This window comes from Macrotis lagotis, unplaced genomic scaffold, assembly GCF_037893015.1.
Source record: "Macrotis lagotis isolate mMagLag1 unplaced genomic scaffold, bilby.v1.9.chrom.fasta BILBYCTG006, whole genome shotgun sequence".
Lineage (NCBI taxonomy): Eukaryota > Metazoa > Chordata > Mammalia > Peramelemorphia > Peramelidae > Macrotis > Macrotis lagotis.
The window spans coordinates 5,265-149,443 of NW_027421913.1; the positions used below are offsets into that span (position 1 = coordinate 5,265).

The 144,179-nt window shown below is 34.1% G+C and overlaps 2 pseudogenes; both read right to left on the minus strand.

Annotated features, from left to right (window-relative positions):
* Positions 1 to 9,375: 9,375 nt before the first annotated feature.
* Positions 9,376 to 84,660, minus strand: LOC141503995 (E3 SUMO-protein ligase PIAS1-like; annotated as a pseudogene).
* A 6,503-nt stretch (positions 84,661 to 91,163) lies between these two features.
* Positions 91,164 to 91,259, minus strand: LOC141504004 (U6 spliceosomal RNA; annotated as a pseudogene).
* Positions 91,260 to 144,179: the final 52,920 nt, after the last annotated feature.

The following is a 144,179-nucleotide window of genomic DNA, read 5'->3' on the forward strand; positions in this document are numbered from 1 at the left end:
CACAGTAAGGATCATGCAGGACCTGGCTGCATCAACATTAAGGGATCGAAGGGACTGGAACGAGATATTTCAAAGAGCAAGGGAGCTTGGAATGCAGCTAAGAATCTACTATCCCTCAAAGTTGAGCCTTCTCTTCCAGGGAAAAAGATGGACATTTAACAAAATTGAAGATTTCCAAAAATTCCTGATGAAAAGACCAGAGCTAAAGAGAAAATTTGGACATCAAACAGGAGGTTCAAGAGACACATGAAAACATAAAAAAGGGAAAAAAATGAAAAAAGGGGGCAGTAAAAGGAAAAGGAAAAAAAAAACTCCTATCAAGTAATTGAAACTGGCTATATCCCAGCATGGGGATAAAGATTCTCATAAATCTTGAGAGCTGTAACTCTAACAGAGAGAATATACCTAGCTAGAAATGATGGAAATTCATGATCTATCCATTAGACTGCTATCTAATGGGATGTAACTGGCTTTAACACCACTTGGGTGAAAGACTCTAATAACTCTTAAGAAATTTAACGCTATTAGGTAGAATATACTTAACTAGAAGTGACAGATACTCAGAATTTCCTATGACTCAGATAGCATGATCTAAAAAACAGTACCTCCTTAAAAAGGGGGACAGGAAAGAGACGGGAGGAGGGAAGGAATTGAATGGGGTAAATCTCATTACACTAAGAGGTACAGAATAAAAATAGTAATACACGGGAAGAAGGGCATGGATGAGAAACACCTGAATCTTCTTCTCATCAGACTTGGCTTAACGTCAACCTACACATACTCAGTTAACTTATAAAACATCTAACTTTTAAAGTATTAAAAGGGGAAAAGGGGAAAAGGGGAAGGGAGACAGAGAAAGGGAAGGTGAGTGAGAGAAAAAAGGGGGAACCAAAAAAAGGAGGGGAAGGGAAAGTGGAGGGTGTGATATAGGAGGGCAAACACACTGAAGGGGGTGGTATTCAGAAACAAAAATACTGCGGAATATGGATAAAGGGTGGGGGAAGAGGGAAAAATAGAAACACAGGGAAGATAGCACAGAGGGCAATAAAGAATTAGTAATCATAACTTTGAATGTAAATGGGAGGAACTCTCCTGAAGATATAAGCGAATAGAAGAGTTCATTAAAATCCAGAATCCTACAATATGCTGCTTACAAGAAACTCATTTGAAGCAGAGAGTATATAGAGTATAGGTATAGAGTTACAGTATAGAGAGTAAAGGTAAAAGGTTGGAGCAAAATATATTTTACTTCAGCTGAATTAAAAAAAAAAAAAGCAGGGGTAGCAATCCTTATCGCAGACAAACAGCAGCAAAAATAGATAGCTTTAAAAGAGATAAGGAAGGAAACTTTATCCTCCTAAAAGGTACCAAAGACAATAAAGTTATTTCAGTACAGAATATATTTGCACCCAATGGGATAGCATCCAAATTCTTGGAGGAGAAGCTGAAAGAACTGCAGGAAGACATAGACAGCAAAACTCTGCTAGTGGGAGAACTCAACCTCCCACTCTCAGATCTAGATAAATCAAATCATAAAATAAAGAAGAAAGAAGTTAAGGAGGTATATAGATTGTTAGAAAAATTAGATATGGTAGACTTATGGAGGAAACTGAATGGGGATAGAAAGGAATGTACCTTTTTCTCTGCAGTACATGCAACTTATACAAAAATTGACCATGTACTAGGACATAAAAACCCAATGATCAATTGCAGAATTGCAGAAATAGTGAAAACATCTTTCTCAGATCACAATGCAATAAAAGTCATATGCAATACTGGGCCAAGGAGATATAGACCAAGAACAAATTGGAAACTGAATAACCTCATTTTAAATAATGAGTGAATCAGAAAATAAATTATATAAAGTATTAACGATTTTATCCTAGATAATGATAATAATGAAACAACATACCAAAACCTATGGGATTCATTTAAAGCAACTCTCAGGGGATATAGTATAGCTTTAAATGCTTATATGAACAAATTAGAGAAAGAGGAAATCAATAAACTAAACATACAACTAATAAAATTAGAGAAAGAACAAATCAAAAATATCCAATTAAATACCAAATTAGAAATTCTAAAAATTAAAGGAGAAATTAATAAAATTGAAAGCAAAAAAACTATTGAATTAATAAATAAAAACAAAATTTGGTATTATGAAAAAATCAATAAAATTGATAAACCTCTGGTCAATTTGATTAAAAAAAAGAAAACCAAATTGCTAGTATCATAAATGAAAAAGCTGAACTCACCAGCAATGAGGAGGAAAATAAAGTAATAATTTGAAATTGTTTTGCCTAACTCTATGCCAATAAATCTGGTAATCTAAGTGAAATGGATGAATATTTACAAAATTATAATCTGCCCAGGTTAAATGAAGAGGAGATCAAATACCTAAACAACACTATCTCAGAAAAAGAAATTCAACAAGCCATCATTAAACTGCCTAAGAAAAATCTCCAGGGCCTGATGGACTCACAAGCGAATTCTACCAAAAATTTAAGGAACAATTGTTTCCAATTCTATATAAACTCTTTGGATGAATAGGGAAAGGTGGAATTCTGCCTAACTCTTTCTATGACACCAATATGGTGCTGTTACCTAACCCAGGAAGAGTTAAAACAGAGAAGGAAATTTCTATACCTATCTCCCTGATGAATATAGATGCAAAAGACTTAAATAAAATCTTAGCAAAATGATTACAAGTTATCACTAGGATAATGCATTATGATCAAGTAGGATTTATTCCAGGAATGCAGGGTTGATTCAATATTAGGAAAACTGATAGTATATTCAATTATATCAACAACAAACCTCTCAGAAATTATATGATCATATCAATAGATGCTGAAAAACCTATTGACAACATACAGCATCCATTCCTATTAAAAACACTAGAGAGTATAGGAACAAATGGACTGTTCCTCAGAATAATTAGCAGTATCTTTCTGAAACCATCAACAAGCATTATATTTAATAGGGAGAGGCTAGACACAATCCCAATAAGATCAGGGGTGAAACAAGGGTGCCCGTTATCACCACTACTATTCAATATTGTATTAGAAATGTTTGCTTCAGCAATTAGAGAAGAAAAAGAAATTAAAGGAATTAGAATTGGGAAGGAAGACACAAAACTCTCACTCTTTGCAGATGACATGATGGTCTACCTAGAGAATCCCAAGTAATCATCCAAAAAAGTATTGGAAACAATTAGCAATTTCAGCAAAGTTGCAGGTTATAAAACAAAACCCTCATAAATACTCAACTATTCTTTATATGTCTAGCAAGATACACCAGGATGAGCTAGAAAGAGAAATCCCATTCAAAGTAACCTCAAACAATATAAAATCCTTGGGAATTTATTTGCCAAGACAGACTCAGAAACTTTTTGAAAACAATTATAAAACACTTCTCATACAAATTAAATCAGATTTAAATAATTGGGCAAATATCAACTGCTCATGGATAGGCAGAGCTAATATAATAAAAATGACAATTCTACCAAAACTAAACTGTCTGTTTAGTGCCGCCCTACCAATCAAAATTCAAAAAAAATTTATTTAATGAGTAAGAAAAAATTGTAAGTAAATTCATATGGATAAATAAAAAGTCAAGAATTGCCAGGAGATTAATGAAAAAAAAGTGCAAAAGAAGGTGGCTTAGCCCTACCTGATCTAAAATTATATTATAAAGTATCAGTCATCAACACTGGTATTGGCTAAGAAATAGAGTGGTGGACCAGTGGAATAGACTAGGTGTAAAAGCAGGAGATGATTATAGTAAGCTGCTGTTTGATAAACCCAAAGAGTCCAGCTATTGGGATTAAAAACTCCCTCTTTGATAAAAACTGCTGGGGCTATTGGAAGTTAGTATGGAAGAAACTTAGATTAGACCAACACCTCACAACCTTTACCAAGATAAGATCCAAATAATTACACAACATAGACCTAAAAAAACAATAATATAAGAAAATTAGAAGATGAAGAACTAGTTTACCTGTCAGATCTGTGGAAAGAAGAGCAGTTTATGACTAAGGTAGAGTTAGAGAACATAACCAAAAACCAATTAGATGATTTCAGTTGCATTAAATTAAAAATCTTTTGCACAGATAAAACCAATGTAACTAAGATCAAAAGAAATGTAGTAAATTGGGAAACAATTTTCACAACTAATGATTCTGACAAAGGACTCATTTCTAAAATATACAGAAAACTGAGTCATATTTTTAAAACAAAAAGCCATTCCCCAATTGACAAATGGTCAAAGGATATGCAAAGGTGATGTACAGATGAGGAGATCAAACCAATCCATAGCCATATGAAAAATTGCTCTAAATCATTAATTATTCATATGGAAATGCAAATTAAAGCTTCTGTGAGGTACCACCTCACACCTTTCATATTGAGCAATATGGCCAGAAAGTAAAAAAGATCATTGTTGGAATGCTTGTGGGAAATCTGGGACACTATTACACTGTTGGTGGAGCTGTGAATTAATCCAACCCTTCTGGAGAGCTATTTGGAACTATGCCCAAAGGGCAACAAAAATGTGCATACTCTTTGACCCAGCAATACCACTACTGGATCTATATCCTGAAGAAATGATGAAAAAGGGGAAAAACATCACTTGTACAAAAATATTTATAGCAGCCCTGTTTGTGCTGGCAAAGAATTGGAAATCAAATAAATGTCCTTCATTTGGGGAATGGTTTAGCAACCTGTGGCATATGTATGTCATGGAGCACTATTGTTCTATTAGAAACCAGGAGGGATGGGATTTCAGGAAACCTGGAGGGATTTGCATGAACTGATAATGAGTAAGATGAGCAGAACCAGAAGAACATTGTGTACCCTAACAGCAACATGAGAGTGATGATCAACCTTGAAGGACTTGCTCATTCCATCAGTGCAACAATTGGGAAAAATTGCAAAGGAGAGTGCCATCTGTATCCAGGAAGGGAGATGTACAGTTTGAACAAAGTTCAAGGACTATTCCCTTTAATTTAGAAAAAACAGATATCTTGTTACCTTTTAGACTTCTTGTCTCTTATTTAAGGTTATGATTTCTCTCTCATCACACTCAATTTGGATCAAGGTACAAGAAAACCAAGTAAAGACTGACAGATAGCTTTCCATGGCGGGGGATCGGGGAAGGAGGTAATATTGGGGGGGGAGATTGTAAAACTCAAATAACATCTTTAATAAAAATAAATTAAAAAAGAGATGTATATGAACTGATGCTGAAGTAGATATACAGAACCAGATGAATAATTTGCACTATAAATTCAATAATATAAAATCTAACAATTTTGAAGACTTATAAAACTGTTGATGAATGAAATGAACAGAAACAGGAAAACAGCTTGTATAAGTATAACAACACTACAGAAGGAATTGAGTTCAAATATGTCCTCAGACACTTGACATTAAATGTGTGACCTTAGGCAAGTCATGTAACTCCACGGCCTCACCCCATCCTCCCAAAATAACAGCAAAACAAAAGACAATCAGGGCAGCAAGACAGTCCAGGATATAAGAGTATTGGGCTCTGGAGTCAGGAGGACCTGAGCTCAAATTCAGTCTCAGATACTCAATAATTACCTGGCTATATAACCTTGGACAAGTCATTTAACTCCATTGCCATGCCAAAATGAAGGACAATAAATTTTGAAAGTTCTAAGAACTAGAATCCATAAAATGATTCCAGAGGACTGAAGATGAACTATAGTATACACTTCCTGGTGATATTTTTGTTTTTCATCCTTTCAATAAAGACAGAGGTAGGAATGAGAGATAACATATTTCAATTTATTTCTTATTTACAATGGTTTATGGGGAAAAAGAATGGTACTTTTATTTGTTAAGTACTTACTAATTTATACACTATGCAAAAACTCAGACCATGTTTTTATTTTTTTTTCCTTGAGAAAAAGCTTATTGTAAAGGGGCTACATTACAAGTTCATGTTATTCAATTTCAACTGGGTCCTAGGAAGTTCTTTTATTCTTTTTTGTTTACTTTGCAAACTGGCTTCCAATCTCATCTCTATTGAAGCTACTGTCTCCAAAGGTAGCAATGACCCCTTTCTTATGTGCTGAATCTGATGTCTGTATTTTGTGATATTATCTTCTCTTGTATTTAGAACCCAAGTACTCCTTTGCTTTAGCATGCCACTTAACTAATGCAGGTGTTCTCCAAAGTTCTATAGTATGACCTTTTTATCAATACCAGTAGTTTTTAACCTTCTTTGTGTCACTGACTCCCTGTATCAGTATGATGAAGAATATGGATTCCATTTCAGAGTAATGACACATCTTCACATTTATACTCCCAACAAAATCCCTCTCCTTTGGCCCCTCACAACTTTTTACCACATTGTGCCTAGATTCTCGGAAAACCCTCTTTTCCTAATTGGTCTCTGCCTCAAGTCTCTCATCACCCTAATATACTACTGTGAAAGTAATTTTCCTTTATGGATCTAAACCATATGACTTTCCAACTCAATAGTTTTCAGTGGCTTCATGATGGAACTAGGATAAAATATAAAATCCTGTGTTTCACATTAAAAGCACTAAATGACCATTAGTAAACAATCTTTTTAAGCCTTATATGAAATTATCTCCCACCCCTTACATTTTGAGAACCAGTCTCATTGGCCTCTTCTTACAAATTCATATCTCCCATCTCTGTTTGCACTAGTCACTCCACATGTCTAAAATATACTGCTCAAAGAGTCCCTATTTTCCTTTAAGATGCAGTTCAATCACCATTATCTGTATGAAGGTAATCTTGATTCCCTCCAATTGCTAGTAACCTCCTTCCCAAACTACTATTAGCCAGTGTTTATATGATGCCTTAAAATTTGCAAAGCGATTTTTATTTTTTTTACAGATTATTCTACAAATATTTTTTTCTAAACAGGTATGTATATATTTTACAAATATTTTATTGCAATAATCTTTGGAGTGGCTAGGTGATGCAATGGATGGAGCACTGACCCTGGAGTCAGGAGGACCTGAGTTCAAATCCAGCCTCAGACACTTAATGATGACCTAGCTGTGTGGCCTTGGGCAAGCCACTTCACCCTACTTGCCTTGCAAAAATCTAAAAAAAATAATAATCTTTGGCAGTGGCTCAATTTTACAGATGAGGAAACTAGGGCTGACAGATGTTAAGTGATTTGTTCTAGGTCACATAGCTTAAGTAAGTTTCCAAGGCCATATTCAAACTCAGGACTTCCTGACTGCAGGTCAAGTACTCTAGTCAATGTGTCACCTAGTTGCTTACATTATATTTAGCTACTTTTGAATTTATTCACTCTATATTTATTCTTTATAAATTTTTATATATTGTCTTCTCCAATTAGAATGTAACCTCCCTGTGAGTGTACTGTGACATTCTTTGTCCTTGTACTTCAATGTCTAGCACAGTTCTGGACACTTAATAAATGCTTACTGACTGATCAGAAAGTTTATTAAATAACATAGGACAGATCCAGAAAAACAAGATTAATTATATTATTTTATGTATTTTTTTTTCTTTTGGGAGGAGGAGGTTTGTACTGCTATACGGTTAAGTGACTTGCCCAAAGTCACATAGCTAGTAAATATCAAGTATATGAGGTCAGATTTGAGCTCAGGTTTTCCTAAATCCAGAACAGGGGTTCTATTCACTGTGCCACCTAGATTCTGCCTAAACTATCTAATCTAAGTTTTTCTGAGACCAAGATAATAATGTTTTATCTTAAAATGAAGTTTCAATATAATAAACTCTGAACTTCAGGTCTGAATAATCTCAAGCAGGAAACTGAGTTACTCCCTCATTCTCCATCTTTCATTTCCAACAATTAAGTTAGAATTAATTTGATAATAGATTAAAAGCAAAATATTGCATTAGCTGTGAAGTTTTGATAGAAGTTATATAATTGGGGTAAACTATTGGCTTACCCAGTGACACTATTACTAAAAAAACATAAAAGTACAAAAGTATAAAAGTTTAAGGTTTTTCATCATATTCCAATTCTTCAGGTCTCATCATTTGGTAACCCTTGGACAAACATAATTATGTGTTTATAATTTTAACACGATTTTAATATGGTTACTTTACTTTTTAGATTTAACAAACTAGCTAATGATTAGAAAAATAGTCACACTGTAATTAACTCTTCAACCAGTTTATTTTCATAATAATCTGCGTAGGCTTCCTATATAAAAGCTTTTGTCATTCAGAAGGCTTCTATATGAAGAGCTACTGAAAGTGTTCTAAGTTCTCCAATGGCCTAAAAATGAATAAATTCAACGTCTTTTTTTTAGCCTTTATTTTCCTTGAGTTTGCTGACCACCACTGCTTCTGTACTATCCTTGTTGTGATCACTCTGTTGGCTTTCTATGACATCGCATTCTTTTTCCTACAATCTTTCTGACCATCTTTAGTAAGGTTATAGATAAAGGTTTTGTTTTCAGCCCTATTCCCTTTTTTTAAATTCTCCCTTGGCAATCTCATTCATTTTCAAAGTTTCAATTACAATTACCATGTACTCTTCTTCACAATGTAAAGTCCCAGAGCTGTATATTCAGCCCTTTGTTTTCACCTTCACCCCAATCCTGTGTTCCCAAACTGTCCATCTTTAAATGGATATTCTGCAGCTACCTCAAACTCAAAATATCAAAATCTAAACTTACCATCTTCCTTGAAAATCATCTCTTTCTGATGATGTCACCACATTCAAGTCTCATTATTATGTTCACACATCTTGCCACTATCCTAGTTCAGGTCCTTATTAACTTTTTCCTGGACACTGTAATAAAACCTAACCAGTCTCCTTGAGCCCAGTTTCTTCCTTCTCCAATAGTTTCCAAATAGCACAAAGAAGATTATGTTACTCCCCTGCTCAAAAATCTTTAGTATCCCTCTATGCTTAGATTAGAAACAATAAACTCCTTAGTCTGGCATTTATGATCTGCAATTTGAATAAAGTCTACTTTTCTTGCCTTAGTTGACTTTAAGCAGTCTCTTGAGGCTCTTCACCACAATGGTTGCCATCCTTTGGTACAAACTCTACTTTTTCAATATCTAGCAAAGAATTGGTATTGGTAAAATAAGTTTGCACTCTAAATTTTAGTTCACATCCTTAATAAAATAGGGAATTCTATACATCTCTGAAAATGATGAGATTTTTATAGGCCTGAAATCCTGCTCATTCTTCTTCCTAAATGAATTTCTCAAATGTGGCATCCAAAACATTCTAGGGTTCAGAAAAACCCTAATGTGAGGCTCCTGCTTTCACATAAATTTACATATGCTATTCCATCACAAGTTTTATAACATTATTTCTAAAATCGTTCAAAGGAAGAAATCGCCACTTAATACTTACTGGACAGAGTAGAGAAATCCTTAAACTGGTCGTAGCTATTTCACCATCTGGATTGGCAGTCAATTTCTCTTTAACTGTCATTCATCGAAGGGATGGGAAATCATAAACAGAACAAGATAAATCCTCAGTTTAACATAGAGAGCTTTAAAAATGTTTTAGGATTTTCATTAAACATCTCAAATGAAAAGAAATAATTATATAGCCTACAAGTCATATGCAAAACAAGGGAAACTTTTGTATCTATAGTGTGACTGCATTTCTTTTCTTTTTTTTTTAGGTTTTTGCAAGGCAAACGGGGTTAAGTGGTTTGCCCAAGGCCGCACAGCTAGGTAATTATTTTAGTGTCTGAGACCGGATTTGAACCCAGGTACTCCTGACTCCAGGGCCGATGCTTTATCCACTGTGCCACCTAATGGCCCCTTTTTTTCTTCAGGTTTTTGCAGTGACTGCATTTCTTAGAAGGTTTTCTATATATATATTTTTTTACCCCCGGGAACCAAAAATTACAATGCAGCAACTTAAAAAAGGAATTTCTACAGAAGGTAATGTTAAACTACGATAAACTGCACTTTTATTAGAATTCTAGGATTCTAGATCTGTGACCACAAGATTGCTATTTATAATAGACAATAGAAAATTAATCATATATTTTTAATTTATTTTCTAATCATATATTTTAAACAATGACAAAATCCTTTGAGAATGTCTAAGTAAGAAATTTATGATGAAATTATCATATAAAAAGTGTATTCTGATTTCATACTATAAACGCAAAAGTTTTAATTACTCAAAAACTTCAACCAATATGAAGTAATTTGCAAATACCTGAGTGATAATGGATAAATCACTTTAGCTTTGTTCCAGTTTCTTCACTTTTACAATAGAATTAGGCAGTTCAAAATAATCTAGTTGTAGATTAGCATCTCATAAGATAAGTATCTCAAAATGAAAAGAGGTCAAAAGAAATAATCTTAAGACCTACAAATTGAGCGGCTAGGTGGCGCTGTGGATAAAACATCGGCCCTGGAGTCAGGAGTACCTGGGTTCAAATCCGGTCTCAGACACTTAATAATTACCTAGCTGTGTGGCCTTGGGCAATTCACTTAACCCCATTGCCATGCAAAAAAACCTTAAAAAAAGACTTATAAATTATATACAAGAAAAAACTTTTTCCTCATTTATATTCTCATTTCTAGAAGTTTTCACGCAAAGGTTAGGAGACCATCTATTGGAGGTTGAAGTACAGGTGCCTCTTATTTAAAAGTTGAACTAAGATACTTTTCAGGTGTCTCACAACTAGACATTTCTTAAAAGCATAGGATCCTCTCACTCCCTTGCTCAAAATACTTCAATGGTTCCCTATTATCTTTAGGAACAATAAAAATACTTTCCTTCTTGCTTTTTTTAAGTTTAAAGCATTTTGCAATATGACTTTAACCAACCTTTCTCTGATTCTCATATATTACTCTTTTTCAGACACTCTACAATACAGTCAAACTGGTTTTCTTGCAGTTCCTAACACATGACATTTCTTCTCCTGTCTCTTTGCATTAGTGCAGGCTATCTGTGCCATACCTGAAATGTCCTAGATCCTCATCCCTCCCTCTTAAGTACCTTATTTTTCTTCAAAGCTTACCTCAAATTCTATCACCTGCAAGATGACTTCCCTCTTCTCCCAGCCTGTAGTGCACCCTATTACCTTGGTTTATTTCATGCATACTTATCTGTACTATAAAGATGACAGGTTTCTCCCAGCATGTGGTATGCTGCAGGTTTCTTTCAAAACTCAATTCAAATTCCATCTTTCAAAGGGCACCTTTCTTGGTCTGCCCAGAGGCTAATGCCAATTATTTAAATGCTATATCCTCCATTAGAAAATATATTCCTTGAAAGCAGACCCTGTTGGTCTTCCCTTCTTTCTGTCATTTTCCCAACTCTCCTCACATTGTGTAGGACTAAGGAGGCCCTTAAATAATTTTTGATTGACTGAAGATTTTTATCTTTTTTTTAGATTTTTGCAAGGCAAATGGGGTTAAGTGGCTTCCCCAAGGCCACACAGCTAGGTAATTATTAAGTGTCTGAGACCGGATTTGAACCCAGGTACTCCTGACTCCAGGGCCGGTGCTTTATCTACTGCACCACCTAGACGCCGCCCCCCCCCCTTTCTTTAGGTTGATGGAAGATTCTTGTATGAAAATTTACAACTAAAATTGTAATGTACAAAATAATTCCTACATTATAATAATTTAGTAAATATTACTCTAAAATGTACCATAACATACACAGCTATATCATAACTAAAGGTCAAATAACAAATCATAGGAGAAACCTTTTTCATTGGTTTCTGTTTATGCTTCTTTTGTTAAGGATGACCACTTAATCCGAATTTATGATCTTTCCTTAAAGTTAGTAGTGTCCACATGCCAATTACAATGATTTAAATAAGTCAATGGCATCTATTAATAATCTCATGATGATGATTTTTTCTTTTTTTTGAATGATTAATATTTTTTTTCAATTTTCAATTTTAATTTTTAAAAGTACAGGTCAATACAGTACTGTTTGTTTAATTTCTTACCAGAATGTCTAAATATCATAGGTGCTGAATTTCTAGAAGGTCAATCTTAGACTAAAACTTTATTGTAAGGAATATATTATATATGTGCATGCATACACATTTATATAATAGAATTACCTAAGTAACAATTACTTTTCATAATCAGTGTCTGAAGAGGACCTTAATTTATTAATTGTTCTCTATAATCTGTCTTATGAATTGGACATTTAGATAGAACTACAGCATAACCTGTATCAGATTACAAGTTGTGCTTCGGAGGGACATGGGAGTGAGAGAGAAAAATATGGAACACAACATCTTACAAAAATGAATGCTGAAAACTATGTGTGTGTGTGTATATATATATATATATATATGTATATATATATATATATATATATACATATATATATATATATATATAATTGGAAAAAATAAAATACTATTAAGTGGAAAAAAGAGGAAAAAACTGGAAGATTTCCTTTAAAAAAGAAGTAAAAAGCAGCAGGTCATGAAGGACAAAAAAAGCTGATCATTCCAGAAATAATGAAAAGTCAATTCTAAGGTCCAGAGACTGGAGATAAAACATTATATGCGTGTGGAAAGTCAAGAAGACCAATGTAGCTGAACCGTTGATCCAATGAATAAGAATAAAAATGGGAATAATAAGTGGGGACAAATCTCTATAGACTGGGAAAAAGAGAGATTATTGCTATGAAGAGTTTTAATGCTAAACAGGAGTATTTATTATGTCTTAGTGGTAACAAGGAGTCATGGCAGTTTATTGGGGATGATATGGTCAGTCTGATATTATAGGAAAATAATGTTGGCAGCTATGTAGATGATGGCTTGGAGTGCAGAGGGTCTTGAGGATGTTCAATTTTGCTTTCTGATATGTTCTTTTCAGTATTTGTTCTATTCTGTTTTTTAAGGTTTTAATTTCTTCATTATTTTTCTGTGCCAGCTGTTGAGTCTTTTTCATGCTTTTCTTGCACCACTCTTCCAAATTTTTCCTTTATGTCTCTTATTGATGTTTAAAATCCTTTTTAAATTCTTCAAGGAATTCTGTGGGTGTTGGGGGATGAGACAAATTCAGATTTTTCTTTGAGGCTTCAGATGTAGCTGATTTGACTTTGTTGTCTTCTGAGTTTGTGCTTTGATATTCTCTGCCACAGTAGTAAACTTCTATAGTCAGGTTCTTTTTCTCTTTTTTTGACGAATTTTTTCAGTCTATTTTTTGATTTTTAACTTTGTGTTAAAGTTGGTCTCAGATTTCATGGTGAATGGGCGGGGGGGTAAGGTACTGTTGAAACATGATTTTGTGCTGTTTTTTCAAGCTAATTCTGGGGAGTCTGTTAGAGTTTTAGTTCTTCTAAGCTGGTATGATTTAAGAAAAGATGTGGTCCCTGCTCTGCTGGCCTGTGAACCAACACAAACACTATTCTCCATCCTGGAACTGTGAACAAGGTCCCTGTAGCTGAAAGCTCTGGTGTAGTAGTGTTTCTCTTCCTCCTCATCCTGGGACTGAAATCTGGAACTAAATATGGGCAATGCAACTGTCTGGTGTCCAGTCAAAGCAAAGGTTCCCTTCACCAGATTTTCATCCCCCACACCCACCCCTCCCACCATCATTGCCCATTTAGTTGCCCCTAAGATTCACTCTCACAACTGTCCTGCCGGAAAAATGGTTTCAGCCTATCTTTTGTTGCTTCTGCCAGTCCAGCATTTGTTTTGAAGTCTATTATTTTGAAACTGTTTGGAGAAGAATTTGGAAGAGCTCAGAGTAGTCCCAGGAATTACCCTAATACATAAAAATTTTTAAGGATTTTTTCAAGGCAAATGGGGTTAAGTGGCTTGCCCAAGGTCACACATCTAGGTAATTATTAAGTGTCTGAGGCCGGATTTGAACTCAGGTATTTCTGACTTCAGGGCCAGTGCTGTATCCACTGCGCCACCTAGCCACCCCCTACATAAAGTTTAATACATTAAAACAGCATTAAGATCTTTGGATATTTTGTTTTGACTAGGGAATCACCTTCAGGAAAGTCACTGAACCACTGAGAGCTGGTGAAATATCCAAGTAAAAGAAAAGAGAAGATACAACAAAAAAGACTGAGAAGGAGCAGTCAGATAGGAGAAGAACCAAAAAAGAGTGAAGTTACAAAAAATGTCTTATTATTTAACAAATTTTATATTATAAATTTTAACTTTATAAACATCACAGGGGGCGGCTAGATGGCAAAGTGGATAGAGCACTGTTCCTAGATTCAGAAGTACCTGAGTTCAAATACGGCCTCAGACACTTAATAATCACCTCAGCTGTGTGGCCTTGGGCAAGCCACTTAACCCCATTGCCTTGCAAAAAAATCACAATAAGAATTTAATATGAATAAGTTTTTGACTTAGGATAAAATTAAAATATTAAAATAAAATGCAATTATTTTGTATTCAAGTATTTCTAACATTTTTAATTGATATTTTAAATTGAAAACAAAAACCCTTGGTTACCAAAATAGGGAAATTAGATCTTTAATTGCAAAGAAGTACTGAAAACTTAAATGAAATTAACTATATAAAATAATTTCTTATTCTTTGGCAAAAAAGCATTTTACCAAGCTAGAAGAAATAAACAGGAATGACAGACCCTGAATTCTATTACAATAGCTTCCAAGGGAGCTCACAATTTTCTTGGTTGAAAAATATTATTCAAAGCACATAAGCTGTTAGGGTGAGGGTTTGAATTTTCCCCAGCATTTCCAGTTTAGAAGAGTTCTCAGAGGTTATCTAGTCCCAACCATATCTGAACATGAATTCTTTCTAAAGTTTGCTGGGTATGTGGTTATTCAACATTTTCTTGAGGACATCTAATAAGGGAGAACCTGCCTACTCCTTATGCAGTGCATTTAGGTTTTAATAACTCTGTTATACAATTTTTCCTTATACTGAGCCTAAATCTGATTCTTTTACAATTTATTTCCATAGTGACATCTCATGCAGAATATGTATCACTTTTTTATATGACAATCCTTAAAATGAAGAGGGGCAGCTGGGTGGTACAGTAGATAGAGCACCGGCCCCATAGTCAGGAGGACGTGAGTTCAAATATGATCTCAGACACTTAATCATTATCTAACTGTGTGACCTTGGGCAAGTCACTTAACCCCACTGCCTTGCAAAAAAAGCAACTTGAAGACCTCTTCTTTGAATTATCTATTTTCATATTATCTCTTCTTCAATTCCCTCAAGAAATTTCTATATGGCATGATCTCAAGAACTCTCATCATATCACTGTATTCCTCTGGATGTTTTCCAACATGTCAATGTTATTCCTTAAATGTGAAGATTCTAGAAAATGTTAGCTAGATTCAGTGCCTCTAGATCCTAGAACTCAAGGAATATGGCTTCTGATATAGCTTTTTGAGAAAACTGGGACATATGTTCTTCTCTAGTGCAAAAAAATTCTCCTTTGCTCAAAAATGGGATAGCTCTTGTTCTCTCTCTCTCTCTCTCTCTCTCTCTCTCTCTGATGTCATCCTCAGTGTTCTTTGTGAGTCTCAGTTCTTTCTGAATTTGGGTGGCTGAAGACCATTATTTACAGGCATGCCTGTCTATTTATTTAATCCCCCCCCCAATTCTTCTATTTTTAAAAGTCTAAGCTGTGCAATAATACATTTGTGCACATTTAGATCATTTCCCCTTTATTGCAACTATCTTCTTTCTGACTTTCAGAATTCCATTCTTGAGTTTTCTCTTTCTTTGTATTGCATTTCTATGGAAAGTTTTTGTTAAAAAAATTCTAATTTCTCTGAACCTTTTGCATTTTTTTTTCCTAAACATGGGAAGAATGGAAATCTGTGTCTGATTTTCCTCTTTCTCTATCCCAGTTTCTTAGAAAAATGATAATGTGTCACATGCAAAAGATTCCTCCCTATTGGTGAGAGGAAGGAAATTACTTTAAGATCCTAACCCATAATGATTTTTTTTTTATTTTAAAACTATCTTAGTGGAATTTTACTTATATTAAATATATCATTTGTTAAATATTAATCTAGGTAATCACAATTCACATATGTACCATGATTCTCCTTTTTCCCCACCCACCCCTTATTTTTTTTTTCAAAAAAATCTCATTCTCTTTCTTTAGCTGACTAATTTAGATTATCAAAAATTTATATCTGGAAGGGATCCCAGAGATCATCAGGTAGTTCATGGATGAGGAAACTGAGATCTAAGGAAGGAAGTGATTTGTCCAAAGTCACATACTCCTCAAAGACCTTGAATTAGAATCTTGACTCCCAGGGCTTCCTACCAATTGCTTTTAGTGCACACCAAAACAAGGACAAAATATCATCTGTCCAAACCAGTAGTCTTTTGATAATTCAGAGAAGCTAAATTTTATTATCAAACCAATAAAATGTTTATATTAGGGAGTATTTTAAAAATAGTATAATTCTATAATTCTGTGGTCAAATAGGAAAACATGTAAACAGTTATGTAAGCATATAGGTACTTATACATGTTCTATATTTGCTAGAAATGCTATTATCATTATTTTCTATTATATATAGTGACTAAGTTTGTTAAGTTAATTAAATCCTTCTTGTCTCATCAGTAAAATGCTTAAAAGAAGTTGGTTAAGGTTCCTCTTCTTAACCAAATAATTAGCTTATCAAATCTTTCCTTAAAGATGATAATAATGCCTAAAAAAGTGGTGGCTAGGTGGCGCAGTGGATAAAGCACTGGCCCTGGAGTCAGGAGTACCTGCGTTCAAATCCAGTGTCAAACACTTAATAATTACTAGCTGTGTGGCCTTGGGCAAGCCACTTAACCCCATTTGCCTTGCAAAAACCTAAAAAAAGATGATAATAATGAAAGTTTGTTTTTCTCTTACTTAAACTATCATTTAGTACAATTCAATCGAGTGAATATTCACTGCTTCACCCACTGTAACATTATTTTATAGCTATATAATAAAATGAAAACTGCAGCATCACCATATTTTTTGGCCAAGGAAATGTGGTTACGTGACTTGTCCAAGGTCACACAGCTAGGTAATTAAGTGTATGAGGCAGAATTTGAACTCAGGTCCTCCTCAATCTGGGACTAGTGCTCTATCCACTGTGACACCTAGCTGCCCCAGCATCAGCATTTTCAAAGTGAAAGAGTTCCGCCTGCTCATTCACAAGCACTATCAGTGGTTTAATGAAGAATATATGCTAATTCCAACTTTGTCTTTTTACTCTTTCAGCACTCATAGTGCTGGATGTTCAAGTGCAGCAGACCAACACAAGATGGACAATAGTCATGCCCTTTAACGGTGAACAGAAATGGACAGCTGGAAACTCAGCAAACAGTAAATGAAAATGACAGAATCATCCCACTTAAACTTCACCTATCATAGATAAGAACTGGGAGAGACTTTAGGAAATCCAGATCTACCTATTTTACTTAATAATCTGAGGATTTCAGGGGCAGCTATGTGGCACACTGGTCTGGAGTCAGGAGGACCTCAATTGAAATCTAGCCTCAGGCACTTAATAATTACCTAGCTGTGTGACCTTGGGCAAGTCACTTATCCCCATTACCTTGCAAATACCAAGGAAATAAATTAAAAAATATATTCTTATGATTTCAATAAGGAAGATTTTCTATAGAGAAAATGTGACATATGGTATTTAAGTTGTGTTAGAGATTACACTTGAGACAAGGAAATCAGTAAGAACCTATGACCATAATCCAGATGAGAAGTGATGAAAGCCTAAACTAGGGTCAAAGTGGGATGAGATTAAAAATTCTGAAAAACTAGGAATTGTCATCTTTCATTTGCTTACACCAAATCCCAATTTGCTAGTTAAATTCTGAGTATAAATAAAATAACTCTCAAAGGAATCCTTTTAAACATATTCTAGTAAAGACTAAGAAGATATAGAATAACCTTCACTTCCTGGTTTCTCCAAACATAAATGTAATTTCCTTGTAACTTCGATTAGAATGAAACTGAAATGGGGACCCTTTTGCTAAAATTATCTCTGTCAATGGTACCATCATTTTCTTGGTCACAAGAGTTGTTCCTAATCTTTTTCATTATTCAGTTATTGCAGTTATCCCCCCCATATCATGGATTCTATCACCACAATATCTCTAGCACCCTATTCCTTCCAGACACATGGCCATCACCCTAGTTTAGGCTTTCATCACTTCTCATCTGGATTATGATCATAGGTTCTTACTGATTTCCTTGTCTCAAGTGTAATCTCTAACATATCCTCCACATAAGATGTCAAAATGATTTTAAAGCAGAGAGTGGGCTGATCACCTCATTCTTCTGCTCAAAGGTCCCTAATGCTTTTAGGATGTAGGTTGTTAGCTAGAATCCATGAACTTGCTTTAATAAAGCATATTTTGATAACTTTCAATGCAATTGGCTGTCTTTCTAATCTAATGTGTTTAGTTTTACACATATAAAATATAATTCTCAGAAGGTCTGAAAGCTTCAGATACAAAAAAAGATTAAAAACTCCGGCTGAAGGATAAAATATGACCTTTTTGTTTGGTATTTAAAGCACTTCATAATCTCAGTCCAGCCTATTTATTCCCCTCATGTATTTTACATTCCAATCAAAATGACTTACTATATTTCATTACTAAGTTCTGCATTTGCATAGGTTATCTGCCTAGTGTCTGAATCAGTCAAAGCAATAAATTAATGCTCATACCATTCCCAATGCCTAGAATGTTCTTTTCTCCTCATCTAAACATTTTGAGTTCTTAGATCTCTTTAAGGTTCAGCTCAAGTTCACCTTCTACAATCCTGATACCCTCAGTTATTGTGAGTTTCCCCACAATCTCTGAGATTACTTTAGATTATATTTTATACCTACTTATCTCTGCACTTATCATTCCTGACCCCAACCAAATAGAATGTAGACTCTTTGAGGGCAGAGTCCATCTTATTTTTGTTTCTGTATTCTGAGCACCTGGTTCAGGGGGTTTTACATATTACACTTAATAAATCCTTGCAGAATGAAAGTGTGAAGTTCTGTTATATGTAGGTAATTTTATATTTCATGGTATTCATTTTTCTTCTTGAGTTCACTAATTTACAAGACTGATTTTCTACCACACTGATATTTCTGCACGGATGATGGCAAAAGTGGCTATTTATGCATTGTTGCTGGACTTTCAAACTGATTCAACTTTTATAGACATCAATTTGAACTTATGCTCAAAGGGCAATAAAACTGTATATTATCGCCTTTGATAAAGTAATACCACTACAAGGTATATAACCCAAGGAGATAAAAAAAAGGTAAAAAATCCACATGTCCAAAAATATTTATAGCAACTCGTTTTTGTGGTGGCAAAGAATTAGAAATTGAAGGGACATACATCATTTGGGGAATTGTTGAGCAGTTGTGGTATATGAATGTGATGGAACACTACTGTTCTGTAAGAGATCATAAGGGGTAGAACTTCAGAAAATCCTGGAAAAACTTCCAAAAACTGATGATGAGTGAAGTGAGAAAGAACCAGAAGAACATTGTATATATATTAACAACATTGTTGAATGATCAACTATGATGGACTTGGCTCAAGTCCATCAAAGACAATTTTAAAGCACCTATGAAACTCTGGAGTCTATGGCAGACTAAACTTTAACAATTTTTATTTTAAGATTTTGTTTTCTGTTTTATTTCCTTTTTGCTCTGATTCTTCTTTCACAACATGATTAATATGGAAATATTCTTAATAATTATACATGTATAACTTCTTTTAGATTCTCTGTTGGGATAAGGGTGGGAGAAAACTGAAACTGTGACAAAAATAAGGCTGAAAACTATCTTTACATGTAGCATGAAAATAAATCTCATATTGGAAAAGTGGCTATTTATACTGATTTCAAGTGGCACAATCAAAGTAATTTCTAGGTAGACTTGTAGGGTAGGCAAATTTGTCTGTGGTGACCCTTCTCAGTAGTCTCTATCATAACCTCCAGATTCCTTTATAGATCTGACTCTTCTTTTTCTTTTTAATTTTACATTTTATTTGTTTTCCAATTAATACAATAATAGTATCTACCTATCATTTTTGTAAGGTTTTGAATTTCACAATTCCCCCCCCCCATAGAGGGCAGTCAGACAGTCTCTACATTGCCTCCATGCCACACATGCCACACAAACTGAATGTGTTATAAATGTAAACATGAGAGTAAACATAAACCCCCCTCCCCCAAAGAAGATGAGAAATCTCAAGAATAGTGAGAAGAAAAAAATATACTTCAGTCTGTGTTGAGGTTTCAATGGCTCTGTCTCTTGGGTGAGTTGCTTTCTTTATCATAAGCCCACCAGAGAAGTCACTTCAATATTTTTTTCCCATAGTTGCTATTACTAGCTGTACCTCCACTCTATTTCTCCCCACTCTCATTTATTCTATTTTCTCTCTCTCCTTCATCCTGGCCCTGTCCAAAAGTGTGTTGAATCTGACTACCCTCTCCCTCGATCTTCCCTCTCTTCTATCACCTGTTCCCCCCTTCCCTCCCCCATTTCCCCTTTTCTCATCCTTTTCTTCTCATTTTCTCTAGGGTAAGATAGATTTCTTCACACTATTAAGTATGTATGTTATTTCCTCTCTGAGCCATTGCTGATGAGAATGAAGGCTCACTCTTTCCCCCTTGCCTTCCCCCTTTTCACTCCACTGAAAAAGTTTTTTTCTTGAGTCTTATGTGAAATTTCTTAGCTTCTTCTTCATCTCCTTTCACTTCCTCCCATTAATTTCCTTTCTCACACATTGACTCCATCTTTTTACTATATAATTCCATCATATTCCACACCTTCCTGTGTCCTGTCTATATATTGTCATTCTAACTACTCTTATAAATGAGAAAGTTCACATGAGTTCATTCGTATTTACATGCAGGTATACAAGCAGTTCAATATCATTAACTTCCTCATAGTTAGTCCTTCTCTTCCACTGAGTCTATGGCTCACCAGTCCTGTCCTTGGAGATCAAACTTTCTGTTCAGCTCTGAATGTTTCAATAAGAAAGCTTGAAAGTCCCTTATTTCGTTGAAAATTCATCCTTTCCCCTGAAAGAGGATGTTCAGTTTTGCTGGGGAGTTGATTCTGAGTTGTAAACCAAGATCTTTTGTCTTCCACAATATCGTATTCCAATCCCTACAAGCCCTTAATGTGGATGCTGCCCTATCCTGTGTAACCCTGACTATGAAGCCACAGTAGTTGAATTGTTTGTTTCTGGCAGTTTTTAGAATTTTCTCTTTGATTTGGGAGTTTTGTAATTTGGTTGTAATATTCCTGGAAGTTTATCTTTTGGGATCTTTCAGGAGGTGACCGGTGAATGCTCTTGATTTCTATTTTACCCTCTGCTTCTAGGATTTCAGGGCAATTTTGATACATCATTTCTTGAAAAATGAAGCTTAGGCTCTTTTCCTGATTGTGGCTTTCAGATAACCCAGTAATTTTAAAATTATTTCCTCTGCTTCTGTTTTTGAGGTTGCTTGTTTTTCCAATGAGCTATTTCAAGTTTTCTTCTAATTTTTGGCTTTTTTGGAAGAGCTTTATTTCTTCCTGAATTCTTGCAAAGTCATCAGCTTCCTTCAGTTTCATTCTGCAATTGCAGGAGTTATTTTCTTCAGAGTGCTTTTTTATCTTCTTTTCCAGCTGTCCAATTCTATTTTTTAAAGCATTCTTCTCCTCATTTCCCTTTTGATTTGCTTTTTACATTAGGCCTAAACTTGTTTTTAACATAGTATTTTCTTCACTATTTTTTTGGTTTATCTTTCACCAAGCTGTTGATTTGGTTTTCATGATTTTTCTGCATCACTCTCATTTCTCCTCCCAGTTTTTCTTCCATCTCCCTTAATTGCTTTTAAAAGTCTTGTTTTGAGCTCATCCATAATCTGAGCCCATTTTCTATTTCTTTTTGGAGCTTTTGGATATGGAAGCTTCAATTTTGTCATCATCTGGATATGAGACTAAAGTAATTCTCTATGGTCAGATTCTTCTTTTTCTGCTGTTTAGTCATTTCCTCAGTCCAAGACTAATTTATAGCACTTCTAAGGCCTTGGGATGTTTTTTTTTGGGGGGACACCCCCCAGGACCTTGATTCCTCCAACGACTTATACTCTCTTGCCTATGCTTTAATATGTAGATGATCACCTCATTTCCCTCTGCCCTGGGGATATAAGGAGGGATCCAGCTTGTCTACTTAGTATGGCAAAAAGCAGAGTCCTACCCCAGGGATAACAGAGAAATCTCTGCAGACTACCCTTACCATCTTGGGGGGTGCAGGATGCTTTCTCCAAACTCTCACTGCAGGTTCTTCAGCAGGCGCTCATCACTCCACACTGGTGAAACACACCCTTCCTGCAGAACTTCTAAGTGATCTTGGACTTTTAAAATGTATCACTCAGTGTTTCTGTGGATTATACCCCTCTAAATTTTGGCTAGAGGCATTATTTGTTGGATTTTGGAGTTTGAGGGGAAGCAGGAGTACCCAGGGAATGCTGCCTTCACACAGAACTTCTTGGCTCTGCCCCCATCTGACACTTTCTCTCTCCCTCTATCCCAGTCCAGGCATCTATTGTTTCTGATTGTTGCCTTTGCTGTTTGTCACTTAGTTCTTGGTGAGTTGTTAATTAAAAAATTAAGGTGTTAACTCTCAAAACAAATTCAAATATGAGACAACAAAATTCTATGAGCACTTACAAATTAAGAGGATTCCTGAAAATTAATACTCCCTTCAATGCAATGGCATCTGGGGAGGGAAAGAGTAATCTATTCCAACAAAACTGGATGAAATTATGAAATTGTATTCAAAGATGGTTTCTATAAAGAGGTAGAGGGAAAATCTGCCATGTTGCTTTCATCCTGCCTTCTAAATGACCACCTTATTAACCCTGTCTCCATAATGTTTTTGCCAATAGACATCAACAAAGTGAGATTTATGTTTCTGTTCCCAAAATTCTGCCACTTTCCTCCAAATAATGAACATCTGATGTTCATATTCAGTGCTATTTTCTTTTTTTTTTTTGCCAGGCAATGGAGTTAAGACACTTGCCCAAAACCACAAAGCTAGGTAATTATTAAATGTTTGAGTTTGAATTTGAACTCAGGTACTCCTGACTCCAGGGTTGGTGCTCTATCTACTGCGCCACTTAGTCGCCCCTCAATGCTATTTTCAATATACTTTACTACCCTCTCCTATCTTGCCTTACATCTCCACTATCTTCTCTATATATAATAGTAAGAATAGGTAGACTCAGTATACCCTCACTAATTTCCACTAGACACTTGTGAACTTTTGAATATTGGAGTTAAGGGATCTAACAGCTCAAATTAAGCATTTTTACTACCACTTCAAATTCAACATATCAATTTAAACTAAGAAACTTCCATGAAAGTTTTTTTCAATATGTTCTTCTTACATGTGAGCACTTAAATGTTCTTGATATGTTTATAGTGCAATTCAACAAACTTTATAAAGCATCTTCTATGTATAGAATGTAAATCTGTGGATGCACATTTTGTGTTTTTTTATTCTCCTGAATATGCACAAATACAACTATGGTATAAATTAGAATATATTGCATGTTTAAAGACAATTTAAAAGGAAATCTTTGAAGACTGGATAGGGAACAATCACTTTTATTTGAGGGACAGGATGAAAGATTTCAGAGATGATCAAAAATGGACACTTAACAAAGGGAAAATTTCTGATGGGGAAAATAAAACGATGAAATCTATTTTAGGAAGAGAGATACGGGGGGAGGAGTTAGCTTAAATAAATGTAGGTAGGGCAGAAAGGGCAGGATGATAGCAGGAAATAGCTAGTAATCTAGTTTGGCTAGACCACACAATGCATAAAGAGGAACAGTATGAAATAAGACTGGAAAAGTAGGTTGGAGAAGGACTGGGGAATGTCTTGAATGCTAAGCTAAAGAGTTTATTTATATTTGTAGGCAATGAGAAGCCACAGAAATCTTATGAATAAGGCAATGATCAGGTCAAGGCTGTGAAATTTTTTTAATTCTATCTTCATAATTTTTCAAATCACATGCACAAGACAAGATGCATTAAAAATTTCAGTTCACTTTAAAATTTAGATACCATATTTCAAAAGTATTCACTTACTTTGGCCAAGAAACAATCCTAGTTGTCAAAATATTTTACAGCAATTACATTACTATATCATGAATTTAAAAAGGTTCTTTTCCACTAACAGACTAGAAATAGTCTTATTCTTTGGGAGTTAACACATTTTTATTCTGCCTAAATCAATGAAACTGAAGTTATCAAAATTATTCAGTTACCTAAATCCATAAGAAAATTCCTAAATTCCCTAGATGAACAATAAACAATAAAACAATCTAACCTCATTTGGGATTCATGATTAAATCTTCCCCATATTTTTTTTTCTTCAAGGCAATGGGGTCAAGTGACCTGTCAAGGTCACATAGCTAAGCAACTATTAAGTGTCTGAGGTCAGATCTAAAAACTCAAGTCTTTCTGGCTTCAGGGCTGGTGCTCTATCCAGTGTGCCACCTAGCTGCTGCCCCTCTTCCTCATATTCTTAAAACATCCATTTTCTAGTAAATTTTGGAAGTAACATTTTTTTACATTCATGGACAACCTATATAATTGTCCATTTTAAGTTAATTAAATGACTGAAATAAAAAATACTTCTTGAGCTCCTTGTTTTATTTTCTAACAGAAGATAAAGGGAATAAATGGTTTTAGGTTCTTAATGGAGAAATGTTCCACTCAAGCTCCACTCCGATTACTTTTTATGGTAAGGAGATAATATAAGATTTTTGAAAGCTACACTAGGAGGTTATGGCAGATCCTATAGCAAAGTGGAAAAGATTTCACACATAACCCTGGTAACGTTCTGCTGCCTAAGTACCAAATTAGCTTTTTTCAAGGTGGTTTACCACCAAAAGACTGGCCATATAAACTTACGCAACCATCTAATAAGGAATGACTGCAATCTATATCAAATGAATATTTACATTCTGAAAATAAAAAACTTTTGAGAATTCAAGAAGAACAATCTAATAATGTCAATATATTATAAATAATACATACTTAAAGCTCTAGAATGATCTGCATTCCTTATTCCCTTTGCTCGTAACCTCTGAAGGAGAACTGTAGAGGACAACTGTTTTACAAGATATACTGCCGTAGAATAATTCTGAAAAACACAAAAAAAGCAGTAATCAGGAAAATTAGCTCTAAAAATAAAGGCTTCTATAGATATGTTTTTGATAAATACAAATTTAAAAATATAGATTACCAGTCAAATTCTGTGCCCAATTGTCTGAACTATGCATGTTTTCTTTAAAAAATTAAGCTAATTAATTATATAAATTGCTATTTACAATTTTTTCTTAGGGAACAGATGTAACTGACAAAGATGACATAAAATTAAAGACGATGCTTTATCTTCCTTCAAATCCACCATTTCACCTTTCAACCAATTATCTATGATTTTAAGATTATAAGCGAAAAGTTCTTAAAGCAAAGGGAGATTAAAGAAGGGTTATAAAATAGGAGAGAATGCTTAGTTTTCTAGGTGAATGTGGACATGTCCAATACTAGTGCAGGGAATGCAGAAATGGATATAAGAAAAAGGAACAAGGAAAAGAGTCAAATAACAAACTAGCCAAACTGGAAATAGTATAGAGTAGGTTAAATGTAAGAAAAGAAAGTTAGGGGACCAGTAAGAAAGTAGACTTTTGAAGAGGGAGAGACAGAATTTCCAATGCAGTACTACATACTAAAGAAAGCTGAAGAGGAGCTAGCACTTTGAGGAGTAAGAAGAATTCATTTACATTTGAATTACTTATATTCTTGACAAAAATGAACATCAAGGAAGAAAACAACTGTTTTCAAATCTAGGACTAGACATCATCTTCAAATCATTCCTGTGCATGAACAATTTTAAAAATATGGTGTTCTCAAATTTAGCTTTGGAAGGATCTTCAGAGATCTTCTAACCCAATTTCATCGTTCTATACATGAAGAAAACAAAGACCAGACAACTTAAGTGAGAGGAAATATGGGTAGCAGGTGGAAGAACTTGCTTTTCAATTAATGTACTCTTACTGCAAATATAATGCTTTTTCTTAAAAGTTGAAATGTAGATATTCTTTCGTAGGGTAATTTTTTCAGTCAAAAAATAATAAATCTATATTTACTTGGAAAAATGTATACATATATATACAATAATCCAAAGTATTCCAGTATATTACCTTCAATGATCAAATTTCACAATTTATGAATCAGAAGAAAAGCTTCATTAAAATTTCTTCCAGGGCGGCTAGGTGGTGTAGTGGATAAAGCACCGGCCTTGGAGTCAGGAGTAACTGGGTTCAAATCTGGTCTCAGACATTTAATAATTACCTAGCTGTGTGGCCTTGGGCAAGCCAGTTAATCCCATTTGCCTTGCAAAAATCTAAAAAAAAATTCTTCCAATTTGGGCATGTGAAAATACACACACACACACACACACACACACACATTATTGTATAATTACAAAATTTTCTTTTGCCATTCATCTTAACTATGTTTCTTTTTTCTTAATTTAAATTTATTTTTATTAAAGATATTATTTGAGTTTTACATTTTCCCCCCATATTGCTTCCCTCCCCCTCCCCCCCCACAGAATGCACTCTGTCAGTCTTTACTTTGTTTCCATTTTGTAACTTGATCCAAATTGAGTGTGATGGGAGAGAAATCATATCCTTAAAGAGAAGTCTAAGAGGTAACAAGATCAGACAATAAAATATCTGTTTTTTTTTCTAAATTAAAGGGAATAGTCCTTGTACTTTGTTCAAACTCCACAGCTCCTTATCTGGATACAGATGGCACTCTCCTTTGCAAACAGCCCAAAATTGTTCCCGATCGTTGCACTTATGGAATGAGTAAGTCCTTCAAGCTTGAACATCACTCCCATGTTGCTGTTAGGGTGTACAGTGTTTTTCTGGTTCTGCTCATATCACTCAGCATCAGTTCATGCAAATTCGTCCAGGTTTCCTGAAATTCCATCCCTCCTGGTTTCTAATAGAACAATAGTGTTCCATGACATACATATACCACAGTTTGCTAAGCCATTCCCCAATTGAAGGACATTTACTTGATTTCCAATTTTTTGCCACCACAAACAGAGCTGCTATACTTGCTATACAAGTGATGTTTTTACCCTTTTTCAACATCTCTTCAGGGTATAGACCCAGTAGTGGTATTGCTGGGTCAAAGGGTATGTACATTTTTGTTGCCCTTTGGGCATATTAACGATGTTTCTTAATGCTTCAATTATGACAAAAGATAAAGACATTTAATTAACACTATAAAATTATTTACTGACAGCTTGAATCTACAGTTAGGAACTTGCTCAAGGCAACCCATTACATAAATCATTAAAAGCAGATGGAAGAGAAACTATAATTATACATTCAGTAAAAAGGTATGCTTTATCTAGTTGTGACATGTAACTGAAGTGAAGGGGGAAACAATAGCTAGACAACAATAATAAAATGTGATTTGTATCCATAACATAAACCTAAATTTAAATTCCCCATTTACAGGGCTTAGTTCACCTACTCACAAAATAATACAAAAATCATGTTCTTGATCTTTGATTCCATATTCTGTTCAATATTAATGACTTAATATATTATTTAGGACACTCAATTTATTTATATTGATTTTTGGAACATGCTCTTTATGTTCCTATATCCTGCTTGTTTTTCATTATTAGAATGTGGTTTGGGTTTTTTTTTTTAGGTTTTTGCAAGGCAAATTAGGTTAAGTGGCTTGCACAAGGCCACACAGCTACGTAATTATTAAGTGTCTGAGGCCAAATTTGAACTCAGGTACTCCTGACTCCAAGGCTGGTGCTCTATGCACTCCACCACCTAGCCGCCCCCATTATTAAAAATTTAAAAATATCTCCATAATAAGGACCACAAATGACTCTAGGAAAGATAACTTGCACCCTCATTATTTCACTGGAGGGTGAAAGAATATTATATATGTCATCAAATATATCAAATATACTAATATTTTGATTGGCTATGAATTTTAAAGAAAATTGTTATTAACAGAAGTTTCCTTGTGTGGGTCAGAAAAGTGATAATAGCTGGAAACAAGATATAAAACCAAAGGAAAATTAACAGGAAATAAAAATATCTCCAAAGAAATATATTACCCTAAGTACAAGGGACATTTTGATGCCAGTCCAATATTAATGAAGATATTCTTACACCAAATAAAACTACCTTCTGTAAAGTAAATTACCTTTGACTTCAAAGCTATAAGATTCCTTCAAGATGAAGAAAAGTGTTTTTAGTGACTGGATGGTCTCTACCTTCACTTAAGCAAGAGAAAAAGCAATGATGCTGCAGAGTAGGAAGACCTAAGTTTGTTTCTCAGCTCCAATACTTCCTAGCTATGTCACCCTGGGCAAATCACTTATATTGTCTGTATTTCAGTAGCCCCATCTGAAGAAAAGATACAATGCTTGCTAATTCATTGTGTTGTGAAGCAAACGTAAAATACCATAAATGTGAATTATTATTTTATTTTCCTTTTATATTTGAAAACTATTCACATTTTGGCAACACTAAGAAAAAGCTTATTAAACAAATATTTTTTTTAAATTGGAACTGCTAAAACTAGGTATCATACAGTAGTTGGAATTTTAAATATATCTTCTGATATTAACTAATTGGCTAAAGAAGAAGCAAGAGTCTAAGATAATCCTAAGCTTTTAAATTGTGGTCCTAGGAAGGAGAGATAGTGGTGTAAATTAGAACTATAGAATAAAAGTGACTAATTCCTAATTCCCTTTTACTCAACTATTCCAAGATTAGTTTTATAACTAGAGAGGCTTTTGACAGCAATAAAAAACTTCACATGTACAAAAATTTTCATAATAGCACTATTTATAATGGTAATGTTATGGAAATATATTATATATGTTCAATGATTGGAGAACTGTTAGATTATGGTATATGAATATAATAAAACATTGCTGGGAATCAAGAAAAACAATTAATATGAAGAATTCAGAGAAACACAGGAGGTGGGAAGATATAATGATATGATACAAAGTAAAGAAAGCCAAGTCAAAGAGTAACATGGATAAGTATCAAAAAAATGAAAACAAAACAAAAATACCAACATTAAATGGCAATATATCTCAGGTCATGTGTAATAGCCAAGTACCAAGTTATTAAACTTAGGGTCCATGTCCTTCCTTTCAGACCATCCAAGTGAAAAATCACATGAGCTATCAGATGCAATTACTCTTCATACAGTTTTGTTCAACTGGTATTGGGGAAATGTACTGTGTTTTAAAACAAAATACACATTAAAAAAACACTTTACCACTCTGAAACTTAATTTCTTCTCTATAAAAACCAAAGCATTGGATTTTATCAATTGGCCCCAGTGTGCCTCGTTAAAATAATAAAACATACAAAATTTCAAAATAATGAAATATAAATTAGGGTGTCCTAACTCACTACCAAAAATGTCTTCATTTCACTTAAAAGAATTCATCATTAAAATTCCTCCAGTATATTGAAAAGAAATTTGATTTATAACACCTTAGGATGATGGTTGATATTTAAATAAGGGCACACTATATCAAAATTATAAAGGGGGGAAATGGACAAATTATTTATTTAACCCATAAGATGAAAATATGCTTTGTGATAGATTGGCTGTACCTCTGCATTGGTTAGACCATTTCTGGATTACTGTGTTTCACTTTAAGAAATCACATTTTATGAAAGATATTCAGAAATGGCAATCAGGATGGATGAGGAACTCAAGTTCATGCCATGAGAATCAGATAAAGGAATTGAGAAGCCATGGGGTAATGAAAATAAAGTACTTTTAATGAGGAATGGGAGGCTTCAGGAGGTAATGAGTTTGCCTTTATCCTGAAAGTAAAAGTTTGATTAGTATTTATCGGTTATGTCGTGCAGGGGAATTTTTAGGTATGAATTAGAATAGATAACCACCATTAAGGTTCCTTTCAGTTCTGAAATTCTATGGTTTTGTTTTATCAGTGGAGTCTCCAAGTCTCATAAGGAGCTTATGCATGATAATGGGCACAGATGAAAAAGCAGTGTTTTTTGGAATTGGGAACTGAAAATAGGGTGAAGAGAATTTTTCCATAGCTATAGGATATCCTCTTTGATCATAGCCATTCCTAGTTTTCTTTCACACCTGACTATGATCCAGGGAAAATAGAATTTCATTTCTTGTTTCCATGTTTTCACTTGCTACCCTTCACGCCTAAATGTCCTAAAATCAAGTAACTCAAGTAACCAACTTATACATGAAATCGTTTCTGGTAATAGAATGTTACTGTGCTACAAGGAGGGACAAATATGATAAATATTAAGAAACATGGAAATAATTTTCTGAATTGATTTCTATTTTTTGACTTTAGAAATTTTTTATTTTTTTTGAATTTTACAGTTTTCCCCCATTCTTGCTTCCCTCCCCCCTCCCTCCACAGAAGGCATTCTGTTAGTTTTTATATTGTTTCATGGTATACACTGATCTCAGCTGAATATTATGTGAGAAATCATATTCTTAAGGAAAAAATAAAGTATGAGATAGCAAAATTATATAATAAGATAACAGATTTTTTTTGATTTGAAGGTAATAGTCTTTGGTCGTTGTTCATACTCCACAATACTTTTTCTGGATACAGATGGTATTCTCATTGCAGATAGCTGAAAATTGTGTCTGATTGTTGCACTGATGGAATGATCAAATCCATCAAGGTTGGTCCTTGCCCCCATGTTGCTGTTAGGGTGTACAAGGATTTTATTGTTCTGCTCATCTTTTTTTTAGGGTTTTTTTTTGCAAGGCAATGGGGTTAAGTGGCTTGCCCAAGGCCACACAGCTAGGTAATTATTAAGTGTCTGAGGCTGGATTTGAACTCAGGTACTCCTGACTCCAGGGCCAGTGCTCTATCAACTGTGCCACCTAGCTGCCCTGGTTCTGCTCCTCTTGCTCAGCATCAGTTCATGCAAATCCCTCCAGGCCTCACTGAATTCCCATCCCTCCTGGTTTCTAATAGAACCATAGTGTTCCATGACGTACATATACCACAGTTTGTGAAGTCATTCCCCAATTGAAGAACCTTCACTTCATTTCCAGTTCTTTGCCACCACAAACAGGGCTGCTTTGAATATTTTTGTACAAGTGATGTTTTTACCCTTTTTCTTTTTTTTTCTTAAGTATTAAGTATTTTGATTTTCATTTTTAACATTTTTTTGTTTTCCAATTAAATACAAGAGTAATACATACCCATAATTTTAGGCAACGCTCTGAATTCTACAATTTCCCCCCTCCCTTCCCCCCAACAGAAGCCAGTCTCATTGTCTCTACATTGTTCCCATGCCATACATTGATGTAAAGTGAATTTGTTATACAAGTGAACATAACCTCCCCCACCAAGAAGATGAGAAACCTCAAGAATAGAGAGAGAGAAAAAAAAATTGTACTTCAGTCTGTGTTCAGATTTCAATGACTCTGTCTCTGGAGTCAGTTGCTTTTTTTTTGTCATAATTCCCCCAGAGAAGTTACTTCAATGTTTTTCCCACAGCTGCTATTACTAGCTGTAACTCCTCTCTATTATTCTTCTTCTTCTCTCTCTCTCTCTCTCTCTCTCTCTCTCTCTCTCTCTCTCTCTCTCTCTCTCTCTTTCTCTCTCTCCTTCATCCTGGCCCTGCCCAAAAGTGTGATGAGTACCCTCTTCCTCTATCTCTTCCCTCTCTGCTATCACCTATTCCCCCTTTCCCTTCCCCCATTCCCCTTTATCTCATCCCTTTCATCTCATTTTTTTCTCTAGGGTAAGATAGATTTCCTCACACTATTAAATGCGTATGTTATTTCCTCTCCGAGACATTTCTAATGAGAATGAAGGCTCACTCATTCCCCCTTGCTTTCTCCCTTGCCACTTCATTGAAAAAGTTTTTTCTTGACTTTTATGTGAAATTTCTTAGTTTCTTCTTCTTCATCATCTCCTTTCCCTTTCTCCCAGTAATTTCCTTTATCACCCATTGTCTCCATCATTTTACTCTTTTATACTGTTATATTCCACTCCTTGCTATGTCCTGTCTATATATAATCCATCTAACTGCTATTATAAATGAGGAAGATCATATGAGTTATCAATATCTTCTTCCTGTGCAGCAATACAAGCAGTTCAATATCATTAAGTTCCTCATAGTTAGTCCTCATCCACCTCTCTATGGTTCACCAGACTCCTGTACTGTTCAGCTCTGGTTGTTTCAATAGGAAAGTTTGAAAGTTGCCTGTTTCTTTGAAAGTTCATCTTTTCTCCTGAAAGAGGACATTCATTTTTGCTGGGTAGTTGATTCTCAGTTGTAAACCCAGATCTTTTGCCTTCTGGAATATCATATTCCAATCTCTACACGCCCTTAATGTAGATGCTGCCAGATCCTGTGTAACCTATGTGGAGCCTCAGTAGTTGAATTGTTTGTTTCTAGCAATTTTTAGAATTTACTTTTTGATTTGGGAGTTTTGGAATTTGGCTATAATATTCCTGGAAATTTTTCTTTGGGGATTTCTTTCAGGAGGTGACCAGTGAATTCTCATGATTTCTATTTTACTCTCTGCTTCTAAGATTTCAGGGCAATTTTGCTGTATTATTCCTTGAAGAATGAAATCTAGGTTCCTTTTTTTTATTTTCAGGTACCCTAATAATGTTTAAATTATTTCTTCTGGATCTGTTTTCAAGGTCAGTTGTTTTACCAGTGAGATATTTCACATTTTCTTCTAATTTTTGCCTTTTTGAGAAGATTTTTATTTCTTCCTGTTTTCTTTGAAAGTCATCAGCTTTCTTTAGTTCTATACTGCATTTGAAGGAGTTATTTTCTTCAGAGCACTTTTTTATCTCCTTTTCCAGCTGGCCAATTCTGCTTTTTAAGGCATTCTTCTCCTCATTTGCCTTTTGTTTTGATTTTTCTGTTAGGTCTAAACTGGTTTTTAACATATTATTTTCTTGAGTATTTTTTGGTATATCTTTCACCACCTGTTGATTTGGTTTTCATGATTTTTCTGTATCACTCTCATTTCTCCTCCCAATTTTTCCTCCATCTCGCTTAATTGCTTTTCAAAGTCTTATTTGATCTCATCCATAGTCTAAGCCCATTTTCTCTTTCTTTCGGAGGTTTTGGAAATGGAAGCTTTGATTTTGTCATCATCTGAGTATGTGTTTTGATCTTCCATGGGACTAAATTAATTCTCTATGGTCAGATTCTTTTTTTCTGTTGTTTACTCATTTCCTCAAACCAAGACAATACTTCCAAGGCACTAGTTTTTTTTCATGGAAGTGGACACCCCACTGGGACCTTGATTTCTCCAAGGTCTTATGCTCTTTTGAGTGTGCTTTAATACATAGATGCCTGCCCCTACTTCCCTCTGGCCTGGGGCTTTAAGGAAGGATGCAGCTATCTTAGTATGGAAGCCCAAACTGCAACCCGGATCTGAGTGCAGGCACACAGCATAGTCCTACCCCAGGGAGAGCAGAGAAATCTCTGCCAACTTCCCTTACTTTCTCTGGGGATACAGGCTGTTTTCTCCAGATTCTCCCTGCTGATTTTGTGGCTGGTGCCCCTCATTCCACATTGAGTCTGGTGTAGCAGAGTTCTCTTACAGCTTCTTCAGGCAGTTGCTGGTGATCTCCAGGCTGAGGTGGGGTGGGTTGTGCTGCTGCTGCCATGGCTTTTTTTTTCTCAAACCCTGGTCCTGCTGATACACACCTTTCCCACAGAACTTCTAAGCTATCTTGCATGTATCACTCCATCTTTCCGTCGGTTCTACACCTCTAAATTTTGGCTAGAGACATTTTTGTTTGTTTTTTTGTAGGTTGGGGAAGGAGTTCCTGGGAAATGTTGCCTTTACTCTGTCTTCTTGGCTCTACCTCCTCCAGATGGGTCTTTAACCTTTTTCATAATCTCTTCAGGCTATAGACCCAGTAGCGCTATTGCTGGATCACAAGGTATGCATATTTTTGTTGGATTTAGGGGATATGAATTGATTCATATTCATTTACATGAATCATTTCCATACCTGGAACAATCTTCCTCCTCCAGGCAGATTGTTTACCTGCCTGGCTTCCTTATCAACCCGACTAAAATGCCACCTTCTACAGGAAACTTTCCCTAATCCGCCTTCTTATCCTGAATATATTATTTTGCTTGTACAGAAACTTTTTGGTTTCTTATTAGCAATGTTATCAAATTTAATCTTGTCTCTACCTTATTTGATTAAGAATCCATCTCCTTAAATCTTATAGAAGTTGATACAAAGTAAAATGAGCTGAACCAGAAGAATATTATAAACAGTTATAGCAATACTGTAATGATAATCAACAGTAAAAAAACAAACAAACAAAAAAAAAACTTAGCTACTCCAGTCAACAAAATGATTCACAATAATTTCAAAGGATTCATGATGAAAAATTTTATCATCTCCAGAGAGAGAACTAATGAATTCTGTGGGCAGATTGAAAGCATATTTCTTTATTTTTCTTCCTTTTTGAAAAAAATGACTGTGAAAATATATTTTGTATAACTTCATATATAAAACAGAAAGTATAATATTCTCTCAATGGTTAAGTGAGGGAATTTGGAATTGAAGATAAAAATTAAAAAAAGTAAATGGCCTCTTACAACTGTGAAAGTGATATGATATGCTTCTCTTACAAGTTTTCTTTTGGTATGGTATGATCTTTAGTATAAAGTTACATATTTATTTAGAAGGTATTGTAAAAAAAACTATTTAAAGTGCTGGGTTAAGTCTAATGGTATGATCTTTAGCATAAAGTTACATATTCACTTAGAATATTTTGTAAAAAGCAATTTAGAGTGCTGGTTTAAGTCTAATTTCTGTCAGACAAGTCTCCAGTTTCCCTGTATGTTTTAATGAAATAGAGTTCTTCTAAGCCCTGCATGCTTTCTGGTTTACTGAACATCAGGGTAATGAAGTCTACTGTTTCTGATTCCCTCTCTGTTCCAATCTTTCTCCTCCTATGTTAAGCAATGACTGATACCTTATAATTATGATTATAAAAGTCATCCCTACCTTTTCTGCCCTTTGTCACTATCTCTTTTCATTATTTGTCTTGGTATTTCTAAACTTTTTCTTTTTCCAAATTAATTTTCTGTATTATTTTGATGAGTTCTGTAAAGCATTACTTTGATAATGATTGATGTAGCTTTAAAACTATAAATTAATTTTATTATTATTTTTCTTAGAGTGGCTTAAATAAGTCATAAGCACTGGATGTTATTCAAGATATTTAAATTATTCTTTATTTCTGTAATTGATACTCTTAAATTTAATTTATATAAATATTTTGTGATTTGGTACACATACACAGATATTTGAGGCATTTTATGGTTCGTGAATGAAATATTTCCTTTTTTGTTATCTTTTATTTTATTACCAGGAACTTGTTATTAAAGAAATGCTCTTGATTTTTGAGAGTTAATTTTGTAACTTGCAACTTCTCTGAAATATCTGTGTTAACGAGTGTCTTTGTTGATTCCCTAACTTTCATGTCATCACCGAATGGGAATGAGTATCTCCTCTTTACCAAACTTTTTTTGCCTATTATTCCTTTACTATTGCTAGCATTTCCAGAACTCTATCAAACAATCATGGGGAGAAAGGTCATCCTTGCTTTATTTCTGGATTTACTGAAAAATCTTCTGGTGCATCCCTAATTACATTTGTTTTTGATTTTAGCTCAATGCTATATACACTCATGTGCTTGCTGTTCTCCCAGACAGATAATTCTTTCTAGTTATATTTCTAGAGCCTAACACAGAATAAGTGCTTAATAGATTTTTACTGATTGACCTCAGGCAAGGAATTATTAATCAATTAACAATTTTATGTCAGGCATAGTGCAAGGCATAAAAGATGAAAATGAAACAATCCATGTAATCACGGAGCTTACATTGTATTAAGAAAAACAGCACACATATAAAAATATATGGGGCAGCTAGGTGGCACAGTAGATAAGGCACCAGCCCTGGAGTCTGGAAGACCTGAGTTCAAATTTGGTCTCAGACACTTGATAATTATCTAGCTGTGTGACCTTGGGCAAATCATTTAACCCCATTGCCTTGCACCCCCCCCCCCCAAACCACAACAACATCTAGAAAATATATACAAAGTCATTTCAAGGACGAGATGTATTAGCAGCTGGGATGAATAGGAAAAGACCTTATGTAGGCAGTAGAGTTTAAGTTAAGCTTTGAAGAAAATGAGAAATTTTATGAGGCAGTGATGAGAAATATAATACCCGATGGATGAAGAGCCAGAAGGCCAATTTGGCTAGAATGCAGAAAAATATGGAGAAGAGTCCTGCATGATATGCTTAACAAGATTTGCAGGTGGCATTTGGATTGTGGAAGTTTTCAATGTCTTCAGAGAAGTTTATTATTTGAATCCAGAGAAAAGAGGGAGTCACTGGAGCAGGACAGTGACATGATCAGATCTATACTTGGGGAAAATTCTGTTGGCAAGTGTATATGGTCTAGAGATTTATGGCAGGGAGAATAATTAGGAGCCCATTTCAAGAAGGTAACAGGTAACGGGAATTTGAATTAGGGTAGTAGACATATGTAGTGATGAAAAATTAGATTGGAGAGCAATGTATCAATAAGCCTGGGAATGAAAGGGCTATTAGTAGTAAGTAGGGGAGAGTAAAAAGTCAAGGATGATGACTCAGACCTTTGAAAAGGGGGACGGATTTGAGGGAAAGGTGAATAGTTAAGTTTGAGATATCTAGATTGAATTGGTAACTGAGGGGATGCCAATCAATTGGGAAATGATTGAATAAGTTGTGGTATATGAAAGCTTGTTTTTGTTTGTTTGCTTTTCGTGAGATGGCATTTGGTTAAGTGACTTGCCCAAGGTCACATAGCTAGAAGCTTCAAGTGTCTCAGACCAAATCTGAAACCAGTCCTCCTGACCCCAAGGTCAGTGCATTTATTCACTGTTCCATCTAGCTGCCCCCATGGTATATGAATGTAAGATAATATTATTATCTTTAAAAAATGATGAAGAGGGGCAGCTAGGTGGCGCAGTGGATAAAGCACCAGTCCTGGAGTCAGGAGTACCTGAGTTCAAATCCAGCCTCAGACACTTAATAATTACCTAGTTTTGTGGACTTGGACAAGCCACTTAACCCCATTGCCTTGCAAAAACTAAAAAAAAAAATGATGAGTAGGAAGATTTCAGAAAAACCTGAAAAGGCTTATATGAACTAATGCTAAGCAAAGTGAACAGAACCAGGAGAACATTAACACATTAACAGCAATGTTGTATTATGATCAACAATGACAGACTTAGCTCTGCTCAGCAGTATAATGATCAGACTTGTGATGGAAAAATGCCATTGATTGAAGCAAATTATATTCATTTATTTCTTTCTAATGGTTTTCCTTTTTATTCTGATTCTTCCTTCACAATATAACTTATATGAAATATTTTTAACATTATTGCACATGTGTAACTTATAAAAGACTGTCTGTTGTCATGGGGAGGACGAAAAATTTGGAATTCAAAATGAGTGTTTAAAATTATATTTATATACAATTGGAAAAAAGTCATTTATGTTCAAGTAAGTAACATGTGATAAGCAGACAGAATTCAGGGGTGAAACTAAGGTTGAATATATATATATATAATATGTATATATATATACATATATATATATATATATACATATATATATATATATATATATATATATACATATATATATATATATATCTGGGAATCATTTGCACAGAGATAATAATTGAACCTGCTGAAGCTGATCAGTTCTCCAAAAGTGAGAATTTGTAGAGAAGGTGATCCAGGACCAAGCCTTCAGGCCTATATACAGTTAGAGGGGCAGGATAAGGATGGTCATCTAGCAAAGGAGACTGAGAAGTAGTCACAAAGGAAGGTTCAAAAGGGTAGTGTCATGAAAATCCAAGAGGGGGAAAGTCTAAAGGAGGAAATGATGATCAGCAGTGTCATATGCTTCAAAGAAGTCAAGCAAGATATTGATTGAGAAAAGACCAAGGATTTAGCAATTAAGAGATGACTAATAATTTTGGGCAATAAGATTTGCTAGGTGTTTGAGTTGGGAAAGTAACTTAACTTTCTGAACCTCAGACTTGTTATTTAAACATGATGATCATGTTTATAACTAGGACTTGTACTTGTATTACCTACTTCTTATAGTTAGTTAATAAGAAAGTGGTGCCCAAAATTTAAAGTACCATATAAACAATATATGCCTATTGCTTAGAGATGAGCTCAGTCATCCCGATTAGTCCTTTTTTATATGCAAATTTGATAAAACCAAAACTTACTTACTCTTCCAATTTCTGCAGTCCAGGAAACAACAATGGTGTTCGGTGCAGTTGTGGACAATCGGACATGTGGGGTGATATTAATTGGTTGGCTAGGTCGCTTTGGTTCCACACCATTTATGGTAGGTGGAAGATAGCCCTAAGAACAAAATTTAAAAATTTCTATTCATTCTTCCCATAATTTGAAATATTATTCATTTAATAAAAATTTTGAATACTGACTTCTACTGCATATGTTTTTTTTTTCATTAAAGCTAAAAGAAGCAAGCGTTTCCTTGGAATTAAGATTTTAGGATTTACTTGAATTTGACATCCTATTAAATTAGTTTTCAAAAGTCACATCTTAATATGCACATCTTATGTTTTTTTCCTAAAGATTACAGGCCTGGTATGTTAAACCTGCAGGAAAATATTAGTGACTACATTTCAAAGAAATCAGTAAGAGTTAAAGAATAAGAAGATATCATGTACCAGAAATTCAGAAAAACATCATTTTAAAAAACTATTGAAAACAGTTCTCTTTCCTTTAAACTAATTCTCCCACTAACATTCATAAAAAGAAGTCCTTGGGTACATCTTCTTTACCTTGTATCTAGTGTTTTATTCAACCTAAATTGAAGTATTTGCACTTGGCCACTTGTCTCTAATGCTTTTCTTCAGTGCATACCTTTTAATAGCTTATGTTAAATGTTTTATCTATATGTAATTCTCATCAAATATTTCAATTACTAAGTACATTCTTTACACATTTAAAATCAAACTATTGATTAAAGTCCTGATGGTTATACTTAGACAGATAAGATAATAATTTTAAGAATTCTGGACCTACAGGAAGGCTACAAGTTTTCCCATTAACTTTTACACAAAGATTGGGTGGGAAATGATCTTCTTGTGGACAACTGGTTTCTGATAAACAAAACCTGAAAAACACAAGAACAAAGTTAATCATCTTTCAAAATGATAAGTTTATTAACATTTCTGTTCAAGAGATAATTAAGAATTTTTTATATAATATGTTCATGACTCAGTAACTTGGCTAAGACTATTAAGTATTTATTATATTTTTTCAACATCTCTCATTGATGTTTTGATAAAAGTTTTATAAATAATTTTATCCCCATTAGCTTCAGTGACACTACTAAGAATCTACATGGTTATCTTCACAATAATTCATATCATCCTATACTATCAATTTCTTAAGGGAAATAATTTATACAATATTTTATACACCCTGTATAGCCTGTGTACAAAGTATTTTTACAAGGTAGCTCCAAAAACCCTTCTCAACAATCATATCCTGTATGTGAAGGTTACGTGCTATGAAACCTATCAAAAAAGGTCAATATAAGATCCTCTGTTTATTTATTTAGATATTATCAGATCAATTCACAACACCATAAAAAGCAAAGTGAATTGGAAACTACTCAACTTAGGTTTAAGTAATTACGCAGTATACAACCCATCATCTAACAGATGTAAAAATGTGGAACAACATCCCTTGAGGGGTGAAAGCATAGTAATTCCATTGCCAAGGCAATCTTCTTCCTCCTCATCCTCCTCCTCCTACTTCTTCTCATTCTGCTTCTCCTCCTCTGCCTCTTTCTCCTTCTCCTTCTTCTTCTTCCTCCTCCTCCTCCTCTTCCTCCTCCTCCTTCTTCCTTCTTCTTCTCTTCTTCCTCCTCCCCCTCCTCCCCTCCTCCTCCCCCTCTTCTTCATTCTTCTTCTTCTTCTTCTTCTTCTTCTTCTTCTTCTTCTTCTTCTTCCTCTACACCTTCTTCCTCCTCCTCCTCCTCTTACTCCTCCTCCTTCCTTCTTCCTTCTTCTCTTCTTCCTCCTCCTCCTCCTCCTTCTTCTTATTGTTTTTGTAGGTTTTTGCAAGGCAAATGGGGTTAAGTGGCTTGCCCAAGTCCACACAGCCAGGAAATTATTAAGTGTCTGAATCCGAATTTGAACTCAGGTACTCCTGATTCCGGGGCCAGTTCTCTATTCACTGCACCATCTACCCAACCCTGCTAAGACAATATACGTGATTCTTCCCAAAGGAGACAACTTAAATCTTATTAAATTAGGCCAAAAACAAAAATAAAAAGAAAATACAAAAAAAAACCCCTAAAGAAAGAGGAAATGAAATAAGTAGAAGAATGTCTAAAATTCTAAGGTTTTACAGAAATATTGGTATATAGATGCAAAAAGCTGGAGTTAAAACAGGGAAAACAAAGGGCTAATTTCTGATAAAAATTGTATTTGTGATATTTTATTAGTTTTGCATGTAAAGTAAATAACTTATCAAAACAATTCTAAAAACTAATCAGTTTATTAAAAGTCAAAAGACTAACTACTTAAAAGAATAAACATGTTTTCTGGGTAGAGTGTTGCATATAAGCCTTTACTATTAAATTGTTTATATCTAAACTGAACAAGACTAGAATAAACATTAAAGATTTTTCCTATCTCTTATATAAATCACTATTCTAGGAAAGTTATGTATATTAACATAATTTTCTAAGAACAGAATCAGGATATATCCATTCCTGTTCCATCTAAATACAGATTATTAATGTAGGAAGTAAAGAGCAAGATGAAGATGGTGGTGGTGAGCAGGAGAAGCCCCAGTCATTTCCTATCATTTCCTGTTCACCACTCCATATATATATATACCCCACTCATTCTTGCCTCCAAACACGTGGAGGCCCATGACATTGTTCCAGGTTAGAATGCCCTCCATCTTATCTTTCCTTACCTCCCCATATCCCACTTAACTCCTCCATGATTCAGATCTACCTCCTTCATGAGAATTTTCCCATCTATTTTAACTTAAAGTGATCTCAAAAACTCTTTTAAATCTCCAATACCTACAATATTTAAGCATGGATCATAAGAGCTGTTTCCTGATCTTTAATTATGTTCTATATCAGTTTTGTCTCACTATGGAGCCTCAGGAATAAGCTTCATAAAGAGATGTCATTCTTTTCTTTTCAGCTCCCTAGAAAATCTACTACTGTACTATCAATATGGTTATGACTTAGTAAAGAGTTACTGATTGACTGAAAATGTGTCATATTAGGTGCTTTATATGGACAAAAATATTTTTAAGAATAAGATTAACCTATCACCACACAAAGGAAAATGTCCCATAAGATTTAGCTGAAAAAGAAAATCAGCAGTATCACATGGTGTCTTTTAAATGTACTGTGTACAGTATACCTTTTATGAGAAACCAAACTCAAATGGTTTGATTACTGGCTGAGATTAAGAGGTCACTTAGATAACTAGAATTATTCCTTTAGCTAAATGAAGAGTATTTTTGTTATTCTGTATATATATTTTAAAAGAGTTGATCATTGTAATACTGTTTTTTTAAGAATTTTCTTTATATTTAAGATAGACTTCTATAGAATCAAATTGAGGAATTCAGTTTAGTAAAGACCCTGTTATGAAATCTCAAGTATAAATTAGCAATGCTAGGAAATAATTGGTAAGATTTCTTCTCATTAATTCATAACCACAAAGAAACTACAAAGAATGGGGGAAACCAGGGATAAAAATAACTTCTTTTAACCCCACTTTCATTATAATTATTAAAGGTCTGCTAAAAACCCCTAAGAAACTTCATTTACACATTTTTACTATATGCATTGTCTTTTAAAGTATCAAAATGTTTTACATAATAATCAAGACTGTACCTTAGCTGGACCTGTACTGTGAAATCACATTTAGTCCCAAAAATATCCCTAGAAATACAGGACAGAAAGAGAAATATTATAGTATATGCATATGAAAGTTAAAATTTTTAAGAAAGGACACATTTCAGTAAAAGTTTGTTGAATGAAAATAAACAGAAATGATGGCTTTTATAGTCTCTGCACCAGGAGGTTGGAATACGTGTACTTGAAACTCATCCACTATCTAACACACTGTAATCACATCTTATAGTCAATACTAATTTCCTATGCCATATTGTAAGTGATATTGGAAGACAACTTACATGGAACTACTGATTTGTTGCACTTGTTGTGGAGTCAATGAAAATGCAAAACAGGCTTCGTGAAAAGGCTGAATGTTGTCTGATTCTAAAGAAAGAAAGAATTATAGTTTTAATTACCTTCAAGTATATACATCAACAGAAAAGACATTAGTACAAAATAACACTGACATTCAGTATAAAATGTTTTAGAGTTGTAAACAAAGCACTTAAAACAAAAACAACGCCCCAGCTGTAGACTAGGACTAATCAGCCTTGAAAAAAATCAAAATCAGTACAAAATATTGCAATTTAAATTCAGAAAGTATATCATCAAAAAACACTAGCAAGACCTAAAAGATACTGCTTGTGCATATGCATACACCTATATATATTATCATTAAAAAACTCTTCCATTGAAATTTAAATTATCTAGAAATATAGCTGATTTTTGAAGGAAATATTTTGTATCCTAAGAAACAAATTTTAAATGAATTCAGTTCAGATTTCTATCTATGGTCCTCAAAACAATCTCTCTTCCCACAAGATAATGCAATGGCAACCATTTTCAAATTTTAGCCATAACCAATACCTTAATTCTAAGATATAATACTGTATGCCTTATGGAAGAAGGAGGCTCAGGGAAGTGACTTAAAGACAAATGATAGGCTAAGACATGGATCATTATAAAAAGATAAAAACACCATTTATAGATGAGTTCCAAATCAAACTAGGGCTACAAAACGACAAGATTCTATCTCAAGGTCATTTGAGTTTTGCTTTATAATTTTAAAACAAAGACCACACAATAGCTCAGACTGACAAGTTCCTTGAAGATCAATTGGTAAAACAGCATATTAAAAAAAGGAGATAGCTAATATAGAAATGCAAAATCAGAAATTTTATGGTTCAATCAACCCTCTTTTTCTTCCCTTCAATGTATTGAATAATAGAGGTGGTGGGTTTTAATGAATTAAGCAACTTCCTGTTCTATTCAGTCAAAATACATTTATCAGGCATTTAGTATATATAAACAATTGTAATTGGTGCCAAGGATATAAAGTTAGGGAACATAAAAAATCCTACCATCAAAGTGTTTACAAGTTAATAAAGGGGATATTGTTTCTGCTCAAATTAGGTAGGTAGAACATGATCGAGATAAGAGAGTGCTATAAGAAATATGACGAAGTTGGCACTTTGCCTTGGGATGGTGAATATAAGAAAGATTTCATAAAGGCAGGTAGCATCTGATCTTGGCTTTGAAGTAAAGGGAAAGTTTCAATACCTAGAAATACGGGAGGAATGCCTTCCAGGGTAAGTTACATGAATGAATGGAGTTGAATTTCAGAGGATGTTTTCAGTAGCAGGACTGTATAATACACTAATAAAATAGGGGGTAATCAAGCTAGAAAGCTAGGTTGCAGTTATACTATATAAGGTGAGGTGTTTTTAAATTTTTTCTGCAAGGCAATAGGATTAAGTGACTTGCCTAAGGTCACACAATTAAGCAAGTGTGTTAAGTGTATTAAGACTTAGTAGCCTGGATTTGAACTCAGGTCCTTCTAACTCCCGGACTGGTGCTCCATCTATGTCACCTAGTTGCCCTTATATAAGGCTTTTAACATCAGATAAAACGATTTATATTGTATTTTTTTTCTTCTTTTGGTTTTTCTAAGAGTACAGCTAAGTTACTTGCCCAGGCTCACATAGCTATGCAACAAAGTGTCTGAGGCTGAATTTAATTAATTTGTTAAATTGTTTTTTGAATTTCACAGTTGTCCCCCTCATCTTGCTTCTCCCCCCACACACACAGACAGAGGGCAGTCTGATAGTCTTTACATTATTTCCATGGTATATATCGATCAAAATCGAATGTGTTGTGAGAGAATTCATGTCCTTAAGGAAAAGCTAAAATATAAGAGATAGCAAAATTGCATAATAAGATAAGGACAATTTTTAAAAATTAAAGTTATAGTATTTGCTCTTTCTTTAAACTTCACAGTTCTTTCTCTAGTTACAGATGGTATTCTCCATCACAGATGACCTAAAACTGTCCCTGATTGTTGCACTGATGGAATGAGCAAGTCCATTGAGGTTGGTCATAACCCCCATGTTGCTGTTAGGGTGTACAGTGTTCTTCTGGTTCTGCACATTTCACTCAGCATCAGTTCATGTAAATTCTTCCAGGCTTCTCTGAATTCCCATCCCTCCTGGTTTCTACTATACCACAATTTGTTCAGCCATTCCCCAATTGATGGACATCCACTCAATTTCCAATTCTTTTTCAAACGGCTGCTACCAATATTTTTGTACAAGTGATGTTTTCACCCCTTTTCATAATCTTTTCATGATATAACCCCATCAGTGGTATTGCTGGATGAAAGGGTATGCACATTTTTTTTACCCTTTGAGCATAATTTCAAATTGCTCTCCAGCAAAGGTTGGATCAGTTCACAGCTCCATAAAAAATGCAAGAGGGTCCCAGATTTCCCAAATCCCTTCCCAACATTGATCATTGTCCTTTCTGGTCATATTGGCCAGTCTGAGACTTGTGAGGTGGTACCTCAGAGATGCTTTAATTTGCTTTTCTCTAATCAGTAATATTTTAGAGCAATTTTTCATAAGAGTATGGATTGCTTTGATTTCTTCACCTGTAAATTGCCTCTCTGTGGCTGAATTTGAACTCAGGACCACCAGACTCCAGAGAGTCACCTAGCTATCTCTTTTTCATATTTATATTATATTTTGTAAGCAAATAGTCAATAACTGGGAAGGTTATATGATAAAATTTATGCATTAGGAAGGTTATTTTGGCAGCTGGATAAAGGATATATTTAGAGAAGGGAAGGAAAGAAAGAAATGAGGAAAATTAATAGGATTCACTAGGAAAAAATGACTGACATAGGAACAAAAATTTAGATAGACTGATGATTTTATGAAGGAAAAAAACTCTCTATATGTACTCTGAATGTTGATTCTACTAGTAAGTCAACATTTCCCTGACAATCAGTACTCACAGACAAACAAAGAGTAAAATGTATATAAATGCCTCACTATAAAAAAGTACAACTCCTTCCAGATCCAGCCTTTTCTAATTTCAACTTAGAAATATAAATTAAAATTTGTTGAGTGACCTAGATAGAACTTAGAGAAAATAACAGGATATATGAATCAGAGGTTATTATTAAATAAACAATTTTCAACTTTCAAAAGGTATCCTTCTTAACTGAAATGCAATTAAATGTCTGTTTTCAAATACATAAACATAGAAACAAAAGGTAAGCTTATAATAAAGCAGAGCATCTCTGTTAGGCAAAGGAAATGGCAATAACAACTAGGGGCCCTGTTTAAATTGTATAAAGACTTCAAACCAAGTTTATTTTAGATATTTTGGCTCTATTGCTAGGCCAGTATTAAAATAACATAACAAGCTCCAAGATTCATTACATTTTCAGTCAAAATTTCAGAGTCCTCTCAATAGATACCATTAGAGCAAGGCTGGAAGTGTATACGTTTTATATTCTTCCACCATGTCTCCCCGCTATATTCCATGCATTAGATCCCATGATTAGCTTTAAAGCAATGTGTTTGAAGAATGAATACATTTTGACAAACAAAAAGTTTTATATGATACCCGTTTTGGGATAGGAGGTGCAATACAGAGTCAAAGAAATGTAACAGTACCATTGACCTCAAAGAGAATATGATTACTCTCATAAATTCAATGATACCATCTTCTCTACATTGTCCTTTTCTACTCAGATACTCCCTTGTCCCAAGCAAACTCATTTGCTACAAGTTTATTTTTTTTTTAGCTTTTTTTCTTGCAATGCAAATGGGGTTAAGTGGCTTGCCCAAGGCCACACAGCTAGGTAATTATTAAGTGTCTGAGACCAGATTTTAACCCAGGTACTCCTGACTCCAAGGCTGGTGCTTTATCCACTATACCACCTAGCCACCCCTGCTACAAATTTCAATGACCAGTTCTTGTGCCAGATGAGTCTCACATTGATCAAAATCACCAGTCTTTTAAGTGTTCCAGTTCCACAACTCCAACGGTACACACACCTTAAATTCAATATCTAAAAGTGAACTTATTCTTTTCCCTAAACTTACTCTTATATTCCGACTTCTCTTTGTCAGTGGTAATACTAATTATCTACTCTTCTAAATCTGTATCTCTCATATTCAGCTAGTTAACACATATTTTGACAGTTTGGTTGCTGCCACTTATCGATCCCTTGCTCTCTAGTCCTACCGACAAAACTCCAGTAGGGAAAGGAAAAAAACTGTGGTAGCCATCTCAGAGATCTTATCTCCACTCCATTCTGTCCTTCATATTGCTGTGAGGATTTCTTGATGTAGAGAACTATACGTGGCTACTACAAGTTTAGTTGGAACAATTCTTCCTTCCCATGTCAAGAAGATCTTAGTACTATCAAACACTGTTCAAAGGCATCAGAAGCTCTCTGCTGTCTCCTAAGTTCTATTGTCAGATATCTTAAGGAATTCCATAACTTTTTTCCAGCTTATCTCCTCCTATTCTCTTTTGAGAATCCTATATTACAAGTGAGAGAACCAAACCATCTCCATCTTCTATCATCACTGATACTTAGCTACAGGGGCTAAGTCTTGGTTTCCTATAAATCACATGATTTCAGGGAAATACTGCTATTGTACAGCAACCAAAGCCAATATAAAGTTTAAGTAGAACAAAGCTGTGTCCTATTCCTCTTTCCCTCGAGATAACAAACAAAAGAAAATTCACAAAATAAGTCTAACTGTATTATTATTTAGATCAAAAACAAAGTGATTTGTGAAACTAGGTGGGAAGTATAGGTGGGAAGAGTATTCTTTTAAAAAAAGATTTTATTTATTTTGAGTTTTACAATTTTCCCCTATTCTTGCTTCTCTAGCCCCACCTTCCAAAGAAGGCAGTCTGTTAGTCTTTACATTGTTCCCATTGGTATACACTGATCTCAAGTGAATGTGAAGAGAGAAATTATATCCTTAAGGAAGAAAAGTAAAGTATAAGAGATTGCAAAATTACAGAATAAGATAATGGGATTTTTTATAAATTGTTCAAACTCCACAATTCTTTCTCTGGATACAGATGGGATTCTCCAATGCAGAGGCCCAAAATTGTCCATGATTGTTGCACTGATGGAATGAGCTAGTCCATAAAGTTTGATCATCACCACCATATACCTATTACAGTGTACAGTGTTTTTATGGTTCTACTCATCTCACTCAGCATCAGTTCATGCAAATCCTTCCAGGCTGGAAGAGTATTACTGATGAGAAAGGTTGAGGAAAAGATTAATATGAAAAGTAATATTTGGGTAAGAAGGATGAACAGAAACTTAGACTAAATTGGTGAAAAGCGAACCTTCCAAGTGCAATAAGACCAAAAGGGACAGATATGGAACTGCATAAAGTATAGTCAGGAAACAGAGATTTGCCCAGCTTGCTAGACCATAAAATATGGGGAATAGAACAAGAGTGATAAGACTTGTGATGTGGGCATCTGGTCATGTAACATGCTGAATATCAGGAAAACGTTAACAGGAAAGAAAGATTCCGACAATAACAATTCAAACATGGCAGACTGGGTGAATGTTAGTACCACTACCAGAAATAGTTCAGGTCTATGAGGAGAAGTTTAGTTTTGAACATTATGAGTTCAAGCTCTGGTCTTTGGCAACTGGGAAACAGAAAAAGATTCAAAAGCTGTCTTCCTAGGATAAGTAATAATAAAAGAAAAACTTACTTATATAGATGTTTAAGCTTTTAAAAAAGGTTTATATACATCACCTTTTATAAGGTTTAAAACAGTAAGTATATTGATATTATTCTCATTTTATTGAAGAGTTAACTGAAGCTCTGAGATTTATTCATGATCATTCTACTATTAAATTTAAGAGGTGAGCCTGGATCTTCATTTCCAGGTCCAGCTCTTTTAATTAGAAGCCCATGTGCTGCCTCTTTGTAGATGTGAGATTTGAAGCCAGGAATGATTAAGGGGAATGGAAAGACAGCATTCTAGAAAATTATGAATGAGTTAGCAAAAAAAGAAAGTAGCAACAGTCAGAGAGAGAGCAGGTGAACTCAGGGAGAAGAGCATTTGAATAGAGATTCTGAGCAGGAAGGGAAGTCAAGAGGTCATGTAGTTCTACTTTCTTTTAGTTGTGAGTGGGAACAATAAATCAAGGTGTTTTGAAATGGCAAAGTATCCAGAAAGGAAGGTGTGATGAACACTTTGTGATATGAGGATCAAGAAGTACTGAAAACGCTAAGTGGCTTCAGTGATTTTACAATTATAGATGACCCTTCATTTCAGCAAAAGGTTTCATATTCTTTAGGAAAAGTACTACACATTCAATAAACTGCCTGCGCTCAGTAACGATGGCATCGCATATTAACAAAGGAAATTTAGTCAAAACATACTGGTACAATGCCTATTACAGTGCTTCCTTCTCTGGTACCCATTACATCTCTTTACCAAATGAAGGAAAGGCATGTTTCATCATCACTCCTCTGGAAATAAGATTGATCATGATATTGATCTAAATCAGGGCCGACATAGGAATGTTTTCTCTAATGCAAATTAAAGCATCTCTGAGGTACCACCTCACACCTCTCAGACTGGCCAATATGAAAACAAAAGGCAATGACCAATACTGGAAGGCATGTGGGAAATCAATTATTACATTTTTGGTGGAGCTGTGAACTCATCCAACCTTTCTAGAGGGCAATTTGGAATTATGCCCAAAGGACAACAAAAATATGCTTACCCTTTGAACCAGTAATACCACTACTGGGTCTATACCCTGAAGAGATAATGAAAAGGGATAAAAATATCACTTGTACAAAAATATTCATAGCAGCCCTGTTTGTGGTGGCAAGGAATTGGAAATTAAGTGAATGCTTTTCAGCTGTGGAATGCCTTAGCAAACTGTGGTATATGTATGTGATGAAACACTATTGTGCTCTTAGAAACCAGAAGTGATGGGAATTCAGGGAAGCCTAAAAGGATTTAAATGAACCGATGCTGAGCAAGTTGAGCAGAACTATAAGAACATTGTACATCCTAACAGCAACATAGGGGTGAGTATCACCCTTGATGGACTTGATCATTCCATCAGTATAACAATCAGACGCAATTTTGGGATATCTGTTATGGAGAATACCATCTGTATCAAGAGAAAGAATTGTGGAGTTTAAACAAAGACCAAAGACTATTACCTTCAATTTATTAAAAAAAAGTCCATTATCTTATTATGTAATTTTGCTATCTCTTATACTTCATTTTTCTTCCTTAATGATATGATTTCACTCTCATCACATTCAACTTAGATCAATTTATACCATGGAAGCAATGTAAACACTAACCGACTCCCTTCTGTGTTGGGGGCGGGGGGGAGCAAGATTAGGGGGAAAATTGTAAAATTCAAAACAAATAAAATCTTTCTTAAAAAAAAAAGGAATGTTTTCTCTTACTTTCCAGGGATTATCATTTATATTGCTTACTTCATTTTGCATCAAATCATTCAAGTTCTTTCAAAGTCCTTCAATTTGTAAATTTTAATGATACAATAACATTTCATTACATTTCTATACCTCAATTTCTCAGTTATTTCCCAATCCATGACACCGATTTTGTTTCAGAGTGCCTTTGTGACAGAAAAGTGTTGCTGTTTATATTATGGTATATGACCAATCAGACAGAGAATATTAATTGCCTATCTTTCTCCCAGGCTCTATGCTAAACACTGGAGACACAAAAAGAGGCAGAAGACAGACTCTGCTCATAGGGAACAGATAAATAGGAAGTAAATAAGAAAGGAGCGCATTAGAATTAAGATGTTGGGAAGGACTTCCTTTACAAGTGAGATTTTTAGGTGGGATATAAAGAAAGTCGGTGAAGACCCTAAGTGGAATGTTACAGGCATAGGGGACAGTCCTAATAAATGCCCAGAGTCAGAAGATTAAATGTCATATTTGTAGGATAGCCAGGAGGCTACTTTCATTGAATTGAAGAGTACATGTTGGGTATTAAGACATAAGAAGACTCGAAAAGCAGGAGAGGGCTACACTTTAAAGGGCTTTGAATGGCAAACAGAGCATTTTGTATTTGAACCTGAAAAAAACAATAGGGAAATGTGTGTGCATATGCACAAGAAAGGGGTGGAAAGGGTAGAGAGAGCAAGAAAGAGAGAAAGATGATCAAACCTATACTTTACAATATCACTTTAGCAGGATGATTTAGAGGCAGGCAGACCCACCATTAAGTTACTGCAATTGTCCAATTTTGAAATGGTGAGGTTCTGCACTAAAGTGGTGGTAATGTCAGAAGACAGAAGGAAACATATTCAAGAAATAATGCAAAAGTGAAATAAATAGACCTGGCAACAAATTAAATTTGGGTATGGGGGTTGTTTAGAGGGATTACTGTCCTGTATAGTAATAGTGAAGGTCACAGGTCAGGATGGTGTAGGGGGAAAAATTTTAGTTTTGGACAAAATTACTTTAAGTTGTCTACTGGACTTCCAGTTTGAGGTATCTGAAAAGGCAATTGAAGATTCAAAATTGGAGGACAACAGGGAAGTTAGAGTTGGGTAGGAAGATTTAAGAATCATCAGCATAAAGATGATAATGAAATCCATGGGAGCTGATGAGATAATAGTATAGATGAAGAAGAGAAAAGAGCCTGGGACACAATCTTATGGGTGGATAAGAATTCAGCAAAGACAGAAGTAGTAAAGATAGGAGAGGCACCATGAAGAAGTAATAGAGAAAACTCAATTGATGTCATGGTTAGGTAGGGATATTTTGGTTTGGAAAGTTAGAAGGATAATAAAGTAATTATAATGAAGTAAAGTGATAAAACTTTTCCACAATCAAAGAGAGTTAGTTGAATTTTGAAAGCAAAGTAGTTGATGAAAAGTTATTGGGATAAACAGTTAAATTGAGCTCTTCTATCCAATTTTCAAAAGTATAATTAAGCACCAAATTATAATTTCTAAGTTCATGCATTATGAATATAAATTTGTGTTAGAGGAAGGTCTGAAATATAAGGTAGTTGTACTAGTTCATGTAGTCTTTGTGTAATCTTTCCATTTTTGGGGTCACTGTTCAAATCCTAATATTTTTCCTTTGTACTTCATATAAAAAGAAAGGAATACAGTATGAATAGATTTGAAAATGACTATCAAACCATGTGTAAATATCATCTATATAGTTAAATAATAGCTCAAGACAAAATTTAATACGGCAAAGTATATTTTAGAAATACTTATATGAAAGATGGTGGCAAGTGTTTCAAGGATTTGTTCTTAGCTGAAAAGATTAGAAACTGGGTAGCTTTCAGTTTTTTTGCAGCAATTTTCGCTTTCATGTTGTATCATCAGCACTTACAACTCCTGACACATGTTTAGTACTTACTAAGGTTTCCCTGAATTAAACTGAACACATTTCTTACCTCCTGGAGGCTAAAAATTTTAGTCTATTACCATGCCGACTGACATGCACTCGGGATTCTGCACAACTGTTATTTTCTTCTGGTATTAACTGGTCTTCTGCTGGGATGCTATTCCCTCCAGAGAGGTAAACCACAGCATTTAACCTATTTTGCTACTTGCCTGGTCCAGCTCACAGCCCCAAACATAAGACTGCATGTGTTCCAACATAGAGATACTGCCTAAAGGGGAAGATAACATGTAAATGTTGGCTGGAAAGCTGCTTAAGATATCCAAAACAGAAACAGATTGTTTTAGCAAAAAGTGTGTTCTGGGCCAGTTAGATAGTGCAATGGATATAACACCAGATCTGGAGTCAGGAGGACCTGAGTTCAAATTCAGTCTCAAATACTTAATAATTACCTAGCTGTACGATCTTGGGCAAACTGTAACCCCAATGCCTTGCAAAAACAAACCAACAAACAAATAAATAAATAAAGTGAATTTCTCTTTGCGAGAACTCTTAAGATAAAGATTAGATAACCAACCACTTGTTGAGAATAGGTTAGAACTCAAGGATGATAAATTTCCTTCTAAATTTGACATTCTCTGGTTCAGGACACAGATGCTGCTTTAGTCCTCATTGAAATGAATATAAAACTTGTTGACTCTAAATTAATTTTGCTAAATTTTATCATAAAATCTGCTGCCTCAAAGGTTTTAAAAAAACAAATATTTTTAAAAGTACAAATGCATATATTCCGTAATAATCTATATTTAGTGTCATGATAATACCACATTCAAAACAAATAGCTATTACTGAAGACATAATTTTTCAGTGTTGCTAAGTCATTTTTTTTAGTTTTTGATGAAGAAAATAAGAGATTTTTTAAAAATTCAAACTTTTAATCATTGATAATCTGATACATGGTTTCACTATATCAATGAAAATAATGTCAATTTATAAAAAATGGATGAATATAGATGTTGGTATATTAAAGGTTTAAAAGCTAATGTTTTGGGATGGGTAAATGAGATTCATTTTCCATATTCCATTACAGAAACATAATTATTTTTAGCTTTTAGTGCTGGTAGTGAGGTAGAATGGAGAATATTTTAGAGAAGTGTGTGCAACCACTTATTTTAGTACAGGGTTTATTTTACTTAGAACTTTAACTTTTTTGTCTTATACTACATAGACAATTTTTTACAGTGAATTTTCTTAATTTTATATCAAGTCAATAATATCTTCACTTTCATTTTTAAATACAAGTGTATTTTGCAATAAAATTTATGTTAAACTATTTTAAAGGGTCTGTAGAGTCAAAGTTATCTATTTTTCCAATAGCAGTGTATGATAGTTGTACCACAAGGAGAGTTAAGTACTATAGAATCAACATTTTTGAATTATAGTGCTGAAAATCTTGAGATTCCTTGGAGGGCAAATCAGTGGAAGGACTAATACTGAAACTGAAACTTAAATATTTTGGTTACATAATGAAAAGGCAGGACTCATTAAAAAAGATCCTGATGTTAGGAAAGACTGAAGGCAAAAGGAGAAGGGGATGGAAACATACTGGCATAAAAGCAATAAACATGATTTTGGATAGACTTTAGGAGATGGTAGAGGATAGAAGGGCCTGGCATCCTGTGGACCATGGGGTCATGAAGAGTCAGCCATGGTTAAATACATGAAAACATAAAAAGACCTATGTACTGTGTTTTCTTTCACAACATGACTAAAATGAAAATACATTTTGCTTGATTGATATAACCTCTATCAAATACATATAGATTAAACAGATAATCTCTTAACAAATTGCTTAACATATCTCATGGAGAGTAAAGGGGAAGGAATGGGTGGGGGAAGTAGAAGTAAAATTAAAAAAAATTAAAACTGTTTTTACATGTAATTGAGGAGAACTAAGATATTATTCAAAAGATGTACAAATCATATTTTCCTGTAGTTGCATGTGTAGAATTTGATTGTGACATGATAATTATTACAAGAAAAGCCTTTCTTAATGATAAAATTTAAATAATTGATAGGAGTAGCAAAAATAATGTGTCCCTTCCCTTTCTCCAAATTGGCTGAGTGAATCAAGATGAAGGAGGGCTAAAGTTTTTTTAGGGTGAAAGGAAGATGGTTTAAAATCTAACCGTAGGAGTCTGAAGTACTTAGGGGAGACCAGATGATACCATGGATAGAGTGCTGGACTTAAGAGTCAAGAAGATATTAATATTTACCAATGGTGTCATCCTGGGGAAAAAAGCCTCTTTCCTCATCTGTAAAATGGGGATAAACCACAGTACCCACTTTCCAGAATTGGTGAAAGGATCTGATAAGATACAATTATATAAAGTGTTTTGTAAATGACAAAGCTCTATAATATATACAATTATCATAAAAAATTTGAGGGTATGGCAGGATTCCTCCCTCAGGGGTCAACTGATAATTGATTCTCTAATATACTACAATAGGTCCTTGCTTCACTTCTTCAATGACACAGACATTTCAGTTCAACACACCTTATCTACTTGTACTACTCTGATTTCTTGTAAATTCTCATCATAGGATCAAAGACCTAGAACTGTTAGTTGCTTCAAAGATCACCTAGACCAGTCTTCTTATTTTACCTATCCAGGAGGTTGGTCACATAGGTATTAAGCTCTAGAGCCATGATCTGAATGTAGGAGTTTTCACACCAGATATCATGGTTCTTTTACTGAAAGTAGCAAGGATCTTCTCCTTTCTCTCTCTCACCATTATGAATTCAAACTGGACTATCAATAAACTAGTATTTGCTCTTGTTATGTGACTACCTTCTTTACTGTTTGCAGTGGAGGGACTTTACACCATTTCATCATTGATAATATGTTTATAACCAAATAAAAATGCCTCCTGCCTTCTTCTACTTCTTCAGTTCTAGATACAGAATAGGAAGAGAGTACATTTTTCATAAGATATAGTTATCTGAGGAAATCCAGGAACTAGATCCAAACAAGAATTAGTAGGGAGCATTGGGGTTAACACTGGCAGAAAAGTAAATATTATTATCAGAGTATGCTACTGACCACTTGGATTGGAAGTGGAAATAGATGATTTTTTTAAAAATAAAATTCTGTTACAGAAGTACAATCAAATAGTGAATGGAAATCTTCAATCCCTGGATTTTGATAGGTATTTTCTCTCTAAAGGATTGCTGCTCATTTCTTGCCTTATCTTTTTTTTAGGGTTTTATTTGCAAGGTAAATGGGGTTAAGTGACTTGCCTAAGGCCACACAGCTAGGTCATTATTAAGTGTCTGAGATTGGATTTGAACCCAGGTACTCATGACTCCAGGGTTGGTGCTCTATCCACTGCACCACCTAGCTGCCCCTTTGACTCATCTTAATGATAATTTTGTCACAAAGTAGAAACACTAGGGGCAGCTAGGTGGCACATTGGATAGAGCACCAGCCCTGGAGTCAGGAGGAGCTGAATTAAAATCTGGTCTCAAATACTTAATAATTACCTAGCTGTGTGACCTACTCTAATTTCTTCCTCACTGATATAATCCCATGCCTTGCAAAAACTAAAACAAAAAGGTAGAAACACTAATAAGAGGAAATTTTATTCCGAATCTGATTCTCATTAATAGAGAAAATGTTGCCAAACTTGGAATGAGGAAAACCTTAGGTCAATTTGATCATTTCAGATTTAGAATATTATAAGTTTCTTTTTCTTCTCTAAGAATTGTCTGATGGGCACACTAGATTTTGGAAGAACAGATTTCAGAAGATTCAGAAAGATTAGGTAGGAGTTCATGTAGATTAAAATTCCAGAGGGAAAGAAACCCAGACTATGAGGAATGGGAAGCTTTTAAAAATGAAATTCTAAACTAATGACACACAGGGGACTCAAAAATAGATTAATTTAAAAAAAATGGAAGCAAGGACAGACTGTAGGCAGAACATGTAATTAGTTAAAGTTGGAAAGGAAAGGGGCAGTTAGTGGTGCAATGGATAGAGCACTAGTCCTGAAGTTGGGAGGACTGAGGAAGTTGGGAGGGATAGAGTTCAAATATGACCTCAGACACTTAATAATTATCTAGCTTTGAGACTTTAGGCAAGTCCTTTAACTCTACTGCCTCAAAAAAAGGAAAAAAAGTTGGAAAGGTAAACTAAACGTAAGAAAAATTATTTCTTTAGCTATATCTAAGTCTATCACTGTTGATCATCACCCAGTATTGCTGTTAGTGTGTACAATGTCCATCTAGTTTTGCTCACTTTACTCAGCTTCAGTTCCAGTTATGCTGAAGTACTGTCCTTCATGATTTCTTTTAGAACAATAGTGTACTATTCACATGCATATATCACAAATTGTGCAGCTGTTCTCCAATTGACAGGTATCCCCTTGATTTCTAATTCTGTGCTACTACAAAAAGAGCTGCTATAAATATTTTTGCACATATGGGTTTTTTACCCTTTTTTACAATCTCTTTGGGATACATACCTATAAGTGGTACTGTTGGTTCAAAGACTGCACAGTGTTAATGCCTTTTGAGGGTCATTTCAAATTGCTCTCTAACAAAGCTGGATCGGTTCACAATTCCACAAACAGTGCATTAGTGTTCCAATTTACACAAATTCCTTCCCATATTAATCATTTTACTTTTTAATCATATTGTTCAATCTGATAGATGTGAGGTGGCACCTCAGGGTTGTTTTAATCTGCATTTCTCTAATCAGTAATGATATAGAGCATTTTTTCAGATGACTATAGATAGCTTTAATGTCTTCATCTGAGAATTGCCTTTTCGTATCCTTTGCCCCAATTTTATCAAATGGAGAATAAGTTGTATTCTTATGAATTTAACTCCATTCTTTATAAATTTTAGCAATGAGTTCTTTGTCAGAAATATTAGCTGTAAATATTATTCCCCATTTTAGTATTCCTTTGAACTTGGTTGCATTGATTTTATTTGTGCAAAAACTTTTCAATTTAATGTAAAAAAAATTATCCATTTTGCATTTTATAAAGTTCTCTATTTCTTCTTTGGTCATAAACTGCTTCCCTTTCCATAGGTCTGACAGATAAATTATTACCTGTTCTCCTAATTGGCTTATGGTACCCATTTTCACCTTATCTTGGGATAGGATAGGGTGTGAGATGTTGTTTCTGTTTCTTTGCAACTACCACCGATAGATCAATCTATTTCTTAGTGAGTATCAAAGAGATGATTTATAATTTTAGATCTGGTAGGAAAACTAAGCCTTCCTTTGCATTTTTTTCATTATTTTCCTTGGTATTTTTTATCTTTTGTTCCTCTAGATTAACTCAGTTACTATTTTTTCTGGTTCAATAAAGTAATTTTTTGCTAGTTTAATTGACATGGCATGAATAAGTAATTTAGGTAGTATTTTCATTTTTATTATAATAGATCAATCATTTCATGAGAAATTAACATTTGCCCAATTATTTAGATCTGATTTTGTGTGAAAAATGTATTATAGTACTTTTCATATAATTTCTGAGTTTTACTTGGTAGACAGACACCCAAGTATTTTATGTTTTCTGCAGTTACTCTTGGTGCTGAGTCTTGATGGTAACATATAGAAATGTTAATGTTTTATGTGGATTTATTTTATATCCTGCCACTTTGCTAAAGTGGCTAATTCTTTCTAGTAGTTTTTTTAGATGATTTTCTATGATTCTCTAAGATATCATTTGGAAAGAGTTTTGCTTCGTTATTACTTATTCTAACTTCTTTAATTTCCTTTTCTTCTCTTATTGCTAAAGCTAGTATTTCTAATACAATATATTGAAGAATAGCGATGATAACAGTCATTCTTTCTTCATCCCTGATATTATTGCGATTGTTTCTAGCCTATCTGGACTATTTTATGCTTATTGATGGTTTTATCGTTCTAAGATACTATAGCTTCTAGTGGGTTGTTTTTTTTTTTGCAAGGCAATGGGGTGAAGTGACTTGCCCAAGGTCATGCAGCTAGGCAAGTATTAATTGTCTGAAGCCGGATTTGAACTCAGGTACTCCTGACTCCAGGGCCAGTGCTCTATACCCTGTACCACCTAGCCACCCCTTGTCTAGTGTTTTTAATAGGAATGGGTGCTATATTTTGTCAAAAGTTTTTGAAGCATCTATTGAAATAATCCTATGATTTGTTAGGGGTGTTATTGATATGATCAAAATGCTGATAGTTTTCCTAAAATTGAACCAACCATGCATTCCTAGTACAAATCCTACTTGATTATAGCTTATTATCATAGTGTTAACTTGCTATAATCACTTTGCTAATATTTCATTTAAAATTTTTGCAGTAGAATGCTTTTGAGAAATTGGGCTAAAATTTTCTTTCTCTATTTTGACTCTTCTGGATTTAGGTATCGGCACCATATTGATGTCCTAAAAGGAATTTGACAGAACTCCATCTTCACCTGTTTTTTCAAATAGTTTATATAGAATTCAAATTAATTGTTATTCAAATGTATAGTACAATTCCCAATGTGAATCCATTTGGTCCTGGAGACTTTTTCTTAGGGAGTTCATTGATGGCTTATTCTTTTTCTTTTTCCAAAATGAAGTATTTGATTTCCTACTCTTTTAAACTGGGCAATTCAAATTTTTATAAATAGTCATCCATTTTGCTTAATATTGTCAATTTTATTGGCATACATTTGGGCAAAATAGCTCTGAATTATTACTCTAATTTCTTCCTCACTGATGGTGAATTCAACTTTTTGCATTTTTTGATACTGATAATTTGGTTTATTCTCTTTTTAAAAAAACCAAACTAACCAAAAGTTTATCTATTTTGTCTTTTTCATAAAACCAACTCTTAGCTTTGTTCATTAGTCAATAGTTTTCTTACTTTCATTTTATTAATTTCTTCTTTGATTTTCAGAATTTCAATGCACTTTGCATCCAAAGTGAGCTTTTTCAGAGTAACATTAGAAAGTTTACTTCTTACAAGAAGCATTTCCTCAAAATTCCAAAAGCACATTATCAGGTAATATTGATGCCAGTGTTTTCTTTACAGTTAAACCTTGCTTAAAAAGCAGGAGAAAATAATTTAAAAGTGTAAAAGTATTATATAAGAGGACAAGAATTTGATTTTCTGTTGCCTTGGGAGGAAAAACAGAATTAGGAATATTGAAAACTGTTCATAAATGGTAAATATTAGTTCTCTCTCAATTCCAGAGTAGAATATTCTTAGATAAGATATGTAACTCTAGTTTTGGTAGAGCTAGAGGGCAAGCCTTGAAGTACAACTTATTTCTGTTCTTTCAGATTAAAATTATATCAGGTTCTTGATGTGCCCATAATCTTTATAAGTCTTTTCAGATATGTTTTCAGGAAAATCAATTTAAATATAGAAAAATGGAAAGATAATAATTAGAACAAAAGAAAGCTTTATAGAAAGCAGTTAAATATTTGGAAACAGATGAATGGAAGTTATTCATTTATTATAATTATTGTGGTATTAATACCACTGAAAACTATTTCAATAACAATGTGAATTTATATTCCACATGTTGTAATATCTTACCAACATAATTAGCAACATATGTTATCATATAATGAGATTTAATAGTATGGTGACTTGTATACAAGTTTGCTCTAAACCTTTTACCATTTAAAAGAGAAATAAAAGCATCAATTTCTTCTGTAAAAATAAGAAGTGGGCTAGAAAATTTCTCAAATCCTTTCCAGTATAAAATATTACAGATTTCAGAAGAATAAAATAATTCTTCTCCTAGATTTTATTAACTGCCAGAGATTCTCTTTCCTTTTCATCACATACATAAAAATCTTTCATTTTATTTAAAGAAATCTGCTAATTCCTAGATAAGCTTTTGTGATGATTCCCCCCTTGGCCCATTCTGAGCACTTAGACTAATGGACATATACAGTTAAGCTGATTTCTCTTCCTTCATATTTTAGGTACTTAAACTTTTACTAGTCCCTCAATGACTAAAGAATACTTTTTATTGGTACTTCCAGTTTAGATGCTTATATAAATGCTCAAAGAGAAGCACACAGAAAAGCTGGAAGTCAAATAATTATCAAGAAATTAAAAGAGAGAGGCAACTAAGTGACACAGTAGATAGAGAACAAGCCCTGGAGTCAGGAGAACATGAGTTTAAATCAGATCTCAGATCCTTAAAAATTACTTATCTGCGTGATTTAAGGCAAATCGCTTAACCCAAATGTCCTGCAAAAACAAATAAAAGAAAACATTAAAAGATAAACTTTAATATTTGCCTTTACCTGGTTGAAAATTGGCAAAGACATCTCAAAACCAAGATCTAGAAGACAATTCTTCAGTGAACAGTGATAAAGAACTAAATTGAATAGAATGGACATCCCAAGTCTCTCTGACTAGCATGTTTCAGTACAAGAAATTAAGAGCATTCAGAATTGAAATACTACTCAGAGAACTGTCAAGACCACAACACTTGAATATAAATGCTTACGGGAGGGAGCATGAAGGTTAGGATTATATAGGATGGGGGGGAGGAAGGGGGAAGGGAAAAGGGCAATCTGAACATTACACCATGTGAAGACATAGCAAAAAAAGTGTCATTAGCAAGAACCCAAGAAATTACTGTGAAGACCAAAAAGGGCCCAAGCAACTCTTCCAATAATATAGGAGGACTCAGAGACCCCTGACAAGTCTAAAACAAGACCCCTGAAGTCTAAATTAAGATATGACACTAGAGATATAATAGAGGAAGCTATCAAATGCCAACATAAGAGATGTTTATTGAATATTTGATGACTTAACAGAAATATTATGAATCTAGAAACATAAATGAGATAAATGAAGATAAAGTATCTTCACAACAATTGCGAGCAGAGCCCCAGAGAGAAAAGATTATGATAATAATAACAACCCTATGACAGAATGCTTCAAATCACTAAAAATTAACATTTCTCTAGTTGTTACTGACATGAAGTGTCTTTTCATATGACTGAAAACTCCCTCTTCATATTTTTTAATAGGAAACTAAAGTCTAAAGATGATGTGATTTGACCAGAATCACAGAGGTATAAAATAAGCATGAAAGCCAAGATTTGAACTGAATTCATTCATTTTCTTCCTGCCCTTTGCTTAATTTCTTCCTAGTACTCTTGTAGTCCTTGTAAACAACTTGAAGTTTCACCTTACATCCAGATTTCTGAAACTGGCATATGAATATATTGCTGGTAGAATTGTGAAATTGCTTTATTTGCTCTGGAAAACAATTTGGAATAATAGAAATTATATACCTACTGTCTGACCTGTCAATACTATTGTCTACTGGGATATGCTAATTTAACAGGTACTCTACCACACTTTTTTGTTATAAGAATTTTATTTTGTTTTTTTTTTTTCATCAAGAGGATGGGGCCTCAGAAGAGCAAGCTGAGAAAAGCATAAGGTTGCTGAAAATGAGAGTCATTGAAAGACATTTTTGAAATACACAGAAGAGAACAGAAGGAAGACCAGAAGGAAGCACAAGACAAGCAAGGAAGTTTGAAAAGTAAAATGAGTTTATTATAAATTTTAAAAGAGTGAAGATTTTTCTTCCTCTTTGGAATGTGTGTAATAGAATAACAAATTCTTAAACGTCGAACTGGATGCCAGTTTGTCAATTGTTTACAGTTAAAAGCAACACAGACACAGACATTTTAAGGGTATACAAACAACACATAAAAGTCAATAGACATAAAGTACTTACATCTTATGTAGAGCATTGGTAAGTATATATTAAGGATGAGAGTAAAAGACAAATTTATATGATTCAATGAAAACTGGAAATAATGTCTGAAATAGGAAAGGGAAGGTGAAAGGAAGAAGAAAAGATATAGGAAACAAACTTTTTAAAAAATTTTACTCAAGATTATAATAACTAAATTTCTTCAATTTTATCTAGCAATAGTGATCTGAAGTCATTCCTAGTCGGGGAGATTTTTCCGTCTACTCCTTTGATTTAGGAGATCTGGGTAAAAGTGTGCAAATGTGAAGTAACCCTTTGGAACTTCAAAGAAAAAAATTAAGATTGTAATTTGAAATTTAACTTCAAAAATTATTCTGGAGACATATGCAAAATAGCTATTTATGGCTTTAGCTTTAAAAAATTTAAACATCTCTTAACACACTATTTAAATATAGTGAAATCAGAGGAAGATTCAAGAAAAGACAGAAGTTTAGAGTTCAAATTCATGTTATATTAGTAACTCTTTAATAAAGGATGACTTTGCAGTGAACAGAAAGGAAAATTGGATAGAAAGGAAAACTGGACAGATTGCCTTTTGAGAATGTACATGACAAGGAAAGTTGTGAGAAAGGAGATTAAGAATAGATTGGTAAATTATACACACAAAAATAAAAATTATCAACGGGACTTTTAAAAATGATAAATAATAATCGTAGCAAAGTAGCATCCTTCATATACAAATACAATTTCACTTTTCTTAAAAGAAAGCATCACATTTCTATTTCAAAGACAAGAACACCAGTAAATCTGTCAACTATATACCAATTACATGTTTATCTACTTTATATAAAGCACTCCCAATCTTTATCACTAAAAGCAACATAACTGAGAAACAAATGCATGCACTAAAGAGTATATAAAGAATAATATATTATCCATGTGGATGTGGTAATTACTGACAAGTTGTTCCAAATATCATAATATACTATGCATATATGCATACATATACCTATGTATATATAATATGTATATATATATAATATATATATATATATACACCAAACCTTTGATTCATTTCTGCACTCATTACTTTTTCATTAATTACAGCTATATAAAGTAGACCCAAATATTCCAAGAAAGGTGGACTGTTTAAAGTATACACAGAAAATTGATCTCCACTTAAAACTTAATATCAATACAATGACTTTGAGACCTGATTAAAACAGAAATTTAATATTTGATATTTTTCAGTAAAACAATTTAAAATCTACCCTTCTTTAAATCCATTATCCTCTTTCCCAAAGAGAACTAAGTGTGATTTCTAAATTTAAAAGGAAGTTAAAACAAATCAGTTTATCATTTGATGTACTGAGATGTTATCAAACTCTAAGGTTATATCAACAATCACATTAAACAAATCTTTTATGTTGTGGAATCTTTCTCCAAAGAAGTCAAAATGTCATTTAATCTTGTTAGGCACAGAAAAAAAGAGAGAAAGTTTTTAGATTAAATATAGGGCACACAATGAATCGATGGATCAAAGAAACAACATAAAAATAGCTTAGTCTCTTCCATACAAGACATAAAGAAAATAATGATTATGATGAATGTACTAAGATATTCTGAAATCAAAGCTGAATGGATTACAACTTGTTAAAATCAATGAACAACTTTATGCAATATAAAACAATTACTTACTTTTTGAACTGTGAAATGGATCAAACCAGATTTGGACAATATCGTATATAATAGTAATGAATCACCAAATGTATCATTACCCTAGGGCACTTCCTCACCAAAAGTGTCAGTAGAAAGTAAAACTATCAATAGTCACATGAAAACAAAATCTTAAATCACTATTACTTAGAGAAATGAACATTAAGAGAACTCTGAGTTACTACCTCACACCTACCAGATTCGTTAACATGATAAAAAACTAAAATGACAAATGCTGGAAGAGATGTAGAAAAATAATGACATTAATGCAATGTTTGTAAAATTGTGAACTGGTGCAACCATTCTGGAGATCAATTTGGAACTACACCCAAAGGGTTACAAAATTTTGAATGCTGTTGACCTACCTTGGACTGCCACTATTAGGTGTATATTCCAAAGATATGAGAGAGAGAGAGAGAGAGAGAGAGAGAGAGAGAGAGAGAGAGAGAGAGAATGATCTTTCTGTACAAAAATTTTCATATTGGCTTCTTGTTTTGGTGAAAAACGAGAAATTGAGGTCATGTTCATTAATTAGGAAATGGCTGAATAAGTTGTATAACTGATGGAATACTATTGTGCTGAAAGAAATGATGAGCAATATGACTTCAAAAATACATGGAAAGACATATAAACTATGGCAAAATGAACAGAAATAGTAGAACATTGACTTGACAGCAACAGCTATATTTTAACAATGATTGAAAAACTTAGCTATTCTGTTCAAGAAAATAATACAAAGAAATTGCAAAGAGCCCATAATGAAAAAAGCTATTTCCCTCTAGAGAGACATCTGATGAACTCTAAGTGCAGATTAAAGCATACTTTTTTCACTTCATTTTTCTACATAGAAATATGCTTTACATAACTTTATGTGCATAACTGATCTCAAATTGATTGCCTTCTCAAAGGGTGAATAGGATGGGAGGGAGAGAATTTAGAATTCAAAATATTTTTAACTGCTATAAAAAATAATGAGGGTGTATATGTGGGAATTTCCTTGCACAAAATGAAGAAAGGAAATATCTTTAGGGCACATGATAAATAGGTTAAAAAACCCTAAAGAAACCCTTTTGGAATGAGCAGATATCACTTTACTATATAATAATAAAGATTAATAGAAGCCACATCAAGATTTGTCAAATTAACCAGAAGTTTTTTATCTCTGGACAGAACCTGTAAAATAGATAAGATCAAAGAATGGGAACAAAAGATATTCATGGGCAACATATGGATGAACTCTGCCAACAAATAAGCTAACAAAGCAATGAGTAAATGTTGTCTGACTGTGTATTTGGAGAAAAGGAGGGGTTTATGACCGAAATTAAGGCAAATAGTTGTCACTAGAAATTAAAAAAGTATTATTCTTTTTGTGATTCTTTTTCTTTTATTTTAGGCACTATGGTTCAGTGATTTGTTCGAGGTCACACAGCTAGTATGTGTGTCTTAGGTGTCTGTGTCAGGCTTTGAACTCAAGTCCTCCTGTCTTCAGCGACGGTGCTCTATCCACTTTGTGACCTAGCTGCCCCAAAAGTGTTGTTCTTAAAGAATAAACGATCCATGAAAATTCTGTAAGAAAATCAAAGAAATGCTACAAAGTTTCACTTCGGGGTGTAAAAATATACCACCAGTTTAAAATCTAGCAAGATGCAATTTAGTGGCTAAAGTTGTGCAAAAGAAATACACCATCCTTCATGGACTGCCAAGATGAGAAAACACCTATTACATAATTAACAGAACTAGGGGCAGCTGGATGTCACAGTGGATGGAGCGCCAGCTCTGGAATCAGAGCACCAGCTCTGGAATCAGGACAAACTGAGTTTAAATCCGACCTTAGGTTGCCCAGCTGTGTGATCTTCAGCAAGTCAATTAATCCCATTGCCTTAAATAAATAAAACTTAAAAAAAGAACTAAAAATATTCTGGAGAACTCAATCAATAAACTGCACAGGAATTTGAACATTATAAAAATTAACTATGCCCTATAATCACCTAAACATTAATGACACAGATTCTAAAATACAAGAACTTTTAAAGTAGGTGTCACCATGCAAAGTTACATGAAATCTCCAAGCCAAATGAAAAAAGTTCTGAGGACATTTGCTAAATTCTTACTGAGAGAATACAGAGAATAAGTTTGTATCCTAATACTTTTATTCAACAGCTAAATGTCACTATTTTATCCAACCATGTAATTGTCCATATAAACATAAACATAAAAAGATAATAGGTATTCACATGCCCCATGAACATTCTTTCTGAATTCCACTGAAAAAAAAAAGAAAAAAGAAAATATCATAACAGCAATAACCATAACAAAGAAGTCAGGTAGATGGCAGAGTGGATAGAGTATAAGACTTAAGAGTGAGGCAGAATTCAAATTCTGCAGTGATCTTCAAGGCAAATCACTTCATCTTTCATTCTCAGTTTACTCATGTGTAAAATGAGGATAATAATAGCATGTATCTCACAGGATTGTTCTGAGGATCAAGTCAGATAATATGTAAAGGAATTTCCAAAACTTAAAGCACTATAGTTGCTAGATATTATTGTCATCTATGCATGTTCCAAATCTTTTATAATAAGGAGGCTTGGTTTATTAAATATTATTATAACTGGAATTCATGTGTTATGCTAATTTAAAAAATTCAAAATTATTTTTATTATGTTCCATTCAGGTTGGCAATTGCTTCTTTATATTTTCAAGTTTCTACTTGATAATATGAATTCATTATAATCCAAGTGACTTATTAAAGATACGTGAATGCCTTATCTTCTAAAATCTCTTCTATTTGCGGTATCATTGGACAAATAAGCAGTCTATAGCTTGTGTTTTGTTTTTTTGGGTTTTTTTTTGCAAGGCAATGGGGTTAAGTGACTTGTCCAAGATCATACAGCTGAGAACATATTAAGTGTCAGAAGCCAAATTTGAATTCAGGTCCAGGACTGGTGCTATATTAATTGCACCACCCAGTTGCCCCTAGTCTATAGCATTTAATTGGCAATATACATAATATTTATGATTTATAAGGCTCAGCAATGTTCTATTACATTCTTGTGCTACAATTATATTTGCTCTTCCCCAATAGGTCAGTACATTGTAATGTCATAACTATTGTTTCCAGGTCTTGATTACTGCTATAATGAAGTGTTAAAAATTAAGATTTTGGTGTACATGGGGCCTTTATATCTCTGACCTCTTAAGGGTAAATGCTATAGCTAGGTGAAGAGGTATAAACGTTTTCGTCACTTTCTTCACATAATTCCAACCTGTTTTGAAGAATGATTGCACTATTTTTACATCTCTAGCAATACATTACTGTCGTTCTTTTGACAACTTCTTTAATGCTGAATCCTTGTCATTCTTGTAAATTTGCTGAGTGAAACTTAAGAATTGTTTTGATTTTCATGTCTCATCATGGCATAGAATATTATATATATAATAGCTTGTAATCTTTTTGAGAAATGTTTGCTCATATTCTCTGATGACTTTTAATCTAAAATGGGGGATAGAGAGTGGATTGTTAAATTCACTGGTAAAAGGAATTCTTGAAGGGGGAAATTCCTTCTACCCAAAGCAAGCTAGTACTTTTCTTTGCAACTTAAAATGTCTTAGGATATAGTCCTTAGCACTTACAGGTTTTACTGTTACAGGCACAAGACACTGCATCTCTACGATTTCACTGGTTGCTCCTCCTTATCTAATTTCTTCTTTCTGTCTCCTAGTATCTTCCCCCATCATCCTTCAAGTCTCTGATAGTCCAACCTTCCACAAGAAGCATTTTTCAATATCCCTTAATGCCAGTGCCTTCCCTAGATGGGCTACCTATAATTTATTCTGTATCTGGTTGATCTACTGTTGGCTTTCTTCTCTAGAGAGCCTTAGTTAAAAAGCTTGGAAACATCTTTAAAAGATCTTAATATTATGCCCATTTTAAAGGTGGGGAACCAAAGGACAAAGAGATTACACTATGTGTTTAGTTTTTATACAGCAAGTCTTGTGGTCTGGAATGAGTTTCTGAACTCCATAAAGTTTCTATGCTTAGAAACTATTTGTTTTTGTTTTTTATTTTCAAAATTTTTCAATTTCAAAATTCATTCAAAAAAATGAAAATTTCAATTTCAGAAATCAGGATCTATATTACAATTACAATATATTAATATTGCAAGATAATTGATTGTGCATGCATACTGTTCAAAACATTTTTCTACAAAGAAACATTTTCAAAAATTAATTATCTGTAGCCAGAGGAATCATATCTGTAGAAACATGAAATCTAGACTGGTTTGAAAGTCTACATATGAGAAAATTTACATTTTTTGTTAAAATGGAATGTATTTTATATTAGATTCCTTTCGTGAGATGAAATCAATCAGAAAGGAAAACCAATTTTATTTAACATGTTAACACTTTCAAAAATCTAACACTCAAAAGTTATGTGTCACAATTTCTTGCATCCTTTAAACATATATCCAGTCTTACTTTTAAAATAAAACCATCAGAGGCAGCTAGGTGGAGCAGTGGATAGAGCACCAGCCCTGGAGTTAGGAGGACCTGAGTACAAAACCATCCTCAGACACTTAATAATTGCCTTAGCTGGGTGACCTTGGGCAAGTCACTCTTAACCCCATTCCCTTAAATAACTAAAATTTAAAATAAAATAAAAAAAAATAAAATAAAACCATCTGCATTACTAGCATTTATCCTCTTTGGTACTTCTCCTTGCAAAAAGGATAAAAGACTCGTCACAGTGAAAAAAATTCAAGTTTTTCCTTGGACTTGTGGAATAAGATTTATTCCAGAAAAGATTGAAATTTCTGTATAAGGAATCCATTGACTCAACAGGGAAAAAAATAGTCCCAAGATCTAGGTTGAATATTATAAAGGAAGGAGCAACAAATTTACAATCAAATAGCTGATTTCTAGTCTGCTAGTTACTAAGTATATATGTCCTGTAGTTACTTTATCTTTCTAGTCCATTAACTGTATATAAAGTGTGAATTTTATCACTTAACCTCTCTCTCTTCATTTAACTTTATGGCAATTAAGAGATCATTTTATCAAAGAGTAGCTGCATGGAGCAGAAAAGATCTAGGATGAAAGCTAAAATAGGAACAAGTGAACATTTTTAGACATGACCATTTTTGTAGGCATCAGGCAAGAACCCAATGGTTAAGATCTTGAAAATTAATGAGAGTAAGTGAAGGCAAAGCACGAAGGTGAGAGGAAAAATGGTGTGCATTCAGAGACTGTACTTGACAAAAACTCCAATTTCTAACCATACAAGAATAAAGAGGAAGGTAGAAAAGGAATGTATATGAGTGATATGTTGAAGAAAGAAAGAATAAAAGGGAGTACTTTCAGTGAATGGATTCCATTTTTTTTTGGTTGAATATACTCAGTTGTAAATTACAAATGCTTACAACCAATGGAGAAATAATACTGAATAGATTTGGGAGAAGGCAAAGGAACAGTTATGTGACTTCTGTCTTTCTTCATTAGAAGAAAATTTGGGTGTTGGAATAATCTGTGTTTAACGTTCAGAAAGGGACGAAATTACAAGAAAACGAAAGTCTCAAGAATAATAGTCAACTACTGGGTCAGGATATCAAAGGGAAGAAATGTAAACAGAAGATGATGTTCTTTGGGATACTGTAGAGGGGAAGAATGACTCACTGGAGGATATGGTAAGAAATGAAGGGGTGGGGCACAGGTAGAATGGAAGGTTAAGAGGTCAGATAGATAAATATCAGAATTATGGATAGACATACTCCAATGACAGAAAAATTCAAACATGGTAACAAAAATTGCTCAATTCTGTTGATTTCTCAACCTGCTACAACCAAATATTTTCAAGTAGTTGTTCATCAACTGGAGAATGGCTAACCATTCCACAGTATGGTACATGGAAGTAATGCAATATTACTGTAATATAGTAGGTACTTAAAACAGATTTTTCTGGAGGGATGTGGAAAGAGAGCAATTCACATTGTTTTTAGGGGGAAACAATGTTTGTTCGTAAAAGTTTGTCACTGATGTAACAATCACTTTATTCCTGTAGAGAGTAATTCTTTTAAATTACACTGCTACATTCATCATCATTGCCTTTTCACTTAATTTTAGGGGTAAAGCAATGATAAGGTAACAGACCTTGTAAAAAGCTCACCAGAAAATACCCAATTAAAGAATATGAAATGTCACTCACACTTATGAACTCCAATGCTTTCTGTTCCTTACTATTTACTTACATTTCTAAGTTTAATGACTTCAGCAAACAAACTCAGATCTATGATCCTTTTTAGGTATCTTAGAACCTGAAGGGCTGACACCTTTCACTTCAGTAGGTTAAACACATAACAAAGGACAGTTAGGTGGCACAGTGGATAAAGCACTGGCCCTGGAGTCAGGAGGACCTGAGTACAAATTCAACCTTAGACATTACTAATTCCCTTGTTGTATGACCTTGGGCAAGTCCCTTAACCCCATTGTCTTAAAAATTTTAAAGCTTAATAAAATTTGAAATGGTCTACTTTTCTCCATGACTGAAGGAAAAAAAAAACATTTCACAGAAAGTAGTCATTAAAAATCATATTTCACATAAAAGGTCCCTTTTGCTATTCTCTTTGAGAACTTTTTGCTTAGGAGCAATTTTTAGTATTCTGTACTACTTTAGTTATTGGGCTATCCAGGTTTAAATCAAACTATTTGCTTCCAGAAGCAAGCAGTTCCATGGGTTTCTTTCGTTCTTATATAAGAAGTCTTGTCTGGATTTTTGTGTATAACATCATGCTATCACATCTAAGTCTAAATTATTATTAGCCTATTCATTATAAATGGAAAAAAGATAATCAAGGAGGCAAAAAGCAAAATTTTATAATTTCTGTTAACAGCAATGTCACTATATTTAAGAAGGGTTTAAAGTTTATAAAAAGGTAAGATAAAACTTCTATTGTTTCTTTTCAAATATTTGCTACAATTGACTTCATATTACATTTAATTTGAAGCAAATTAATTTTTTGAACTTCTGGAATTTTGAAAATTTACTGCAATTCGTAATATACCTGCTGTGAAATATTTGAATAAATAGACCATGAAAAACAAACAAAAAGGTTATATATACTGGAAATTATATAGCTGACCTGTGAAATAAAATATTTGGACCAAAATACGGCTAATAAAAAAATTACTGCCTTCTCTTATTGATGTCTCCTCTTTCCAAATATATTCCTTCTTCATACCCCTACTCCCATCCCTAAGAATCCATTCCACGTAACAAATGTTTTTTAAAAAACACCCAAAACCAATATTTTCACTTAATTCCACTTCACAAACTAGACATTAATGAAGATTATTAGTCCTTGCCTGAATTTGATATTTCATTTCTTTGAGAACTTGTGCAAGTCATCCCCTGTGCCTGGATACAATCTCTTCTTTATTTCTACCTCTGAGAATATTTGACTTTCCTCCAAAGGCCAGTTTTAGACTCTATCTCCTCTACTGGACTTATCTGTATAGTTTCTGAAAATCTTATGGAGGTTTATAAGAACTGATGCAAAGGGAAGTGGGTAGAACTAGAACATTGCACACAGGAACAGCAATGTCATAACAATGAGGAATATTCTTCATCCTTACTCACCATAGCAACAGTGAATGACATGGCTACTCTGAGCAATACAATAATTGATGATGATTCTCAAATTCTAAAGAATTAATGATGAAAAATGCTGTACTATTCCAAAGAGTAAACTGATGAACCCTGAGTGCAGAATGAAGCATTCCCTGCCCCTATTTTCTTTATTTTTCTTGCTTTTGGAGGGGGTGGTTGGGGAAATATATTTTGCATAACATTTTATGTATTTAATGAATTTGCTTGCCTTTTTTTTAGGTTTTTGCAAGGCAATGGGGTTAAGTGGCTTGCCCAAGGTCACACAGCTAGGTAATTATTAAGTGTGTGAGGCCGGATTTGAACTCAGGTACTCCTGACTCCAAGGCTGATGCTCTATCCACTGTGCCATCTAGCCACCCATTTGCTTGCCTTTTCAATAGCTGTGGAAGGGTTTGGAGGAAAGGAGATATGTTGGCACTCAAAAATAAAAAAACAACAGCAACAAGAATGTTAAAATGTAAAATAGAAAAAGAAAAAAAATAAAATAAAACGACCACCCACCCTGATCTTCCTGAACTGGTATCTCTCCAGACTTTCATCTCTAATAAAACATAACTTAAAAGACAATGACTTTAGTTTTGTTTTGTATCTTTAGCATAATATGTAGCACGCACAAGTTTTTAAATATTTCTAATTATTCAAATCAGTTCAAACTATTTAATAACATGTTTTTTAAATGTTTTTTATTTATTTAAGACAATGGAGTTAAGTGATTTGTCCAAGTTCATATAGCTAGGCAATTATTAAATGTATGAGACCAAATTTGAACTCAGGTCCTCCTGACTCCAGGGCCAGTGCTTTATCCACCGCACAACTTAGCTAACTCTTGTTTAATAAGATGTTGTAAAAACATTTCCATTTTTGTCTTTAAAAACTAGTTTCAGTGATCCAACCATTTTGGAAGGCAATTTGAAAATATGGGCAATAAAACTGTGCATATCTTCTGATCCAGCAATCTAGGTCGATATCCTAAAGAGATCACTAAAAAGGGGAAAAGATTAACATGTACACAAATATTTAGAGCAGCCCTTTTAGTGATGGCAAATAATTAGAAATGGAAGAAATTTCCATCCATTGGAAAATGACTGAACAAATCATGTTTCAAGGTAAACTAAATTATCTTTCTCTCCCTTATTTCCACCACTCACATCCAATCAGTTGACAAATCTTAACATCTCTCATATCAGTTTCTTATCACTCTAATTCAGGTCTTCATAAACTCTTGCCTGGATTACTGCAGTAGGCTCTTAACTGATCTTCTTTGACTCAAAACTGTCTCCTTTTCCATTCAGCTTCTACATTAGTTGCCAAAGCAATAATCCTGAAGTACAGGTCTGATTATATTACTACCATGCTCAACAAACTCCAGTGGCTTCCTATTAATTCAAGAAGCAAATTTAAATTCCTCTGGTGTATAAAGTGTTTTATATCCCAGCTCCATTTTACCTTACCAGTCTAATCACATATAATTCTTTCCATCATGTATTCTTGATTTAACTAGCCTGCTTCCTCACATATGATATTCCAGTTCCTGTCTGACTGTTTCTTTGGACGTTTATCGCTGATAAAAGAATGCAAGGTCTTCTCATCTCTACTTTGTAGAATTGTCAGTTTCCTTCATAACTTAGCTCTAATGCTCTCCAATATTTTCTTCAGTCCAACTAACTTGTTTTCTATTTCATTATCTTGTAACTTCTATATGTTCATGTTATCTCCTTCCCCCGACCCAAAGAAGCTCCTGAGGGAAAGGAATTATTTTTTCTTAGAACCATTATTTCCCTATGCCAGTGACACAGAAAATGCTTAATTAATGTGTGACAACTGAAAAATGCCATACAATACCCTATGTTATAATTAAAATCTATGAACTTTAGATTTCTTCTAGGTCTAACTTGGTGATTAGAATATTCAAAAGGATTAGATTTCAGAAGAGGAAAGTGGAGTGGCACATTATTATCACAGTTCTGTGTCTGGATAGATTCCTACATGTGTAGCTATCAGACACTATGCACACAATATATGAAGATATGCCATTATGGCACTCCACATCATATATCCATGTGTAAACACAGATACACACACATGCAAACACACATACATATATAACAGTTTGGTGGCGAGCAGGCTACTCAATGAAATGCCAGATGTGATTACTGAGTTGTTACTGGTAATCTTTAAAAAAGCATGACAAATAATGAAAGTATCACAGGATCATAAATATAGAGTATCTGATTTTGCTTTGGTTTTGTTTTAAAAGTAGAGGATAGCATAATTGAACTGGTGAAAATGAATTCAATTCATGGCAAAACTGAATGATATTATTATGCAAATTGTGTTGTATTTAAAAAGGAAACTAGAGAACACTAAGAATCAGTAAGAGTGCATAATTAAGTTATTCTATTCAAAAAGCTTCCCCCCCCAACAAATAATAAACTACTGGTTATATATAAAAAAGAATCCAAATCACTAAAAATAAGAGAAATGAAAATTAAAATAACGCTAATGTTCCTTCTCAAATCAGCAAGTTAGCAAAGTTGAAAAATGATGAAAATATTCAATGTTTAATATTTGTAGGAAGTCAGGTTCACCAATACATTATTAGTGAGACAAGTTGTTCTAGACGTTTTGGAAAATACTTTGAAATTATTCAAGGAAAAAAATTATCAAGCTGTAAACAATTATATAATCAGGAGATAACTAATACACTCAATGACAATAGTTATCATTCTGTAAATCTATTTTTAAACCAACTACTGAGTTCCAGGCACTATTCTGGGTGCTAGGGATGGATATAAATACAAAGAATTAAATAATAATAACTCTAATGTTTATATTCTAATGGAGAAGGTAATGAGTGCATATATAAGCATACTCATAATAAACTATAAAAAGAATAAAACGTAAATATTGTACCTTGGAAGTAGGCACTACCAGCTCAAGGGGCATCAGGAAAAGCTTCATATAAAAGATGTTGTTTAAGGTCCTTCTTAGAGGAAAAGACTGTGAGTCAGAGGTGAGAAAGGAGGACATTTTTGGCATGCTAGGAAGGCCAATACAAAGGCAAAAAAGAGAGAGAATGGCACATGTGAAGAAGAGAAAGGAGACCAACTGGCTGGATCACAGAGAAGAGGATGTGAGCAATGTAGAATGAGATTGGAAAAATAGGTTGCAGTCATATTGTTAACATTTTAAAAAGATAAACAGAGGAACTCATATGCTATTCTGTAGGCAATAGGGAGCCATTGGAGTTTATTTAGCAAGGGAGTGTCATGGAAATATTTTCACACATTTTTCCACTCAGCTTTCACCAGGCCTTCACTTCTTCTTATACTTTTTCTCAACTCTACCATGTCCAATCCATTGTAAACTCCTGTCTCTTCTGCCTTCCATGACATATCTTAAACATCTTGTTTTCTCCTCTTACATAGCCACAGACCTAGCAGACTCTAACCACCTCATACTTGAACTTCTCCATGAGGCAAATAGCTGGTCTCTTGCCTCATGTCCATCTTCCACTCAGCTGTTAAATTTATCTATCTAAAAGCTCAGGTCTGATACCCCAATTCAATAAACAAACAACAGATGTACCATATCAGCTCCAGGAGGCTATTCATAACCTGGCCCCTTCCTATCATTTCAGTATTCTTATATCTTCTCTATGCTTCCATGACTGATTCTCTTGTTCCTTGCATAAGACATTCACTAGACCTCCTGATTATGAATTTTCAGTGGCTGTCTCCCATGCCTAGAATATTATTCATGAACACTTCATTTTCCTAATTTCCTTTAAAGCTAAAAATCTTACCTTCTTCAAGAAGGCTTTTTAGTCTCCTTCTGAGATTACAGCCAATTTATCCTGCATACAAGAGAACTGTCTACTTATTGTTTCTACCAATAGACTGCAAGTTCCCAGGGAGCAGTGATTAATAGGGTCTACAACATAGTAGGTGCCTAATATATTACTCCTGACTTAAAGTGAATAGTAGCCATACTTTCAACTTTAAATCTATATTTCTAAGAAATGAGATTTGCTATAATAAAAGCATCTTTCTTTTTCAGTCAAACCACTTTCGAGTTATGGTGGGTATGCCTCCATTGCTCAATTTCCTCTATCCTACACTCTGGTCAAACCTCAGTCAACTGCTTTCTCTCTCTCTCTCTCTCTCTCTCTCTCTCTCTCTCTCTCTCTCTCTCTCTTAAGTTACCATTGATTTTTTGAATGCCAAATCTAAGGATCCATTTTTAATTCTCCATCTTCTATATTTCTTGGCAGCATCTGATGCTACTAATTACCATCCAATCCGGGATATTTTCTTCTTTCTGAGTTTTTATGACACTGCTGATATTTATTTGGCAAATGAGATATTATAAAGTGTTTATTTGCTAGACTCCTGGCCCGCAGAAGATGTTCTTCTTTCCTCCTGCTCTCTCAGTTTCCTCCCGTCTTCCAGATTGTAATTTCTCAGTCTCGTTTTCTATGTCATCATCCATAACCCAACCCATTACAATCCCTTTATGCCCTCTGACTTCAGTCTGTCTCTTGGGTTCAAATATCATCACTAGGCAAGACATTTCCACATCTAACTATCCAGTCTTTGTCCCTCTCCTGAGTTCAGTGCTAGATGACCAAACCTTCAAATCACAGAAGGAGTGTGACACAGAGGAGTAATGAGACAAAAAACAAAAGGCAACAGGAAAACAAACAACAACATCACACCAGACTACCATTAATCAACTTTTATGAAGCACTTGTCATGTGCCAAGCTCTGTGCTAAGCACTAGGGGTACAAAATGTAACAAAGACTGTCTCTGCCCTTGAGGAGCTTACAATCTAAAAGGGGAGACAACATGCAAACAAATATAAACAAAGCAAGCTCCATATAGGATCAACAGAAAATAATCAGCAGAAGGAAAGCACTAGTATTAAGAGGGGTTAGGAAAACCTTCCCCTAAAAGATAGAATTTAGTTAGGGACTCAAAGGAAGTCAAGGAGGTCAGTAGTTATAAGGGAGAAGAAATAGAATTCTAGGCATGGGTCAGTAGCCAAAGAAGATGATCAAAGCTAAGAGACAGAGAGCCAACTTCAGACGAAGTTGGTAGAGAAAAGCCAGGCTCTGTGATAAGGTCTCCTGGCTCTCCCTCACAACTAATATTAAACAAACCTCGTAACAGAAATTCAACACAACCCAGAAAAAAGAAGCTAGGAGAAGAATATCTATCAACAAGGTCTATCTCAGGGGAATGGGTTTGAGCCAGAGGCAGACAGCAAGGAGTCAGCCTAGGGGTCATAGGGGAAGCCCTAGGAACAAATTAAGATCAGCCTTGGAGGCTTTGGCTATGAGAGCAGCAGTCTGGGGAGCTCCAGCCAAGGGAGTTCAAGCACAGAGAGTTTCAGAGTGCAGCTGGACACTGATCCACTTGGATCAGGGCCCTGAGATTCATACTTTCAGTGAATCACTCTTCTCAACACAAACATAGTAACATCCCCACCCCCTCACATACCATGCGGCTCAGATGAGAGCAGGAGAGCTCCCTCAGCTGAAGAGGAAGATTAACTACATCACCCCAGGCCAAGCCCACATTTCTCAAGGATAACAGTATCCAGCCACCCCACGCCCTCCAGGACTACAGATAGGGCATTGAATCAAAGTCTCAGACATTCCAGAGGAAGGAACCTGCACCCCCTATTGACTGGCCCATTTGAAGTTACTAAATCCAGTAAGCAAAGACTTTAGGGTTTTCAACACCAAAGGTCTGTGTACCAGCCCTTTCCCCAAAACAAGATCTTAGGAAAATTAAGAAAGGCCATCCTAATTCAGGGATATCTAGAACTTCTGAGGAGAATATGAATTGGTCTCCAACCCAGAAAGTCTTCCTAGAAGTAATCAGGAAAGAGTTTAAAAATCAATTGGAAAAACTGGGAAAAGAAACTCAAGAGAAAATTAACACCTTGCAACAATAAAATAAATCCTTGGAAACTACAATTGGATAAATGCAAAAAGAAAATAATTCAAAACATCAACTGAGCAAATAGAAAACTCCTTCAAAAATAGAATTGACCAACTGGAAAAAGAGTTGCTAAAGGTAAATGAAGAAAATTCTTTTCTAAAAAGAGAATGGAATCTGTGGGAACTAATGACTTCATGAGAAAGTAAGAATCTGTTAAACAAAACCAAAAAATAGAAAAAAATAGTAGAAAATGTAAAATAGCTCATCGGCAAAACCATTGACCTTGAGAATAGATCCAGAATATACAATTTAAGAATCACTGGGCTTCCTGAAAACATTGAAGAAAAAAAGTAGCCTGTACTTAATATTTTAGGATTAATGATGGAAAATTCCCCTGATATCATGGAACCAGAGGACAAAATAGTTATTGATAAAAATACATTGATCCTCTAATGAAAGGGATTCAAAAATAAAAACACAAATGAATATTGTGGCCAAATTCCAGAGCTATTAGATAAAAGACAATATCCTGCAAGCAGTCAGAAAGAAACAATTTAGATACCAAGGAACCAAAGTAAGGTTTACACAGGACCTGGCAGCAGCAACATGAGGGGATCGAAGGGCCTGGAATGTGATATTCGGAACAGCAAGGGAGCTTGGAATGCAGCCAAGTATATTTAGCCAGATGTAATAGACACTCGTGGCTTCTCTCTTGACTCTGATGGAATGATTTAAAAACAAATATCTCCTTAAAAACAGAGTACACTAAAGAGATGGGAGGATGGAGGAGATTGAATGGGGGTAAATCATATCACATAAAGAGGTACAAAGGTCCTATTGCAAAAGAGGGGCAGACAGGAGGAAGTGAGAACTGCCTGAATCTTACTCTCACCAGATTTGGATTAAAGTTAACATACACATACTAAGCTAAGAAATTTATCTTACATTTCAAGTATTCAATAGGGAAAGGGGGAGGGGAAGGAAAAATGGAACTAACAGAAGGAAGGGAAGGAAGAAGGGGCAAAGGACAAGGAGAAAGAAAGGGGAGGAGGGGTTGGACATGATGAAGGTAGTAGTGCTCAGAAACAAAATACTGGGGAATATGGATAAAGCAAAAAAGGGGCAAAATACAAACAGAGGGAAGATAGCATAGAGGGCAATAAAGAGTTAGTAATTATAACTTTGAATGTGAATGGGATGAACTCTCCCATAAAACATAAGCAAATAGTAGAATGAATTAAAAACCATATTCCTACAATAGAATGCTTGCAAGGAACTCATTTGAAGCAGAGAGAGATACATATAGAGTATAGGTAAAAGGTAACAGGTTGGAAAACATATATTTTGCTTTAGTTGAAGTGAAAAAAGCAGGGGTAGCAACCCTTATCTCAGTCAAAACAGCTGCCAAAATAGATCTCATTAAAAGAGATAAGGAAGAAACTATATCCTCCTAAAGATAGACAATGAAGCAATTTCAGTACTAAATATGCATGCACCAAGTGGTATAGCATCTAAATTCATAGAGTAGAAACTGAATGAGTTACAAGAAGACACAGACAACAAAACTCTACTGGTGGGACATCTCAACCTCCCAGTCTCAGATTTAGATAAATCTAACCATAAAACAAACCCAAAGTAAAGGTGGTAAATAAAATTCTAGAAAACCTAAACATGATAGACCTTTGGAGAAAATTGAATGCTGATAAAAAGGAATATAATTTTTTTCTGCATTACATGGCATTTACACAAAAATTGACCACGTACTAGGGCATAAAAACCAAAATATCAAATGCAGAAAGGCAGAAATAGTGAATACATTCTTCTCAGATCATAATGCAATAAAAATCATGTACAGAAATGGGCCATGGAGAAATAGACTTAAACTAAGTGGAAACTAAATAATCTCATCTAAAAAATGAGTGGATCAAAGGACAAATTATAGAATTAATGATTTTATCCTAGATATTGAAAATAATGAGACAATGTACCAAAACTTATGGGATACAGGCAAGGTAGTCATCAGGCGAAATGTTATATCTTTAAATGCTTATATGAATAAATTAGAGAATGAACTAAACATGCAACTAAAAGAATTAGAGAAAGAACAAATTTAAAACCCCCAAATCAGTACCAAATTAGAAATTCTAAAAATTAAAAGAGAAATTAATAAAATAGAAAGCAAGAAAACTATTGAACTAAAAAATAAAACCAAAAGATGGTTTTATAAAAAAACCAATAAAATTGATAAACCTCTGGTTAATTTGATTAAAAAAGGAAGAAAACCAAATTGCTAATATCATAAATGAAAAAATGTGAAATGACCACCAATGAGGAGGAAATTAAAGTAATAATTTGGAATTATTTTGCCCAATTGTATGCCAATAAATTTGATAGTCTAAGAGAGAGAGAGAGAGAGAGAGAGAGAGAGAGAGAGAGAGAGAGAGAGAGAGATGGAGTGCTGCTTATGTAGTAGGCAGGGGATCAGTGTTACTGGATTGAAAAATATGTATTTAAGAGTAAATTGAAAGAAGAATAGAAAGGCAAGAGAAAGCTGTCAAAATACAATATGTTTTTATTTCCAAAAGAAAACCACTGGAACTTACTGAGTATGAGGGATGGGAGTGGAATGGGATCCTGACTGAACTTTAGGAAAACCACTTTAATAGCAGAAAGAAGGATGGTTTGGAGTCGGGAGAGTCTTAAAGCTGGCAGACCCAATAACAGGCTCTTGTAATAATCCTGAGTGTGATTAGATCCCATACTAAAGTGGTGGTAGTGTCAAGGAGTGTTTTTCAGAGATTTTACAAAGGAAAAACCAATCATCCTTGCCTATAGATTAGATGGGGGTTTGGCAGGGGTGGGGGTGGAGGGGAGATAGTGAGGAATCCAGAATCACTCCTGAAAGTCTGAAGGTCTGTGAAGAGGGTGTTGACCCTTTCCAATAACAGAAAAGGTAGGATATGGTAAGGTTTTGGACATCTTAAGTTTAATAATCTTCTGGACATCCAGTTTTAGATATCTGAAAGGCAGATGAAGATGTGAGACTAGAATCAGCCAATCCATGGAAGATGATGTGATCACCAAGTGAAGAAGGACAGTGGAGAGGAGAGGGGGATCCAAGACAGGATACCTACAAGTTAAAGGGAGGATCTGGAGAAAGATCCAGAAAAGACACAGAGGAGGAACAGTTCACTTATATAAGGAAAAAAAACAGATGAGAAGAGAATATCAAGGGGAGTGTGATCAACAGTATTAAAGTCAACAGAAAAGTCAAGGAGAACAAAGAAAAGGGCAATGCATTTGGAAATTAAAAGAGGAGTTTGGTGAAATGATAAGATTAGAATCAAGATTACAGGATTTCAAGAGAGGCAAATGAGAGAAGAGAAAATGGAAGATACATTTTGTAGATGAACTTCACAAGTTTAGTTATAAAAGGCACAAGAGATTAGGATGATATTTGGTTCAGAAAGATCAAGTGAGGGTTTTTTCAGCATAGGGGAGACATGAAAATGTTTGTAGGCAATAGGAACTGATCTGGTAAAGAGGTAGAAACTAAAAATAAGTGAAAGAGTGAAGATGAGAAATGGGGCAATTTGTTGAAGTAGATGGGATGGAATTAAGTATATATGTGTGTGTGTGTGTGTGTGTGTGTGTGTGTGTGTGTGTATGTGTGTGCATGTAATACATATATATCCATATCTACTTACTTGCTTCTACTTGCATTCACAAAATATATATATGTATATATATATATATATATATATAAATGTGTGTAAATGGATGTGTATGTGTAATACTTATATATCTATACTTACTTGCTTACTTTTACTTTCCTTCACAAAAAATATAAAAATATGTGTAAATGTATGTGTATATATGTAACACACACACACACACAGTGCATGAAAGTATTTTGGTCAACACAATCTTTTCTCCTTCAACATTTTCCTAATTAAGTTTTCCACTTTTAAAAAAAAATCTAAAATCACAATATGTCCAGGCATTAAAGACCCTCTGATTCTCATATTACCCTATTCAAACATTATGTTTTTCCCAAATTGGACCGCTGGTCGTTTCACAATCTTTCCTCCTCATCTCTCTGACTGCATTTGCAAAACCTATCCTACAGGAATTCTTCATTTTTTACAAGATGATTCTCTCTAAGAACTCCTTCGACTCTCTTAGAAATGCCTCCTTCCTTTTCAATTTCTCATTCCTCGCTACTTCATTTCTCTTTATATATATACATACCTATCACAATCAAGCTTATTATGCCTTTCTGTTCATGGATGTAAACATTTATTTGCATGTTGTCTTTCTCAGTAGTATGCAAGTTCATAGAGGACAGAGACTTATTTATGCCTTTCTTTTGTATCCCAGTGCTTATTTAGCATAAGCCTGGCACATAGTAGGCTCTTCATGTTCCATGATGGATCTGTATAACTGCCTTCTCCCTTCCTAGACTTCAGAATGCTCTTAGAGGATGGATACCAAGTTATTTATTCATTTCTGTATCTCCAATACCTAACATAATACACTGCAATTGAAGTAAATGCAACAAGCATCCATTAAGCCCCTATAACATGTAGCCACCTTCCCATATGCATTTTTCATCTCTCCTGGTAAATAAGATAAAAAAGTTATTATAAATAGTACTAACTAACCAGAAGAATGTCTAAAAGGATCCTAAACAGGAAATTCTAACAGGAACAGAAATTTAAAACACTTTCAGAAGTCTTCAAAATTGAGATGTTTGCATTATACAACAGCATATTCTGAAGATAAATTTTATATATTTCTAAATTTTAAAAGTTCAAAAATAATAAAATTTTATGGTATTATTTAAGAAAAATAACATGACAAGATATGAATTATGATTAAGTCAGGCTATGCTGGATAATGCATGATGAATGCAGAATGCTTTAATTATGACTAAGTCACAATATGTATTATTAAAACAGTTTAACATAATTATAATATTCTAGGAAAAAATGGCTGGAAGGATGAAGCATATGGTATAGTGGAAAGATCAATGAATGTGGAGTCCTTGAACTTGGGTTTGAATCCCAGTTCTACTACTTACTACCTGTATGACCTTAAGGAAGCCACTAAATGTTTCTTAGTGTTTTCTAACTTTTGTAAAATTGAGAGGTCTGGACTAGATGGTTCTGAAATCCCTCTCAAGTCTAGATTTATGATTCTACAAATTTTCGAGAGGCGGTGTGTATAATGATAGAACAATAAACTTGGGGATAAAGGACCTGAGTTTTGAATCCCAACTCTAACTTTCACTATCTGTGTGAACTTGAGCAAGGTCTCTAAATGTGCCTGTATCTCAGTTTCCTCACCTATAAAATTATGAAATTGGAATAGATTCCTTCTGAGTTTCATTCTAGCTCTAGACCTATGACTTTCTTGGAAACCTTTTTCTTTTGGGCTGCAGCTCTTATTATATTAATATTGCTTTTAAACTGTTTAGACCAGATGTGTCCAAGCCACAAGCCACATGTTATTATCAAAGTCTATTCATGAGGCATTATTACACTTTATTATTATATTCATTGATATTTTGATTACATTGTAGCATTGCCATCATAAATAATTGTTAAATTTTACATTTAATCCTTGACAAGTTTTTTGTTAAGTGATGCAGTCTAAAAACTAATATTGGACTCATGGTTGAGACATTAAAGGATAATCACTTTGCAAATGCAATCTTAAAACTATCATCCTCCTTTCACAATCCCCTTTCAGACTCTGAAAGATTGTACATATAGTATCTTTTAAGCAAATACAATGCATTTCTTCTATTAATAATTAAAATAAAATATATTTTAAAAACAATAATGTGCAATTAGATTATATTTCTATTATACAAAAATGAAGTACTAGGGTCCAGTATTATTAAGTTCAAGGTTAAATTGTCAACTGGCCTGTATAACAACAGTGAATCAGAATTTTCTTTTACACAAAGACCAGCAATGATTCGAAAGTTGAGAGCTAATGGAAAACAAAAGCATAATTATAATTTATCACAAACATAAAATCTCTGGTATTTGAGCAATTTTAAGAATAAATAGAAAAGGGGATACCTAGGTGGTGCAGTGAGTAGATAGAGTACCATCCCTGGAGTCAGGAGGACTCGAGTTCAAAGCCAGCCTTAGACAGTTATTATGTGGCTGGGTGACTTTGGGCAAATCACTTAATCCCACTGCCTTAAATAAATAAAATCTAAAAAAAAAATAGGAAAGACTAGATTATATTAAAAATATTTCCTGGAATATTCATTTATTCAAATGAGTATTAATACCTACAATAAAATCCTACCCAAGAGATTAGAGATTTAATATTTTCTAACTCCAGTCACCAATATCATAGAATAATGATGATTAATGATATAAAAATAAAAGTATTTTAGCAATTTTAATTAATTAGCTTATAAAATTGATTAAGTAAGGCAATCAAATAAAGCCATCTATATTAAATACAGAATAGCGATATAAAAATCAAAATTCTGAACTCAAATTCCATAAACTTTGATATGATGGACATGATAATAAAAACTAAAAATATATATTTCAATAAAAGAAATTTTATTGTATTTGTTATTTTAGAATTATGACTGAAAAAGAAGTCAACATATATCTATCTAATGACACACACACATATTTGAGGACATGAAATATTTCTTATGTTAATCCAGAAATTCCAATAGATCACAAGCTTGTTTAGATCAAATATGGATCTACAAAATCTTTTATTAGATAACTGATATCATTTACCTGTCTGAATAATCAAAACCATTTCCATCTGGTATAGATATCATTAAGTTCTAAGAGAAAAAAATGAATCTAGAAATTGCTATTAGCAGAAATTGATTTTAAACCATACTATTTATGTGAACTTTTAAATGAATATATTAAATTTCTTTAATACATATTAAATAATTTAAATTTAATCAATTAAATTGAGTTAAGCTTTTTAACTTTACATGTACAAATATTTTAATAAATTATTTAAGATATTAAACTCCAGATTGTTTTTCTTCTTGTATCTTTTTAATATTTCCTTTTGACTTCAACTACCTTTCACTCAACTATTGACCAGAAGTAGATCAAAACTGTTTGATTACATCTTATGTCAAATTGACCCCATAGAGAATAAAACTCCCTTAAAAATCATATATTTAATCATTACATAATGTTAAGAGAAGTTCTGATCCTTGTTCTAGATGTTAAAAATTAACCAAATATTAACCAAATTTTCATGGATAATTTATCATAATCACAGGAAGAAGTGGTCTAAATTGGAAAGTTTTATCCCCCCAAAAATAGTTATCAAAATAATCCAAATCATTATTAAAGACCACTGGAACCTTACCTAGACTGGTGGGTTTTATCAGTTCATCCAGCAAATCATAAAATGTTAATTTCTGAAATTTTATATCTGGATGGACAGGATGAAGAGCAGATGTAAGATGGGGTAGTTCCAATTCATGTTTAGGTCCCAGAAGAGAAACAGGAAGTAATGGTGATGTTGCAGGGTGACCATCATAAGTAAGTTGTGGAATGGTAGACGGAGACAAAGTTGCTGGCGTGGGATCTGAGTGTACATTGGGGATAGATAAATCAGCAGGTGTCATAATTTTCTTGGGAAATCTCCGCCTATAAAGTTCTATAATTTTCATTTGTATAGCAGGACTGCAGCCAGTCTTTAACAATTGCAGTGTTTTTGTGAGAAGTTCGTGTTAAAGCCCGTGCTTGTTCCTTCTGGTGTAGCCCAAGAGTACTTGCAGTTCAGAAACTCTAAGGCTCATAACCATTTGCCTGAAGACAAACAAAATGCAAAGAATATTATTATTTCAATAATTTTATTTTCAACATTTTGCTTGTTTGTTTCCTTATTAATCTTAATTGTTTGCAATATGCTTAAAAGATAACTATAATAATCTGGATATGTCAAAATTCAAGTATTTAAATGTTTAAAATCTGTAATTAACAATTGTAAAGACATTGTTTTTGCCCAGAACTAGGGAGTTTAAACCAAATATTAGTACTGAACATCACAATCTGTCCTATATTTCCCTGCTACAAATATTCAAGCATACTTTAGTGTCTAGCACAGTGCTAGGTGCTTTGAGGATTACAAGAGATAACCACACATCCTTGCAGAGCTTAGAAAATAAATAAGGATAGAAAGGTACATAAAAGATAGAGAAAAAAATATATGACTAAGTTCTAGATTACATAATATACAGGCCAATGGTTCTCAAAGTTTATTTTTTGGAGGTGAAGGAGGGAAGAAAGTCATGGCATGTATTCTTTCAATAAGAAACACAGTGAATGTTTTAAGTTGGCAACACTATGGGTGAGTCAAGAGACTCACAAATGCACAGTTTCCCTTCAGTAAGAGCAGCTATTTTTGTTGAGTTCTTTGCAAATTCAAGGGGTGGCATATTTTGAGAATATTGTGTACCTGTGATAGGCAAGTTTTGTTTATTTTGTGAACACTACAGCTATCATACTATGTATGCTGGCCAAGTAAAATTTATATTAAATAAAATTACTTATTATACATTTTATCTGCAGGAATATATTCAAAGTTTTGTGGTACACCTTGAGAAACTTCTGTGGAAAGAAACTTGAGAACCACTGGTTTAAATTCAGAGTGCTGAGAATTCACCAAAGTTACAAGTTAGAGAAAAACAGATAGAACATTTTAAACTTCAGTGGCTTTCTCATATTCCTGTCCTCAAATGACTAAACAATCTTAAAAATTAACACTATATAGCTAGAGAGATGAAATCATAAACTATGATGACACTTTTGAGACTTCACACACTGTGGGCTTTGAAGTGAACTACTTTCTCTCCAACAATTCCTCCCTTGTTAATACTCTCCAAATCCCATCACTGAGACCCTTAATAGTTCTCTCTCAGGTGGTGACTGTGGTTAAGGGAAAGAAATAGAGCAGTGCCTATAATATTGAGTCTAATACAGACACCTTTAAGGCAGTATTTAGAGGAATAGAGTATAAGGAGATAATAGTTATATGCAAGCATATCTTTGGCTTTGGTAATTTTGCCATGAAAGAGTAAGGCCAAAAGAGTAAAACATCTATTAAAAACAATAAAAAATCTATAAATCTGCCCTTCTTAGAAAATAATTTGACTGAAAGTATAACCATCTACAATTTAGAACAAGTGGGAAATCAAACCTTGATATCCAGATAATAAAAAATTATAAAATAATTAATAAAATTAAGTTTTGGGAAAATAAAGACATGTTTGACAAACCAGGAAATGATTTGAAAGAAATAAGACCCTCAGATTAGAAATGAAAGATTCTTAAGCTAGGTAATTTTTTTTAATCAAATAACCACAAAAGATATGTTCCAAAGAGTAAATAAAGGGTTAAAATGCATTTAAATAGACCTTGGTCTAATTCATTTGTAGTAACAAGTACATTATTTAATTTGTATGGAAAACAATTTCTTTTCATTCACTACTATTTTGCATTATACACAACCATACAACTTAGTGATGGCTTAGTGATAGCTCCAGAGTTGCCTTTTTTTGTTCTGTTTGCCTAGGTAAAAGGAATTAAATGTAGCATGTTTACATTTTAGTGGAACCACACAATGCCAAATTCTATAAAATCAAATCTGCATGATGGTCAAAAACTAGTTACCATAGACTTTTAGTTGCCTTTGAAGTATGAGATAAACAAAAATAACTTTTAAAATGAAATGAAAACAACTTTTACTATAGAGTTAATTTAAAAGGTAGGCTATCTCAAGATGCAACATTTTGGTTTTAAGAAAACTTTATATTAGTATAAAGAAAGGGTTCTATTTGAATTTAAATTAGACATTTAGACGTAAGTGAAATATGAGAAGTTAACTCCTATTTTTCGAAGATGGTTTCCTCCATACTGTTCTGAAAAGACTGTAAAAAGTCAATTGTGTCCAAAAACCCTTTTTGTCTTTTAAAAAAAGAGAATTGAGACTTTTTTTGAACATGGCCAGTGAAGGAATTTGTTTTGCCTTTTTTTGTTTTTTTTGTTTGTTTGTTTGTTTTAATCTGTGCAGAGAAGGGAATGTAACAGGCAAAGTACATTTTGTTAACTGAAAAAGAAAATCTTTAAATTAAAAAAATAAAGGGGAATAGGTAGTACTAAAAACTGAAATGTTAAAATCTACAGAAAAATAAACAAGAGTCATTTCACAATATAGTTTGCTAAAATAGGAAACTAAAAATTCAAGTATATTTTAGACACTAAAATATAAAACATTTTAATGTCACGGTTAAATCTCCATTTATTAGGGCTAGAACAAAATGAATATTTACAACTAAAAAATAATACCAGAAACTACTCTATTATATTACCTCAGCAACCAGAATTTCTCAGCATTCTGCTGATGTTATGGCCTCAATTGATGCAGGTCTTAGTACCCTGGTGATGAGGTAGGGGGCTGAGGGTGGTAAATCAATGTCTGAGCAGTTTATATATTCTAAATGGAAGAACATTTGGTGACTAAAAAGACTGTCTTATTATATCATAGAAGTAAGAATATGCAATAGATACCTAAAGGACAACAAGACTGCTAATGCACTGAAAGGGAGTAGGAGAAAATATGGCCACCTGTCCTGTCTTGCCTATTCTTTGTCTTCTTATTCCTTACTCTCTACTAGTCCGTGGTTAGAAAAAATATTGATGATGCTTGTCCTTCATTCTCAAAGAAAGCCATGATTCAGGGAGGTGATGCCCTGACAAGCATATGAATTGTATTTGAGTGAGGGAATGCTATGCTAAGTCACCAGTCTCATTTACTCCTCTCCTGAGTCATCTGGATCCAGTGGGCTAACCTAAGATTACCTAAAATTAGGATTCTAGAAGGTCACAGGATCACAGATCTCAATGTAGAAGGGGCAATCTTTTACAGATGAATAAGCTGACATCCAAACAGGATAAATGATTTACCCAAGGTCATTGAAGTAGTATTATCTTCAGAGATGCATTTCAAGGCAAATGTTCTTATTTTGATATTGCCTTTTCTCAAGATTTAGTCATTTAAGGTAGTGATGCCATCTGTAAATGGAATGTGATGAAGGAGCTGGATAATAGGAACCAGAAAGAAAACTTAATTTTCTACCAACTCATTAAAATACTAAAAATAAATTCAAAATAAATAGAATACTTTCTACTTTTCAATTTAGAAAAAGTTCTGAACTTGAACATTAAATGTTTTTATCAATAAACTCAAGTCATTTTACATGTATTAAGAAAGGTTATATAAATTAATAGATGCATTTTATTTCTTTTTTGTTGTTGGGCTATGTAATTTTATCGACGTGAGGAGATTCTGTTATGGAAATTCATGGTCAGAGTATTCTAAGGGAAAGTTTATTTTTTGTGTCAAATTGTGAAATTCTATCAGCAAAAATTTATTTTATATATATATGAGCAATTAGATATGCACAGTTATACATAAAATATTATTATGTCAACATTTCTATATAATTTTGAAGTTTACAGAGAGCAAACTATGAAGGAAACAGAGTAAGATATTACAAATACAAATACAAATACAAATACAAATGAAAAACATCATAGAAGTTCAGCCACTTGTCTTAGGATACATGGTTAATCTGGCAAGGTTAGGGGTTGGTCCAATTCCAGTTCAAATACTAGGTTCTTTCCACACTACCCCCAAACACATGCATACTTACTTACTCCTAGCTTACAAATATAACAAAATCAAACCAGGTTAAGATAATAAGATAAAAAGATGTGTGCAAATAGGAGTCAAGGCAAAAAATGTTGGCCAGTACATCTGGAAAGAAAAGCGTTGCTTTGCAGAAATGTTGAGAGAAGAAAGGGACAGCAATAAAAGGCATGGAGCCATGTTTGTAATCTGAGTGGTTTTATAACTGCTACAAAGGTTTTTAATAACGGTTGATGTTACATGGTTATTAGCTTTTGTAAATGGAAATAAAAAGTAATGAAAAATAGTAGCAATCCAGCAGTAGTCTAACTAAAGCAAAAACCATTCACTTCAATAAGCATTTATGAAACAAATTCTATGTACTAGATATTCTGCTTGGTGCTGGAGACATAAAGACAAAAAGCCAAAGAGTCCCTTCCTGTCCTTCAATGAACTTTTTAGGGAGAAGGAGAGCATAGATTAGAAAATGTCGACTATATTAAAAAGCAAATATAAAGTGATTTCTGAGGGAGAGGACATTAGTAAATGGGGGGGAGTGGGAATGAGGAAAGGGCCCTTATAAAAAGGAGCTGTACCTCAAAGAATTTAAGGAATCTTCAAGGTAAAGGTAAGATGAGAATACAAAAATAATATAATATTGAATTAGGAACAGGAAAAGAATGCAAGCCTAAAGACAATATACACTGTACAAAAGAGTAGGACAAACATTGTACAAGTTCAGGTCTTCATCTGCTCCTACCAGGACTACTGTAATATTCTCCTAATTAGTCTTCCTACTCTAAGTCTATTCCTACTCCAATCCATCATCAACACAACTGGCAAAGGCCCTTTTCTAAATTGAAGGATTGACCATATGCCTCTTCTGCTCAAAAGACTCCAGGGGTTTCCTATTACATACAGGTTAAAATGCCTGGCATTTTAAGCCCTTCACACAGTCAAATTGTCCTTACTGTTCTCATGTAAGATTCTTTTATTTCTATTCTTTGCTGTCCTCCAGGCTTAGAAAGCATCTTTCTCCTTTCAGCCTTAAGAATTAATTCATGGTTGCCTTCAAGAATCAACCCAAGTATCTCATTCTAACCAAACCATTTTCTGGTCTCATCCTCCTGTCAGTTGATAATGAATTCATGAAAATGACTTCGTATCTACTTAGTACATATCTACATGTATATATATATATATATATATATATATATATATATATATATATATCACCCCTAAGTGGACTATAAAGTACATGAGAGAAGAGATTATTTTTACTTGAAGAGACATGAACATCTGAAATGTGTGGGATGCAAAAAAAGTTTCCTTTTAAATAAAGTTTCATTTAAATCTATTAAATCACATTTTAAAAATCAGTCTGTCATAGAACTTTTTTGGAAATTTGAGATTTTAAAAATGTTCACATTACCAATAAAACTAAGAACTAAATCTTGTTTAAAACAATTGACAAAACTGAGAAAACTCAAGTGATGATATAAAAATAATTTAAAAATTTAGATTTTTTTAAGGCCCAATTCTTCCTAAACCGTGTTCCTATATGTAAAATTTTATTGATAAAAATTTAGGAGGAAAGCAATATCTGACACTAGACCAAAACTTGAGGAAACCTAAGTAAAATCTATCTATCTATCTATCTAACTATCTATCTATATATATAACTATATATATAGATATACATACATATAGTGCTGCAATAGTCTTAATGTGAATTTTAAGTTATATAAGTGGTATCACTCCATTAAACAGAATATACCAGTTTTATTTACTCATTAGATATGAGCTTAAATATTAAAATTCAAGTTAAAATTTTAAATAAAAATTAAACTTTTCCTGTTGAATTACAAAATCTTTCTCATTCATACATTCCTCTGAAATGACTTATGATATTAAGTTATAAAATGGAAACAATTTATATTTAGTACTTTATACGAACTAGTTGGATGATCATCAGAAAATCACTTAGCCAACTGGGCCAGATTTCCTTCTAACTCAACACCCTAGTGTTCCATGATCCAATGCTGTCACTAAATGAATTTTAAGTATTAAGGAATACAGAATGCCTACTCCAACACTTTCTGAAATGGGTATGTTGTTTTTTTTTTTTTTTCAGTTTTATAGATTTACCCCTATTCTTGCTTTCCTCCCCCCCCCCCCCAGGAGGCAGTCTGTTAGTATTTACATTGTTTCCATGGTATGCATTGCTCTAAGTTGAATGTGATGAGACAGAAATCATATCCTTTAGGAAGAAAAATAAAGTATAAGAGATAGAAAAATTACATAAAGAGATAATGGTTTCGTTTTTTCTAAATTGAAGGTAATAAACTTTGGTCTTTGTTCAAACTCCACAATTCATTCTCTGGATACAGATGGTATTCTCCATCGCAGATAGTCCAAAATTTCCCTGATTGCTGCACTGATGGAATGAGCAAGTCCATCGAAGATGATGATCACCCTCATGTTGCTGTTAGGGTACAACAAGGTTCACCTGGTTCTTCTCATCCTCTTCAGCATCAGTTCATGTAAATCCCTCCATGCTTCCCTGAATTCCCATCCTTCCTGTCTTTCTTTTTTTGGTTAATATAACTTTATTTATAAATTAAAAAATATAGAATTCTTCACGAATTTGTGTGTCATCCTTGTGCAGGGGCCATGTTAATCTCTGTATAGTTCAAATACGTGCTGCCGAAGAGAGAACAGGAATGGCCATGTTTTGTCCTCAGTTCTGAGAGTTTCTCACATAATGGCAGCACACATTAAGTAGAGCATGCTAAAGGATCAGAAAATAATTTGTAGAAAGATGAAGAATTAAGAACCAGGACTATTATAATAATGGTTTCTTTTGCATTTAACTGGGAAATAAAGAAAGATGTGGAAGAGATCAAGCAGTTGACAGAGTTTTCAATGCTATCTAGATTTTTAGGTAGCACAGTGACTAAAATTTGTAATCTTTAATTAAAGTATGTGAGGAGGATTATTCTAGCAATGCTAGAATACAAAAACTGAAGGTAGGGAATATAACTAAAAGACTTTGGCAGTTTCTAGATATGAAATGGTTAAGGCCCTGGAGAAGAGTTGTCATGAAAACAAAGAAAGTGAAGGTCAAATTTAAAAGAAAATTTGCTTCTTATTGGATCACAGACACAAACCCAGAAAGGTTGTAGAGATTATCCGTCAACTCCTTCATGTTACAAATGAGGAAACTGAGACCCAGAATGATTGTGGCTTGTTCCAAGATCATCTAGGATTATCAGGATCAAGATTTGAATCTCTGACTCCAGATTCATTTTCTAAAATCCAACTCAAATTTTCTCTTCTCATTAGTAATTACCTTTTCCTTCACATTTTATTTAGCACTCTTTTATATCTAATATAATTCCTTGGTAATACAGTGTATAATGTAATGAGTTTCTCTACTCCCCCACCCCAAGTCTAGTAACAAAACCAATTTATTAAGTTTATTAATTAATTATTTAGTAGTATATATTATACATCACTAAATTACTAATTAATTATTAATGTTTATTGAAATGAAGAAAAGAAAGAAATTGCAAAAATTTAGAAGTCATCTATCACTTTGAGCTTTATAAAATTAATTTTTGATAACAACACAGAACAATTATTAATTTTGGGGTTGCCTTTTCTTTGTATTTCAGTCATTATTCCCCTTCCCATTGAACTGAAGACTGTCTAGTGAAAAAAATCTTTCATATATATGTGTATATATATATATATATATATATATATATATATATACTGTATCTGCCACTGTATATAAACTCTTGAATAGTGTCCCTCACCTCTATCTCTTTTGCAGTAAGAAAAGAAACATGCTTCATCATCAATTCTCCATGTCTTAATTAGCTTTTTCCATTAGATCATAGATCCAGACTAAGAGCTAGAATATGCTTCAATTTCATTTTGGGGAAGTTTTTTTCAATATTTACAATATTGTTAAGTCGTTGTACATATGACGTGGAAGTGGTTCTGCTTATATTACTCTGCATCAATAGAAATCTCATGATTTCTAAATTCTTAATATTATCCTTTCTCATTTCACAGTATTTTCTTTGTTACCACAAAGAATATTGCTCTGAATATTCTAGCATAAACTTGAATTCATTTTTGACTTTCAAGGAATCAGGAACTTATTAAATTCTTTCTATGTGCCAGTCTTTGGCCTAAGCACTTTAAAATTATTATTGCTTTTGATCTTTATAACAATCCTAGGAGGTAAATGCCATAAATAACTCCATTTTATAGATGAGATTAAGTGACTGGGCCACTCAGGGCTTTTTGTTGAAGAAGGTGCACACTACTGTACCTGCCTTCCTCTGACATTGATTGTTATCACATTGTCCCCATCTTTGGCAAACTGCCAAAAGTAAGGAGAAATTTAGGACTTATTTTCTTGTGTAATTCTCTCAAAATTCATGAGAGGTTTTTTATAGGATATTCACCATTTGTTTGTCATATTGGTATTTCAATTTTAAGATTATGAAATTTCTTAACAACCACAATAACTGGTAATTCTCTCAATTCTTTTGACTTGCTGCAATCGTTCTATTCTCATTTCTCATTCTGATGCTTTGAGAGTGTTTTTAAATAATTATCAAAATTGTCGGTATTTTTTAAAGTTCTTGATTTATTGTTTCAATTATTTTCTAACATTCAATTATATTTATCTCTGACTTAGTCATTTCTTTTTCTGATAAGCTTGTTGTTTTGTTCCTTGAGGGTTTTAGATGCAAAGAGTTCTAAAATCTGAAGAAGAAACCCAAGGCATTGAGTCATTTTTATAAAATTATAAGGAATCAGGTTTTATTTTTGAATATTACATAGGTTAACCTCAAAAAGAGCTTGTATTTGCAGTGGGATGCCAACTAATATATGCTAAATGCAAAAAAGGGCAATAAAAATAAAAATTACAATGTTAGGGAGGAAAATCCTAAAAGGGGTAAAAGACCAAAGTCTTGCGAAGAAAATCATAGATTAAAAATTTAAGAAGAATACCAGTTAGAGGAAAGGTCAGAAGTACCTTTAGTCAGGATTGTAAGAGATTAAGTGAAAGAATATACAGGGGAAAAAAGACCAATAAAGTACAATTTCTGAGCTTCCCCCCCTTAAAATCATTAGATACCAAAAGCAGTCTAATAAAGGGAAAGGAATTAAGAGAGAATAGGACTCAGAAAACTCAAAATCAAGAGAAAGTCCTATCAGATACTAGTCATGTGACTTCTATGCAAATCTTGCTTTCTCACATTCTGTTTTAATGAAATGAGAATAATATTTATAATACTTCCGTACCTCACAAGGATATTTTATGAAAAAAATGTATATAAAGAGTTTTGTGACCATAAGGCATTATATAAATATAAGTTAATGTTAGGAGGTTTAAAAATAAATGTTTCAAAAAACAGATCTCAAACTTTGATCTGAAATTTAGAAATACAGAAGCATGGAATAATTTTAAATTATATTATTCTGAAAGAATAGATAAATCAGATGAAAAATTTCTTTCCAATATTCCTTAGGTTAACCAATTCTTTTACTATTCTTATCTAAATGTAAATTAAATTACAGCTCATGTGACTGATCCAAGATCTCTTAGGATTTAGCTTCAAAAGAGCTAGAAAACTTAACCTAAAATGAAAGAAATCACATGTTTTCAATCTTTATTTTTCCATCCATCTAACTATTTATCAAATTTTGTCGATAACAATCTTCTCGACATCCCTGTCCCCTCTTCATCCCCTGCTCTCCACTGATACCATAATCATTCTAGACTAATCCCTAATGTCCTCTAACTGGACTTTTGAAATAGCTTTCTTATTCATCTTTTTTATGACAGTCTCTCCCCTTTCCAATACCCCATTTCAGATAGTTGTCAACATGAAACTCCTAAAGCACATGTCTGATTATGACTGTTCATGAAGCCTTAAATGGCTGTCTATTATGTAAAAAATACAAACTTCTGTTTTCCATTGAAAGCCTCTCTCACTCATTTTCAGTTTCTGTCTTTCTATTGCTTGCATACTACCTTCCCTACTGCTCATGTCTCTCCCATCTTCAAACCTTATTTAATCCACCCAAGACATTTATTTCTCCTAATTCTCCTAACTAATCTCATTGAGCAAGGTTGTCTACAATGGGTGTTTCCATTTCCTTTACTTTCATCTTCTTAAATGCAGATACCAAAAAAAAAACCCCTAGGAATATTAAAGCCAAGTTCCAGAACTCCCAAGTCAAAGAGAAAATATTACGAGCAGCCAGAAGGACATAGTTCAAATATTATGGAGGTACAGTCAGGATCACACAGGACTTAGCAGCAACTACACTGGAAGCTCGTAGGACTTGGAATATAATATACCAGAAGGCAAAAGAGCTTAGAATGCAGCCAAGAATGAACTACCCAGAAAGGCTGAATGTCCTCTTCCAGGGAAAAAGATGGACTTTCCATGAACCAGGGGAATTTCAAATGTTTCTTTTGGAATGGCCAGAGACGAACGGAAGGTTTGATCTTCAGATACAGGACTCAGGTGAAGCATGGAGATTGGAGGAGAGAGGGAAAATATGGGGGGCTTTATAATGGTGAACTGCATGTATTCCTGCATAGAACAATGACACTGATAATACTCATATGAACCTTCTCAGTTAATAGAGCAGGTAGATGGAGCTTTTATAGTTGAAGCACAGGAGAAAGCTGAATTCGAAGATAAAATATGGTGTAAAAATGGAGTCAATAGAAAAAAAGGGAAATGTAATGGGAGAAAGAAAAAGGAGAGGGGGAATAGGCCAAGATATTTCATATAATAACATTTTTTTATTACAATGAGCTATTGCAATGATATGGAAGGGGGGAGGCAAGGAGGAATGAGGGAACCTTTGCTCTCATCAGAGGTGGCTAGGAGAGGAAACAGCATATATATTCAATGGGGTATAGGTATTTGGAGTAAGAAGGGGGGGGGGAACAGGGTGAAGGGTTGTGGATGTGAATAAAGGAGGAGAAGATGGACCATGGGGGGAGTGGTCAGATATAACACATTTTCTTTTTTACTTCTTGCAAGGGGCTGGGATTAGAAGGCCTGTCCAGGACCATAGGGCCAGGTGGATTCTGGGTCTAAGGGGTGGTATGGGGGCTCAGGGCTTCTTGGCTCCAGGACCAGGGATCTTTCTGCTGCGCCATTCAGTGACCCTACAGCAGAGTCAGAGTGAAAGGAGAGAGAAAATATAGTACATGGTAATGAGAAATAAGAAAGGAGGGAGTTGTGATCAGCAATGGCAACGTTGGAAAAATATGGAAGTAACTTTTGTGATGGACTTTCCATAAAGAATGGGATCCACCCATGACAGAGTTGTTGGTGTTGGAACAAAGACTGAAGCACATTTTTTATTATTATTATTTGGGGGAGGGTACAGGGCAAATGGGTCTGGGTGGCCTGCCTGGGGCCACATAACAGGGTAATCGTTGGGTGTCTGAAGCCGGATTTGGACCCGGGTGCTCCTGGCTCGAGGGCCAATGCTCTGTCTGCCAGCCAGCCACCCCTACTATTATTACTCTTTTATTTTATTTTGCATCTTTTTTTTCCTTCTTTTTGGTTTTTTGCAGGGCAGTGGGGATCAGGTGGCTTGCATGTCATACGGCTGGGTAATTGTTGGGTCTATGGGGCTGGACGTGGGCTCTGGTGCTCGTGGCTCCAGGGCTGGTGCTTTGTCCATTGCACCACCTGTACATACCTACAAATATTACTATTATTTTTATTAATTTTAATTTTTTTTCTCTCCCCTTTACTTTATCGCCCAAGCAAGTCTATATTTATGGGGGGAGGGGTATTTTGTTTACTCTTAAACAAGAATATTTTATTAATGTAAAAAAAACATTTGTACAAAATGAGAATTAAAAAGTAAAATAAAACAAAAAATCCAATATACTATTAGCTCAATAATTAAAACAAACTGTTAGACATGGTTAAACTTATGGTAATTCAATCAAAAGATTTTTCAAGATATGAAAAGCCTTCAAGGTCACCATTATCTGAATCAATAATGTTGCTGTATAATATCCAATTAATAATTTTTTGAAAATTCCAGTTATCTGTACTTTCTCGTTATCTATGTTCTCGATAACTACAGTTTTCAAATCAAGCTCCACAGACCAGCTTTCTTATTTCTTCAGCTCTAATTCTTAAAGACAAAACTACCATAATATTAAAAAAGAATGTATTTTATGTTTAAGCTAAAGGAGAACACAATACCTTGTTGTAAGTGTAAGATATATCAAAATGCAATCATATAATTTAGTTAAAATAGTAAATAGAAACATTTACATGCAAAATTAATTTTTCATGTAAAAACCATAGTAAGATAAGATTCAAACCTCTTATGGCTTTCCAAATAATCAGGAAGGTATATTCATGGAAGGAAATGGGTTTGGGAATGGGAATGGGGAGAAAGAGAAGCATGGTGCATTATACAAGAATATCAGGACAGAAAGAAGAAATGAATGAGGCATTTGGGAAATATCACAAGTCAGGTGCAAAGGCATAATATAAATAGTGACGTAAAGTTTGAATTATCCAGAAATTCTCTCACCAAAAATGGAACAATTAAGAACTTCTTCATCTGCCTTAGTGAAAATTTAATTCTTCAGAAGATAGAAGACCAACAAAGGGAAAATCTAAAAAATCGCAGTCATGCAAAGCATGACTGCCATAATTTTGTTATAAAAGTATACCCCTCTCCCAAAAGAAACCTCAAGAAAAGTAAAGTTTTTTTAAAAAAGCATACTTCAATCTATATTCAGACACCATCAACTCTGTCTTTGGGAAAGATGATATTCTTTAAAAGTCCTTCTGAGTTATTGTTGTTACTAAAGGCCAAATCAGTCCACAAAGAATGGTAGATGCTCAAGACTGAAATACTGAAGACAACAGGAAAAAAATTCCTGAGAAGGAAAAATGACATTTATCTGAAAAGACTGATGTTGAAGCACAGGGAAATTCACCAACCAATTAAAAGGTTTTTAAAAGACATGTATATTGAAAATGGAAGCCAGACTAGGTAATAGAGGTAGATTTTAATAGTCTAGTATGTAAATCCTCAGCATTTCTTTATATTACTATGAAGATTCAGCAGCAAGAATTAGGAAGAGAAATTCCATTTAAAGTAACTTCAGATAATATAAAATACTTGGTAGTCTACCTTGCCAAGGTAGACTCAAACTGTGCGAAAACAACTATAAAACACTTTTCACACAAATAAAATCAGATTTGAATAACTGGACAAATATCATCTGCTCGTGGATAGGCCAGGCCAAAATAATAAAATGACAAATCTAAATACATTAGACTACTTATTTACCACCTTACCAATCAAACTCCCCAAAGTTATTTTAATGAGCTAGAGGAGACTGTAACCAAATTCATATGGAGAAGCAAAAAAGTCAAGAATATCCAGGGATTTAATGAAAAATAGCACAGAACAAGGTAGCTTAGCCTTAAAAGATCCAAAATTATATTATAAAGCATCAATCATCAAAACTGTTTGGTATTGGCTAAGAAACAGAGTGGCATGGATCAGTGGAATAGATAAGGTGTAAAAAAAGACAGAAGGAAACAATTATAGTAATCACCAATTTGATAAACCCAGAGTCCAGTTTCTGCAATAAGAACTCTTTCTTCGATAAAAACTGTTGGGAAAATTGTAAATTAATATGGCAGAAACTTGGAATAGACCAATGTCTCACACCCTATACCAAGATACGATCAAAATGGGTACAAGATTTAGATATAAAAGACAATATTATAATAAAACTAGGAGAACAAGGAATAGTTTATTTGTCAGATCTATGGAAAGGGAAGGAGTTTATGACCCAGCAAGAAATGGAGAACATTAAAAACAAATTAGATAATTTTGATTACATTAGATTAAAAAGCTTTTGCACAAACAAAACCACTGTAACCAAGATCAAAAGAAATGAAATAAATTGTAAAACAATTTTTACAACTAGTATTTCTGACAAAGGACCCATTTCTAAAATACATATGGAGAACCAAGTCAAATTTATAAAATAAAAAACAAAACAATGCATTCCCCAACTGATAAATGGTCAAAGTATATGCAAAGGCAATTTACAGATAAGGAAATCAAAGCTATCTTGTCTAAATCATTACTGATTAGAGAAATACAAATGCAAGCATCTCCAAGTTACCATCTCACACCTATCAGCTTGGCCAATATGAGTAGAGAGGAAAATGTTCAATGTTGGAAGTAATGTGGGAAATCTGGAACAAATAGATTGCCTGTAGTGCTGTGAACTCATCCAACCTTTCTGGAGAGCAATCTGCAATTATGCCTTAAGGGCAATAAAAATGTGCATACTCTTTGATCTAGCAATACCACTATTGGGTCTATACCCTGAAGAGATTATGAAAAAGGGTAAAATCATCATTTATACAAAAATATTCATAGCAGCTATGTGGTGGCAAAGAATTTGAATCTGAGTGAATGTTCATCATTTGGGGAATGACTGAGCAAATTATGGTATATGTTAAGGAACACCATTATTCTATTAGAAACAAAGAGGGATGGGATTTCAGAGAAGTCTGGAAATATTTGCATGAACTGATATTGTGTGAGAGGAGCAGAGCCAGAAGAACACTGAACAGGGGTGATGATCAACCTTAATGGACTTGCTCATTTCATCAATATAATAATCAGGGACAATTTTAGAGTACCTTGCAATGGAGAATACCATCTTTATCCAGAGAAAGAATTGTAGAGTTTAAGTAAACAATAAAAATTTATTACCTTCAATTTAAAAAAAGTATCTTGTGTACTACATAATTTTTCTGCCTAATATTTTCTTTTCTTTTCAAGGATATGGTTTAGCTCTCAACACATTTAATTTCAATAAATGTATAGCATGAAAACAATGTAAAGATTATCAGGCTGCCTTCTATGGGGTTGGGGGGCGGGGAGGAAGGGTGGGGGGAAATGTGTAAAATTCAAAACCTTACAAAAATGATAGGTAGAAACTACTATTGGATGTAGTTGGAAAGCAAATAAAATATTTTTAAAAAAGAACCAGGAAAAAGAAAACAGAAAATCAGAAAAAAAAACAAATAAAATATTTTTTTCTAAAAAAAGCAATATCACGGCGGCTAGGTGGCATAGTGGAAAGCACCAGCCTTGGAGTCATGAGTACCTGGGTTCAAATATGGTCTCAGACAGACACTTAATAATTACCTAGCTGTGTGGCCTTGGGCAAGCCACTTAATGCCATTTACCTTGCTAAACAAAAACAAACAAAAAAAAAACTTAAAAAAAAAGAAATATCAGGAGAAAAAATTATCTTGTAAAAAATAGTATCTTTGCTATCTTGTAAAAATAGTGTTAAGTGGGGGGCAGGTAGGTGGCACAATGCATATAGCACTGGCCCTGGAGTCAGGAGGACCTGAGTTTAAATCCGGCCTCAGACACTTAATAATTGTCTAGCTGTGTGACCTTAGGCAAGTCACTTAACCCCATTGCCTTGCCAAAAAAAATTATACAGAAGAAAACAGAAGGAAGGTCATAGTGAAGCACAGACAAGCAGGCTGGTTTTGAAAATAACATGTAAAATATTTGCCTTTTTTTTAACCAAGTCATGGCAATACCATTTCACAATAATCAAACTAGCCAAGATGATTAAAAAAAGAGGAAAATGAAAAACTATTGGAAGGAATACAGGAAATCCAGTTTATTCATACACGACTGGCAGAGCTAGTGAACCAGTTCAGTCATTTTGGAAAACAGTTTGGAACTATGCCCCAAAACCTAAACTGAACGTACCCATTGACCAAATAATTCAATGAAAAAATGCATATCCCAGAGATTTTTTAAAAGGGAGAAAGGAAAGAACCCTTTTGTAAAAAAATATTTATAACTGCTCTTTTTTTAGCAGCAAAGAATTTCTAACTGAGGAGATGGCTTAACATGTTATGGCGCATTAATACAAAAAGATACAATTGTACTCTATGATGAAGGCAATGGTTTCAGAGAAACCTGTTAAGATTTGCATGAATTGATACACTGTGAAGTAAAGAGAACTAGTAGAATTTGCACAGTAACAAGAATATTGTATTTTTAAAAATCTATATTGAAATAATTAGAAACTCTGGTTAACACAATGACCAACCATCATTACAAAGGACTCAAATTGAATTATGGCATGCTGAGAACTGATGGCTCAAAGAGTACAGGCTCAAGTTCATATTCTTTTCTTTCTTTTTCTGGGTCTTTTTGGGGGGAGGGTGGAAGACATAATGAATCTGTAAATTTGTTGCTCTTTTACAGGTATAGATATCTTTTGGGGGGGACGTTTTAAGTCAGAATATAATTTTTTAAATTTAAAATCTACTCATGCATTCAATCAATAAACATGCATATTCCTTTGAAGTTCAAAATGTTCTTATTGATGTTTTCTTAGCAGCAAACCACAAATCCCCACAGACTAATTTTCTCCCTCAACTCCTTTCAATGTAAGACACACTATTACTAGTTAATTATTGTTTTGTTTTGTCCACTTTCAAAGATCATGACATAGAGGAGATGATGCCACAAGAAACACGTGAATTGGATTTGAGTGAGTGGTCTGAGGCTGAATTTGAACTTCCATCCTCCTGAGTTCAAGTCCAGTGCTCTATCCACTGAGCCACCTAGGTGCCCCTAGGAGCTAATGAGGAAATGAAGGAATAAGTCATACTTCTTGTCTTCAAGGAACTAAGAAACAGAAAAATTCAAAACAATTGTTCTATCTAAGAACAATCTGAACTATTTTCAGACATGTTTACAAAATTCCAACTTTGAGATTAGAGATAGTGACTTAACCTGGTGATTTCACTGATTATTGAAAATCTTTCTACCAAGATAATGTATTTCTCTACAAAATAGATTATTTTTGTTTCTGTTATTTATGAGTCTGACATCACAGGCTAAATTTAATCTGGAAGACAAGCGGTCCTGAAATTAAATAGATCTCATTTTAAGTATAGTAAGCTAACCAAAAGTATACAGCACAAATCATGGAAGAAATAACCTTCACTATATGCAAATGTATTATGGATAATTATTATTGTTATCAGATTATTCAGTTCTAACCCTTTCCCTTCATTTCTGATGGGATTATTTCTCTTCTAGCAGTTGTGATAAAGGACAGTATGGTACAATGTTAGATTGCAAATCAGAAAACAGGAATTCAAATACTAATTTGGGCAAGTAACTGGATTTTTTCTTATCTGTAAAAATGGGCATGCTGAACTAGGTGTCCACTGAGATTTTTCACATATCTATATCTTTGCTAATAACAGTAATTGAAAATCCAACATTTCTAAAATGGAAGAAAATTCAAAAAAATTATTCCTGTATATAAGCATGTAAACCAAGGAAATCAAAATGTTGCCATATCGACTTGTGATTTGCAAATTTTAAAAAGGATTACATAAAATCACCTAATCTGTTATTTAAAAATAAGTATAGACAGTATGGCAAAATGGAAAGAGCCTTGATATCTATGTCAAAGGTCTTGGATTCAAATAACCTACTTGTCCTCGATTAGTTTTAGTTTTCTTATCTGTGAAATAGGGATAAAAAAATTATGAAAGTCGTTTCTCATATGCTTTGAAAACCTTAAAGTTCAACATTTAAGTGTTTATTTTTTTCATGTCAATTATTTCAAATTAGTCTTGCAAACAAATTAGCAATTCAACAAACATTACTTGTTTTAGGGCATTGTAAAGAATACAGGTTTCCCATCAGAGAATTTGTGTTTTACTACCTGTGTGACCTTGGGAAAGTAATTTAACTTCTTTGAAGTTTCAATTCCTCATCTGTAAAATGAAGGGATTACACATCCACTACCTTTAGAATATTGTGCTAGTTGCTAAGAAAGACTGGGTCTTCAGCCTATCTTCATTATAGAGATGACATAACAGATAATTAAAACACCAGAATAAATATAAACTTAAGTGCATTAAGAAAGAAAATGAGATGCCATAGGGAAGTCTCTTCCCAATCCTTGAGGAGAAACGATCAGAATTTCTAAGGTACGACTGAAAGAATAGGTAGGTCATCAAAATGGAGAAAGAAAGATATTCTAGATACAAGCTATAATGTGAGCAAAGGCCTGGATAAAAGACAGCTACTCTATTCCACAAACATTTAGTGGGACAGTTAGGTGATGCATTAGATAGAATACTAGCCTTGGAATCAGAAAGACCTGAGTTCAGATTTAACTCAGACAATAATTAAACAACTGTGTGATCTTGGGTAAGTCACTTAATGCTATTTCCTTGCAAAACCCCCCACAAATTTAATGCTTCTTTGAGGTACTGTACTACCTTACACCCCTCAGATTGGCCAATATGATCAGAAAGGAAAATGTTCAGTGTTGGAAGGGATGTGGGAAATCTGGGACACAGATGCATTGTTGGTGGAGCACTGAATTAATCCAACCTTCCTGAACAGCAATTTGGAATTATGCCCAAAGGGCAAAAAAATGTGCATACCCTTTGATCCAGTAATATCACTAATGGGTCTATACCCTGAAGACAGCAAGAAAAAGGATAAAAACATAACTTGTACAGAAATATTCATAGCAGCTCATATTAATTGCAAAGAATTGAAAATCAACGGGATGTCCACCAATTGTGGAATGGTGGTATGTGGTATGTGTTCCATTAGGAACACTATTGTTCAATTAGAAATCAGGAGGGATGGGATTTTGGAGAATCCCAGAAAACCTTGCATGAACTGCTGCTGAGTGAGATGAACAGAACCAGAAGAACACTGCACACCTAAACAACAACATGGGGGTGATGATCAGCCTTAATTGAGTAGCTTACTCCATCACTACAGTTTGAGGGTATTTGTGGTGGAGAATACAGAGAAAGAACTGTGGAGTTTAAACAAAGACCAAAATGATTATTACCTTTAATTTTTTAAAAAAAGTTTTCTTATGTACTACATAATTTTGCTATCTCTAATATTTTGTTTCTTGCTCAAGGCTATGATTTTTAATCTCAACACATTCAATTTTGATCAATATATATCATGGAAACAATGTCAAGATTATCAGATAGCCTTCTGTTGGGGGGAGGGAAGAGGGGAAATTGTAAAATTCAAAACCTTACAAAAATGATTGGTAGAAATTACTGTTACATATAATTGGAAAAAATAAACTATTTTTATAATTAAAAAAAATATTTAACAAAGGCCTACTATGTGCCAGGCATTGTGCTAAGCCCAAGAATACAATTAATAACAAGTCCTTACCTTCAAGGAGTTAACAATCTAATATAGGCTGTGGGGGGAGGCAAGAAAGGGTAGGGACTCACAAAGGGGTAAAAGACAGTGGGGAGCATTTTGTTCTGTGGAGTAAAAACCAAGCACAGAAGCAGATAAAGAGTGGAGTAGGCTTTTTAAAATTCCAATTTCTGCCCTCCATAAAGGAAGACACTGAGGGTAGCCATTCCTTCTCGCTTCCAAATTAAAGATTTCCTTTACATTCAAAAGTCAAGCCCCAACCTTACCTTATATTATTACATTTTTTTGGATACTCCTTGGACCCCAGTGGAATAGATTGAGACTGACTTCAGGAAGACTCCAAATCCAGTTTCAATTCCTTATTCTCTCTCTAGTATTTAAAAAATTCTTGTTATTTTGCATAAATTTATTCTATCTACTGTGACATGTGAACATATCTGTTTGACAGAACATGAGCTTCCTGAGAGTAGGCATTGTTTCCTTTTTTGTCTTTGTATCCCTAGATCTACGGACAATGCAAGCACATAGCAGGTGTTTAAACTAGCTGATTTACAGCAGTAGTTGAGTGGGGTAGAATGAGTCAAGGAAATTATTCTTTTTGTATTAAGGAGAACTCAAATATTTCAAGATGTGGAAAATAGATCTGATGAATTAGAAAGGAAAAGTAATGGTTAGTGACAAGGTCCCATAGAGTGAATAGGATCAAGAATGTAGATGAAAGGATTAACCTAAGTGAGGAAAACTTATTTTATGACCCGGAAGAGAAAAAAAAAAAAGGTTAGGACAGAGTAGAGCTTTTTTAATGCAATATCCATATTAAGAGCCATGTTTAACTAGGCTCCCTATCAATCAATAAAGCAATCAGAATGGGGAAACAGGGTGAAGGTAGGAAATCATTTAAATTCTGCCTTAAATATATCGGTATCAATCAGAAAATAGTCTTCTCAATGCTACTTCATTGCAAACATATATGAGGCCTAATTGTATGGGTATTACAGTTTGGTCAATTAAACCTCCAGGTACATGATTCTGTTTTGTATATATGCATGTCTTCATAAGTGTATGGTTGTGTATGTGTGAAACTAACTGGCACAATGGGAAGGCTCTGGAGATGGGAGGACTGGAGTTCAAAGTCTGCCTCAGATACCTGTGTGTGTGACTTTGGACAAGTCACTTATCCCTGATTACCTCATCTCCGGTCGTCGTGATTCATATTTGTCCATTGGAGCCAAATGGTTCCAGAGGAGAAAGTGAGACCAAAGACTTAGCACAGTAGCCCCTCACTCAAACTCAAGTCTCTTGTCATGGCATCACTGTCCTGAAGGACAAGTAATAATATGTATGCCTAAAGGCCAAGACAATTTCATCTTCAAGCAATATATAATTTAGGTGGAAATATAAGAAGACCATAAAATATGTCAAAATCCTACCTGCAATACACACTAGTATATCACCCATCTAGTTCTCAGTTGCTAAATTTGACAGACATACCTTAAGGCTAAACTGGAAAAATATACAAATAATGTTTTTTTAGGTTCTATATTAAATGGTAGTTATTGGGGAGGGTATTTTCAGTTTCAAATTCTCTTCCTCTACCCATTTCCTCCATTGAGAAGACAAAAAATATATTGACTGGCAATTTTGAAAGGCAGTGTAGCTCATAGGACCTCTCTGAATTTAATTTTTCACTTGTAAAATTGAAGTAAAACTTGGAATACTCATTTCAAAGGGTTGCTCTGAGGTTTAAATAAGATAATACATATAAATTTCTTTGAAAACTTCAGAGCCTGTGAAAAGATCAGCATTTAGGAAAAGTAAATAATTTAAAAAGTAAAAAATGTATTTATCTTCCATACCATTTAGCCCAGACTACCACCACCTTCCACCTCCCAAGAAAGTCAAAGACAAAAAGAAGAGGCTCATATACCCCCAAAAAATTTCACAAAAGGATATTTTTTTTGTAGTAGTAAAGAACTGGAAACAATTGAAAATGGCTAAACAAATTGTGGTACATGAGTATAATGGAATATTTATTACTGGGCAAGAAATAACCAATAAGAAAAATTCATGGAAGCCCTCAAAGAGATATATGAATTGATAGTTACATAAGCAGAGTCAGATAAAACACATATAAAATGTATACAAAATGTAAATCACAATAACAAAGCCCTCAAATAATGTTAAATAATTCTAAGAAGCCCTCAACTTGTCAGTAAAAGGTATCTTCTATTTCGCAATCTCATTTCTCATTGTAGACTTGCTGAATTCTGAGGAACCACCTCTTTCTTACTCTTTGTAAGCTTCATTACAAAAGTTAGCTCTTGTAGAATAGGAAAGAATATATTTATATACAAAAGAAATCTAAAAGCAAAAACTATCAGTAAAAATAAGATACAAAAAATTTGAAGCATACATTTTTATCCAATATGGTCAAGAACATTTACAATTCACTTATATAGTTAAGTAATTTTTCACAATAATAAGTAAATATTATTAAGTAAAGATAGTTAATATTATTAACCCCATTTTACAAATTAGGAAATTCAAGCCAAGGGAGGATTAAAGTAATTTGCTCATGGTCACAACTAGAGAAGTAGCAAAGCCAGGACACAAACCCATATTCAACCCTATGCTAGGTTTTTTTTTTTTTTATTTATATATTCATATAAGCCAATCTAATAAAATCGATTCAAATTAAGAGAACATTTTAAAGCCAAGTACTTAAGTAATCCAACAGCTCAATAAAATGATTCATGAATGTTCTAGAAATAGAACAGGGAGTGTTGATTTTCTTTAGGCAACATCATTAAATAAAGCATTTTCAACTACCTTCACGATCCTTTGAAAGTCTCACCAGCCTCAACAACTAAATCCAAATCTATCATTCTCCTCAACATTTACCAAACTAAATTAGTTTTTCCTCTTTCCCCTATTTCTTCCATCTAATCCACTATCATAATAAGTATTTCGGGACCATGTAGGCAGACCATTGACCTGCTAGTATCTTACACCTATCTCCTTTTTTCTCTTTTTCCTGTTAATAATCTGGGTTCATATTCCTATGAACTTGCATCTGAACTACTAAAATAACTCATCTTCCCTACTTGTAGTTTATTCCACTCCCAATTCGTCCTACACATACTGTCTGTTCCCAACTTATTTGTTTTCAAATATCTTTGTTACCTGTCAAATTAGGTCCAGGCTTCTTCACCTGGCATGTAATGTTCACTAAAATGATCAACTCTATTTCTTAAACTCATTATCCTATACTCCCATCCAATTAGTTTTAACCAATTATTCAGGAAAAGTTGCTAATTCAAGAAAGCAACATACACTATACACTAAAAGCCTCTAAAATTCAGAGTTTTATTTCAATGAGCCAAGGTTTACTTTTATACCACAAGAAAGTACTGGTTAAGTAAATTATTACTGAAAATTTAAAAGAATAAATAATTCAAAGACTTTGGCAGTAGCACAATATGCAAACTAATTACAAAGAAGTCATTCTTTACTTCACCAGAGCAGGGCTGCTATTTTTTTTGGGGGGGGGGGGAGGGAAGGGAAAGATTTTGTTTTTAATCAGTTCTCATAGTAATTGAAATAATATATTATTTTAATAATTTCAAAAAATTTAAAACATGGGGCAGGCTACTAGAGATAAGACTCTGTTTCTAGCCATGCTGGTCCTCAGAAAGAAGACAATCAGCTAGCTCCTGTAGTACTTCCAGAATTGTAGAGCCTGTAAAAATTTTTGTACTATAAGGACATAGTACATAGTACATTTGTACTATAATGACACACATAGTCTGTGAAAATACATGGTCATCTCCAACCAAGTTACTGAATTGAAGATTTACAGGAAGTCAGATCAGGAGAAGGTGAGCATGAATTTGAAGATATCCACAATGGATTACGGATGGACATACAGAGGAAGAAGGTTATAACCATGTCTGTAAAATCACAAATTCCAAGTGTCCAAGTACTGATGTAATTCTCATCTTTCCAAATCTACTTAGTTACTGAAATGTGTCTATATTTTCAAAGACTAAGACCCATATTTAAGAAAGTGTTTTTCACCTTCAGAATGAGTGATCTTTTGTGGCTACAAAATATAATACCTTTGAGTTTTCTCTATAATATGATTTTATTCTACTACCTTCCTAACCGCATTTTTCCTCCCTCTATTTTTTTTGCTCCACCAAGAATAAGGGAAAAATATAGGTGCATAATAAATCACCTTTTAGAGCGAAGTATAAGTATAAGGAACTAGCAAGTTGGTATGTGTTAAAAAATGATAGAAAAGGAAATATCTTCACATGGTGGAAGAAGGAAACAAGTAGCCAAATTAATTTACCTCCTTAGAAACAGTTTTAACCTCTAAGATGTTAAAAAATCTAAAAATGCTGCAATATGGATCCTTAAAAGATATATGTATACATGCATACATATATATATATATATATATATATATATATATATAATTCTCTTTAAAAAAATTCTAAACTCAAAAGACCAAATAAAGCAAGCATTTTATATGCAATGGTGTTTTTGAAAAAAAAATGTATGTGAAACTGCAAAACTCTACCAAATAAATATATAATAAATTCAACATGTTAACTTTTGAGTCTATTTCTTTCCAGCCTTTCTTGTATTGTTTTCTGTACATTAAAAAAATGCTTCAAATCCCTTCTTTCCTTTTTGGCAACCCAATCACAACCCACCCAAATCTTATACCTCCCCCATTAAAAAAATTCTTACATTAAATATGTAATATGTCAAGGAAAACAAAAACTACATTAACATTTCCAAAAATGTACATTGCATTCTGGGCATGATGTTTTTTGTCAGTCTTGGAGAATTATTGTTGGTCATTGCATCAATTACACAGTTTAAGTTTTTCTTTACATTTCTGTTATTGTTTTATAATATTTTTTCTGGTCCTGTGTACTTTACTCTGTGTCTGTCTATAATCCTAGATTTCTTAAAACTTTGTCCACTATTACTCACAATGCATTATTTCATAACATTAAAAGCATAACTTGATCAATTTCTAGTTTTTTGCTATAACAAAAGAAGGCCAAAATATTTTTTCCCATGGGTCCTTTTCCTCTCTATTTTATCTCTCTTGGGACAAGAATGTTTGTATTCATCATACTGGATACAAGGCTGTGCACAGTTTACAATTGACTTTTTAAGTATATCACTTTTTTATTTAAGTCCTTCTAAAAGCTGTCATTTTCCTTGTCAATTTGATGAGTGTGAAGTAGAATCTCAAAGTTTTAATTTGTATTCCTCTTATTAGAGATGTGGAGCATCGTTGGTTGCTGAAAACAATCTCTTCCTTTGCAAACTACAGGATCATATTCTTTGACCATATATGTGTAAATATAATTATGATGATAGATCAATAAAGCAATAGCAGCTAGGTGGTAAAGTGAATAGAACACCAATCCTGGAGACAGGATGACCTTAGTTCAAATTTGACCTCAGGATTATACTAGCTATGTGATTTTGGGTAAATCACTTTATCCTATTTGCTTCAGTTTACTCATCTGTAAAATGAACTGAATAAGGAAAAAGCAAACTTTGACCTGATAGTATCTTACACCTATCTCTTTTTTTTTCTCTTTTTCTGGTTAATAATCTGTGTTCATATTCCTATGAACTTGCCTCTGAACTACTAAAATAACTCAGTTATTTGCCAAGTATATTTGCCAGTATATTTGCCAAGAAAAAGCAAAATGGGGTTTCAAAGAGTCAGACACAATTGTAAATATGTGAAGAACAATGGGAACATGGACCAATCACAGTTCTTTACAAATCTAATCTCATTTGACTCTCACAGCAATCTTCAGAGGAGATGAAGACTACTGTTATTCCCATTTTATAATTGAAGAAACTGAGACAAACAAAGGTTAATTGGACTTGCCAAGGGTTACAGAGTTATTAAATGTTTAAAGTCTCATTTGAATTCAGGCCTTTCTGATACCCGGTCCAGAATTCTATTGCTGTACAACCTAATCAACTAAGAATTAATCCTGCTCTTATACAAGGAACAAAAAAAATTATCTTGAATATCATAGCTTTGTTGCAAAATTTTTTTCCCACACTTAATTTTTTCTCTCTGAATTTTAACAGATTGGGTTTGTGCAAAAGCTTTTTATGCTATCAACACTGTCCATCTTCTCTTCTGTGATCCTATCCACCCTGTTTCGTCATGAATTCTTCCCTATCCTAAGTCACAAAATGGATTTCTTTCCTTATGTCATTAATATGTTTATGATGTGAGTTTTATATTCAATATTCATATATTTATTTAGAACTTATCTTGGATAATGTTTTGAGGTATTAATCTATAACTAGTTTCTTGCAGACATCATTATAGTTTTCCCAGCAATTTTTTTCAAATAATGAATTCTTATATTTCAGTAACAGGAGATCTTGGGTTTACTGAATTATATGCTACTATATAATTTGCTTCTATTAGGTACTTAATTTATTCTACTGGTCAGTCTCAATTTCATAAGTACCAAATAATTCTGCTGATTTGGGATGTAGTTTAAGACCTGGTGACTTCTAGGTTCCCATCCTACCCACTTTTGTTTGTTTTTTTCTTTGAGATTCTTGACATTTTGTTCCTCTAAGAGAAGTTATTATTTTGTCCAGTTCTGTAAAATAATTCTTTGGTATTTTGATATGGTTCTTGAATAAGTCAACTAATTTAAGCAGTGCTGTCTTTCTTATATTAACTCCAAAAGCAACTAATATTCTGCCAATTAACTCGATGTCTTTCTGTAGTGAGTGTTTTGCAGTTATATTCACAGTTACTCTGTGTTTGGGAGACAAACTTTTAAATATTTTGTACATTCGTTAATTATTCTGTATTGAATTTATCATTTCCTGCTGTGAAGACATATAATATATAAGAGTATTATTCAAAGATATATGCAACTTGAATTTACATTGAAAATGTCCATGTAAGTACAAATTATTTTATAGTCAAATCCCTTCATTTTAAAGATGGGTCTCAGTTTCCTCACTGGTCAAATGGAGGATGCAATTTAAGTACTTAAGTGCTTACTCTATGCAGATCCTGTGCTCTAATGTGCAAATACGAAAACCAAAGTCATATGGTTCTTGCATGGCCGAGGTGAGGAAGGAATTCATTTTATGCACAAAAGACAGGTAGTGCAAAGGCACAAAGGTAACAGATAGGAGCCCATGTTCAGGGAACAGCAGGAAGACCCATTTGCATAGAGTGGGTGAAGGAAATATTTAATCAGAAATACAGGAAAGGTAGTGGCTTGAAATGCCACTAAAGCTTTTAAAGCAGAGGAGTGACACTGTCAATTCTGTGCTTTAGGACTATCAATTTGACACTTGTTTGGAAGGAAAGCCTGGAGGCTAGCATGGTCTGGATTAGGATAGATGATGGAGTTATTATGGAGGGAGAATCAATGAAATTGGCAACTTGATTTGATAACTGACTGGAAGCACAGATAAAAGTCAAGGACTGAATGTAGTTGTGAGATGGTGGTGTCCTCAGGATCTGTGGGGCACCTCCTTATGTAATGATCTTTAAGCTATAACTGGTACCAAATTTAGTGGGAATTAAATGGTAAAATGGAGAGCCCTGGACTTAGAATCAGAAGAAAGGAATTCCAATTCTATTTTGATACTTGATATTTCTGCATAATAATTTTTTCACTTATAAAATTGCAATAATATGTTTACTATTTAAAACATATCAAGTTAATGCAAGGAAAAGACAACATGAGTGTTAATTATTATAAAAATTAAATCAGGTACGTCTTTGAATTTATACTGTTTCATCCTTCACTATCAAGAAAAACAAAGTTTAATTTCATTCAACTTAAAACATTTATTAAGTGGTCAAAAAATGATGAAAAAGATGATTTCAGAGAAACCTAGAAAGATTGTTATGAATTGATGGGGGAAGGACATGGAAAGGGAGGAACACGCATTTCTACAAGAAGCTAGTATTTGCCAGGCACATACAACCTGTCATCCTCATTTTGTAGTTGAGGAAACTTAGATAGGCAGAGGTGCATGATCTGACTCAGGATCACCAAGCTAGCACCTACAGTCACATTTTAATACATATCTTCCTGACTCCAGGCCCAAAAGTGTCACCTTGCAGTTTAAGCTCTATTCTGTTGAAGAGCAGAGTAAACAGAACACCAGCAACTTATAGAAGTATAGAAAGACTGTAAAGACAATGTTGAAAGACTTACATCAATGAAGTGAGGACTCCTGGAGGCTAATGTTGATACAAACTATGTACCACATGACAAAATTCAGAATGAGATCTAGTTTTGAACATGGCCAAAGTAGAAATTTCTTTGGCTTGACTATTTGTTACAAGAATTGTTTTTTTCTTTTTTTTCAAAGGGGAAAGGAAGAAGGTTGAAAAAATTGATATTGAAATAATGTCTTCACATTGCAAAAAATTATTAACTTTCTAATGAATATGTTATTATATTATAATACATATCATACAAGGTGCTATCACATATTGAGGCTACAAAAGGAAAAAAAATTCTACCTTAAAAATTACTGGTGACACATACATAAACAAATGAACCAATATTTACTATACATTACAAACTGGGCTAGGAAATGGGGATAAAAAAACGCAAGGAAACATTTGAATCCTCAGGTTTACAGGGGTACAGCTCATACTCATATAAACTAGATGGCACAGTGGCAGAGTCACAAAGAGCTAAGTTTCAAATCCAGTCTCAGATATTATTAACAATGGGATTCTGGGCAAGTCATTAAACCCATTTGCCTCAGGTTCCTCATCTGTAAAATGAGAATGATAAAAGCACTCCCCTCAGGGGGTGGTTGTGAGGCTCAAATGAGATAATAATTGTAAAGTGCTAAGCAGTATAGTGTATCCTATAAAAATGCTAGTTCGTTTTTATTGTGTTTAGTCATTTTCATTTATGTCCCCATTTGAGGTTTTCTTGGCAAAAGGTGGTTCACCATATCCTTCTCCAGTTCATTAGATTAGAATAGAATAGAATCATTAGATTAGAAACTGAGGGGGCAGCTAGGCAGCACAGTGGACAGACCATTGGCTGGCCCTGGAGTCAGGAGGGCCTGAAGTCAAATCTGGTATCAGATATTTAATTTCATTTGATAGTACAGTATCATAGATATCTATAACTAAGAAAATGTACACGCAAATATCTGGTTCCTTTGCTCAAAATATATATTTATATATATTTATACACACCTAGCTGTGTGACTTTTGGCAACTCACTTAACCCCCATTGCCTTGAAAACCCCCCCCCCCCGACCAAAAAGAAAGAACGTGAGGCAAAAAGGCAAATGACATGCCAAGCAGTGTTTGAAACCAGATTAGAACTCTGGAAGAGGAGTCTTCCTGATTTGACCCAGCACTTCAACCATGGTGCCACCTAACTATCCTGTATATTATTGGTGCAGCTAATATTTAGCATACATGAAGACAAGTCAAGTTAACTTTTGAGGGAAGGCAACTTGAAGCTGGTGGGGACAGGCATCATTAAGAAAGACATGCATTGGGGCAGCTAGGTGGCACAGTGGATAGAGCACGAGATCTGGAGTCAGGAGTACCTGATTTCAAATCTGGCCTCAGACACTTAATAATGACCTAGCTGTGGCCTAGCCACTTAACCCAATTGCGTTGCAAAAAAAAAGATACGCACATAGGAAAGGGACATTTGCAGTGAATTTTAAAGTATATAGGGATTCTAAGGGGCAGAAATGAGAAAACCATAATTCTAGGCCTAGGGGAAAGCTTGTACAAAACTGGTGATGTGAAATGGCATGTGTAGTTTTGCTATAGCAGTGTCTATTAAGTAATTGTAATAAATCTGGGCAGTTTGACTGCTGGTTTAGTGGAAAAGATATTTTGAATTACATTTTAAATGCTAATTTACAGGCAAAATTCAACTTAGGTCTTTTCCTGAATCTGATATTTGTGCTCCCTCAGCCAAATCAATTTAGCCTTTCTTAGTCTCAGTTTTCTCATCTGTAAATGTAGAGAATAACTGTAGTTCTCTTACCAGAGTCATAAGGATCAAATGATACTGTATGTATAAAGTCATTAGTAAATCGTAAGATGTACCAAAAAACCCAATTATTTTAGATACCTTCTATGATAGAGTATTCTAATAATAATTGAACTTCTCAGCTCCTACTCTTCTGGACCATCAAATTATTAGATAACCCTTAAAAGGGTGCTTTCTCCTATAATTCCTAACACTCAAAAATTTGATTTTTTTACCAGAGCTATAGGATAAATCCTATACTCTATAATCAGGCATTCAGAGTCCTAACATTTTAATCCCATTCATTTTTCTAATTTTATGTCCCACTGGGGGACCCAGAGAGGTGGAAAGGCACTGTACCACAGGGTAATCAGGATACCTGAGATATAGGTTCATATCCACCATTAATTTAATGTGCAAGTTAATTTTATCTCTCTAGTTCTCAGTTGTTTCAAATGTACAATGAGATATTTTAAACCGAACGTCTAAAATTCTGGGAAAACACTAATGAATGCAGTTCCTCTCAGTAGTTCAGAGAGCAAGGGCAACCCTAGGAAACCAGCTAGACAACGCTATCCCCATCATTGAGAAAAACAAAATAAAAAACCTCCTTCAGAATCTGAATGAACACTACATTCATTTTTTTTGAAAACTTCTCTTATGAATTTCTTTCCTATCTTATGATTTTCTTTCTGTTCCCTTAATCTTAATTCCTCATAAAGAAAATGACTAATCTGTAATCATGTTAAACACAAATGTGTATGTACAATATTCACCTGACTGTTTACCACTGAGAGGAGGGAGGTGTGAAGGGAGGTTGAAAGGAAATTATCTAACTTAAAAATATGCATATGCATATGGATGAATGTTGAAAAACATTCATAGCCAATAATTGAAAAAATAAATAAAATCTCAATTTAAAAAATAAAATAAAATTCTGAGAAATTATATGTATACAATTTTCCAGCATGATCGTTTTAGAATTACAGGAACTCAAGAGACCAGGCTTACCCATTATGTGAACTAGGAATTTTTTCTACACCGCTGTCAGAAGTGCTTCATTGTTTGTCTTTATATGGCTGGGACATACAAAATAGTCTCCCACATAGCAGGTGTTTAACAAATGCAATTTCTGCCCCCTCACATTCAGTCCAGCTGTGTTCAGTTTCTGGACTATATCTTCTCCCCTTGGGCCTACTCCCATCCTACCCATTATACATTTCTGCTTTCTCTAACCACTTATAGCCACTGGGATCAGCTATAGTGCTATGTTCACACCAGACATTCAGCTGTAGTTTCAGACAATAGTGATTAACATTTTACTTTTAGCAAATGTGTGCATTTTCTAATTGAAAGCTCCTTAAGCTAGAGAGGTATTAACAGCTCCTTTGCATTAGTGTTGCCTGTTCTGTCTGTGGAGTAGATAAGGGTCTGTTTTCTATAAGCATATGGTAGGCACTTATAAAATGTTTGAGGTAAGCAATTTTTTTATTTAAAAAAAAATGTTGAACTTTTTTTTTTTAGATTTTACAAGGCAATGGGGTTAAGTGGCTTGTCCAAGGCCATGCAGCTAGGTAATTATTATGTGTCTGAGGTCACATTTGAACCCAGGTACTCCTGATGCCAAGGCTGGTGCTCTATCCACTTTGCCACCTAGCCACCCCTAAATGTTAAACATTTTTACAAATTTGTTTTTAAATTTTTTCCATGAGTCTAAATTTTCAAAATGAAGTAAGAATACTCTGGGACAGTTTAATTCATGTTTTCTAAACTATTAGTTGGTGACTGCATAGGAAATTTACTTAAACTGGAATGATGCTTAACTTCAGAATTAAATTTATCAAAGATTATTTTAGTTTTACTCTAAATTTTTCAGTATGTATACTAGATAGGGGTTAATTTTAATAAAATAGTCATACAGATATAAAATACTTAATTGTTTTTAACAATTATTACTATATTTAGGGCAAATATTTAATATGGCTTGCTTCCCTTAAAGATGTAACTACAAATAAATAAAAGTTCAAAGGGATGTCTGGCCTGAAAAGATGGAATAGAGGCTGTATGGGTTTGCTGAGTGAGATTGGTTTTTCAGCTTTTATGGTATTGTGCTTAATATGGGTTTTTAAATGACCCTATTCTCTATGATGTGTTAAACTTTCCAAGACAGTACTCTTGAATCTAACCTTATCAACATAAATGTGTGAAATGTTTCCCATAATCTTAAACTTAGATTCTGGAAGACAGGCTGTATTACATAGTTTAATTTGATAACAAACACAACATCATGCACATGTACAGATTTAAAATGCCCTCTTTTGTCACATAAATTAACTCCTCTGTTCCCCATAACTGTGAGGCAGACAGCAGCTAGGTGGTGCAGTAGATAGAACTCTGGACCTGGAGTCAGGAGGACCTGAGTTTAAGTCCAACCTCAGGCACTTAAAAATTACCTAGCTGTGTAACTTTGGGCAAGTCACAACTCCATTGCCTTGCTTAAAAACCAAAAATACAAATAAAAGAAAGAAACAACAGTGAAGAAGGTAGTATGGATATTATCACTTTGTTAGACATTACCTCAATTCAGGTAACATTTGAATCTGTGGTAGCTTTTCTATTGTGTCATACTGTCTTTATTGAACCATCTCAAAAAACAACTTCTTTTAAAAGATTGTGCTTTTCTCAGTGAACAAAATCTATGTTTCTGGTATTAAATACTGAAAATAAAATGGGTGCAAATCAATTGGGGAACAAATTGTGATATATAATATAATGTACTGTGTAAAAAGCACTATGACCATTAGAACTGGTAAATAAAATAAATTAAAGGAAAACAGAAGAATTGTATGAACTGATTAAATGTGCAGATCTATGAAAACACATGATAAACTTGCAAAGGAAAACAACTCTGGAACATTCTAAAAAGTGAAAAAATTAAAAAATTAAAAACACTATTTAATGTAAAAGTCGTAATTTCAGAGGACTGACAACGTCATGAAATTTTGAGGCAAAATGAGATGGACTAGCATGCAGAATGAGACATTTTCAACTCAATGCATTGAAATGCTTTGCTTGACTATAGTTATTGAGTAACTATGTTAAAATGTTGAGCAATTACTTGAAAAGAGCACTGAAAAAATATCTGAAAAGAACACAAATCAAAAAGTCAGAAGCAGATACAGCAATTTTGGTATAATTATGTTAAACTTAATTTACACAGTACAATTTCATATATAATGCTGTTTGCTCTTCTTTGAATACTGAAATATTTGTTGATGACTAAGTTCATAATACAAAAATATCTAACAAAATAAAATTTAAAAATAAACAAGCCATGAAACAAATGCATTTCTAACAGGTCATAATTGAATAACCTATGCTTTAAGGGATGAACACCTTGTAGCTTGTCTGTGATAATGTGTAGTAAAGTAATTCGATTCATTTTTATTTTCTGAAGATATCATTCAAAAGCACTGCTCTTGCAACTGAGACAACTGAAGGGGTAAGATACATACTCAGTTTATTCATTCATTGAGTTACTCGTCCCTCAAATTAGAACTAGATCTTTTGTTGAGTGACAAGCCTCTCAGCTTTCAGTCTTTCCTCTCTTCGGTCTAATCCTCTATACTACAAAATTTTAGATTTTTTTTTCATTACAGGTAACTATATCTTGCAAATAAATCCAAATTCTTATCCTCTATACCAACAGGTCTTAAACGTTTTGGTTTCAAAATCCTTTTATGTATTCTTAAAAACTAAGTAGCCTTTGATATATATATACATGAATTACATCAAATCAATATTTAACAGTATTAGAAATTCAGGTTGACATATTTTAAAATAATTTTATTTAAAAATAATAAAATACTTGCTAACATAAATATAATTTTTATTAAAAATAATGATAGTCATTTCTACTACAACACTTGTTTTCAACTCAATTTTGTTCTAACCTAACAAGTAGCAGAAAATAATTTGTGCATAAGTGATTTTCTCATTTGCTTTGTAGGGTTGCCTCCTAAAGACATAGCTATACCAGTTCACAATAAGTCACAATTATAACCTTTCCCATGCCCACTCCTACAAGCAAACTCCAGGTCTTTATCAAAATAAATTACCATATTTAATATACATCTTCTGGTGCAGTAGGAGAGAGGGTTAGGTCCAACACACAGCCCCTTCTCTAACCAGAGATTCTTACACTTATTTTCACTGTTGACTTTGATGGTCTGCTGCCATAGTTCATCATAGTAATAATGTATTTTTTTCTTCAACATCTAACATGTATGAAACTGTGTTATTCGGTTCTTCTTTTTGTCACTGATGAAACGTTTAGGTGTAATTCCTTTAGTTTAATTTTTCCCATAGTCCTATGCTATTTGATTTTGTATAGTTAAATTTTCAAAATTATGCATCATAATAAAATGGATTGTATTTTCCAAAATAAGTCAGTAAGAACAGTAGTACTATTTTATATATTTCTGTAAATCTCTTTAATGTCTGGCTTAATAGTAGATGGCTAGATTCTCCAATCTACTACGATATTGAGTCTCTTTCAGCGCGTTGATGTTAAGTAAATAAAGAAGATCCAGCCTTCCACAGATAGGTAGATAATAAAGGAAGTAATATTTTAGCAAGCAAATAACATCTTAGTATTATTATGAAAACAGTTTTGAAAATAGTTTTGACTTCACTGAACCTTTGAAAGGGGCTCAGGGTCACACTTTGCAAACCACTATACCAATACTTTTCCTTTAACATCTATTTTTGTGCTGTATTATAATGTTTACAATTAATAGTACAGTATCATAGATATCTATAACTAAGAAAATGTACATGTAAATATCGGTTGCCTTTCCTCAAAATATATATTTATTTAAAATATTTTAGGAAGACACAATCAAAAAGTTTGCCCATAGCTATAGCAGTCCAAATAATCTTCCTGTGGGGCAGCTAGGTGGTGCACTAGACAGAGCACCAACCCTGAAGTCAGGAGTACCTAAGTCCAAATACGACCCCAGACACTTAACAATTGCCTAGCTATGTGACCATGGGCAAGTCATTTAACCCCATTGCCTTAAATAAAAAAATTGAAATAATCTTCCTGATTACACCCAAAGGGCACCAACAATGTGCAAGCCCTTTAATCCAGCAAAACTACTATTGGGTCTATACCCTGAAAAGATGATGGAAAAGGGTAAAAACATCACTTGCACAAAAATATTCATAGTACCCCTGTTTATGGTGGCAAAGAATTGGAAATTAAGTAAATGTCCTTCAATTGGGGAATGACTTAGCAAACTCTGATATAGATATGTCATGGAACACTACTGGTTTCTATTAGAAACCAGGAGGGTTGGGAATTCAAGGAAGTCTGGAAGGATTTGATGAACTGATGCTGAGCAAGATGAGCAGAACCAGAAAAACACTGTATATGGTAACAGCAACCTGGGGATGATGATCAAGCTTGTTGGACTTGCTCATCTCATCAGTGCAACAACCAGAGACAATTCTGGGCTATCTGTGAGGGAGAATACCAACTGTATCCAGAGAAAGAATTGTGGAGTTTGAACAAAGACCAAAAACTATTACCTATAATTTAAAAAAACCCGATATCTTACTATGTAATTTTGCTATCTCTTATAATTTATTTTTTTTCTTAAGGATATGATTTCTCTTTTATCAAATTCAACTTAGATCAATGTATACCATGAAAATAATGTAAAGACTAAAAGATGGTTTTCCCTGGGGGTGGAGGGAGGGAAACAACATTAGGGGGAACATTTTGAAACTGAAAATAAATACAATCTTTCTAAAAAGTAATAATCTTCCTGGAACAGAGAACTGACCATGTTTATTGCTTTGATCACAGTCTTTGTAATGCTTTCTTCTTGGATAAAATCTCATGATGTTTCTTAATTCCTCATAATATGGCTGCATTCTAATCTTTAATTTTTAGTTCACATTATTCCCAGTCACATACTTCAAATGTAGTATAGTCAAACTAGACTGTTTTCTGGAACTCCATGAATTGCACAAACCCTTCTTCATCTCTGAAATATGCATACTCCCTTTCTTTACACTTTTGCCTTTTGATCCTTTTTGGTTCATCTGAGATTGCACCTTTTTTCGGTGAAGCTTGATTCTGTTTCCACCGCTCACCCACTTCCACACCATATAAAGAATAAAACTATCCCTTCTTTCAATGAACTTTTTACTTTATCTAAGCAGACATATAAGCATGTAAAATAAAAATAAATACATAGTAGCCAAGGGCTTAGGAAAGACTAAATGTAGATACTACTTGCTTCTTCTTGAAGCGAGAGCTAGAGATATTTTTATTTTCTCCCCAGTTCAAAGACATTCTGCAATCTATATTTCATTCCCCCTTCCTCAAATAGTAAGCATTTATTTTCTCTCCCACTTCACCTGCACGCAATTGGACAGGCAAATTGAACACCCATGGAGAGAGAGAAGCAAATTCTTCTTTGGCTATGTTTTTCCTTTTGAATATCTATTTTCTTCATCAGGGAGAGAGTAGCATGTTTCAACTTTCATCCTCTAGTATCAAAGTTTATTATAGCAATGAGATGATTTCTTAAAATCTTTTCAAACTTTTTCTTTATAATCATGTCACTGTAAAAATTATTTGACTTAGTTTTGCTCATTTCACTGCATCAGTTTATCTTCCCAGCTTTCTCTGAAACTATAACTTTCATGAATTTTTATGACTCAATCAATAATTCATTATATATATATATATATATATATATATATATACGTATATATATATATATTCTGGGGGGTTTTGCTACTATTAAGAAGCACTACTATAAATATTTTTATACATATATTTCCTTTTCCTTTTCAAAAAAACCTCTTTGGGGCATAGGTCTACTTCATGGAAGAGTATGTAGACTTTACTGACTTTTGGGGGATAATTCAAAACTGCTTTTCAGAACTGTCAGACCAATTAAGAGCTCCACCTAGTGTGTCTATTTTCTCAAAGCCTCCCTAACATCTGTCAGGTAGCAACTATATTATTATATACTAATAAGCACTGGGGATGAAGGTGAAGAAAGGTCAGAAAAATTCCTGTTCTTAAGCACACAGTCTAATTGGAAGAGACAACATGCAAACAATCATGAATATCTAGGATAATTTCAGAGAAAACGTCTTAAAATTAAGGAGGTCTTGAAAAGGTTTCTTGAAAATGTAGAACATTATAGAAGACAGTCAATGAAAATGATTGGCTTTTGGGAAGGGTAGTGTGAGGAGATGAAATCTTATTGAAGGGATAGAAAGAAGGCCTGAGTAGATAAAAGAGTATCCACCCTTATCTAGCTGATGGATGTGAGATAGAACCAAAAAGTTGCTTTACTTCATTCAAATCTTTGTAGTTATTAGTGATTTAGAAAATTTTTCATATGGCTATCCATACCTCAAATTTCTTCTTTTGAAAACTGCCCTTTTACCATTTGGTTGAATTCTCTGAGATAGAAGAGGGAGAGAATTTAAGCCATGGAAAACCGTCCAAGAATTCAGAGAGATAAGGAACATGGGAACAGAGAAGTAAAAAGTTATTCCTAGATTTACATATTCAACTCTCTACTAACCTCCAGTTCTACATCCCCTACTTTCCATTAGAACTGGATGTCCTGAAAACATATAAAACAATGTGACCCACATGTTTCTCACATTTACACAAGCCTTCAGAATGTTTCAACTTTTCCTACTTCAGGGCAGCTAGGTGGTATAGTAGATAGAGCACTGGGCCTGGAGTCAGGAGAACCTGAGCTCAAATCTGCCCGCAGACACTTATTAACTGTTTAGCTTTGGGCAAGTCACTTAACCCCACTGCCTTGCAAAAAAAAAAAAAGAAAGAAACCATAAAACCAAATTTCAAAACAGTAGGTAAATGTAAAAATGGCTGGGACTGAACCTGAACTCATATTCTTCTGACTCCAGGACTGGTGTCCTAATTCACTGTACCTCTTAATCGTTCCTTAGACTAATGCTTTTTAATTCATAAAACAAAACACACAGGGTGTCTATATGTATGTGTGTGTGTGTGTGCACGTGTGTGTGTGTGTGTGTGTGTGTATGTGTGTGTGTGTGTGTGTGTGTGTGTTGGGTGAGCAGTATGTAAAACTGAAGGTCATGAAGTCCCTTTCTGTTTAATAGTCCATGACAAAGTGAGTAGGAAGGACCATTATTTGAAACAGGTTTTGTGTTTGGGAAAGTAGTGTTAGGTACAATGGAAAGAGCAGAGGAGAAACCTGAACTGTAAGAATAATCATCTTTCAAGGTTAAAGAAAGCTCTGCAGTCATCAAGTCCAATCCGAAACTAACCAGATAATCAATAAGTGCTCATGAAAACTGAGCTATCAGATAGCAATTGAACTGTGAGTGATCCCCTTCCGGTTAAGAAAACTCATTCTACTTATATTTGCAGCTTCCATTTAATTACAGTTTTGCCTTCTATGAACAATAATAGAGGTCTTTTTGGCCTGTTGCTGCTGATTTTCTACAGCCTAAAACCTTACAAAATTTTAATGTATTCAAAAATGTAAAAGTTAACTCTTAGGTTCATGATTTAGACAAAAATCATTCATATTTTAATTCTACTGATGATGTGCATGGAGTTTCTAGAGCACCAACATTCTCAAATAGGCAGCAGACTAAGGACACTGAAGGCTGGTTTAAGGAGTTTAGCAGACTCACTCACTGGGGCTACCTGAGCAGGTGAATGACTTGATCAGAGTAGTTCATGAGAAAAGTTTTTCCAGTTACTAAGGCAAGAGAAAATAAACAAGGACTTAATAAGCATGTACTAAGAGCTTTACTATATCATCTTGTTTAACCCTGACAATAATAAGCCTAGGAAAGAAGTGCAGCTATCATCCCATTTTCCAGCCAAATAAACTGAGAGTATCTGAATTCAAGACTCCCTAACCCCAGGCTTAGTCCTCTATCCACTCTGCCAACACACTGCTGAGTATAATATGAAGGATGGTTGTTAGGCAGACAGACCAGATAGGTATATGTTTCATTAGTCCAGGAAAGGAAATGATTATAAAAGAGCTAGGTACTTATTCCAGGCAAGCTTCCTGGGCCTCAGTTTCCTCATTTGCAGTATAAACATTACTTCTTACCCAATCACTATCACAGTGTTGTTCTGAGGATAGAAAAATAAGGTACTATAATGAAGAAGCAAAATTAACATTTAATATGTATATATATGTATAGATATAGATATAGATATAGATATAGATATAGATATAGATATAGATATAGATATAGATATAGATATAGATATAGATATAGATATAGATATAGATATAGATATAGATATATCCCATCACAAACTCTTCCAAATCTGGAGTCTCAATAATTCTTTCCACTTACTACTTCAACCAGATCCACTTTATATTTATCCCTAACTATTGACAAGAAAGGGTACAATTACTCTGAACTTTCAAAAACTTCTGCAAGAAACCCTGGAGCAGCATGATAATGGAGTTAAACAGAAGAAACTCAAGGTTAAATAGCTATGGACCCAGTACTATGTGCTACTGAAATCAACAAGGATTACAAGAGTCTCATTGAAGAGAAAAGGGAAGGAAAGGAAGAGATGCATGTCAAAATAATTATATGAAATAGTGAAAAGTGAAGTGGTTTTAGAAATTGTTGGAAAATATTGTTCTTAATGACAGAACAAAAATTATCAAAATAGGGTCTTAAAAGCAAGTTAGAACAATTGGAATATAATCCATGATAACTCAGATGTACATGAATGTTTCTAGCTAACGTGTTAAAATTAAAGATTAGAACTAAGAGGCTACTACTTGAAAAGAGTTTGAGGAACAGAATTTACTCATATTCCTAGAGGTCATTCTTAAATTATTCTCTATTTTAATTTACTTAAAATATTGATTTGTTTTGAGTTTTAATGTTGAAAACATCTGTAAAAATACCTTTAAAGTGCTAGAAATACATGAAGCTGTCAGATTATTAACTGCCAAAATAATTTGGCCCTTATAAACTCCTGATCTGATAATAACAAATTCTCACATTTTTGCAAATACCTTTCATGGATGACCTCTAATGAAAGATTGAACTTTTTGTGAAGAAATGTGAAAAACAAGATTCAGTTTGATGTGTGATGTTAGTTGAAATCTAATATTTTATTGGCAACATCTTGAAGTGCTGTGGCTTGTATTATACTGCTAGTAAATGGTGATAACAATCTATCTTTTAAATGCATTATAAGTTAAAAAGGGGTAACTGAAAAGAAAAAAGGTGAAAAAAATAAAGCATGACTACTGTCAAAAGCAAAAATCTATTTTCGATTGCTGATCTAAGAATCTTACTTAAAACCTGCTCAGGATGTTAACTCTCTTAGGAAGGTATTTTTTCCCAGAATGCCAAGAAAGCCCCTTGCCTTGTCTTAACACAGAAAACCATACATTTAATCGCACCATTTCAAAAACAGAATATCCAAAGTGTTTTTTGAAAATTCACCATTAAAAAGAAATTAAGATTTCTCCTAAAACTAATTGAAATTTCAATGCACAAAAATGTTCCCATTTAAAGATCATGGTTGAGTAGTCAACAAATTCAGTTGTAATAAAATACTGACATGATTCGTCTCTGTGATTTATATCAGTGAAGCATTCACAACATGTAAGGTGACAGTTTATTCCAAAGATTCCTTAAATTTAAACAATGAATGCATCATGACACTAGCAATTCCTTTACACAAAATGAATCTGAAATTTAGATTTCAGATTATAAAGTGATTTTATACTTTTCTTTTGGAGGTGGAAATGACAGTTCCTTTTCAGGTATTTGCCTTTTGGCTTCAATCTAATACTGGTTCATTTATTCTTTTAGTTTTTGCAACGCAGTGGGCTTAAGTGCCTTGCCCAAGGTCACACAGCTAGGTAATTATTAAGTGTCTGAGGCCAGAATACTCCTGATTCCAGGGCTGGTGCTCTATCCACTGTGCCACCTAGTTGCCAATGGTTCATTTTTGTAAATAGAGATTTTACCAAACAGGAATCACACCATGGATCTGCTTATGCCCAAATGCATTTCTTTAAAATGGGAAAGAACAAAGAAGGAAACCTCCCCAACATGTGCTTTCCATACTAGCTTCTGAGGACAGCATCAAGGGTGACAATATGGAGAGCACAAGCTCTCCTTTTTTATTCTGTGATCCGTGTATAAAAGAATTCATTAGCCGACTTTGGAAAGGGATTCCAGATGAAGAGTAGATGACAAGGATCATAGTCATCTATTGACTATGTTTTCAGTGATGAAAACCTAGAGAAACCATTTCTGAGAATCTGGTCTCTGAGAATCTGGTCTCAAGTGTCCTTTATACAGTTAAAGCTGTCCAGATGTTCACATTGCCAAGTCTTGCTGATTAGTATTTTTAGATGTGCCCATTACACCAAGTCCATCTAGTATGAAAGCATAAAATATTCATTAATTCCAATATTTTCCAATAAATGTAAGATCAGAAACATACTAAAGGATGTCAAGACAACCAAAGCCAATGTGTTAACATAGACTTGGAAGTTTTACAGTGACAAGTAATTTGGGGGGAGGGGGTGGTAATTATTTTCTTGCCAGGCTTTGGCTCAGGAAAAAAACAACAAACCCACCCCAAAACAGAATTCTGACTTTTTCATTTCATTTTATAGGGAAAACACCTTAGTTTTTCATCTCAGTCTGGAATTCATCCTATCAGATAATTATTGCAAATGAGTATTCTGCCAAAATTTTACATGATGCACCTCAATTTTAATTCTGACAAATTTGTTTTCGTCAGTTTTTTTTCAATTTTAGTTTTCAAATAATATCTGTATCTGTCATTCAACTCAGCACTCTCCAAAGCTGGCCAATGTTGGAAACAGAGGGGAAAAAGTGATTTTTGCCACTTCTGCATTTTTAATTCAAATTTTCTTTTTTTTATCAGCCTATTACTTTTGGTTGTTCATACCAAAAGCTAAGGCATAAGTAAAACACTTAAGTTACAGTTAACACAGAACACGGATAGTGTCACACAGACAAAGCAGACACTTATTTCCCATTCTCTAAACAATTTGCCCATCTGCTTGAGGTCTCTTCCTAGATGAAGTAAAGAACTTACTATAGCTAAACTGACTTTCACTATTTACAAAATGGACACATGCCAGTTTTTATAACAAGACACAACTATAAGGCAGACCTGTACTTCTAAGTTTTTCCCCATGAAATTTTGAAATCAAGATATTCCCTGTCTTTTCTATTAAGTCCTGCTATCAGTCTACGATAATTCTTCTGTTTCCTAATTATGCTATTGCTTTTCAAATCTCACCAAAAATGCAATGTAGCAACAACGCAAAAATGCTTTATTCTAATTGGCAAATTGGGCTCATCCACAAAAAGTTTCCTTAAAAATGTATAAGTCCGTAATAGAGCAGATTGAAGTTACATTCTTCTAGATGTCTTGCAAAAATATAAGCAGAGGAAAGTAAAACTGAGAATAAAGGAGAATTTAGTACTGTCAATAATTCATTTGTCCTAAAGTGATTTGGGGAGAATATTCAGTAAAATTCCATCATTTTCTACATAATCAAAAGTTCCAAGATTTGCCTGAAATTTTTGTTCTCAAACCAAATTTTACACAGTTTAATAGCTTTTCCTTAAGTCATTCCTGGAGAGGGCATCCACCTTTGTCCTAATGGATATCCTGTAGGATACATTTATTCCCTAGGCCTGACCTCATCTCTCTTGGATGTGTTCCCAAACAAAGGTGGCACTCCTCAGAGGAATACAGAAGGGGTTTCCTTTTGGTGATTGAAGCACTTCTCCCCACAGAAGGAACACTGAGATAAAAAGCTGTGAAAGTACAATTTGCATTGTAAAGAAAGACTCTTGTGGTGGCTAGGTGGCAGTGGATAAATCACCAGCCTTGGAGTCAGGAGTACCTGGGTTCAAATCTGGCCTCAGGCACTTAATAATTACCTTGCTGTGTGGTCTTGGGCAAGCCACTTAACTCCATTTGCCTTGCAAAAACCTCAAATAAAGAAACAAAGAAAGACTCTTTCTATTATTCAGGTATAATATATCACTCTGGGTTGATACTTCATCCATTGTTTTAATGAGGTTTTACAAATTCTTCACCTTACCCTCTAGGTGAAGACAAAGTTCTTTTATTTCTTGGTGTTGCTTTCTTACTTCATCTAGGTTGCCATGAGTATTGTTTTCTGATTGGATAGACTTTTTTAACATCCTCATTTCTTCACCAAGAGCAGTGGCAGATCTTATACCTCCTACATGCTCAGAGCTGATGAAGTTGGCCAGGGCAATCTCATTCTCAAGTTCTCTCATTTTTGAGGCCAGCTCTTCTTTTTTGAACTTGGAAAACCTTCAGGTGATGCTCAAGCTCCACAGATAGGTGTTGGATGTTCACATCTACAGCAGCCTTGTTTTGTTGTTCCTTAAGGGAACATGTGAATTTTAAAACTTGATTATGTTTCAACTTAAATTATTCATGTGTCTGTTCAGCATCTATTTCAATTGCCTTAAATTCTCTATTTCTTCCATTTGAGTTTTCATCTTCTCCTCAACCTCTTTCCTCATTTCTTTAATTTCCTTAACATCCTCCTGTTTGGCAAGTTTGTGTATTGAAGTCTATTCATTTTGGGAAGAATTATAGAAAGCCTCGGCTTGACTGTAGGTCTTTTCCATTCTCTCAACATCTTCTTTGAACTCAAAGCATTTGGGCTCTAATATAGCAGAATTTTCATTTAACTTTTGCACTTTCTCTTAAATGGATACTTGCTTTTCACTGGATGCCTAAAGTTTGTTTTTTGAGGCCTCCAATTCATTGTTTAATTTAATAGTACTTTTGTGTCTAATATTTACATTACTAATCATGTCATTAAGTTCTCTTTCAGTATCATTTATTAGCAGACAAGGCATTTCTTCTCTTAAGGCTTCTAAATTCTGCATCAAGAATACCATCTTCTGACTCTGCTCCTCTGTGGCTCTGCCCTGAATTTTGAGCATCTCCAGCTGTTCTTCTCCTTGGTCTATTTCTATCTGGATTCTGGCTTTTCTCTCCAAAATTTCAAAGTACTATTCTCGCCTCTTTTCTAGTCCAGTCACTTTCAGAAACAATTTATAGCTATCACCATCATGTCTTCTCTGTAATAATTACCTGTCCATCTCTTCTGATAAAATGCACACTGGATTGTCCACCTGGATTCTGAAATGATCAAGAATAGCTGTAAGATCTGCTTTCTGGGAAGAAACCAGGTTTCCTGTGTTGTCTTTCAGTTTGTACCTTAGACTCCTGTTGACAATGATGCACTGCTGCAGAGTGATAGAGTCCCTATACAACTTAGATTTGAAAGCATACTCCTCTCTATTTATTAATGTGATGGAGATGTTGGTAGAAACCTTTCCAACATTCACAAAATTTTTGAAAGAAGATCCTAACAACTGCCCATCAAGACAGGCTATGAGAGCCATCAGCAATGAACTCTTGCCCCTTTGGCACACCACGAAGTTGAGCGCGAAGCTAAATTTCAGTGGCCCAAACCTGGCATGACACAGAAAGTTCTCCAGGTGGATACTCTCAATGCTGCCCACTTTTACCTGAGACCAAGTGAGAAGCAGCATCTCCCTGAGACACACTAAGAGAACACCCTCTCCTGGGCTCTCTTTAGCTTTGTTGTTTGCTATTGTTCTGCAGCCAGAGGGACAGCCACTGGCCTGCCTAGTGGGGTGGACCCACTGAATTGTTTCTTCTCCTCCCCTGCTCCTTCTTCTCCTTCCTCCTCCCTCTCATCCCTCTAGTCCTCTATTCATCCTCCATTCTTCCTTTCTCCTCCTCCTTTCCTTCTCTATAGGAAAGATAGAAGATTCCCAGTGTCTTGGAGGGAGGAGCTAGTAAGGACCATAAAATTATAAAATCAAAGGCTGCACCTTGCCATGACTGCCTGCCCCTTCCCTAGTACCCAATAAGGAGAGAATCCTGGGGGGGGGGGGTCCAGTGCTGGCTCTGCCACTTACACGCCCCTGACCTTGATCCAGTCTCTCGGCTTCTTTGGGTCTGAAGAAACAGCAGGGCAAGAGAGAAGGCCGAGGGTTCCCTTTGCAGCCTAGGTTTTTACTCAGGTTGTAGGGCATAGTGGGGGTGGGGTCTGATGACCGGAAGGAAGGGCGCTGCCCCCCGGCCTTAGACAGCCCTCTGTGATTGGTGCGGCATCCGGGCCCTAACCTTGCTGGGGGTCAGCGGACACGAGGCCCAGGGCAGCCGGTACTGGCGCTCCACGTGACCCCTGCTCTGCCTGAGAAACAGGGCGGACCAGAGACTGTTGTAGCTGGAGAATAAATTAAGAAAGCTCCTGGTCCCTCTGTGATCATAAGGGAAACTGAGGCCCGGCGCTCTGCAAAGGCTGCTGGGAGATGAGCCCCTGGCTCCAAGCTCCTGAGTAACAGGGGCTTCAGTAGTAAAACCACAGCCCCCCAACCCACTGTGACTGGAAGGGAAACTGAGGAAGTGAAGGGACCTGGGGGGAGGTCACCAGCAGACCCTGACATATAGAGCAAAAAAGACCTCCAGAGCTTTTAGAGCCCAAAGCAAGCCCACCCCACCCACTGGACTTTAAGGAACATGAAGGGACCTGGTGACATGATCTCAGGCTCCTGGACCTAGAGCTGACAAAGCCTTAAAAGATATAAAGTACAAGTTGCTATACTCTAAGACAAACAACAAAGAAAATAAAGATGTTCAAGTTCGACAACAATGGAGAATCTTTATGATGTGTAGGTTGCATGGAACGGAAATTTATTTTTTGTTCTTTTTTATAGTATCTTGTGTACATTTGAAATTTTTTTCTTTTCTCAATTTGTATTTGGTATAAAAATTCTATACCATACACTTCCAGTGACTTTAAGGGGAAACTGAGTCCTTGGGATATTAAAAGACAGCGAAGAGATCACCCACAAACTGAGGTATGTAAATGTCAAGGGCTTCAGAGGGTTTAGATTCTAAAACCCCATCCTTGCAGTGACTTTAAGGGAAACTAAGGACTAGGGAGCACAAGGCACCTGGTGAGATTACCAACAGACTGCAAGACCTAGAACTGACAAAGCCTGAAAGGATTTAATCTACAAATTGCTATTCCATAAGAAAAGCGAGCTGTTCAGCTTTGAAAACAATGCATAGCATTTATTGTATAGCCTTCAAATGAAATTTATTAGTTCATATTAAATTCTCTATTCTTGTTTGCTGTGTACATGGAAATATTTTTTTTCAACTTTTTAGAATAATTTTTATTTTATTTTTTCCAATTACATGTAAACCTGGTTTTCAGCCTTCATTTTTTATTTGATTTTGAGTTCCACATTTTTCTACTTACCCCTTCCCTTCCCAATCTCCTTGACATTAATAATCTGATATAGGTAATTCATGTACAAATAACATATGTTTTTATATTAGCCATTTTATTAAAGAAGAATCAGAATAAAAGAAAAAACTGTGAGTAAAAAGAAATTAAAAATGATTTCATTAACTGAAGATAGTGTGCTTTACACTGTATTAAGATACCATTGTCCTTTTTAGTAAAAAAAAATTTTTAATATGGTATTTTATTTTTCCCAGCTACAAGTAAAAATAAGTAATTTTTCCTGTATTGAAATTTTAATTTTCCCTAATATATGAAAAGGTAGTTTTCAACATTCATTCATTTGCAAGGTTTTGCATTTGATATTTTTCTACCACACTGCCTCCCCCCCCCCACTACAAGGCAGTGAACAATCGGATAAAAGTTGTACATCTACAATCCTATTTAACATATTTCCATATAAGTCATGTTGTGAAAGAGGAATTAGAAGTAAGAGGAAAAAAACATGAAAAAGAAAGCAAAGATATAATGGAAGTTTTAAAAAAGTAAACATATAATTCTTTACTCTGCTTGCAGAATGCATAGATTACCCTTTGAATATGGATGGTGTTTTTCCATAATAGTGTATGCATAGTTTGATTACCCTTTGGACATCATTCCAGATTGCTCTCCAAAATGCCTGGATCCATTCAAAATTTCAGACACAGTGCATAAGTTTCTCAATTTTCCCCTCATCCTCTCCAACATTGATCATTTACCTTTTTTGTCTTATTGATCAATAGACTTATCTTAATTTGCATTTCTCTTATCAATAATGATTTTGACCATTTGCCAGTGACTTGTAATTTTAAATACTTGATTGAGTTCTCTAGATATTTTTGAAATGAGACCTTTATCAAAAACACTAGTTGTGAAAATTGTTTCCCAAATTTCTGCATTTCTTCTAATATTAGCTGCACTGGTTGTATTTGGGGAATGTTTTTGTTAATTACCATAGTCAAAATCATGCATTTTACAATTTGTAATACTTTCTATTTCCTATTTGGTCATAACCTTCTCCCCTATCCATAGACCAGACAGACTTTTCCTAGTTCTATTAAATGTCCTGCAGTATTACCCTTTATGTCTAAATCCTAGACCCACTTTTACCTTATTTTCATATAAGTTGTGAGATATGGATCAATGCCTAGGTTTTGCCATTCTATTTCATGTTTTCCCAGAAGTTTTTTCATGTAGTGAAGCCTTATCTCAGAAGCTAATATCATCGGGTTTTTCAAACAGTGGATTGCTATAGTCATTTGCTACTGTTTCTTTTAGACCAAATTTATTCCATTGATCTAACACTCTATTTCTTAGCCAGTACCAAACAGTTTGGATGACTGCTGCTTTATAACGTAGTTTTACAACTAGGCTACCTTTCTTTGCATTTTTTCATCCTTTGATATTTTTGACCTTTTTGTTACTGCAGATGAATTGTGTTACTTATTTTTTTTAGCTCTGTAAATACTTTTTTAGTAGTTTGAATGTTATCCATCAAAAAAAGTAATTTATTTTGAGTAGAACTGTCCTTTTTTTATTATATTAGCTCAGTTTAACCATGAATGTTTGACTTTTTTCCAATTGTTTGATCTGAATTTTTTTGTCTGAAAGGGACTTTGTAATTTAGTTCATATAGTCTCTGGGTTTCCTTATTCATGTAAATTCCCAAGGATTTTATGTTGTCTACAGTTACTTTAAAATGTATTTATTTTCTATTTATGCTCAAGGACTTAATTATTGACGATTTATGTGGGTTTACTTTATATCCTGCTACATTACTAATGTTAATTGTTTCAAGTACATTTTTAATTGTATTTTAGGATTCTCTAAATAAACCATCATATTATCTACAAAGATGATATGCCTATTCTAATTGCTTCAATTTCTTTCTCTTCTCTTATTGCTAAAACTAACATTTCTAATACCATTTTGAATAGTAGTGGTGATAATGGGCATCCTTGTCTCACCCCAATCTTATTGCAAATGCTGCTAGTTGATTGCTATTATATACAAGGCTTGCTTATGGTTTTAGACAGATATTACTTATCATTGTAAGGAAAATTTCATTTATTCATATACTCTCTAGTAAAAATATGCTCCCTTTATTGGACCTGATATCATCAAGCAAAGAAAAATCAATCAAAGTTTGCTTGATTGTTTGATGAACTCAAAATACTCTTCAGCAATGTACAATCAATTAAAGGTAGATTAATTGGTTGCTTCATTGATTTATAAGTGTCATTGCCTCATAGTCATTAAGTGTCCTCCCCTCTTCTATTGCATTAGGAATACACTTCTCAAGAGTCATGAATCCTCTCAAAGTATATTCACTTTATACCTTGCCCCCTTTTCAGGTACCTTCCATGGACACACAATCCTCATGAGCCAGAGCATTAAGCAAAGTCAAATCATTTCAGGAAATTTGTACCCATCCCCCCACCATCACCACGTATATTTCATCCAATTATAACTAAATGTTCCAGCAAAGCAAATCTCTTCATGGTGTTTTCATGTCCAGTCCCTCTAAGTATAATCTCTCCCTCCATCTCTGTAATGCTCCAGCCATAACCTTACAGCCCTCCCCACCCAAAGTATCTGGTACATTCTATCCTACTGTCCCTTTAACATCCCTAAAAACATCCTTAATTAAGGTATGGATTAAGATAAGATCACTTCCTAATCTATGTCCATCCCTTCTAACTGTGATATTGCATTCTTCCTCAATGATATTACAAACCCCAAGGAATGTAGTAATGTAAAATCACTTCTGCTTTAATTATGCATAGAACCTCTAAGTATTCTAAATACTGAACACCCTGAAATGCATAGGAGACACTGGAACAGGACTGCCTAGCAGAAGGTGCTCTCATCAGAGAATGTAGCTGAGCTTTATGAGCAAGTCAGAATTTGAGTAGTTCAAATGAAACATGAAATATATAAGATTAAACACCTCAGATGTTCACCTGAGCTTGTATTGGTCTGATCAGCCACAGTCAGATACATTGTAATTCGTCTCAAAATAGTGATGTCATTTTGATCCCCATATCTTCTAACTAGAATCTCTTCAATGATTTTCAACCCTTTAACCATCCTAAGAGAAATACTATTCTTATGAGGTAAAAGTATTATCCTCTCTTATAGGGTTATATACAATTTAATGTTCTTGATTATTATTTGGGTTTTTTTCCCACTTTCCATTTACCTTTTCATGGATCTGCGTTTGAAGACTGAATTTACTGTTACATTCTGGTATTTTTTCAGGAAATATTGGAAGTCCTCTATTTCACTAAATGTCCATTTTTCCCCTGAGGGAATAGATGAATTTTTCAGGGTAGTTTGGTTGTAATCCAAGGTTCTTTGCCCTCAAAAATATCCTATTCCAGACCCTCCATTTCCTTTATTCTTGAAGTTGTTAAGTCTCGTGTAATTCTGACTGGGCCTACTGAATATTTAAATTGCCTCTTTTTTTGACTGCCACAGTACTTTCTCCTTTATTTAAGAGTTCTGGATTTTAGTTATGATAGTCCTTGAAGTTTCTAACCTGACATCTCTTTCTGGAGCTGTTCTCTGTATTCTTTCAATAGTTATTTCTATTTTCTTGATCTACTCTATTTGAACAATTTTCCCTGATAATTACCTGAAAGATGTTTCCCACATTGATTGGTATAACAAAAATTCAATAATTATCTCTCCTGGATCTATTGTTTAGGTCATTTGCTTTTCTTAAAAGCTTTTCTCCATTTTTTTTCACTCTTTTGACTCATATGGAATCTTGAGGTCTCATAGGTTCACTATTTGTCCAATTCTAATTTTTAGGATCTGATTTTCTTTAGTTAGCTTTTATTTTTCCTTTTCCAGTGGGTTAATTTTATTTTTGCTGAGTTGTATTCCCTTTCTATTGATCAATATTATTTTTTTGAAGAATTACATTTTTTTCTCCAGTTATTTTTACTTTTAAAGGAATTGATTTCTTTGGTCACTTTTTCCAATTATACTGCATAGGAACATAGAAAGTGGGAGAAATTTAGAGGCCATACATGGAACTTGGCTAAAGAAGGGGAATTTTAGAATGCAGAATTTGATACTTGAGAGTATTCTTATATAATAGAATGAAAGAGATAGGAGATCCTTAGAAAAAGGGACATCAGAGCAGCCAGGGACCTTAGAACACAAATGTTCAGAATGTGAAGTGTACCAAAGCCTGACCCATGAGAGAGTTGGAAGAGTCCTGTAAACATAATCCATCTGCTCTGCAAGGAACCTTTGAATGGAAAATGTCATCAGCTATCATCCTAAGAATTTATTTTCCTATATAAGCATATGCATGCATTTGTATTTGTATATATACATATTACATAGAACCTGATGTATGTTTGTAAAAATATTTAGTTAATATTCTAGTTAAAAGTAAAAAAAAACAGACAAAGTTAAACATTTGGTATGATATCATTCATTACTAAAATTTAGTTTATATTACCCATTGGTGATTCTAAAAAAAAAATCTCAGATACCCAGCCACAGAGCCAATACTGTTTGTAGAAGTTGTAAGTATGTATAGTTAGCTGACAAAAAACAAGCAAATCCTAAATACTCAAATGATAGTACCTGGAAAGAAATGTAACTGAATACATTTTTCTTTCATTAATAAAAAATGGTAAGGGCAACCACGTGTTGCAGTAGATAGAGCACTGCCCCTGGAGTAAGAAGGACCTGAGTTCAAATCCAGTCTCAGACTCTTAATAATTACCTAATATGACCAGGGGCAAGTCACTTAACCCCATTGCCTTATATTAATACAGTTTTAAAAAAGATAAATACCACTTTTCAGATTTCTTTTAATACTGATGAATAATGACTCTTTTTGGCCAAATGTTACATGAAGGGTAATTTATAAAAATGTGAATTATGGTTCAAAATAAGTATGTCCAAACTGCCATTCTACATTATAAAAATAATTCAATCACTAAAAGATGACTGTGTAGGAAATTTGATGAAACAAAGAAACAAAGAAAGAGAAAAGCTTATGAACAAGAGTGTCAGAAACTCAGAAAGTCATGTCAAGTCCTGAAATAAATCTAGGACATGAGTGGAGGAATAAAGTGTCCTTCACTGAGTTAACAAGGAAGCATACATACCATCCTGGGAGCTGTCCCCAGAGAATCTGAGAACCAGCTCAAGCTTGGTTCTCTTATATTAGAAGATGCCAGAGAGGGATCTTCCCAGCTCAACTTAATAGAGAGTAAAGACATGGGGATACAAAACAATTCCTTGAATTTTGACATTAGAAGAAGTAGTAACATGAGTATCATGTAATAAATAATGTTATTTGTTATAAACCATATGTCTCTCAGTCATCTTAAACATATAAAGGATAGGAGGGTATTTCTTTATATCTTAAAGCATCACATCAGAGAAGCTTGTTAGAACACTAAATGTATGGATTTCCAAGTACTGTTCTGGGGGATAGTTAGAGTTGGATGAGAAGTTAGAATAACGGATTCTGAGGTAAGGTTAAGTTCACATTAAAAAAAAAATGTTTATTTCCTTTTCATTACTTCAATAGTCTTGTTGCTAAAGCAAACATAACCCCACTCCTCCCATAAATATAGAGAAACATCAGGTAAAAGAAAGTGATAGAAAAATAAAAGTGTATTATAGTATTTAGTCAGATTCCATCAGATCTGTCTTTGGGATGGATCCCATTCTTTTACCATAAATCTGTCAGAGAAATTGCTTCAATATTTTTCCCACAGTTGATATTAATTGCTGTATTTCCTTCCATCATTTTCTTTCTCACCCCCATTTATTCTATTTTCTCTATCCTTTCACCCTATCCTTCCTCAAAATGGTTTTGTGTCTGACAAACCTCTCTCATAATCTTCCCTCTCTTCTCTCACATACCCACCCCGCCCATTCCCCTGCTCCCCTTTCTTTCATCCCTTTCTTTTTTTTTTCTTCTCTAGGACTATAGATTTCTATACTTAGTGTATATGTTATTTGCTCTATGAACCACTTCAGGTGAGAATGTAGACTCACTAATTCCTCCTCACCTTACCCCCTTCTACTCTGCTGCAAAAGTTTTTCTTGCCTCTTTTACGTAAAATAACGTAACCTACTCTTCCTGTCCTTTTCCTTTCTCCTAGTTCATTCCTTTTTCACCCATTAACTTCAACTTTATAAGATATTATACCTTCAACTTCAGTTCCCTCATGTGCCTAATCTATATATGCTCCTTCTTACTGCTCTAATAAATGTCATGGTTTATATGTGTTATCATTATCATCTTCCCTAGTAGGAAAAGAAGCAGTGCATATCATTAAGGTCTTCATGATTTGCCTTTCCCATCCACCCTCTTTATCTTTCACCCACCTGAGTCCTGAACTTGGAGATCAAACTTTCTGTTCAGGTCTAGACTTTTCATCAGGAAAGTGTAAAATCCCCTATTTAATGGAATGTCCTTCTTTCCCCCAAAAAGAGACTGTTCACTTTTACTGGGTAGTTGATTCTTGGTTGTAATCTCAGCTCTTTTGCCTTCCAGAACATCATATTATAAGCCCTACAAGCCCTTAGTGTAGAGGCTGCTAAATTTTGTGTTATCCTGATTGTAGCTTTATGATATTTGAAATGTTTCTTTCTAGCTGCTTGAAATATTTTCTCCTTGACTTGGGAGTTTGAAAATTTGATTATAATATTTCAGGAATATTTTATTTTAGGATCACTTTCAGGAGGTGATAGATAAATTTCCTCAATTTCTATTCTGTCATTTGCCTCTATGACATCAGGATAGGTTTTCTGAAGAATTTCTTGAAAAACCAAGTCTAGGCACCTTTCTTTGTCATGACTTTCAGGTAACCCCAAAATTTTAAAATTATCTCTGCAGGAATTGTTTTCCACATCAGTTGTTTTTCCGATGAGTTATTTAACTTTTTGTTCTAGTTTTTCATTCTTTTGATTTTGCTTTATTTATTCTTGATTTCTCACAAGGTCATCAGCTTCCTGTGGTTCCATTCTACATCAGAAGGAATGATTTGCTTGAGAGAACTTTTGTACTTCTTTTTATTTAATCAGACGAATTCTGTTTTTTAAGACATTATTCTCCTTGTTGGTCTCACAAAGTACTTTTTTCCCAACTGCCACAAACTAGTTTTTAACATGTTATTTTCTTCAGTATTTTTGGTATCTCCTTCACCAAAATACTCAATTGGTTTCCATGATTTTCCTGCATTGCTCTCATTTCTTTTCCCAGGTTTTCCTCTACCTCTGTTAGCTGATTTTCAAAATCAATAGCCTATGACTAATTCATATTTTTTCTTGGAGTTTTTGTATACAGATGCTTTAACTTTGTTATCTTCTGAGTATGCATTTTGAGTTTCCACCAGACTTTAATTTATTGACATAATATTTAGACATAATTGGCTATTGTCATTTTTTTCTTCTGTTGTTCGCTCATTTCCTTAGCCTATGACTTAATTTTAACTCATTTTTGCATTGGGCCTCTACTTCCAGGGTGGAGGATGCACTCTTCCAATCTTTGTAGGGTTTTTGCAGTTGTTTTCAAGGTTACTCCCCAGGGATCTCAATTCCTCCAAGGTCTTATGAGAGACTCTGACTGCTTTCCAGGCCTGTGCTCTTTTCTGTGGCTAACTCCAAGCACTCCCCTCTGTGTGGTACTGTGAGGAGGTTCCCTGCTCTCCTATGACAGTAGAGTTCCTTTTCCTGAGACTGGATCCCAGAATGTGATCTGAATCTGAATATGGGCAAAACCACAGAGTCCTGTGAAAGAAATAGGGACAAGACCTCTGCAGTATCCTTTGACCCACTTACCTTCGGTAGGCTCAGTGTTATGGAAGCAGTTGCCAGTTAGTTCCCTTACAGTTCACTCCCCGGGCCTGCTCTTGATTCCTGAGGTTCCTCTACAATGAGAACCTGTGCTAGGCTCCATGCTCACTCTGGTGTAGCAGAATTTTTCCACTGACCTTCCAAGTTGTGCATGGCAGTTCTGGAAATTGCCATTGTTCCCACAAACCCAGGCTGTTACTGGATGACTGGAGCCAGTTTGCTCTGGTGCAACCCAGGTTGCACTTTGTTACTTTCTAATCCTGGTGTAATAGACACTTCCTGTGGATCTTCCAAGTTGTCTTGGGCTGGAATGTTTCACACAGTCCTTCCATGGATTATACCCACTAAAATTTGGTTAGAGTAATTATTAAAAGGTATTTGGAGTGGTCTAGGGGAGAGTATGTAGGAATTCCTGCCTTCACTTCAACATCCTGCCTCCACCCCCATCAAAATATTCCAAATTTTAGTGGAAAATAATGTCAGAATTTTACATATGGCAGAACTTGGCTGAGCTTGAAGGAAATTTCAAATCTAGCTTCCACAGAAGGATAAAGTTGGATGAACTTAAATATCCTTGTTGGGAGAGACAAGAACCAAGAGAATGTGATCTGTTCAGTAGCTGAGAGCAGAAGTTGTCAGAATCAATACAATTTTATCATAGAGAAGATCAGCTTTGGGAGCTGCCATGGAGAAGAGAATGTGTGGTAGAGGAAAACTTTACTAGAAAGAGATAGCAGATTGAGTATTAGTCATAATAACACACAAGATCAGGAGTTGGAATGTCCTAAAATCCTGAAATGCTTAGTTGGAAGGGCTCTGAGAACAGAAATCATCTGTTCTGGAAAAGGAATTAGGATGGAAAATAGCACCTTTGGGACAATTTTTCTACCTACATATTCTTATATGGCCAAAATATTGACTTGTACCTGATGATTTAAAAACAAGAAGGTAAGACTTTCTGAATGATATTAATAATTTATTATAGGTTATAATATAATAATCAAATGATGATCTTTTTAAAAATTGTCACATTTTCAAGAAGTTCTTTATTCCAATTTGAAGGACATTACACAGAGCTGAAGCTTTAAAAAATCTCATGTCCACAACCATATCACCAGAAAGTTTTTGTGAAATTTCAAATTATTTTTCCACTTGCTAAACATAACCACTAAACCCAAAGCCTAGCACAATAGACCATATTTAGTAAATACTATTAGTGATATCATTTTTAATGATCATAAACATATAGTATTATTGACTCTACAAAACTAGGTTTTATAATGGCCTAATAAAATACACACCTTATATTTAAAAATCATTCTATCAGTAAGGTCAATGTGCATTTTCAAATATTTTAAAAACAGAAACTTAATATATCATAGAATAACAAGATTTCACAATCAAAATTGTCATGTCTTTGAGGTTCTTAATTCACTGAATTTCTGCCTTCCAGGTGCCATATAGAAAGGAAACATTTCAGATGCCTTAGAACTTACAGTACATAATTTCTTGTCTAATCAGGTTTTACTGGACTAGGCAAGTCTTCCTTCTCCATCTTGCATTTTGCACTGAAATGTGAAAAGAGAATGTTAAATCAGGGAAGTCATGGAGAGCCTAAAATGTCAAATCATAAATATCCAGAATCTAAATGTCAATGAGAATGTAGAAACAGGAATGTCAGTTCTTGGAGAGACCAGAACCAAGAGAATGAGAAGTGGTTGAAGACAACAGGAAATTGTCCAACGCAATGGGAATAGAGGAGAGAAAATGTAATAGTTGTGGATAAGGGAATGAGCAAGTGAGGAGAGCACTTAGAACAAGGGATATCAGAGGGAGGAGACAGCACAAAAGGTCAGCACCATTGTGGCCTCAGACCTTCCATGTATCATAGTTCTCTAAGAACAGAAATCATTTACCCTGGAAGAGACAAGGGAATGGAAAATCTCATAAATAACAATGACTCTTGATTTTATCAGTTCTACTTAATTCTTTAAAAAGTGAAGAAAATATATTTTTCATGTAACCATAATTTAGTATGTATTAGCCCAGTGATGAGGTTTTAAAATTTTTGTTTTCACGTTCTCTACCTCATATGCCCAATGATCAGGTAAAAGTATTAGCCATTTTTCAAGAATATGCACAAAACTCCACAGTTATTCACAAAAAATATATGCCATTACATGCACCTCCTGCTTTGCTTAAAACCACTACTTATCTTACTACTGAATGTTGCTAAACAAAGTATTTTGGGCCACATAAACAAGCTCCTAGGTTCTGATAATTCATAACAAAGCAGATCAGTATTTCAGCAAGATAAATGTGCTATGAAATAAAATAAATTAGCAACTTAAAAAAACCCTTTTAGATCAGTGGAATGTGTGGTTTTAGAAGCAAGAATTTCCAAGCTCCTAAGTTTCCTAGAACACTGAATGCACTTCCAGGTGACAACAAGGGGAAATGTTAGAGATTACAAAGAATTTAGAATACAGAATTTCCTTCCTAGGGTGTAGGTCTTGCCTTCAAATGTCGCCTATGGGAGTGGAAAATGAAGCCAAAATTTATGATTGTGGAAGTCAATGGAAATGTAAAATCTGGAAACAGAAGTCTAATAAAGATATTCAAGCTCAAGGGACAATATAGGGAGGGAATAGAACAGAGAGAATGGGAGATATTCAGAAATGGGGACTGGAAATTATCAGAAACAGTGAGATTTTAAATCCACCTTATCTCAAGCCTGGTAGTAGCCATGGATAAGAGCATGAGAGATTTAGAAATACATTTGGAGGTAGGATTTCCAAACAAAGAGAGCAATGGGAAGACAAAAGATTCTGGGAGTCTGGAAAACTGCTGCAGGTCATTGCAGGGAGGAGCACCCAGACAACATAAACCATCTACTCTGCAATTGCATTAGAATGGAAAGCATGAAAATGGCCAGGATTTGCTTTCATGCATATTCTTATTTGCCAACAAATTGACCAGTTTCAGGTCAAAAATCAAGAAGGTAGATTTTCCATTTTGAGTATCATTTATTCAAATATTTACTTTACAGATTACTGATCCTTTAAAATAAATATCTCACATCTTCAACCCAAAAAACAAAAGGTCATATTGAAAGTACTGTATAATTTTTACTAGTCAAAATATTCTCTGTTTAACAAAAGTTTCTTGTTTCATCCAGTGTTGTTCCATGCAGTTCTACTGGGGGAAGATTGATAATATTATCAATATTAATAATAATATAAAGTGTTTGGGCAGAATTAAGTTGTTCTGGTTGGAATATTTAAATGGTATAACATTTATACTTTAAAAACATAATAACAATAGTAAACCTGTGCATTGTAATAACATTCCATAAGTAAAAAAGAACCAAAATAGTAGACCATCAAAGTCATAGCAGAGTGTAGAATTAAAATAAAGTATGTTAGGAGTGGAAAGGTTTTGTAGGTTATGGAATTCTTCTAAATACTTTTCAGGAAAAATGTTCAATTTTGCTGAGAGGTTCGAGGAGAAAATTTCCTAGCTGAATGTAATTCCTGATTTTGAATGTCCGAATTTGGCATGGAAATGAAGCCAGAATTTTTCATCTGGATGTACACTAAGAATCTGGAATGTGTGAGCTTGATGGGAATTTCAGACTTAGAATCCTGAGTTGAGTGAGGCTGTTGAAATGAGAAAGTCAAAATTGCAGACACTAGAACTGAGAGAAGGGAGATGTTCAGATGAAGAATGGAAATTGTCAGATGTTATGGGATCTGAGCACACAGATGGTGTGTTGGACAAGTTAATGCCATTACATTTATTTTAAATTAAATGTGGTATTTCTTTGAAGTTCCTGAACATGATTTTATACCCCTCCAAAAGAATCTATAGTGTTAATTAGAAATATAATAAACATTGAAGTCATTACCAAAGAATAAATTGTATGAAATTGATTTCTTTTGGAGTGCAGGTTTTTGGTTTCTAGGTATTTTTGGCTGGCCATTAAATAGCCAATACGTTCATTATACTTTTTTTTGAGGTATGCTTCAGAATGTTTTATAAGTAAACATCTAAACACAAACACACACACTAATATATCTATTTGTGGATATATGCAAATGTATGTATCTATGAATTCACACATATATGGATGTGGCAATTCTGTTTCCCATATGCTAGGTTCCACAGGTTCTGCTAGGTCTAATTTCTTTTGATAAGGTTTCTCCTCAATCTCTCATTCCCTTCTCCAAGGCTAGACTAGGTGCTGTGTGCCGATATCCTACTGCTTCTGATAATTACCATTCTTAGGCTCTGGGCATCTCCCAGCCTCTGTGTTCTTGTTTCTCCCAACATTGACATTGCAGCTTCTACAACCTCATCCAGTTCTGGATTTTAAATTCCAAATTTACTTCAGGTTTAGATATAAGTTCAAATTGCCCTTCCTGATCCAATACTGTGACTTCACTTTCCACTGCTCATTGGCACAGTCAGAAGAAGGACTAACTCCTGGCTAGGAAAATCTGTATTCTACCCTCTAGGCTACCTCCATAGTATCTCCTCAAAGGGCATCTGAATGTCTAGAACTTCAGTGTTCAAAACACTTTCTAATTGACAATTTTTTTCCTAAAGATCAATTTCCAATCATCTATAAAGTTTTTGCAAAATTTTTTAATGGTTTATTAACATAATGTACAGATCTTATTGATATTTCCTTTGTAGCTGATTTCATTTTTTAATTATCTAAATATTTTATTTGTTTTCCAATGCCATACAATGTTAGTTTCCACCAATCTTTTTTTTTTTCTGGCAAGGTTTTTAGTTTCACAATTTTTTCTCCTTCCCCCCTTCCCCATCAGATGGCAATCTGATATGGTCTTTAAAATGAGCATCCATGATATGATATGCATAGATTATTGATTTGATTTCATAACCTATATTAGATCCTTTATGAGTCCTCAAAACATAACACCCTGTTTTTGAGCCAAAGGTGAATAAAAAAATAGAATATGTATGAGATCAATATAAGTTTGTGTGTCATATGAGGTAATAAGTGCCAAGTTTCAAAATTTAAAATTACAAAAAGAAAATAATCACACAATCCAGTTAAAGAATTTAGAAGATTGGATGTGGAACATTTTGTTATAAGGTTGTTATAATAATGCCATAGTCATTTTAGTTCATAGATTTTGTTTTTCTACTGTGTCTTTCATGCATCAAGAAAAACATAAAATAAAAGAAACCTAAAAGATCCATCAACTTCTATAGTTCAGAATGCCAAGGGGTGAAAAATTTGAAACTATTTTCACCCAAACACCAACTAAATGATTAGATTGCTCATGTTAACATTGGCCCTAAGGCTTTTCATGATTACATTTCCTGCTTAGGAATTAGTTTGGCCTGTGCTTGTCTTTGGTCAGCTCTTCCTCTAATACAGTGCTCTAGTGCTGTTCTACTATTGCTTGGAGGAAGACTGAAAAAATGCAAATGGTGATGTTGCCAGTATGCATATGGTTGACAAATTTCAGTGTTGCCAACATCTCTTTTGAAGCCCATCTGTGAGATTACTTCAGCTCTCAAACAACACAACTTCCTAAGCCTTAGAATCTCTGGTCTAACTGGTATCCTACACCAGGAGCCTCAATACCTCAGCTCAATTTATTAGCTGGGAAATGAGTAAGGTAATCTGAAAAGCAAGGAACCTTCTTCACATGTAACTGCAGTGAAGATCGATAGCAGATGGATGGATAGAAGGATAACTGTATCACTTTTATTGTCCCAGTTACACTGCCCATAGGAAAACAGATTTAACTCCTGAACAAGAGTACTTCTGATGGTTCACTTTGCATTCTTCTCTCACAAGACATAGGATTAGGTACATTCTAATGGGTGAGTAATTATTTTGTATTGAAATAATGTATGGAAATTATTGACTATCCCCATACTCTTGGAATAATTAAGAAAAGACCTAGTATTCCACAGCTGGTCTAC